The following is a 139,150-nucleotide window of genomic DNA, read 5'->3' on the forward strand; positions in this document are numbered from 1 at the left end:
ACTGTGGCTAGCACTTGTTGGAAAATCCTTACCGTTGAAGAACATACACAGACTTCCCTGGCAGTCCAGTGGCTAAGACTCGGTGCCTCCACTGCAGGGGGCGCGAGTTCAATCCTTGGTTGGGGAATTAAGATTCCACGTGCTGCTTGGCACGGCCAAAAAAAGGGGAAAAATATCAATATGTGTGTGTATATGTATATACACACAGTATAGTTAAAAAGTGAAGGTTTAGGACATGAGAGCCCCAAACTCAAAAGTAATCTCTCTTTCCTTTGATCGTCGCTAGCATCCTACTTGCACCTTTGTAGCAATTCTGTTCCAGCTTGTACAGCCCATAGCTTCCAACTCATTGCAAAATACCTAGGTAAGTGCTCAATAAACATGAATCGGCAGAATGAGATAAAAACCTAAGGATAAGTATGAAAAATGTTTGTCATTCAACGATGATTACAGCGCTGGATTTTCCAGGATGACCCCAACAACATGACTCCTTTAACCACTTAATGTGAAGCAATACAGTACAGCAGTCAGTGCACGGGTTATGCAGTTAGACTGCTTGAATTAGAATCCCAGTTCTGCCAGCTGTTAGTCGTGTGACCGTAAATAAACTACGTACTTAATTTCTATGCTGTGCAACTTCACACGTAAAAAAGATAATATTACTCACTTGTGGTGAGGACTGGGTTAATACACGCAGAAAGCTTAGAAAATTGCCCGGCACCCGGTAAACAATTTCTACATATAAGCTATTTTTTGTTAATAAAACCTGTGCCTCTGTCCCCAAATGGCTTTTGTCAGTCCTCGTGTCTTTTGCGTCAATAAACATAGCAGTCATTAATTTCCTTAATTTGCTAGGAAGGGAATATTCTTCACATGGTACAGATTGGGAAAACTAGAGCTTCTGTTTAAGGTTACCCAGCATATCGAAGTCGGATACAGACCAGGGAACTAGTCACTTTTGCCCTTTCTAGGATCCAAGTAGGCACTGAAGAAAAACACTCCTCTCAGCTGGGAGACATCTTTTCGTCCCTCACGGAAAGGAAACAAGGTGCGGCACTGTCCCAATCTTACTGGAACGCAGTAACCCCTAGCTCCCAGAAAGCCTCGTGCGCACGCGCAGCTGCGGCTCCACGCGCTCCCCCAGGCGCGTGACAACCGTGCTTCCACCCTACCCCCCAACGCCGTCTTACTGCGCATGCGCAGCCCAACTGCGCCACACCCTCTCCCCCCCGGACGCGTACGTGCGCGTTCGTGCCGATCACACTTCGGCGGAGGGCGCGTCCCTGGAAAATTCCACTCCCGAGCTAGCTCCGCCCTAAGCGCCTTCTTTCCTGCCCCAGGCTCTTTACTGTCTCCATCCCGGCTGCCTTTGCGTGAGCAAGATGGCAGCACCCATGCCGCGGGGTTTGTCTTGCTTATCCAGGACTTTAGGATGGTGGTCTCGGCAGGTAGGTAGGGATGGGGTAGATAGGAGTCTAGGGGCTGGAGGAGGACAGAGTAGAGGGAAATACTCGCTTTGCAGTTACCCTTAGTGAACGTAGACGGTACAGGTCGTGCCTAGGCTGGGGAAGAGTTGAGGTAGACAAGACACAGCTGCTGAGCTATGAGGCTGAGTGCAGAGAGCCTCGGTAGGGCCATGAGGGCGGGCAAGTTCTCGGGACTAAGTGTCTACGGTTTGGTCTGGGTCTGACTGGCGCGGCGGTATTAAAGGGGAAAGAAGTAATGGTTGAAAGGTGGGCTCGCTTCCCTTTGATTTTTATAAATGTCCTGAATTGAACAGTAGCTGTAAAGGAGGGAGTCTCGTACCTGCCTGAACAAACCTCATGATCAGAGAGAAAAGAGACCTGGCCTTTGAAAAGCTTATTGATCAGTTGGGAGCTGGAACGACAGAATGAAATTTACATTGAGGCGCCCAATAGAATAAGCAGAATGGAATCTGTGTAAATGTAGAGGATGCTCATTTCAGTATTGGGTTGGTGTTAAGTTCCCCACCAGACTAGCGTTCTTTGAAAGCAGAAGCCTTGCTTTCATCAACTCTGTATCCCTAGGAGTTGTCATAGTCCTGTACTATGGGAAGTACTGAAGGAAAGCCTCTAGTGAACATTGAGTGGTATTAGTAAAAGTTGCTTACTGGCCTTTAGTAAGAGACACCCATAATTATTAAGATATAGTGCATTTCCCCCCGTGATATGTGGCTCCATAATTGTTCCTAAATCATTCTTTGGATGTGCCATTTGTATTTTTGCTTACAGTTTGTACAAGATTGATTTTTTTCCAGGTTACATAACTTTTTTCTGCCATCCCCCAGCCAGTCCTGGTGAGTCAGTCCACAGCAGTAGTTCCAGTGAGAACTAAAAAACGTTTCACACCTCCTACTTATAAACCCAAATACAAATCAGAAAAGGAGTTCATAGAATATGCCCGGAAAGCAGGACTGGTCATTCCTCAAGAACATTTGGAGCGTCCCATACATCTGGCCTGTACAGGTGAGGCATGGTATTTCCGAGACCCTGACCCAACCCCCTTTCGTCAGAGATCTTGGACAGTGGAATGATTTGGACTATGAGTGATAGCATCTAATTAACTACAAAATCAGTTCAGCCTCAATACTTTGTTTACATTATATTTCATGAGGTCATCTTTGATCATGCTTTCACACTATTCCTAGAAGACCAGGTTAAATTTTCTCCATTTTGTACAAGAAGCTGAGACTCTAAGAGAAGACTAAAATTTCACACTATTCCTAGAAGGCCAGGTTAAATTTTCTCCATTTTGTACAAGAAGCTGAGACTGTAAGAGAAGACTAAAATTATCTTATTCTACTTTTTCTAATGGAACATGATTCCCTTTACATGGAAATCTATTTCGTTAGTCTGTTTTGTATCCAGGAGCCCTCCCAATTTCTTATGACCTCAAGATGACTTTTTCTCAATCTTTCAATGCTTTCTTAGTTTTCTCCTTTTCTCTTTACAGCTGGTATCTTTGATGCCTATGTTCCTCCTGAGGGTGATGCCCGAGTGTCATCTCTTTCTAAGGAAGGACTGGCACAGAGAACTGAGCGATTGAAGAAGAATGTGGCATCACAATTGTCGTAGGTGTCTGAGACAGCTGGGAGTCAATATTAGAGTAAAAATTTCTTGTTGCTACTTAACTTAGAGAGGCCATCTTGGGTTAATTGTGTTGGCTGTAACCTTCTTGATAACTTTTTTTTTTAAAGGCAAGTTTTTAAAAATTTTTATTTTATTTTTAATTAATTATTTTGACTCTGTTGGGTCTTCGTTGCTGCATGTGGGCTTTCTCTAGTTGCAGCGAGCAGGGGCTACTTTTTGTTGCTATGCTCGTGCTTCTCAGTGCGGTGGCGTCTCTTGTGGAGCATGGGCTGTAGTTGCGTGGGCTTCAGTAGTTGTGGCTCAAGATCACAGGCTCAGTAGTTGTGGCACACGGGCTTAGTTTCTTTGCAGCATGTGGGATCTTCCCGGACCATCGATCGAACCCTTGTCCCCTGCGTTGGCAGGTGGATTCTTAACCATTGTGCCACCGGGAAAGTCCCTCCCTTGATAACTTGACAGTGTATTCTTTCTCTGTAATAGAGCTAATGTGTAATAATATGGGCATTCTGAATCCTAGCATCTCAGTGTTGATTGGTTATTTTTGTCACATCATTTAGGAAGTTGAGGTTGAAGTTTGTAGGACACTTTTTTGATCACAAATTTAAAAATTTAAAGTAATAAGAGAGAGCATATATTTATGTGAGAAATACCTTAGAGTTTAAACTTAAGAGAGTAGGAAAAGCCAAAAAGACTTGAGGACAGACCTGTTCTAGGGAGCTAACTGGGCCTTAGTTAAGGGGAAGAAGCCAAAACTTTCTTCTTAAAGAGACTTTCAGTATCTGTCACTCTAGCTCTAACTGTATCTAAATTATAGGTTCTTAAGGTCATATATAGATTTCTGTGCACAAGTGTATTGAATCAAGTGTAGTTCTTCATGTGGCCATATTTCTCTAAATACAGATCTTATCACATCAACTCTTCTGCCTCAAACTGCTTTGTGGCTCCCTATTATCTGAAGAATAAAATCCAGATTTCTTCAGTGGTATTCAGGGCCCTTTATAATTTGGCTCTTGCCTTCCTCTCCACCATCATCTTCTTATTCCATTCTTCTCATCCTAAACTTTAACATTCCCAGACTAATTACCAGTTCCTTGATGATTGTTGTGCTGTGTCTCTTTGCACATCCTTTCCTTTGCCTGAAAAATGTCTTCCTCTGTCAAGCATTGTCTGCTTTTTTTTTTTTAATAATCAAACTCCCAATCCTTCCCTCCCCTCCCCCTTCCCCCTTGGCAGCCACAAGTCTGATCTCTATGTCTATGAGTCTGTTTCTGTTTCATAGATATGTTCATTTGTGTTGGGTTTTTTTTTGGCTGCACCGTGTTCCATGTGGGATGTTAGATCCCCGACCAGGTATTGAACCTGCACCCCCTGTATTGGAAGTGCAGAGTCTTAACCACTGGACTGCCAGGGAAGTCCCTGTGTTGTAGTTTAGATTCCACATATAAGTGATATCATATGGTCTTTGTCTTTCTGACTTACTTCGCTAGGTGATAATCTCTAGATCTGCTTTTATTCCCTGTGTCTGCTTTTAGGACTTCCTTGACTCTTTTGGAGCTGCCTTTGTTATAATTGTAATTGTATGTATATTCTTACTCCTTCTAGTACCTGTATTGTGATGATTTCCTCTCATGTATTTCTCTCCTGGCCTAAGAGCTCTTTGGTGGAAGGGTTCATGATGATAGTGTTGACCAGAACACAGGTGGTCTTATTATGGAGTTAATACCTAGGGAGGAAAGCAGTTACTAAATACTGATTGTACATAAATAGTTATAGATATGGTGAAGTATGAGTGCTATGGGAACATATGACAGAACGATAACTTGATCTGGGAGTTCAGAGTAGGCTTGCCTGAGGAAATGACGTTTAAAGCTGGGACCTGATGGGTTGCTTGGAGTTAGCTGAGTAGAGGGGTGTAGTGAGGAATAGCATACTAGGGAGACAAAACAGTACAAGCAAGGGTCTGAAGTGGAAGGAGTGCAGAGGAGTGGATTTTGTCAAATGCTTTTTCTCTGACTGTTGAGATGATCATGTGATATTTGTCCTTTATTCTATTGATATGGCGTATTACAGTAATTGATTTTTTAGTGTTAAACCAACCCTGCGTTCCTGGGATAAAGTCCACTGGGTTATGGTGTCCTCCATCCTCTTAATATATTTATAGTAACAGTTTGATTAGATCAGAATTCCCTGTTTACTTTACTGTAACCATGAAAATGCTATTGACGGCAGAGTCATGCAGTACATTATTATTACATTTCCTGCATAATAGGTTTTTTTTCCTGCATTAACTGCCTTTTTATCTCATTTGCTTATGGAACCCCTGATTGTGTTAATTTTCTCTCAGTACCTAGAAAACATTAAGTATTTTATCAGTTTCATCTTCAAGAAGATGAGCCTTTTTCTCGAGCCTTCTTACCTATTTCAGTCTGGATTAGTCCCTCTTTAGGCTCCCTGTACATCGTGGGATCTACTTTTATCATCATCCTGATATTCCTTTTGTCTTACTCTTATTTATATCCCCTGTTTCCCGGATTTTACATCTTTCCCTTTCATGGTTCATTCAGTTATTTTGGTGGCACACATTTCCCAGCAGCTTCCTGAGATAGAGTGGGTGGTATGTAAATGAGATCTTGCAAGGCTAAGAAAGTCTTTCTTTTAGTCTCCCACTTTGTTTCTTATTTTAAAGATTTATTTATTTATTTATGGCTGCATTGGGTCTTTGTTGCTGCATGCAGGCTTTTTCTAGTTGTGGCGAGTGGGGGCCACTCTTCATTGCGGTGTGCGGGCTTCTCGGTGCAGTAGCTTCTCTTGTTTGCGGAGCATGGACTCCGGGCACGTTTGCCTCAGTAGTTGTGGCGCATGGGCTCAGTAGTTGTGGCTTGTGGCCTGTAGAGCACAGGCTCAGCACTTGTTGCACACGGGCTTAGTTCCTCCACGGCATGTGGGATTTTCCCAGACCAGGGCTTGAACCCCTGTACCCTGCATTGGCAGGCAGATTCTTAACCACTGTGCCACCAGGGAAGTCCCTCCCACTTCATTTATAATTTGCCCAGGTATAGAATTCTGGGCTGGGAATTTTTTTTTTTTTTGCAATTAAAAGCACTGCTCTGTTGTCTTTCTAACTTTTTTTTTTTTAAGTATTTATTTATTTATTTGGCTGCTCTGGGTCTTAGTTGCAGCACATGGTATCTTCATTGCGGCATGCGGGATCTAGTTCCCTGACCAGGGATTAAACCAGGGCCCCCTGCATTGGGAGCGCGGAGTCTTAACCAGTGGACCACCAGGGAAGTCCCTTTCTAACTTCTAATGTTGCTAGTTAGAAGCCCAATGTCTTTCTGACTCTTGAGCCTCTGTATGAAACCTGTTTTTTATTTCTTAGTGTTTATATGATGTTTTCTTTGATGCCAAAATTCCAGAATTTCACTATGAGAAGCTTTGGTCTTTATTTTGTAAAAAAAAAAAAAAAATTATTAATTTTATTTTTAGCTGCATCAGGTTTTAGTTGCAGCACGCAGGATCTTCCTTGCAGCATGCGGGATCTTTTGTTGCAGTTCCTGGGCTTCTCTCTCTAGTCATGGTATGTGGGCTCCAGAGTATATGCGTGGGCTCTCTAGTTGTGGCGTGTGGGTTTAGTTGCCCCATGGCATGTGAGATCCTAGTTCCCTGACCAGGGATTGAACATGCGTTCCCTGACCAGGGATAGAACCTACGTCCCCTGCATTGGAAGGCGGATTCATAACCACTGGACCACCTGGGAAGTCCTTGGTGTCTGTTTAGAATGATCCATTTCAGTATGAGTTAGAAAGCTGAATTTACAGGATTTGGCACATTTGAAAAACAGTTATTGAATAAGTGGACAGACATTAATGAAGGTAAAGTAAGCTGTGAGTTATGGAAATTGTATGAAGTGTTTTTTAGAAATGATTCTCATGCTTAATTTTACAGAATCCGGAGGATAAGAGACAGTGATCCTAATTTTAAAATAAAGGACTTCCCTGAAAAAGCCCAGGATATCTTCATTGAAGCTCACCTGTGTCTAAACAAGTACGTGAACTCCCTGTCTTATACCCATTATGTTCTCAGCAGCTGTTGTTCTAGGCACAGGTTTTTTTTTCCTTCAGGTAAGAGTTCTGGAGTGGGAGACATTCCCCTATGGGAAATAATTGGAGCCTGGAGCTGTCCTTGACTCCTCTTACTGCTTCTGGCAGTTTTCTTTATTCGGTCTGGCTCAGCTCCACTGGCAAGTGTTGGGACTCTGCTGAACAGCTGCCGTTCTCACCCCGCCTAATCCCTAATTCATGTTGACCCTTTTTATGTGTTTGTCTTGTGTATGTACATTTCCTTTCCTTAATTATTGTGAATAAGTTTCTTTTAAAAATTTCCACCTTTTTTAAGTGTTTTTGGTTTTCACACTCTCTTTTTTTTCTCTGCTCTAATCTTTCTTGTTTCCTTCTTTCTGCTAACTTTCATTTTAGTTTGCTCTTCTAGTTCCTTACAGTGTACAGTTAGGTTATTCATTTGAGATCTTTCTTTGTTAATGTAGATGTTTGTAGCTATAAATTTTTCTCTTAGCACTGCTTTTGCTATATCCCATAAGTTTTGGTATGTTGTGTTTTCATTTTCTTTTGCCTCAATGTATTTTCTAATTCCTCTTGTGATTTCTTCTTTGACCCATTGGTTATTTAAGGGTGTGTGGTTTATTTTCCACATATTTGTTTATTTTCCAGTTTTTCTCCTATTATTGATTCCTAGTTTCATTCCATTGTAATCAGAAAAGATACTTTGCATGATTTCTTTTACGTGTATGTAGGCTTGTTTTGTGGCCAAACATATAGTCTATCCTGGAGAATGTTCCATGTGCATGTGAGAGAAATGTGTATTCTGCTGTTGTTGCATGGACTGTTCTGTATGTTTCTGTTCATTGGTATTTTAAGTCCTCTATTTCCTCATCAGTCTTCTATCTGGTTGTTCTTTCCATTCTTGAAAGTGAAGGATTGAAATGTGCAAGTATTATTATAGAACTCTTATTTCTTCCTTTAATTCTGCTAGTTTTTGCTGTATATATTTTGGGACTTTGTGTTAGGTATGTATATGTTTATAATTATATCTTTTTGATGGACTGAACCCTCTATCAATATATAATGTTCTTTGTCTCTAATACTCTTTTTTGGCATAAAGTCTATTTTGTCTAACAATAATATTGGCACCCCAACTGTCTTTTGGTTACTATTTGTATGAATATTTTTCCATCCTTTTACTTTCAGTCTTTTTGTGTTTATCTAAAGCAAGTTTCTTGTAGACAGCATATAGATGGATTATGATTTTTCTGTTAGTGCATCTGCCAGTCTCTACCTTTTAATTAGAGAATTTTAATACATTTACATGTAAACTAGTTACTGATAAGGAAGGAGATCTGCCATATAGCTATGTATTTTCTGTATGTCATATGTGTTTCTAGGTTTTCAGTTCCTCCATTACTGCCTTTTTTTGTATTTAATTGATTTTTCTTTTTTTTAGTTGATTTTTTGATAGTGTACCTTTCTCATCCCCTTCTTTCCTTTTTTATATATTTTAAAATTATTTTCTTAGTGGTTGCTTTGGGAATTAGAATTAACATCTTAAGTATATTTTGAATAATAACAGCTTAGTTTCAGTAGTATATAAACACCCTGCTCCTGTATACCTCTGTCCCTTCCCTTTTACATTGTTATTGTCACAGATTACATCTTAATACGTTGTATGCCCATAACAGTTTTGTAATTAATGTTTTATGCATTTGCCTTTTAAATCACATAGGAAAAAAAAATGAGGAATTACAAACCAAAACTACAATAATACTGGCTTTTATATTTACCTATATAGTAACCTTTATCAATGTTCATTATTTCTTGTTAAGTTACTGTCTAATGTCCTTTCATTTAGGTCTGAAAAATTCCCTTTAGCATATCTAGTAGGGCAGATCTACTGGAAATGAACTCCCTCAATTTTTGTTTATCTGAAAATATCTGCACTTCTCCTTTTATTTTTTTTTTTGGTGACTGCATCTCGTGGCATGTGGATCTTCCCCAACCAGGAGTCAAACCCACGTCCCCTGCAGTGGAACTGTGGAGTCTTAACCACTGGACCACCAGGGAAACCCTCTTCTTTATTCTTTTTTTCTTTTTTCTTTTTTTTTAAGTCTTTATTGAATTTGTTACAATATTGCTTCTGTTTTATGTTTTGGTTTTTTGACCCCAAGGCATGTGGGATCTTAGTTCCCTGACCAGGAATCAAACCTGTACCCCTTGCACTGGAAGGCGAAGACTCAACCACTGCCCTGCTCCACTGGGCTGCTGGGGAAGTCCCTCCTTTATTCTTTTTTTCTTTCTTTCTTTCTTTTTTTAAAATTTATATATTTTTATTTATTTATTTATTTTTTGGCTGTGTTGGGTCTTCGCTGCTGTGCACGGGATTTCTCTAGTTGCAGTGAGTGGAGGCTGTTCTTCATTGCTGTGTGCAGGCTTCTCATTTTGGTGGTTTTTCTTGTTGTGGAGCATGGGCTGTGCGCACATGGGCTTTAGTAATTGTGGTGCGTTGGCTCATTAGTTGTGGCTTGCAGCCTTGAGAGTGCAGGCTCAGTAGTTGCGGCACATGGGCTTAGTTTCTCCCCAGCATGTGGGATCTTCCTGGACCAGGAATCGAACCTCTGTCCTCTGCATTGGCAGGTGGATTCTTTTTTTTTTTTTTTGAATAATAATAATATTTATTCGTAACTCAGTACAAGCCACACACTCTTGTTTGTTACATGTGGTTCCCTTTGGACCTACACAACAGGTCAAAAAGAGTTCTGTTTTTTTCTTATTCTACAGAGAGCTTGGAGACTGGCCCATAGTAACACAGCTGGTAAATGGTGGAGGCAGGACTTGTGGGTCAGACAACCTCCCTCCAGAATGAAGGCTCTCTACCATGGTGCAGTACTGCCACTTGGATACCTCACAGGCATTTCAAACTTAATATCTATAAAAGAGACCTCTTGATTTCTTCTGCACCGCAAACTCACTCCTTTCCAGCCTGCTCCATCTCAGTAAAGGCAACCATAATTCACCAAGTGCTCGAGTTCTCCAGTCCATTCTCTGTATCTGCATCCTTGTTCTTGTCACTGAGTTCATCAGTACCATTTTTAGATTCCGTATATGTGAGTTAGCATACAATATTTGTCCTTCTCTTTCTGACTTACTTCACTCTGTATGACAGATTGTAGTTCTATCCACCTCATTACATATAGCTCCATCTCATCCCTTTTTATAGCTGAGTAATATTCCATTGTATATATATGCCACATCTTCTGTATCCATTCATTTGTTGATGGGCATTTCGGTTGCTTCCATGTCCTGGCTATTGTAAATAGTGCTGCAATAAACATTATGGTACAAGTTTCTTTTGGGATTATGGTTTTCTTTGGGTATATGCCCAGGAGTGGGATTACTGGATCATATGGTAGTTCTATTTGTAGTTTTTTAAGGAACCTCCAAATTGTTTTCCATAGTGGCTGTACCAACTTACAGTCCCACCAACAGTGCAGGAGAGTTCCCTTTTCTCCACACCCTCTCCAACATTTGTGGTTTCCAGATTTTGTGATGATGGCCATTCTGACTGGTGTGAGGTGATACCTCATTGTGGCTTTGACTTGCATTGGCAGGTGGATTCTTAATCACTGCGCCACCAGGGAAGTCCTCCCTCCTTTCTTCTTCTTTTTTTTTTTTTTAATTAAATTTATTTATTTACTTATTTGTATATTGGCTGCATTGGGTCTTTGTTGCTGTGCACAGGCTTTCTCTAGTTGCAGTGAGCAGGGGGCTGCTCTTCATTGTGGTGCACAGGTTCCTCATTGTGGTGGCTTCTCTTGTTGTGGAGCACAGGCTCTAGACTTGTGGCCTTCAGTAATTGCGGCACATGAGCTCAGTAATTGTGGTGCATGGGTTTAGTTGCTCTGCGGCATGTGGAATCTTCCTGGAGCAGGGATTGAACCCGTGTCCCCCTGAATTGGCAGGTGGATTCTTAACCACTGTGCCACCTAGGAAGTCCCCTCCCTCCTTTATTCTTAAGGGATAGTTTTTCTATCTATAGAATTGGTTGACAGTTTTTCTTTTAGGAGTTTAAATATGTCATCCCACTGTCTTTTGGCCTCCATAGTTTCTGATAAGAAATCAACTATAACCTTTTTGAGAATCCCTTGTATATGGTGAGTTACTTCTCTTTTGCTGCCTTTAAGATTTTCTCATTGTCTTTTGGTTTTGACACTAGCACTGTGGTATGTCTCAGTGTGGATTTCTTTTGAGTTCATTCTGCTTGGAGTTTGTGGAGCTTCTTGGATATCAGTATTCATGTCTTTTATCAGGTTTGGGATGTTTTCAGCCATTCTTTCTTTTTTTTTTCTGGCTGCTCTGCATGGCATACGGGAACTTCCCCAACCAGGGATCGAACCCAGGCCCCCTGCAGTGGAAGCATTGAGTCTTAACTACTGGACCACCAGAGAAGTCCCCTCAGCCATTATTTCTTTGAATGTTTTTTTCTGCCCCCTCTTTCTTCTTCTTCTGGGACTCTATGATATGTGTGTTGGTGCACTTGACAGTGTCCCACAGGTCCCTCAGGCTTTGCTTATTTTTCGTCATTCCTTTTTCCTTTTTGCTTCTTAGATTGGATAATTTCGATTGTTTTATCCTCAAGTTAGATGATCCTCTCCTGCCTCCACAGATCTGCTGTTCAACCCTTGTAGTGAATTTTTAATTTCATTCACTGTACTTTGCAGCTCCAGAATTTGTTTGGTTCCTTTTCATAATTTTGATGTCTTTATTGATGTTCTTATTTCATACATTGTTTTCTGATTTCCTTTAGTTCCTTGTCCATGGTTGCATTTATCTCAGTAAGCATAAGTAGGAGAGTTGATTTAACATATTTGGCTAATAATTCCAATGTCTGGGCTACCTCGGGGATGGTTTCTGTCAAAAATTTTTCCCTGTGAGTGGGCTATACTTTGGTGTTTCTTTGTATGCTTTGTAATTTTTTGTGGAGAACTGGACGTCCTGAGTAGTATGTTGTGGTAACTCTGGAAATCAGACTCCTCTGCCCCTCAGGGACTGCTGGCTTTGCTCAGCAGTGCCACTGCCATCCATTTGTGACTTTTCCAAACTAGTATTACTAAGTGTGTGTTCTTTGTTGTGGGTCATCATTGAAGTTTCTGTTCCATTATCTCTGCAGTCAGCCAGTGACCTGACAAAGATTTCCTAAATTGTCTGGCTGAATAAAAACAAAATAGGTGTTCTTGTCCCTTTATCCCTTTCCATGGGAAAAGCTGCTGCAGCCAGCAGGGCTGAAACCATGGCGTCATTTGCTCTGGTCTCTCTGCAATCCACCAGACTGACCAAAATGTGCAACTCAGATTTTTGGAGGGCAAGGTCCCCACTGCCTGCCCTTGCTCCAGCCATCCACTCTAGGAACACAGGCCACTATCCCCATAGTAATGGCAGGGCTGAGGCAAAGAGGACGGTAGGTGGTTTGCACATGTTCTTAAGTCCAAGATCACTAGCTGCTTCTTTCATCAGGCACTCCCCTAGTTGTTATAAGTGTCCATTCAACATCCAGAGTTCTGAAATTGTGGTTCTGGTTATTTTTTCTAATTTATCAGTTGTTTCAGTGGAGGGACCCACCCCTAGTGCTTCCTTCTCTATTATTTTGCTTGATGTCTGTGACTGTTGATTTTGCTAGAGTGATTCCAGATGTTTTGTAATGTTTCATTGTGAGCTCATCTGCAGTGGAGAGTGTTTCTTCTGAGGGAATTCCAAACAACCTAAGTTATAGATATGATCCCAGAGAGGGTTTTTTGGGTGTTTCTGCCAGATACTCCAGCGGTATCATTGGCCAGGTATCAGTTTTTATGTTCATTTCTTAGCTTAGGAATTCTTACATCGTACAGATACCATAAATTTTATGTCCACATCTGAGTATAATGTGGACTTAGAGCTTTAATTTTTCAGTTTTTGGGGGTTTTTTTGTGGTTTTTTTTCGATTCCCCCCGCCCCAGAGCCCTAGACAGAGGGAAACTTTATCTTTAGGTTGGTGGACTGTTTTTCTAGTTTCCTTTTCCTGCAGGTACAGGACTCTTTTTGAGGGTCATAGCTTTATGCAGGGATCTCAGTTCCAACTCCCTGTCCTTCCAGCGTCCAAGGTTTAGGAAAAGTCAAGCTCTAGCCATCAGATTCTATTTCTGGATCCCTAAATCATCTCTTATACTGTTGTGATATCAGGTTTTATTCTTTCCATTCTGCTTTTAATTCCCTCTTCCTTTCTGGTATCTAAGGACTTACCTTCTTTTCTTGTGAACTAGGCTAGAGACTTAAAATATGTGTGTATCTGTGTATATTATATTCTCTCCAACCTTTCTGGATGTTTATAGTGGGAGTAGTTTCACATAAGCTCAGTCATTGTGTTGCCTAAAGCAGATGTCCTCCTTTTATTTTTCAGGGTGAGTTCTATTGCAAAATACTGAGTGAAGTCATACGAAGGGGAGTTTATTTCTACTGAAGATCTCTAGGCCAGGATAGTGACGAGGGAGAATTTATTCAGAGGTGCCAAGCTTGGTGGCTGTGGTAGCGGTCACCGCAACTCAGTTGAGTCTAGTCTAGAGCTACAGTGGGGGAAATGACTCAATCTTTTGGATTTGGAATAGAAGTGGAAAGGAAGTAGATAGACAGAACTAATCCATTACCCACTCTGGGATCAGAGACACAATTTTTCAAAGAGCAAAGACTTAAACTGCTCAGAAAGTATTAAATTGCGGGGAAAAGTCATGAATGTGTATCTGAAAGAAACGAATCTGTGGTCTTAGGTTTATTTGAAGCCCTTCAGTTAGGAACCCTCCTAAAATCTTATACGTACAGGAGCTGGGGTTTGCTGACTATTTTCTTACTATTACTGCATAGAATCAGCATAACTAGGTCACTCTGGCAGCAACAAAGATGGGGCCGTTTGTTTGGAAAAGGCCAGAAAAGACAGATGGTTATCCTTTGGCTAGGTTCAAAGATGAAAGTGTAAGAAATAAGGCTAAATATTGATGATGTGTCCATGGTAAGAGGAGATAAATTGAGCTTTGATTGTTATGTGTGTTGGGTTTTGTTCCTGCTTAGGACAAAAATCAGTCGCCATGTCCCAGTGAGGGTCTCTTGCCCATCTCGAGGATGTATAGTAATTTCAGAGAAAGTTCTTTCTGCTCCTGAGATTCAAATATAACTTTACACTGCTCTTAGATCTCACGGTTTTCTGGTAAATCATGTTATTCACGTCCCTAGGACTTAGTATATTATCTGGCTTATAGTAGGTGTGCAGAAAATGTTTGTAAAAATGAAGGGAGTTGTTTTCCATTTTCAGGGCCATTTTCAGCTTTCATACAGGGTATCTTAAAAGCAGGAGTCAGTGATACATATCTCTTTCCTTTTTAGCTCAGACCATGACCGGCTTCATACCTTGGTAACTGAGAACTGTTTTCCGGTAGGTTCTTATCTTCCTTAGATCTGTGGGATGCCTCAGTAGACAGATTCTAGGTACCACCTCTGATTTTCTTAAGGATCAGTTTTGAGAGTGCAGGAAGTTTAAGGCAAAAAGCTGAAGTTCCATTATTTTTGGCTGAATGATAATGACTTGACCTGAACTCTGGGAAAGGCCATGCAGATGAAGAAAGAGGAAGTCCCGCCCAAGCAGTCCTGAGACTGCACATCCTGAGGTGAGGGTATGGTCACGTTAGGCCAGCCCTGCACATGCCTATAGTACAATAAAGGATTTAACCAGTGTTCATGAGGCTTACATTGTATGATAACAGGGGTGCTAGGGACTCGGGGAGACCCCTAACAGTGAGGACTTTGTGGTTCAGTTAGAGGTTCAAGAATAAGACCTTTAGTTTCTACCAGTTCTGCTTTATCTCCCCAGGGACAAGTATAGCTACCCTAGTCTCAGCAGGTTAACCTTTATAAAAGGGTATAAAATTCCTATAAAATCCCACCTTTGCCTGCCAAAAGGTGAGAGGGGAAAAAACAAACAAACGTGCAGTCAACAGAAACATGCCGTAATGAGCAGAGTTATGAATGTGTGTGGGGGGGATAATGGTATATTAGGTAAGCTGACAGTTTGGAGTGTGGTCTTCATTGATTTGGAGAAGGGTCTTCAAGGAGGTAGGTGGGTCTTGTGACTTAGAAATGAAAAGAGTGTTTTTGTGAGGTGAGCTTGAGCAGTAGCTAAAGCAAAACTTGGAAAGGTGAGAGAGAAAATTAGCACCAGAGAACATTTGGTGGGAAACGTTGCATGTTGACCGTGGTATTGCAAGAACTAAGAGCAAGCATGGAAATAAGCACCAGCTTCCCTACAGGGATGGAAAAATCCAGTTGAACTATTCTCCTCTGCCCTCAGGACATGGTCTGGGACATCAAATATAAGACCGTCCGCTGGAGCTTCGTAGAATCTTTAGAGCCACCCCAGGTGGTGCAGGTTCGCTGTTCAAGTCTGCTGAACCAGGGCAACATGTATGGCCAGATCACCGTCCGCATGCACACCCGGCAGGTAGAGGCACCAGTCTGCTTTCCTCCCAGCTTTTCTTCACTCTCAGGTTGGCACCTACCTCCGAGTCCTGGGTACAGCTGCCCGGGACTGAGTTCTAAGAAAAGGTTCACCATGGTCTTTCTTGCCCTGTCACTACCTTTCTCACTGCTGGATGTTAGCTCTACTGAAGCAGGTGTGGGATATTCTTCCCCAACTTTCTTGGACTCCCTCCCACCTCCTTCCACCCTCCCACCCCCCACACACCCCCACCCCCCCCAGTCAAAAACCCTCTAAGAGTAAAGTGTCAGTGGTTAATCGGTTAGTCTAGATTCAGAATTAAATAACTCTGAGGACTAACTGACTAGACGTGCTTTCATCCTTGCAGACTCTAGCCATCTATGACCGGTTTGGCCGGTTGATGTACGGGCAGGAAGATGTGCCCAGAGATGTCCTGGAGTATGTTGTCTTTGAAAAGCATCTGGTGAATCCCTATGGGAGCTGGAGAATGCATGGCAAGATCATTCCCCCATGGGCACCCCCTAAACAGCCCATCCTTAAGGTAAAGCAGTTTACATGGTTTAAGACATGGCATCCTAAACCACTCTTGTTGGGCTCTGCCTAGTGGACAGAGAGGGTGATGCAGCACCAGGGAAGAGGAATCCTCTTGGTGGTGGTGGGCGTGGGCGTGAGTCTCTCTTGGGTGAGCCATGGACTTGGATAGTAGATAACTCGGCTTCCTGCTCTTTCAGACGGTGATGATCCCTGGCCCCCAGTTGAAACCTTGGGAAGAGTATGAAGAGCCACAAGGAGAGGCCCATAAGCCTCAGCTAGTGTGATGGCAAAACTGACTCTCCTGGGGTGAAGCATGGGAGGTGAGGCGGCTGGAAGCTGTGAAGTCTGGGAGCTGTGAAGACATCCATCTTCTTCATGCTATAGAAAGAACTACCTTTGTCCTCCCTTGCCCTGCTTGGGTCTTTTTAGCAGTCTTATCCTCAATAACCAGTGCTGATGGTTGGGCCTAGTGGGTTGGTCCTGTGCACCGCAATGAACCCACTTCTTTTTTTAATCTTATAGCTAACTTCTAACTCCAGATGAAAAATAGTATGTTTCAGAGAACATCTGATACCAGCTTTTTTTCCTGAAGCAAGAACTGTCAGGAACAAACTGGCAGAACTTTCTTTGTAAATTACAGGGCAGGATCAGAGTTTGAAATAAAACACTATCAAGTAATGGACAAATTGTGGTGGGTTCTGTACATTTCTCCTGGTTCAGGCTGGAAGCAGACCAGCCTTCAGAGGGCAGAAATGGAAGTTATCTTAGTTGTGAGTGATGTGACTTACAGGAAATCCAGACTTGGGAAAAATAATTAGTGTTTATAAAAGTGGTGTCATTTAAGAGGGTCTTTTCTCTCACTGAATCAGTATTTGTATTTCATAGATGAATGTAAATCCAAAGAAATCATTTAGCCCTCAGCCTTTGGATTTTGTTCTTAAGTACCAGCTGCATCCTGGTGTAATCCCAGGAAGCGTTGGAGGAGGCAGGGGCCATGGAAGTGTGGATACATTTGGGAAATCAGTAAGACTTGGTTCCCCGATTTCTAGCACCTTTTGGGGATGGTGACTGTTTTTCCAGCCTGAATTTAGAGGCAGAGATACCAGAATATGGACCTGTGTAGAGTGAAACAGCTCAGCCCTTCTTTGTTCCTTAGCTTCAGGTGGAGGAGGATGTGGGACTTCACATGCTCGTGTCCTGGGTCATTTGGGGTATGACAAGGGAAATCACTGTCCCAGCAGCAAGTTGGGCTTACAGTACTGTTACTTTGATCAGCCCATGAGGGCTCCCCTTAAAACTCAGGACCTTAATTCTCATGTTTCTGTTTTTCAAGTCTAGAATTTTCTTTCAAGGAGTTTATCACTTGGGTTAAGGCTTAATCTGTTCTGACCTTGTCTTGAGGGTAGTGTCCAAAGAAACTGGAATCAGGTGGAGGATAACTTGACTCCTCAGTCTCTGTAAAGCTCCCATCTCAGCAAAGCAGCAAACAGACCAGGCCTCACTGGGGGAAACTGTTGTTTTAATAACAGCTGCCAAGTGCTGACCGTAGAAACAAGGTGTGTGTGCTTAGGGAAGAGGCGGCACTAGTAGGTTAATCCAAAACAGCCACTCTCATCGTGCTACTTAGTCTCAACCCTTTTGGCTTAAAATGTACATCAGTTTCCAGCATCGCTGCCCAAGTGAGGTTTCATCATATCCTGTTTGGCGGAGCCCTGGATTAAGGCGAAATGAGAAGGGAAGTGCTTTGAGTAGGATCCACAGCTGGGGAGTATGGAGGAAGGGGAGGCAATCCTGGGAGGGTAGGAAAGCAGAGAAACAAAGCACGCTCAGTGGGCAAACGACAGCTTGAGTTCTCTGAATATATATATAAAAACCAGTGTTTCAAATAAGCTGTTTCACCCTGCTCCCCTGTATGTCTCAGGGGTCTCTGTGTAATCCTAAATAGCAGCTAAGCAATAGCTGCCACCAGGGAGCCAGAGGATAAGTGCAATTTTCATTTCCCCTTGGGATCAAATCCAGCTGAGCGAATGGCCCAGATGTACAGGATTGGCTTGAAAGGCCAAGCAGAGACCATCTGCAGTGCCAGCCATGTAGCTGAGCATGGGCTGACAGTTAGCCAGACCGCCCCATGGTCCTGAAGGCTGCCATGTGGCTATCTTGGACTTTAAAGCAGGCATTGTTCTTTCCTTACCTATCTACCATGAATGGTTAGAAGCATTGAAAAAACAAAATTACCATAATGAATAACCTAGAAACAACTGCAGTGGTCAAGAAAAAGCATTCTTTATTTTTTCCCCATGGTTTATGTCACAACTGTGGTTAGAGGGACAACTTTTCTGTTCCCAGCTAGTCCAGACCCAGCAGGCTTGTTCTGAGGCGCAGAATTTGCATTGGGTCAGAAGCTGTGAGGCTAACTAGCCAGAGCCCAGAGCAACAACACGCTTCAGTTACTGTTCTGGAAGTCTAGGGCAGGGGACCTAGGTAAGAGAGAGGGCCTAGATATGGAACAAGGGCATCTGGTCTCTGAAAGTGGGTTACTCCATTCCTTCTCCTTTTTGGAAATGGAGTACTTTGCTACTTTTTTGTGAAGCCCTGTAGCTGCCCCGGAGTATTTACATGCAGACTGATTTTTTTCCCTTCGGGCATTTGGTCCCCTTCTTTTGTCTTTTACCTCCTGGTGAATGGCATCAGTTTCTGTCCAGTTAGAGGGTGGGCCCCAGTCTAGCTCTGCCATGTTTAGTCTGCCTGTTTTCATCCCCACCTCACCCCACCTCACCCTGTCCAGTCCTGAGACATCTGTGACCAGTGTTTTTCTCCTTCCTCCTTTCTCTCTGGTAGTATCACCTAATTTCAGCACTCTGTTATCTAGGACCGCTTAAGTAAGGGTAGCCTGAATTGACTTGAGAGAATAGAGCCGAGCTAAGAGCAAGAGCGAGCTCCCTAAGAAAGGAGGCTTTGTATTTACACAATGCCCTTTCCCTGGCCCTCAGGCCTCTAACCTGCCCCATAGCACTACTCTTTCTGAGGGCAGTTAAAATCCTGGCTGTAAACAGGACCTCCTTTCTTTCTCGGCTTCTTGGGAAACACTGATGTGGGCCTCTTGTTACTGAGCAAGTGATTTGGAGTGGTTCTTGCACTGAAACGAGAAATTCTCCCTTGCTCCAGTTGCATTTGACGAGAGAGAGGGGTCCCTTTGATGACAGCACTGAAAGGCTAGGAGAATGAGGCAGTGGGATGAACTCTGCAGACTGGCAAAAGATGGAGGGTAAGGAAGGGAAGACCATCTGAAAAGGCTAGAAAGAGTCATACTTCTTAAACTGTGAGATGGTGTCTGGAAGAGAGAACTCTCCTTTGGCCGGCGTGGGAAGGACCTGGAGTGATTGTCTTTCCCTTTATGCTGTGTCTGATGTTGCTTTGGGTGCTGGATGTTGATAAGGATTGTAAGTGTGCTTGATTGGCTGTACTTCCGCAGCCAAGCAGGGCAGGTATGAGGATCAACAAAGCAGAACCTGGAGATCCAAAGTCAAAATGACAAGATCTTTAAGGCATTTCAGGCACCTCTTTTGAGCCATTTAAGTTTTCCCCGTGATTTATCTTTGAACTTGAGTAAATGGCTTCTAAGCTTCCTATGGCAACCTTTATAACCTTCTATGATCCTCGGCCCCTATGTTGCCAGTGTCTTGCATGGTTTAGTTTCTTCTCAAAAAATTTCCTTTGTAGACTTCAAAGAAGAATGGGTGTCCCTTTGAGAAAATGTCGGCTGGGCACAGCTGACTTCCTTTTATCACTAACATTGGCTTTACAAAAAGTGAGTGTCCTGTCACAGACACCTTGTGTTGAGTACTCTGGATGGGAGGATTCATTAGAAGTAGAAAGTCTGGCCCTTGTTCTCTGGAGCAGGAAGAAGAGTTGGAAGTAAAGAGAGGATGGGAATAACTGTTGGGGTCTGAGCTGCACCCTTTTTGTACAATTTGTCTTTGGAATGAGTTGACTTCTGGCTTTCTTGGAGAGGGAAGGTGGCCAAGTGTGTTTGATTCCATTTTTTGGAAACACCTAGGACTTGGAAAGGACCTTGGCTTCTAAAAGCCAGCCATCCAGTGTTTCACCTCACCTAATGGAATTGTTACTCCCAGTCCCAAGGATAGACAGTTGGAGGGGGGAGTTCTTCATGCTGAGCTTTAGAAGCTACTTCTCCTTGGTCTTCAGTTAAAGAGGAAGACTTATGGACCTCAGCTTCTTGGAGAGTTGGCTCTGGGACTAAGCTGGTCCTCGGCCCAAGTTCTGAAGGTACTTGGAGTTCTCTGACACCTTCCAGAGTAAAATTACTGGTTGGCTTGCTCACTTTGGGGCACGAGCTTTTGCTTTCTAGAAGAAAGCCACCCAGAGGTCTGTGGCCTGAAGGGCATGATGGGTTCTCAGGGGCTGTGGGGCAGAGTTTTTCTGCCTGATTTGCTGTTAAAGCTGGGAGGCCAGATTCCTCAGATGGGGCTCCAGTTCCCTCCGAAAGACAGATGTCGATGTCTGCCATGGTCCCCTTTATTTTATTTCCTTCCGGATCCGTGACTTCCCACTTATACAGCTCTGCCATCCTGCTCCCCGTACTGCTTGCTCCGTGGGGGCTGACTTTGGGTTGGTCCGTGTCTGGAGCATCTGGCTCGGAGGAGAGCCCTTCTGACCTTGTGCCTTCCCAGGGGCAGACTGTCTCCCCCTCTCTGTTGACTTTTGCTGCTTCTTGTGAAAAATGTTCTTCAGTCCCTCCAGATCCTGCCTTTTGCAGGAACATCTCTCCTTGCCCTTGAGATTCTCTGTCCACCTCTTGTTCCAGTCCCCCTTTCTCTGCTGCCCCTTGACTCACTTCCCAAAGGCAGATGTCTGTTTTCTTATCAGAGGGAGCCTCTTCCACTTCCCATGGACACACTTCCGCCACCCTGGCCCCCACACTGCCCGCTGCCTTGGAACTTTCTTCGCTTCTGTCAGAAGCTTGTGGTGCTGTTTGTGGAGACAGACCCCCACAGTCTTGACTCTCCTGGGGACCCACAGCCTCCTGCTTCCCATCTGCACTTTCTGGCTTTTCCTGAACGGCCACGACTTTGTGCTCTGGTTTTTCTGGGGCTTTCCCCTTCTCTTGAGGTTCCCCTTCTCCATCCTGTCTTGACACCCCTTCCTCAGGGATTCTTTCAGTCACCTCCCAGGGACAGATCTCAGCGTTGGCACCGCTGTCAGGTTTGGGAGTGTCCACAGCAGGAGTATCCCACGGGCAGACCTCAGTGAGCCTACCGCCAGGGCTGGGCAGTGTCTGAGAGCCGGCTTTAGGTTGGTCAGGGCACTGATTGTCTGTGTGGGAGAAGGAGCCCGCCGGGGCCATGCTCTCCTGTGGATGGATAGGTCGTAGTTCATTGCTTGCTTTTCCCCCACCTTCAGCAGTGGCTTCTGCTTTTTCTGGGGTTATGTGTTCTGGGAAGGAACCCATCTTTGGGTCTTGTGTCGGGTCCCCTTTCTCTGCTGCCTCATCACTCACTTCCAAGGAGTGCCCTTTGGCCACTCTGCTACCCCTGCTGCTGGACAAGTTTGAGACCTCGGGGGCCTGAGCAGAGGGTGCCCTCAAGTCCTTCTCCCAAGGACACATAGCTTCCTGCTCTTGACTCAGTTTTGTCTCCCATTTTGATACGTCTTCTCCCAGGGAGGTGAGTCTCCCCTTTTCTAGATTTTTCTCCCTCTGCCCCACTGAATCAGTCCCCATCTGTTGTTCCAGTTCCTTCCCAGGGGCTCCTTCATCCACCTCCCATGGACAGATCTTGGCTTTTTCATTGGTAGGCACTCTCTCTGCTTCCCAGGGACACACTTCAGCTGGCCTGCACCCCACACGGTCCAGTTCCTGGAGCCCAGCTTTTGGTCTGTCAGTGCCCAGTGCATCTGAATGCCAAGAGGAGCCCCCTGGATCCAAGCTCTCCCAGGGGCAGGCCACCTCCCGCTCCCGGGCCTGCCTCTCTGGCTTCTTTGGAGCAGTAACAACTACCTCTCCAGGTCCAGAATCTATAGAAGCCTTTCCTGTATCGTTTGGAAATTGCCTAATGGTCTCAATTCCCAAAGCCCCTTTCTCCCCTACTCCAGCGCTCACTTCCCAGGGACAGATCTCTGCCTTCTCAGCAGGCAGGATTTCCTCCACATCCCAGGGACAGATCTCAGCAGTTTTGCTTCCCACACTGCCTGACATCTGGAAACTGGTTTTGGGTCTATCTGTGCCTTCAGGACCAGGTTGTGGGGAGAAGCTGCCAGCGTCCACACTCTCCCAGGGGCAGACTGCTTCCTGCTTTTGCATCTGTCCCTCAGGCTTTTCCCAAGTTGTGCTGTCTTTGATTCCTGATGTTCCCGGCATCTTCTCCGTGTCCTTTTGAGATTCTCCTCCTTTGGGGGCCTGTCCCGATGTCCAGCCCTCTGTCGTTCTTTCATTCACCTCCCAGGGACAGATTTCTGCCTTGGCAGGCATTGCTTCCTTTGCCTCTAACCTGACATCTTCCCGTGGACATGCCTGTGCTGCTCTGCCGCCTCTGCTGCTGCGGAGCTGGCCACCAGCTTTGGATGAGGAATTGTCTAGATGTGGGCTGGAGTGCCCAGGGGCTGTGCTCTCCCAGGGACACACTGACTCCTGCTGTTGACTAAATTTCTGCACTCCTTTCCCAGTTTGTTCCCCCATCTCTCCCAAGCTTCCTTTTCTGGAGGTTTTCCTCTTTTCCTGGAGAGATTCTCCACCTGTCCCCTGACTCATCAGTTCCTTCCCCACTACCTCATCACCCAGCTCCCAGGGACAGATCTCTGCTTTCCCAATAGCAGGAGCATCTCTTGCCTCCCACGGACACACCTCAGTGATGCTACTGCCCAAACTCCCTGAGCACTCAGGGGTTCCTGGGGCCTGAGTAGAGACTGCTGAGGGGCCCCGGAAATCTGTCCTTTCCCACTGACAAAGAGATTCCAAGCCTTCACCCAGTTTCTGTTCTTTCCAGAAGATTGCTTCCTTGGGAGTTTTCTGCTTTTCCTGGGGGAGCTTCTCATTTTCTCTTTCACTTGCCTCCCAGGGACAGAGCTCTGCCTTGGTGATGTCAGAGGTACAAGCTCCTGGGCCAGCAGCCTCCAACTGACGCGTCTCCACCTCTCTAGGCTCCACACTGCCCATTGCCTCACACCTGCCCTTGGTTCTGTCAGAGTCCTGAGGGGCTGACTGAGGCGACACACCCCCAGGATGGGCACTCTCCCAGGGACACACTGCCTCCTGCCCCCTGACCAGCCTCTCTGGCTTTTTCCGAGCAACGGCAGCCACATCTTTGGGCTCTGATTTGTCTGAGGTTTTCCCCCTCTCGTTTTGGGAGACGTCTAGATCGTGCCTCAGCGCCTCCTCCTCAGGGACTCCCCTCACCTCCCAGGGGCAGATCTCTGCCTTGTTGCTACTGTCAGGCTGACACATTTCTGATGCGGTGACGTCCCAGGGGCATACATCTGTCACCCTGTGGTCAGCACTGCCCAGGGGCTGGAAGCCAGCTTTGGGCAGTTCCCGCCACCCCACAGGGGCTTCTTTTGCTTGCTTAGCATTTTTGTCCCCAACGGTGCCCTGCCTGACTTGCCTCAGTATGGCAGGCCCTGTTTTTCCTGCTCTCCCAACCTTCTCCTCCCCTAGGCCCTGGGATGTCCTCCTGCCTCTGTCTTCTTGTTCCCTGCTGCCCTCCTGGTGACGGACTTGGAGCATTCTGCCTGTGTGAGTGTTCTGTTGGTTCTGGAGGGACTCCTCGTCGTCACAGGGGGCGAGCGCGGCCTGCTTACTCACCGCCTTGGGCCGGCCTGGCCTGGGAGATCTGGGGCAAGCCCCCACACCCTCTCCTGAAGCTCGGCCCTTCTCCTTCTCAGGACTCCCTTCTCCGCTCTCCTTCTCTTGGTATGCGCTCCGAGAACGGGTCAGAGCTTTGATAGCCAGTCCCAGACTGCGCATGGAACCCTGCTGAACAGGGGTCTTGAGGCTGTGGGATTTGGAGAAGACCTTGGGCCTGTCCTCATCCTCATCGGCTTCACCCTGGAGATGCCCGTCCTCTGTGTCTGTCCCGTTCTTCCCTGCTCCCCTCTTCTCGACTGCCACAGAGAGGGCCCTCCAAAGCCTGGCCCGACCTGGGGCGGGAGAGCGGTTGCCTTGCTCTGGCCCCAAGGGGCGTTCCTGAGCCACATTTTCTTTCTTCACTGGCAGTTCTGCATTCTCCCAAGGGCAGATGTAGGTGAGTAGGCTGGGGCTTTGTGGGGGTACTGGGATGGGTGCCAGGGCAGGGGCAGGAGCTGGCATCAGAGCTGGAGCCAAGGTGGAGGTGGGAGACCGCATCCCTGGCTCCCCCAGGCCCACCCCAGACGTGGCCATGATGGGTGTGGAGATCTGGTGCCGAATGGGCGGACGGGGCAGCCTTCTCACGGCCTCCCCGTGCAGCTCTCCGGAGGCGTGGGAGCTGTCCACGCTGCTGCTCTTGGCCGGGGACGGCGGGGCCGACAGGGGGACCGCTCGAGCTCGCTCCAGCCTCCGGGCCGAGGGCCTCCGCGCGGGGCTGGCCAGGGCGGCCTCTGCCTTCCTTCTGTCCTCCCGCTCCCTCGCCTGCCGGTAGGTCTCCTCCAGGTAGGCCTGGCTGGCCACGAGCAGGGCCTTTTCCCTGGAGCCGGCCACGACGCTCAGCGCCTCGTGCAGCGAGGCGGGCCGGGCGCGGGGCGGCCGCTCTCCCGCCGCCAGGTTGTGGGCGCTGGCCGACCTGAAGCCCAGCGCGGGCGGCCCCGCCGGCGACTCGCGGCTCTGGGACCGCGGGCCCCTCCTGGCCAGCGTCCTCCTCAGCAGCGAGTCGAGCAGAGGCGGGCTCTGCTCGCCGCGGGGCTCGCGGTCCGGCTCGCAGGTGCTGCGGGACTTGCGCAGGCCCGGCGGCGCGGCGGGCTCCCGGGGGCCGGCGCTGAGCAGCCGGCGGCGGGAGGAGCCGGGCAGGCTGCCGCGGCCCGCGGAGCCCGAGTCCTGGGAGTGCTGGCGGCTCAGGGCCTCGGGGAACTCGGCCAGGTACCTCATGAAGGAGCGCCCCAGGCCCTGGCGCCAGCTGCCCCGCTTCTTGGGCAGGTGGGGGTTGTTCGCGGCCATTTCCTTGGTCTTGTGGACCTCGAGCTGGGCGTAGAGCTTCTTCAGCTCGTCCTGGGGGCGGGAGGACCGGGAGAGCAGAGCGGGCGGTGAGGGCCAAGCTCTCCATCCCCTCCCGGCGCTGCCCTGCCCCTCAGCCCTTGCTCAGGCCATTTTCTTTGGGGGATCTCTTTCCCACCAAGCGGGGTCGCTTCCCTGCTCTTAAAACTCTCAGAATTCACCTCTCGGTCCTGCAGGGCCAACAACCACCTAGATCCCGAGCCCGACCTGCTCAGCTCTGAGGACTCAGCGCGCACTGCCTTCTCTGGGCAGTGTGGTCTGGTGGGAAGTCCCCAGCTTGGAGGACAGGAAACCTGGGTTTGAGCCTGCCGACCCATCATATGCCTCCAGGCTATTTTCTTGCCCTCTCTGAACCTCTGCTTCAATAAAGTAAGGAAAACTGGCTGCCTAGTGTTCACTTCCTTAAGAGGATTATATGAGGTTGGTGGGACCAGTGGGTGTGAAAACTGCCGTATATTCAGATGTAACTAACAGTATGGGGCTTTGAAAGTCTTTTGTACTTTCCCCCACAGCCAGCATAGGGGACGTACACGGGCTGCTGTTCCCCAAACTGGAGGGTCAAGGATGGCATCGCCATGGCAACATGCCTCCACTCTGGCCTGCCTGCTGGATTGGGGTTCAGCCTTTCCCCAGGGGGCAGGAGGCAGGGCAGGCAGAGCTCAGACGGTGAGGAGGACACGAGGGAAAGACAGGCAGAGGCAGCTGAGATAAGGAATTGGAGGATGTAAACAAGTCAGGTGTGGAGGGGGCCCCAGGGGGTGTGGAGGGATGGACAAAATGGCTTCCCGGGACTGTTCCCACATGCAGGTTCTAGAAAACAATGGGCTTTACCACCAGGTCTCTTTACTTCCTACCCTCTGAGCCTCTCGTTAGGGTTCCTGTGACTATAGTGATATTCTTAAGCAGAAAAATAAGGTAAGGATGCTCTCCTGATGTAAGACTCAGGAAGAACTTCTTCCTTTCTCTAACACTGCTGGATCCAGGGAAAGGGGATCCTGGTGTGGAAATCCCTGGTAGCCACTCACTGCCTGAATGACCCAGCCCCAATGGTCCTAGGGTCGCTTACTGCCTGGCGTGCTGGGGACTGAGGGGTTTCTTAGTCTGCCCCTCAAGGTGGCCCTGCTGAGTGGGAGTGGAGGACACAGGAGACACAGGTGACTTGAGCTCCACTCATGTTCTGCCTCTACCTTGCCAAGTGGGCATCAGGAATCTGGTTTCTGGGGTTTTGGGGGGTCTTTCCACTTGCGTGGCCTCCTTTGAGTAGAGTCAGGGGAAGCAGCTTAGAACAATGGTGGAGAAGTGAGGGAGGCAGGTCTTAGAGGAAAAGCTAGGGGAAGGAGAGGGGACCTGCAGTGGCACAGAGCCCGGGTGGCAGGGCAGCAGTGCCTCCCGCCCAGTCCCTGGGGATCAAGAGGATGTAGGGAGGGCAGCACCTACCCGAATGTCTCCAGGGTCCAGGCTACGCTCACTCCAGGCTGAGGCGATGCTGTTGTTGAGGTAGGAGCCTGAGCGCTGCAGGTCCAGCTCGTCCTCGTACACCTCATCCAAGATCTCCTCTCGGGGAGGAGCCCCGGGCTTCTGGAACTGGCCAGGGTGGGCACGATCAGGAAGAAGACTCACCTTGGCTCCCTCCCCATGGCATATGTATTTATTCCATAAATCTTCACCTCCTCTCTGATTGGGCTCCTTGGGGGTCCAAGGAGTATTGTTCTCTCTCCTTCCTGATTTTCTTTGGCTCATAGACTAGGGGTCTCAATGCCCTGCCCCCACAATTCCTAGCCATTTCCTTCAGCACCCTCCCACACACACACCTATCTTTCTGTAACTGTTTCCAAGTTGATTTTCAGAGTCTGCCAACCTTCAAATTGTGTTACCAGGGCCCCCTTAAGCCCTAGCTCTTATTTCCCTTACCCAGGGATTGGAGACAGAGCTTCCTTCCCTGACTCCTAAGTGGGCTCCTCGCTCAGGACTCAAATCTCTCAGGGCCCAGGGTGTCATTCTCACCCTGACCTGGAGAGGGTGCTGTGGGCACAGCAGCGCCACAGCGCTCCTGGCAAAGGGGCTGGGGTCAGCCTCGCAGCAAGGCCAGAAGAGCTCACCTTAGGGATGAAGATCAGGGCTAGTGTGGCGGTGACTGTGCTGTGGGTGTGAAAGAAGGAGAGGAGGAGCGTCCAGTCTGGGTGCAGAGAGGGAACCAGTACAAACCTGAGGGCGAGGTGGGAGGGGGATGGTTAGCTGTGGGTGCGAGTGGCCTCTCTCACCAGTTTCAGTGGCTCTCCACCGCAGCCCCAGCCCTGATCTCCGGGAGGTGCTCAGTGGAGTGAGGAGGGCACTCCTCCTTCTTCCTGCGCTCCCACCTCAGGGCTCACGTTAATCTCCACCTCCGAGAAGCCTTCCCAGACTACTCCAGCTTGCTTTCTCTGGTTGTTTATAGCACTTAACTCTGTTATGCACCACCAGGTGGGCTGATTCTACCTTCACCACAGGGACACTCATGGCAGGCTTGCTGCAAGGACAGTTGAGGTGGGAGGGGGAAGAAGGCAGGGAGAATGGAGCCTGTATGGGGGTGGTGGTGTGTAGAATGGGAGAGGAGTTAGGAGTGGGGCATGCTTCCTCTTCTTGGGTGTTGGGTGAGACACGTGGTACAGGAAGGGTATCTGTGGGGTAGGGAGAGAGCTACAGGCGGCGGGCCTTTCTCACCTTGCTGAGGCGTAGCAGGTGAGAGGGGCTGTGGGATGGGGGTACCCTCACCTGGGAGAGGGGAGGAGTGGTGTTAGGGTGGGAGGCGTGGCGGGTAGGAGGGCCTGTCCTCACCTGGCTGCGTGGAAGGCAGCAGAAAGCAGCAGCTCATTGTGCAGGGCGATGCCCATGTACCGCGGCTCGTGGAAGGCTGAGGGGACAGCCCGGGTGGCATAGCAGAGGAAGCTGCCCCAGCACAGGAGCAGCATCTCGGCTGTGGGGAAGTAAGGAGAGCCGGGCACCACCTCAGCACTCATGCCACCCCTTTCTCTGTAGGCCGTGCTGTGGGGAGCCTGACCCAGGGGTCCAGGTACAAGGCAGGAGGGCCCCTGGAGGTACAGGGCAGGAGACCAAAGTGAGGCTGGGCTCAGTGGAAGCAACTCACCCACAACCATGATGTAGTCCCAGCGGTCCTGGTGGCAGAGGTAGAAGTGGCGGCCCGTGCGAGTGTGGCCTCGCGTCACCAGGGATGTGTGCTGAGTGCCTTGCTCTAGGACCCCTGCTGTCCATACAGCCAGGAAGCCCAGCACCAGCAGCAGAAGCAGCCCCAGACGCCGCAGCAGCCGCCCACTGCTCAGGTGGGGGCCCCGCTGGGCCGTTCGAGAGAGAAACAGCTGGAGCACTCTACAAGGGTTAGAGTGTGGCTGGCGGATGCGGGGAGGGGGGACGGCTCTGACCATTGCTTCCCTTCCCTCCACACATCCCTGTCCTCCCATCCCTTCCATGGTTCACTGCCTCCTCTTGCCCTCAAAAAAGTTACATGGAGGGGAGGGCCATAGTGATGGGAGCAGGCCCTGGGGGCACAGAGGAGTAGAGCTGGTAGGGGTCTGGCTGTGAAGAACTCCATTCCATAAGTGAGCTGAAGTGGCCTGGAGTGAGCAGTGCGAGAGCAAGTTCTGCCCCAGACCCTACCTGTAAAGCTTGAGTATAATGGTGCCGTAGACAGTGGCAAAACCCAGCAGCCGGACCCAGCGGAGAGCGATGCAGCGGAATACACTGGGCTTGAAGTACAGGATGAAGACCTGGTGGGGAGGGGGCAAAGATAGTTGCTTTCCACTGCACTTCCACTATGCGCCAGGCCTATGCTAAGCACATTGCTGATCCTCCTAACAGCCTTGTCATAGAGGCATCATCACCTCCATTCTGCAAAGGAGCACCTTTGTTATCAGAGAGGTTAGGTAACTTGTCCTAAGTCACACAGCAGGTCATAGAGCTCTCTTAAGCCTGGACTGTTTGACTCCAGAGATCACTAGGCCAGCCTGTCATTTGTGGGTATGAGTAGGGAGATTTTGAGAAGTCTTCAAATCCCCCCAACAGGGCAGAGAGGAAGGATTCTGGGCTTGGAGGGTGCCAGGTTGGGGCTATGGGGGATCCTGGGAGGTGGGGTCAGTCTCTGGCCACAAACTCACAGGGAAGTAGAGCAGCAGTGATCCAAAAAGGATGGTTTCTAGCAGTACCACTCCAGAGGCCCGGATCCTCTGTGAACCCAGAAAAAAAAGAGGCATGTAAGCAGGGCAGCATGAGGACAGAGCCTGGAGGATGGTGCAGGAGGGTCTCAGGTCTGTTTGAGGGGTCATCTCGTGGCCCTGGGCTAAAGCTTCACCCTGTAACATTATCTCTGCCCTCTGCATCCACAGCCACTCCCACCATAGGCTCTTAGCTCCACCGGCACTAAGCTTGGCTAAGGTCAAGGTTTCACATGGCCCCCGCCACCCGAGCCACATGCCCCTCTCAATCCCTGGCTGCAGACCTGGGCTAGAATCAGAGGTTGCTGCAGCTAGAAGGGATCTCAGGCTTTCCTCCAAGCTTTGGGTCAGACTGCCTCCTTGTCTAGAAACTCCCTTCTCTCTCGGTGGACCGTCAACCTCGGCTCAATGTCACGTTCTCCAGAAAGTCTTCCCACGTCATCTCAGGCAGGATGACTGGGTCCCCTCTCTGAGCCGCTACAGCAACTGACACCTCCATCCTGGCCCCTGTCTTGCTGTGCTGTCATTTTATTTACCTGTCTGCTTCCTCCATTCAACTGGGAGCTCCATGAGGGACCAGATCCCTTCCCCTAGTGCCTACACAGTGTTTTGAATCAAGTCCAATGCCTTCATTGCACAGGTGAGGAAACAGGTCTAAGGTGGTGAGGTCACTTGCCTAATGTCACATAGTGAGTTAGATTAAGAATCAGGACCAGAACCCATTTCTCTCAGGTTCTAGTCTTACGTAGTCTCTGGTCTCCAGCTGATGCTAGAGACTCAGGATGGGTAGATGTGTCTGTAGAAGAGAGATGTGGGGCCTTCCTTGCCTTGCTCTGGCGGCAACGGTAGCAGACCAGCATGCTCAGGAAGACAGCCAACATGCAGCACGTCTGGCAGGCCAACACCACTGCCCGCAGCGCCGGGGCTTCCTCCACCAGGCACGGCGTGGCATCCAGGCAGCTGGAGCAGCCCTCAGCACATGGTTGGCACCGCAGCAGCCTCCCTGAGCTGCCTTGGGGCGACCCGAATTGCCCGGTAGGCCGGACAGCACCCTCCTCTGAGTCTATAAAGAACAAGATGGGTGCAGGGAGGGGGCATGGCTGGGACAGCCTGAGACCCCAGCCTTCTCTCCCAATGGTCAGCACAGCTCTCTCCCTGCCCTCTTATGGTCTGTGGCCCTTGGGGTAAGGTCAGGAGCGGGTAGGAATGAAGAAGTAAATACTTTCAGGGGAAGGCAGGGTAACAGGAAGAGGTGATGCCAGGCTAGGACTCATTGCAAGGTCAGCTTGCATTAGACTGGCATGTTATAGGCGCATTCGCAGAAGGCACAGACACCCCCAAATTGGGACCCTGCCTGCATCTCCTGCTTCTCTCGACATTCTTCCCTCGCCCCATGAGTTTTCTCCCAGTGTCTCATCCCAACCTGCCTTTCTTCCCCAGATGCGCCCCGCTCCGATCAGCCCAGCCTGCAAAACACCTGCCTGGCCCTCACCATAGTTACATACCTCTGGAGCTGCTTGCCCCGTAGAAGCCGGGTCGGCAGCGGCAGACGTAGTGGCCAAGGACAAAGCCCTGACTCTCCAGGGGGACACACTGTGGGGATGACAAACACAAAAGGTATTCCCATGGGGCTTTCCCTCCCAGGAAGAGATGGAGGGTCCATCTACCTTCCTACTCACAGCCCCTGGGTCTACACTGGGGAGCCCCACCAGAAAGCTTCCGCAGCCCTTGGGAAGCCTTCCCTCCCTGGAAACCCTACTCTGCCCCCCACCATTGCCTCTCCTCTCCAAGAGAGCTTGAAGCAAAGAGTATGGAGATGGATCACCCTTTTATTCAGACTGGCGATGACAGGAGTCTCACAGGTCCCATTTCTCTGTCCCCAGCTGTTGCTAGAACAAGGTGCTGGGGAGGTGGAAGCAGGGGAACTCTGAGTTCAACCACACCTATGTGCCTACATCCTGCTTCAAAGGGTCCCCATCAGCCTCCTTCTCTGGCACACGGGTGGGTTGAAAAGGCCCCTATGGAGGAGCAGCTTCCTCCTTCAGGGCCATCTGGCTTTGGTGCAGGATTGCTCTCCCCAGCCCTAATGCCAGGCTAATGCCAGGCTGGTGGGATGCCAAGGCCAGCTCTTTATTCCACTTCCATCCATTGATGTTTACCCAGCAGGGGACAGAGCAGACCTCAGAGCCAGGCAGGGAAGATGAGCACATGGATGAGGTCAGATCTACTGTAGGAAGTGGCTGGGAACAGACAGCAGTGGGGCAAAGAAGGAAGGTTCCGTATCCAGCCCCTGACTTCATCTACAAGGTGCTTCTGAAATGTGGCCCAGCTTCCCCTCTTACTTGGACCACTGGAAAACGCTCTGTTCCTACCAGTCTGCGCCATTGGACAAACGCACACCCAGAGACATGAATGTGGCTGGGTTTAAAAGTGCACTGGACAATGGGAGCCCTTATCCATCGCTGGACTGAGAGCTCCAAACACATGTGCCCTGAAGAGCAACAGATGCCCAAACCCGCCCCCCCTCCCAGCAGGCTGCAGGGCTCGCCTTGGCTTTGGTTCAGCTCAGCAACAAGCATGCAGTCAGTGTCAGTGTGGAGCGGATTAGTTCACTGGCCTCCCAGTTTCCTAGTACTGAGCTTGCTTTCCATTATCCAGTTTCTCCTGCATCCACTTTGATTTTGCCAGCATCTGGCCTGGGTTCCATCACCTTTACTGGTCCCAGAGCTCTTCAGGCTCTTTCTCTGGTTAGTCTCCTCCTACACCCCAACCAATAATTCCACTTATTTCAACAAACACCCAACAGAGCATCTTTTGCGGTCCAGAAGGAGCCCTGAGGTCTGTTGACATGGACAATGTGATTCAGGAGAAGGAAAGGGGATGATTAACAGAGGCTCTGGAGGCGGTCCTGGGGAAGGGATCCTGGAGCACCCAGTACCAGAAGGGACAGCAGACAGGGAAGCACACTGAGATTGCAAAGGAATGAAGGTGGCTGTCTTGGGTGGGGGATGGGGCTGGGCTGTAAATGTCCTCACTTTTAAAAAGCCTGGTAACTCATCTCTATCTATCTCATCAATAGGGACTTTCCTGAAGCCCTGAGAGGCTGGTGTGCCTCTGTCAGCTGCTCCTGATGGCAGTGACGGGAAAGGTGGAGGAAGGCAGGACCCCAGTACCCCCACCCTCTGTATCCTTACCTGGGTGCTGTTGAGATCACACAGGTGTGTGTTAGAGTACCAGCCTGGGCCACTGGCACACTGATTGATGTCCACGCTCTGAAGATCTACGTCCATCTGCACCTGCCCCCTAGGGCAGTGAATTGGCAGTTAGGGGTACAGTGAAGGATGCCAAGGTGGACATGTGTCCTTGGACCCCAGACCATGGGGCAATGCAAGCTCTACACACTGTAGCACAGTGGCTGCAGTGTGCCAGGAGAGAGGGCACACATGCACATGGTTTCTCCAGTGCTATTAACCCTCACTGTCTCCGCAGCAACAACCTTCCTCCCCCAAGGTTTTTCCCCCGCCTCCACCCCCCAACCCTCAGCTTTTCAACATCCTAGCATTTCCTGATTTCTATCAATGGGTAAAGGGAGGGGGCGAGACATATGGGAGCGACAGTTCTGATGATCTGTCTGGAAGGGACACACTTCCCCACTGCACGTATATACACACTCACACACACGCACACAAAGCACAGCTATTAACCACCCCCTCACTCTGCCCAAACCAGATCTGAACTGATCACAGCAAAGAAAATATGGAATAGAGGGGCCCAGAGTCAGAGCTGCCTGGCCCAAGGACTCTCAACCCCTGCTCTGGGCTGAATGGGGAGAGAGATGGCCAGGAGCCAAGCTGCCTGCAGCTAGGAGAGGAACTCTGCTGGAGACAATGAATGGGGACACACAGCTGGGGAAACAACATTGATTGTTGAATGCCTTGCAGTACAGTGTCCATTTGCTCCCTCCTTCCCATCATGGCTCCCAATCACCTCTTTACACCGGTTGGAAGAGGAGGTCAGTTATTTGAGTAATATCATACGTTCCTGGGTCAGAACTTGACGTAAGAATATAGCCACTGGGAGAGACCCTGTGGACCCGGCCAACTCCTGGGCAGAAAGGGCAATGGTTTGAAGCCTCCCCCCAGGTGTTTTCCTTCCCTTGCAGAGGCCTCCTTTTACAGTTCTACATTGCTAGAGAGCAGAGGATTTCACTCCCAAAGCACCCATCTAACTCCTCTGAGAAGCCGGTGCAGGGATTGTCACTGTTACCCACACCAGGCCTTCTCCTGCCTTGTACCCACTACTCAGACCTGGAGGCCAGGACCTATGCCCAGGTATTACCACACATCTATACACACACATATATATACCTGTGTACAAACGGATTCTGTCATATCTAGTGCATATACACATCTGTACATGTTAACACAGAGTTACAGATTCCCAGTCAACTGCAAATATACACAGCTGAATGCAAATACATCTGTGTCCCCCAGACACACAGGTGCATACCAAATGGCCTATGCGCAGCTGGCTGGACTTGGGCCCCCCACCCTACAAACCCACAATAGCATCAAAACGTGCACAAACCCACTTACCTGACCTCCGGGCTGAGGTCTGGCTTGAGTCCATAGAAGGTGGCTGAGAGTGTGGTAAGCCAGCCAGGACGGAGCCGACCCTCCTGGCATTCCAGGAAGGGAGAAGACAGCCTCACGTGCTGCACGTCCCCCACATATCCATCCCCCTGTGGCCACTTGGGGCTGCCAAGGCTCCCCAGGTCATTGGTCAGTACCCGCTTCTGCAGGTCAGGGGTGTGCAGGGCCTCGGCTGGGCTCTCCTCCTGCACCCTGTTCCCGGACAAGTCCTGAAGGATGGTCTCCTCTCCCATCCGGGTGGCCTGCAGGGCCAGCTGCAGGTGGCTGGCCCCCGGTGGAGGGTTAAATGTCAGTAAAGCCCGGTATGCCCTTGGGTCCCCCTCGGCCACACTGCGGACCAGTGCCTGGTACCACTCCACATCCTCCTCCACACTGGACTCCCGGATGTCGTTGGCTTGTAGCAGCATGTTGAGGAAATTGGCGGCCTGGGTAACGGTGCCCGCTGCCCTCCATAGGATTGGGGGGAGCCCTGGTCTGGCTCCTGCCCCATGGGCTTCATAGCGCTCACTGCAATTAGCCCCTGACAGCTGTTGGGCATCTCCAGAGTAGAGAAAAGCCAGGGCTGCCTCAGCCCCTTCTGGGGGCACCCACATGGGTACAGATCCTGGCTTGACTTGGAAGGACAGCTCAGGCAGAGAGCGGAGGAGCCTCGGACCCCCCAGAGCCCAACCGAAGAGGAAACAGCAGCCCAGCAGCCCCCACACAGGAGGAGGCATGACCACTGCCTCGGTGCCCATCCCTGGGGCAGCTCTCAGGGACCCTGGAGTCCAGGCTGCCTGGGGAATTTAGTGGCTCAGGAGATCCCAGGCAGAGGCTGGCCGTAGTCTGGGGCTGCCTGTTTGCATGCCTCCTATCCTCGCGTTCTCTCTTCCTCTCTCCCTCTCTCTCAGGCTCACGCTGTCTTGCTCGTTTTTTCTTCTCTAACGTCATCAGCTGGCTTCTGGACGTAGGCACGAGGGCTCTGCTCCCTCCTCTCTCAGTGTGGCCCCATTGCAAACCCTCTTAATCCTGGCACACCACCCTTCCCTCCCCCTCGTATCCAATATCTAGGCTCCCTCCCCCCATTCCCCACCCTACATCTGCTCCAGGGAGAGATAGAAGGGAGGGGGGAGGAAGGGACCAGTTGTTCTCTCTCTTCCTCCCTCCCTCCCTCTGCCCTTTGCTCCATTAGGAGAGATGGGCAAATCCAGGATGGGGCGCCATAGCAACCGCAGATGAGCCTGTGCCCCTCTCTCCACCCCTCTGCGCCACTCAGCCTTCTGGCAGCAATTTCGACGGCCATGATAAAGGGCCAAGCTGCAGCTCCTGGTAATCTGCTCTAGCTGCCTGTACCCGCTCCCCCGCCCCCCCACCCCCCACCCCGACACTGCGCTGCTGAATTGGAATTTGAGATTGGGGATGGCAAGGGTGGGCAAGAGAGCCCAATAAGTATAGGCTTTTAAAAAATATATTTATTTACTTATTTGGCTGCACTGAGTCTTAGTTGCGGCAGGCAGGATCTTTAGTTGTGGCATATGGGCTCTTTTAGTTGCGGTATGTGGGATCTAGTTCCCTGACCAGGGATTGAACCTGGGTCCCCTGCATTGGGAGTGTGGAGTCTTAACTATTGGACTACCAAGGAAGTCCCAAGGAAGCCCAGTAGAACCAGTAATCGATATTTGTACAGACTGTGGCAGTTTACAAACTGTCTTTCATGTGCATTATCTTAATGACTCTTTCCCACACCAACCTATGCTAAATATTCTTATCCCTATTTCATAGATGCAGATGGTAAGGCTCAGAGACTCACCCAAGATCATATAGCTGCTCCATTTGAGTTGGGACTCAAACCCTGAGCTCTGACTCCCATACACTGCCCCATCAAACCCCCACCATCACCCTGTTATTCATCCTTAGAGACCTCAAGAAAACCTTCCTGTAGAGGAGTAAAGCAAGGCCCAGAGAGGTGAAGGGACTTCTCTAGGATCGCACTGTTGCTCTTAGAGTAGGAGCCTCCACCAGGTCTCTACCTCCCCACCCAGGGAAGCCTTCCTTCTCCTGCATCACAGGGTTAACCCTGCCTGGAGGAGGGGGGACCTAGTGGGGAGGGGGGAAGAGAGGAAACAGCTTTGCCTCTGCTTCTCCCACCTTCATGAAAACCACCGCTAACCTCTCTTGTTCTTCCCCATCTTCTCACCCCTCACATCTTTCCCCCTGTTGGACACAGTAACTAGAGAGCCCAGAGTTAGCACTGTCTGAGGCAGCCTCCTTGGATCCAGAAGGCTGTGGATTCTTGAAGTCAGCCACGGAATAAAGCCCCTGCCTTCCTCTCCCTCCCTCTTCCACCACCTTCCCATCGCTGATGTGCTTCCCATCACTGATCACCCAGCAACCTGGCCCCAAGCACATGTGCTATGTTAGTTTCTTCCCTTCTCATTCTGCCCCCACCCCCACTTCTTAAACCTTTGATGTCCCAGATCCCTGAGTATATGTAGGAAGGGCTGGGTGGTGGTCGCTAAAATCTCCTCTTGCTTTACAGGTGGCCTCTACAAACAATTCTGCTTTGGAACCTTCATTGGGAATGTGAGGGATGGAGGAAGAGATGGGGCCTGGAAGACAAACCCCCACAGAAACCCTATGATGTCAGAACTAAAAGTGCCTACAGCCCAGACCTTTCTGATACAGAAGGAAACGAAAAGTAAAACCGAATGTCAGCTAAGTGACCTCCTCAAGGCCACAAAGCCAGTGAGTGGTCACTGGGGTCAGACCTGTATCACACACCCATAGCTCCCTCCTTTTCCTCTCTGATTCCTGTGTGCCAACAGAGAGAGGGGTGGTGGGAGGTGGGATGAGGTGAGCAAGTGCCCCATTCCATGTTCTTGGTATTATTATTGGTTACCGTTAGTCAAGGGCCAGAACACCTTGGGTGAAGACATAATAATCAGTTGTTTTTCCCCCAAGAAGCTTTTCATATAATAACTATTGTTTGTATAGTGCTGTAGCATTTGCAGGTAAGTTTTCACTTAATCCCTGCAACAGCTCTATCAAAGGGTGATTATTACTGACCTATTTTTACAAGTAAAACACAGGTTCAAAGATGTTTAATTATTTGCTCTTGGTAATACGTCTAGAAAATCGCATGACTAGGACTCAAAACTAGACAGCAAGCTCTAGAGGGGCAGAGACCGTGCCTGTCTCACTCATCACTGAAGCCTAGCCCATTGCTGAATGACTGAGTGAACTCAAGACTGGTTTAAATTCTTTGAGTTGTTCTTTGCAAACCTTTTAAACTAGAGTTCTGCCACTGAATGGACCACTCATATAGCCCTCAGGAAAGAGGTCTATGTAGACATAAAACCTACCCAACATACACACACACAAATCTGACTCATATAAAAATACACTTCCTTTGCTTGGAACTTAATTTTCAACACTTTTTCCAGGAACTGGGCTATAGGCCTGGACATTTAAGAAAATGGAGAAAGGCAGCATTCCTTGCCCTGCCTTAGAAAGAGCCTGTGTGTGTTCCCCTGTGCCTCTGCGTGCTCCAGGCAAGTGGAGATAACCCCAGGTGGCAGACATGGTCTGCCTTCCTTTGGGGCCAGGAAAGTAGCTGGACAGCAGAGGGCACTGTGGAGCTTACAGATCTTGCATTCATGGGGTCATCTGTTCTGGAGCCAGAGTTTTCCAGAGACAGCCAGGGATCTTGGGTGGTCTTCTTAGGCCTCCGGTGTTCTGTGATCCTATAGCAATTTCTCTTCTTTTCTCCAGAAACCTAAGTGACACCTAAGAGGTAGCTGAGGGAGAGAGGGTAGAAAATATAATCTTTGGAGTCAGAGCTGGTTTTGAATTCCATTGCACCTTTTTGAACTGTGTGACCTTAGGCAAGTAACTCCAGTTTTTTCATGGGCAAGGGAGGTTATTGGTTCTGTTGTGCAGAATTAGAGATGAATTTGTATCATCTTTGTACAAGCATGGAACAACCATTCCAAGCTTATGTATCAAGGGCCTACTCTGTGCCAGGCAGTCCTTGGCACTGGAATCCATGATGGGCAAAAAGCAAACGAGGCCCCTGCCCTCACAGAGCTAACAGCTTAGTAGGGAAGACAGACTTTAACCAAATAACCCCACAGATAGATAACAAGTCACACTTGTGCAATTAAGTGCAACAAAGGAGTGGTCTTGGAGCTCAGTGAGGAGGAAGTACCTAGGCAGGGAGATTTCCCTGAGGTAGAGAGGAATAAGTTTAATTTGAAGGATGAGTAGAAGCTTATGAAGCAAAAAGGGAGGGAAAAAGCCTTTCAAGAAAAGGAAATCACTTACGCAATGGCCATATGTTTGTGAGCCTGACATATGGCTGGTGGAACGGCAGGGCAGAGAGAACAAGGTGGAGCTTGGTGGGAGATGAGGCCAGAGAGGCAGGAGTCCAATCACACAGGACCCCAGAGGCCTCCTTAAGGAGGTTTGTCTTTAGCCTAAGAATAATGGGAAATCATGAAGGGTTATAATTACAGGCTATTGGTGAATATTCATTTTACAAAGTTCTCTCTGAGGACATCCTTGGTGGTCCAGTGGCTAAGACTCCACGTTCCCAGTGCAGGGGACCTGGGTTCAATCCTTGGTCACTGAACTGCATCCCACATGCCGAAACTAAAAAGATCTTGCATGCTGCAGGACTTCCCTGGCGACGCAGTGCTTAAGAATCCACCTTCCAATGCAGGGGACACGGTTTGATCCCTGGTCTGGGAAAATCCCACATGCTGCGGAGCAACTAAGCCCTTGCGCCCGTTGCAGCTCCCAGGCTCCTACTGAGCCTGGGAGCTGCAACTACTGAAGCCCACGTGCCTAGGGCCCGTGCTCTGCCACAAGAGAAGCCACCACAATAAGTCCGTGCATCGCAACAAAGAGTAGCTCCTGCTTGCCACAACTAGAGAAAGCCAGATCACAGCAACAAAGACCAACAAAGCCGGGGGAAAACAAAAAAAAGATCCTGCACACTGCAATGAAGACCTGATACAGCTAAATAAATAAGTAAATATTTTAAAAAAAGTTCTCTCTGGCTGTAGTACTCATAGCAGACCCTGGATCATCTCCTCAATGCATCTTCAAGGTACTAAAGTTGCTAAGTTCTGCTGGCTGATCCTTCCTCCTTATCCTTTGCATCCCTCAACATCTCTTCATGGGAAGATTGCAATGGTTTCCTAACTGGTTTCCCTGCCTCCAGTCACACCTCCTCTACAACAAGCTTGATCTTATTTGATCTTTACAACATGCCTGCCAAGTAAGCAAAGCAGCAATCCTTATCCCTATTTTGCAGATGAGAAAACTGAGGTCTAGTGGTGCTGTGGAGCTGGTTCATACAGGCTTATGAAAACCAACAGTTAAAATTTCAGAAATTTTGGGACTTCCCTGGCAGTTCAGTGGTTTAGACTTTGCACTCCCACTGCAGGGGGTGTGGGATAAATTTTGCAAGGCAGTTCCTTTTTTTGGGGGGGTGGCGTGTGGGAAGACATTCAGGAGCCTTTCTGAAACCTTGAAAATGTTAAAGTATGTGGGCCGAGCGATGGGATTCAGAATGTCCTGCTTGAGCAGTGGAGCAGCTGAGGGTGCGGGCCGTGGAGACTATGGGGGCATAGGCAGAGGGTTGGCCGTCTCTAGGGGCGCAGCCCCTTTCTCCCTGCACACCTCCTATCACCCTGTTTGGCCCTGAAGGATGGCTGGTTAGCCAGAGACGGGTAAGATTCCTCAGGGGAGGAACAACCTAAGACAGGCACAGCTGCAGAGGTGCCAACAGGGGTGGTGCATAGAGCCCTAATATCTGAGAGAGGTCTTTTGCCCCCAGGGCTGTTCTGCTCTCCACGCCCAGCTCAAATCCACACCTGCTCAACTCGGACCCAGGAGGCAAACAAAGATCATTGCCCCAGTCATGTGAGGCCTTTGATTGTTTATGGGAGTAACCTGAGAATGTTAGCCGAGAAACCAATAAAAGCAACGTGGGATGAGTCAGCAGGGCTCTTGATCCTAGAGGTCTTGAGTCCCCCGGTCCCATCTTTCTCTTCAGTCTGTGTCTGTGTTTTCTTCAAGCTTGCGGCACCCGTCACTCACCTCGAGTCGCCGAGCTGGTCTCGGCAAGTGGCGCCCAACGTGGGGCACAAAAGGCTTGAGTGACGAAGGTTCACGGAAAGTGAAATTGATAAAAGTAAAGAATTGGGAAGTGCCGTGAAGCCCCCAAGAGGAGAGTAAGAAGCCTCTGAAAAAATCCTGCCAGTAAGTAAATCTCTTGGGTAGTTTGTGTTCAGGGTAAAATATGGGAAATAAAGTTCAGATCAATATCGACCAGATGTATGCCTGTTACGGCAGCTCCTAAGGGCAGGTGGAGTAAAAAGCAAGTGAAGGTCTTGTAAAAAGCAAACGAAGGTCGATTGTTAGAAATTCTGTAAATAATTGAGAATATTGTACGTGGTTTCCTTCTTCAGGCTAACACTGGATTTATGTACTTGGGATAAGGTTGGGAGCGAAGTTAAAAAACTGCATTCTAAAGGGACTCCCATACCTGTTTCTGTTTGGTCAATGTGGTCTCTGATTAAGTTAGTACTAAAGCCTCTACAAACTCCTGAAGGCTCAGATGATAGCTTTGATGAAGAAGCCGGTCCGTCAGAGGACCGATGGGCATGTGCGGTGCCAGAGGAAACTGAAAAACAAAAGGGAATGCAAATGGCTGAGGGATTAAGACCCTCGGCTCCCTCACTTGTGGAGGAGGGCAAACTTCCTATACTGCCCCCTCCTCTACCCTCTTTAATGCTGCCTGGGGGAGCTTATGCCTTTCCTGTTTCTAAAGGACACAGTTTTATCACCCTTACAGAAGGGCATTTTGCAGGCTCGACAAGAGGGAGATCTGGAAGCTATGCAAATGGCATCTCCAGTAACTATTCATGAAAGGGTGGCACCTGGAGTGGATCCTAATAATCCCAATGGAATTTATGAGGCAGTACATGAGCCGATACCCTTAAAAATATTGAAAGAATTAAAACAAGCAGTACAAAATTATGGAGTAAATTCTCCATTCACCATAGGTATCATACAGGGAGTAGCCGAAGGCTCTCGTTTGATTCCAGCTGATTGGGCAACGTTGGCTCGTGCAGTACTAGCCCCGGGAGAATTTTTACAATTCAAAACCTGGTGGTGTGATCATGCTGAAACTATGGCAAACCAGAACCAAGCAAAGCAGATTCCTATCTCCTTGGATCAATTGATAGGTAGTGGAAATTGGGGCAGAGTTCAAGATCAGATTCTGATGGAAGATCAGGCCATAGAACAGGTGAGACGTTGTTGCTTAAGAGCCTGGGAGAAAATAGAAGCTAAAGGGCAAGCTCCTGTCTCTTTTCAAAAGATCATGCAGGGGGCAAGAGAGCCCTATACTGAATTTATTGCCAGATTACAGGAGGCTGTCAAGGGGCAGATCACTAATGCTGAGGCTGCTGATACTGTTTTGCAATTATTGGCTTTTGAAAATGCGAATACAGATTGTAAGAAGGCCATTGGACCTATGAAAGGAAAGGGAACATTAAATGATTATATTAGAGTGTGTCAGGGAGTGGGAACTGAGAGCTTTAAAGCAACAATGATGGCACAAGCTATGGCTGGACTGAAAATAAGTAACAAATTTCCAGGGAAATGCTTTAACTGTGGTAAACAAGGACATACAAAGAAACAATGTAGGAAGAGAATGGATAGAAGGGCTGTTAATTTTCAAGATAATGTAACCAAAGGGCAAAAACAGCCTGGACTTTGTCCAAGATGTGGAAAAGGATTTCACTGGTCAAGCCAGTGTAAATCTAACTTCCATAAGGATGGAACCCCCTTGTCGGGAAAATATCAACGGGGCTCGCTCCTAGCCCCGCAACCAAAGGGAGCCTATCAGATTTAGAAACAGGCAGAAATGGCCCAATACTCCGCAGTGCCATGGAATTATCACCAGCCACAGCAGGCAGCGCAGCCTTAGACCTTCCTTGTGCAGAATCTATTATACTGCCTGGAGAAACTCCAACATTGGTCAGAACAGGAATTACTGGACCTTTGCCAAAAGAAACCGTTGGTTTAATACTAGGAAGGTCTGGCTTAACATCAAAAGGAATTAGAATTCATACTGGAGTGATTGATAATGATTATACTGGAGAAATTAAAGTGATGATATCAACTTCGGTTCCATGGAAAGCCCATCCAGGTGATAGAATAGCACAGTTGCTTATTCTGCCATATTATAAGATTGGCAATAGTACAAAAGTGAGGGGAATGAAAGGCTTTGGAAGCACAGGAGAGGCCGGAGTTTTCCTCTCTGAAAAAATTTTAGAAACACGCCCGACGTGCTCAGTAACTATAAATGGAAAAGCTTTTAGAGGATTAATAGACACAGGTGCTGATGTTTCAATTATAAGCAGTAATCATTGGCCTTTTCGCTGGCCTACTTGTCCTGCAGACATTACAGTGGTAGGTTTAGGTAGAGCTCATGGCTTGCAGCAAAGTGCTAAAATATTGCCTTGTATTGGCCCAGATGGGCAGCCAGCCCACTTACAACTCTATATAGCAGACCTTCCAATTAATTTATGGGGAAGGGATTTATTGCAACAGTGGAAGGCTGAAATCCACATCCCAAGGATAGATACTTATAGTATGCAAAGTCAAGAAATGCTAGTAAATCAAGGATATCAGCCAGGGTTAGTTAGGTTTTGGTAAATATCATCAAGGGAAACTATTTCCCATTCCAGCTGAAGGTAATGCAAATAGAGAAGGTCTTGGATATCAGTCTTTTCACTAGTGGCCACTGTTCGTAAAAGCTTACTGCTTCCCCCAGCACCAATCCCATTGACCTGGAAAACTGATACACCTGTATGGGTTGAGCAGCGGCCTTTAACCATAGAAAAGTTAGAAACTCTAACAGAATTAGTGACTGAACAGTTAGAAAAAGGACATTGAAGAATCTTTTAGCCCATGGAACTCTCCAGTATTTCCAATAAAGAAAAAAACTGGTAAATGGCGTTTATTAACAGATCTCAGGGCAGTCAATGCAGTTATACAACCAATGGGGGCCTTACAACCAGGCCTCCCATCACCTAATATGATCCCTGCTAATTGGCCTTTAATAGTTATTGATCTGAAAGACTGCTTTTTCACCATTCCATTACATCCCAAAGATAAAGAAAAATTTGCTTTTTCTGTGCCTGCACTAAATAATAAAGAACCTCGAAAAAGGTTTCAATAAAAGGTGTTACCTCAAGGCATGTTGAATAGCCCTACTATTTGTCAGAATTTTGTTGCTAAAGCCCTTGAACCAGTACGACTAGAATTTCCTAATTGTTATCTTATCCATTACATGGATGATATCTTGTGTGCTGCTCCTAATCAAGATTTACTTGCTTCTGCATATGTTAGCATGCAGCTTTGCCTTGATAAAGCAGGACTTAAAATAGCTCCAGAAAAGGTACAGATGCATAGCCCGTATCAATATTTGGGCACAATAGTTGATAGAACAACTATTAGACCACAAAAGGTGGAACTGAGGACAGATCAAATCCACACTCTTAATGATTTGCAAAAACTCCTAGGAGATATTAATTGGCTTCGCCCATGCATAGGGATCCCCACCTATGCATTGTCTAACCTATTTGCTTTGTTAAAAGGGGATTCAAAATTAAATAGTCCAAGAACTTTAAGATCAGCTGCTTTAGAGGAACTAAAACTTGTAGAAAATAAAATTCATTCTTCTCAATTACAGAGAGTAACTGTTAATCAGCCGTTGCAATTAATTATATTACCTTCTCATTCACCTATGGGGATATTAATGCAAAATGAAGGAATTGTGGAATGGTTGTTTTTAGCAAATACTATGGTAAAATCCTTGTCACCTTATTTAGAATTATTAACTCAGTTGGTTCTGAAGGGAAGAACTCGAAGTAAGCATTTAATTGGAACTGACCCTTCACATATAATTATTTAACTACTAAAGAAATTCAGGCTTGTTTCCAAAATTGTGTAAGCTGGCAAATTGCCTTTGCTGATTATATTGGGAAAATTGATAATCACTATCCGAAAAATCCCATTTTGCAGTTTCTTAAGAGAACTCAATGGATTCTACCTCGAATAACAAAATCTGATCCTATACCGGATGCTTCTATAATTTTTACTGATGGCTCTAGTAAGGGCCGAGTGGGATATACGGGATTTAAAACACGACAAATCCCTGTCCCTCACTTTTCAGCTCAGCAAGCAGAATTATATGCAGTTATCTGTGCTTTGCAAGACATACCTCAGGCCGTTTTCACTATTAATTTTTTGAATGTATCTGCACAGGCTACAGATACAGCAGCTGAGAGGCATTTTTGAGCCTTGTCTAGGAATGGGACTCATTTTAATGATGCACAGCCGCTGATATGGTGGCAGGACCCATTGACTAATATCTGGTCATCAGGAAGGTTAATCACATGGGGAAGAGGGTTTGCTTGTGTGTCACCAGGACAAGGCCTGGAACCTGTGTGGATTCCATCTCGGAGAATTAAGCCATATCATGAGCGTTCCAAAGAAACGCCATCTTGAATGGGATGTAGAATCTCCGGAGATGAACTTTGAAGGTCTGACTTTAAAGTCAACTAAATCACAGGCCTTTTGCCACAAACACGGATGATGTTTGGTCTGATTACTATTGCCGTGAGTATGCCCCTTGTCACAACAAATGAAAGAAAAAAAAATTATTACCTATTTGGCTTATGTGCCTAATCCTGCATTATTAAGATCTGTTAATTGGGGAGAAAGATCTATACCTGTTTATGTTAATAATTCCTCTTGGATTCCTGGACCAGAGGATAAAAGATTGCCTAAACACAAAGGCGAGGAAGGAACCCAATTTAATAGCTCTACGGGTTTTGAAACATAGGCGCTAATAAAGCATGTCTGAATATGACAATACAGGCATGGCTGTCTATCAATTCTAAAAATAGAAGCCATACCAAAACGCAATTACATTTGTTTTCAGGTTTGAGCTTTGGATATCAAGAGACTAAGTTTACTAATTATGCCATCCCTGATAGAACTTTGTGTGAAATAAAACGGATATGGGCTGACAGACAAGATCAGATTCTTTGGGATGTTTGCGGTGGGATGGAGGGTGTGATACTACTTAATGGTTCCTATGGAACAGTATGAAACTGGTCCCTCTAATGGTTTACACCAAAACAACTCCTCCTGCAATCCCTATAAAAGGTTTTGATGGCATATACCAATATTGCCATGCACTCGCCCTATCCCATCTTATGGCTTAGGATTGGATTAGTACCTCCTTGGCCTCAATTAGAGGATGGCAGAGCTCAAACAGAGATATGGAAACTTCCCTTAAGTTTAAGAACATTACAAATCTGGGATGGCCATGATGCCAGTGACACATCTGCTGGGATATGGAGCGGATGGTTTCACACTGGACATACAACAACTACAAACTAAAATAACTGACATGCAATATGCATCTTTGCAATCTCTACACCAAAGTGCTACTTTACGAAGTATAGCTGATGGATTAAAAGCATTGCATCCGTTGGATTGGATAAAAAGCATGAGTAGCAGTCTCCTAAGCATTTTGATACTTTTTGTTGCCTTTTAATTATCCTATGTTTAGTTCTCAGGTGCGCAGGAGGAACGCTCCAAGGATTGACAGAAAAAAAAAATAACTCGAATAGGCTTATCTTCTCCTGCGAAAACAAAAAGGGGGAGATGTGGGAAGACATTCAGGAGCCTTTCTGAAACCTTGAAAATGTTAAAGTATGTGGGCCGAGCGATGGGATTCAGAATGTCCTGCTTGAGCAGTGGAGGAGCTGAGGGTGCGGGCCGTGGAGACTATGGGGGCATAGGCAGAGGGTTGGCCGTCTCTAGGGGCGCAGCGCCTTTCTCACTGCACACCTCCTATCACCCTGTTTGGCCCTGAAGGATGGCTGGTTAGCCAAAGACGGGTAAGATTCCTCAGAGGAGGAACAACCTAAGACAGGCACAGCTGCAGAGGTGCCAACAGGGGTGGGGCATAGAGCCTTCCTTATATCACCCTGTTTGGCCCTGGAGGATGACTGGTTAGCCAGAGACGGGTAAGATTCCTCAAGGGAGGAACAACCTAAGACAGGCACAGTCGCAGAGGGGCCAACACGGGTGGGGCACAGACCCCTAATATCTGAGAGAGGTCTCCTGCCCCCAGGGCTGTTTTGCTCTCCACACCCAGCTCAAATCCACACCTACTCAACTCGGACCCAAGAGGCAAACAAAGATCATTGCCCCAGTCATGTGAGGCCTTTGATTGTTTATGGGAGTAACCTGAGAATGTTAGCTGAGAAACCAATAAAAGCAACGTGGGATGAGTCAGCAGGGCTCTTGATCCTAGAGGTCTTGAGTCCCCCGGTCCCATCTTTCTCTTCAGTCTATGTCTGTGTTTTCTTCAAGCTTGCGGCACCGTCACTCACCTCGAGTCCCCGAGCTGGTCTCGGTGGGGGGGGGGGGGGCGGGGGGCTTGAACCTGGGCCTTGAGGAGTGAGAACGTGTAATCCTAACCACTGATTCACCAGGGAATTAATTCCCTATAAGCCAGCTGTTAAATACAGCCAACTATTAAAAATTATACAAACATTAAAAACAAAGGGAATAAATTATCAAAATTCATCACTTCCTAATAATTTTACTATTATTATTTACCTATGCTCTTGAGGTTATTTGTGTTATTGTATCTGCTACATAACAGTATGAAACTACTACATAATAGTATGCTCAGTGTTCAGTAAAGTCAAGATGGTAGATTGAAATCAGCCTTGGTGGGAGTATTTACACCATAGAAGTCGGCAAACGCTACAAACAGGGATTTGATTTATTGTTTTGTCGACTACCTAGATTTAAGAAAGTGAGAAAATGCTAATAATTCAGATTTTAAGTCAATGTGTTATGTCTGTAGCGGTTGCACTCTGTATAGCACAAAACCTGAGGAACTTATTTTTCAGCATTTGGAAACTGTGTTCTTATTCAGCAAAGAAGTCGCTCCCATAATTGACAGTCAATACGCCTTTGTTTATTCGCTTTCCTCTTACACTGACATAGAGGACATAACCAACATCCATGTTGGGATTACATTCCTGGGTCACCTGAAACCACAGGTTGGCTACCCATACAGGAGTTTGACAAAAATCCATGAAAGTGTTCTGTGAGAATAAATTGGTTACAAGGAATTTGCAAATGTACATTAGTATTTGTAAATTCTGTGCTACACATCAGTACAATTTATCATAGATTTATGTGCCTATACACGTGCATGCAGTCCCCTTTTCTCCCGACAGTCGGCGGTTCGACATTTATCAGAACAGCACTGGGTCTAGAACATGTTATTCATGTGTCACTCCATAAACAGTCACTGGATGCCAAGGCTGGGATACAGTTAGTCAATGAACAAACGACTCGGCCATCACAGATCGCAAGAGGCATAGACGGGACTAGAGCCAGGCTTTCCAGGGCCACCTCACCTTACCCGGAGGGGTGGCTTCGGCCCAGGCGCCCGGGTCGGGGTAGGGGGCTAAAGGCCAGTCGAGAAGCAGCTCACTGCCAATAGCGGACTAGGCCCGGCGCAACGCCGTTCTCCGTAGAGGCTGGTGGGAGCACGCCCTGGGGAAAGGGGCGTGGTTGCCACCGGCCGGAAGTGACGCAACACGGGGGCGGTGCACGGCGGCGGCGGCGGCGCGCGGCCTGGGCTCGCGCTGGGCTCCGCGCGCCCCCCGCCCCCTCTATGAGGCAGAGGCCGCGGCGGCCGTTAGCGCTGTCGCTCCGGGGGCCGCGGCGGGCGGGGCTCCGGCGGGGCCCGGCCTAGTCCCCACCCCAGCCCGGCTCCCAGCCGCCCGCCCTCCCTCCCTCCCTCTCCCCGATGCAGGGGGCCGAGCTCCGGGATGGCGAGGCGGCGGCGGCGGCCGCTTCGTACCGCGTCCTGAGCCGCCTTCTCGGCTATGGAGAGGCGGCCCCCGAGCCAGGCCCGCCGCCGCCGCCGCCCCCGGGCCATGGCCCCGCGCCGCCACCCTTCCTCGCGCGGCCCGGCCCGCGGGGCTCCCGGCCGCCTCAGCTGATGGTGTTCCGCAACGTGGGTCGGCCGCCTGAGGAGGAGGACGCGCAGGCGGCCCCGGAGCCGGGACCTTCGGAACTGCTGTGTCCCCGGCACCGCTGTGCCCTGGACCCCAAGGCCCTGCCGCCGGGGTTGGCGCTCGAGCGGACCTGGGGCCCGGCGGCTGGACTGGAGGCGCAGTTGGCGGCTCTCGGGCTCGGGCAGCCGGCGGCGCCGGGGGTCAAGACGGTCGGCGGGGGTTGCTGCCCATGCCCGTGCCCCCCGCAGCCGCCCCCTCCGCAGGCCCAGCCTCCTGCTGCCGCCCCGCAGGCCGGGGAGGACCCCACGGAAACGAGCGACGCGCTGCTGGTCCTGGAGGGCTTGGAGTCGGAGGCCGAGAGCCTGGAGACTAACAGCTGCTCGGAAGAGGAGCTCAGCAGCCCAGGCCGCGGAGGAGGAGGGGGCGGCCGGCTTCTGCTGCAGTCCCCGGGCCCTGAATTACCCCCGGTGCCCTTCCCTATGCAGGACTTGGTCCCTCCAGGGCGCTTGAGTAGAGGGGAGCAGCAGCAGCAACCTCCCCCGCCCCCGCCTCCTCCTGGGCCCCTCCGGCCACTTGCGGGCCCTTCTCGGAAGGGCTCCCTCAAAATCCGCCTCAGTCGCCTTTTTCGCACCAAGAGCTGCAACGGTGGCTCCGGCGGTGGGGATGGGCCCGGCAAGAGGCCTTCTGGAGAGCTGGCTGCTTCAGCGGCGAGCCTGACAGACATGGGAGGCTCTGCGGGCCGGGAGCTGGACGCGGGGAGGTGAGACCGGCTGCGGGGCGGTGGGGCTGGCTGACAAACTTCCTTTTCTTGTTTCATTTCCCTTGTATTCTATTGCTGGCACGATCCTGACAGTTCTTAAGATATGGTCTTCATAAGTAGGCAGAGACTTGGGGTGAAAGGTGGTGACATCGCCCATTAGGTCAGAGCTGATTGTGGAAGCAGCAGCCTCCCAGCGCCCCCGTGACACTTCTCAGCTGGTTAGCATCTCTTTAGCTGGGCGATGATTTGAAACCATCCCTCCCACCCCCACCCTGGCCCAGCTTTTAAAGTTTTTCCAAGGTATCTGTCTACCATTACCCCGGCGGGGAGCTTGATGGAAGCATGTGGCCTTTGGGGCAAAAAGTTGGTGGTGTGTTTGACCACCTTGCTTATTCTTTCTGTGTACCAGCACCCCACCCCCTTCACACTCATTCATGCAAATGATGTGACAAACTTGTGTAGTTGTAGGCCGGCAGTCAGTTGGGCATCTCTATTCAAAGTTTTAATGTTTTCTTGGTTGGTTTCGTAGATATACTTGGTATCTCAAGGCTGTGTGCTGACCACTCTGAGAAGAGAAAATAGCCTTGCTCTCAAACCCATATGAGAATTCTAAGTATGAGGTATAGACATTGGTACAGACATGTCTGTACAGGCAGGTATACACATTGGTACATGAGTTCTAGGCCAATTGATGAAAATTCCAAACTTAGGCATTGAGTTTTTTTGCTGCATTTCTGAAGGGTGGACGGCTCTCTGATATCCAGTGTTAGACTGGTGTATCGGTTTAGAAAGCTGTCAACTTTTGTGTCGATGAAATGAGACTTCCCTTGTGGTAACTGCCGTTGTGGTTTGTGCTGCTGAATGGGCTCTTAGAAAGATTGGAATTGGTTTGGGTGCAGCTCATGTGATAGATTCATGAGATGTACTGGTAGCCGCAATGCAAGGCTGAAAAACAGGTAGACAAATAAATTGAGAACTTTGCCGTGCACCAGAATCACATGGGGGAGCTTTGGGAAACGATCAGAGGGCCCAAGAATTTGAATTTTTAAAAAGCTCCCTAATTGGTTCTAAGGTGTGATCTGGACTGGAAACCACTAATCCATGAACTTCTCCTTTCAAAGGAGCTTGTATTCCAAGAGCAAAGTGTGGGATCAGCTGCTTTTTGGGTTTTTGTTTTGTTGGCCACTTTGCACAGGGGAATCTTACTTTCCCGACCAGGGATGGAACCTGTTCCCCCTGTAGTGAAAGCATGGAGTCCTAACTGCTGGACCGCCAGGGAATTCCTGTGGTCAGTTTGACTTTGTTGCCTTTTCTGAGCAGCTATGCCAGGGGCTCATCTTGGGGATCAGACCAAACCCAAACTCCCTAAAGAAATCAGTAGGTTGATGTGTGTTGCCTCTTCGGGTATATGTGTGTTTCCACATTTGCCTCCCTGTGAACTCATGCTGGGAACTCAGGTCTGGAAAAGTGTGTGGCTGCTGAAGCAGCTTTTTTGTGGTAGGCTCTGCATTCCATGCTCCACTTACCCTTGTAGATGAAATTTTCATCAGCTGGGGGTAGGGAAGGATTGAAGCTGCGGGTAATGACATAGGATGGATTGCTAATTTTCTTGTGGTTCTTGCCTTTGTTCCATATTGACCAGGAGTTGGTCTAACATTCCAGAGACGCCAAATATGAGGTGTGGCGTGAAATTAGCTGCTACATCTAATAGATTAGGAAGAGGAAAAGGCATATGACATTATACGGTTTTTTGCATTTGGAAGGAGAATTTAATGGTCATTGGCTGCTCTGTCACCAACCCTCACAGTAAGCACAATACAGATTTCTACTGCAGAGCAAATTGGGCTGTAGCTCTGCAAAGAAGCTTAGTTCAGGGCACTGGAGAATTACATTTTTTGGTCCAAGAGCTTTTTCTGATGAATTGAAGAGCTAGGTATTCGTGTGTGAACATTTGGTTGACTGCTGTTAGGAGGCAGCATGTTGTACAGAGAATGTGAACATCTAGATTTCATGTGGGACTCCCGACATCGGCTGTGGGACACAGGCCAATTTTGTCTTCTTCAGACTTGCCCCTCTTTTTTAATCTGTAAAATGGGAGTGATTCCTGACTTCTTCCTGTCCTTATAGGAATAGAGTGAGGACAAGAGAAATTGAGATGCAGTATTTTGTGCTTTTGGAGAAGTAGTAAGATTGAACTGGTGGTTTTTTTTTAAATGCTTAGGATTTGGTGCTGTTAGATTTTCTTGTTAGCTTTTCCACAGCTTACTATGTGCCAGTCTTGCTGGCAGCCTCACAGCTGTGAGAAACTTGGTGAGTCTGGCCAGGGTAGTTGTGATTTCTATGGATCTGCACCTCCTTAGTAAGTGCGCCCTGTTGGGAGGAAGGATAAGTTTGGATTTTTAGCTTGTTCTCTTGTTTTGAATGGTGGGACCTGAAAGCCATGAGAAATGTCAGTCTTTTGCCAGAAGGTATATGCCTGCCTTCTTATTGTTGGTTGGAGTTAATTACACGTCTCTGCAGTCTTTGCTGTATAATTTGGGGCTTTTACAGTAACCTCTGGGCATGGTTCTCTTTGCTCTTCTCAGCATTTACCTTGCCCACAGTTATCACTAGAAAGTACCTCCTACAATCATTATTTTAGTTTTTTGGCCGAGCCACAGGGCATGTGGGGTCTTAGTTCCCTGACCGGGGATGGAACCTGCACTCTTTGTGGTGGAAGTGCAGAGTCTTAACCACTGGACCGCCAGAGAAGTCCCCCTACAGTCATTTCATAAGGCTTAACAGTTTCCATATTTTAACAGATTAAGCAAACTTTAGTTCCTTTCCAATGTTTTAGAGTCTGCTTGGTTGACCTTCCTAGATATACTGAGTCTTAGGTCTAGTGTGAGTTAGCTTAGAGAACTCTTTTGAAGTGAGGGAAGAAATGGGCCCAGCAGCTAATCAGGTTTCTGTTCTGGAGAACTGGGCTAGGCTGTGTAACACACATATGTTGGAATTCAGAGAGCTGGGCTTGATGCCTGTGGGCTTCAGTGTTATATAGGATTACTATTTCAGGAAAACCAGTGAAGTTCCCTTGTCTGTTTCACATATGTTTAGCTGATTGTCTTCCTTTGTATTTGGTGAGAAATAGCATTCGGTCCTACGTTTTTGAATCATCACATAATACACACTTGGTTGGAAATGGGTATCTTGTTCATTTCTCAAGGTTTGTTTTTTTTTCCTGCTTAACAGTTGAGGCTATTACTGGCAGTCTTTATAGCTGTGAGGTGGAAAAATGGAGAACAGTTCTGTAGTGGTTTCCTATCTATTTGGGAAGAAAGATACAATTCTGGAAAGAGAGGCAGGCTGCTTTGGCATCAGTTTGGGGCCCTGCTGTCGTGGACAGACCTGGCAGACACGAGAAACCCTTTTCTCTGTTTTCTTGTGTATTCAGGTCTTTTTGAGAAAGAGCATGACATGCTGAGAGCAAAATGATTTTATGGTGTGGTGAGGAGGCTCTGACTTTGTTTGGGTTTTGGGTCCATATTCTGTTGATCTTTTTAAGTATTTTTTCATGAAGTGGTTGTGGTTGGCAGCTCTCTTTTGGAATGAGCGACCTGGCTTCAAAAACCTCTGTCCTTTTGAATCGTGTCTTTACCTCCTTAATTTACCCACTGCATCATTCCTAAGGTTTTAGACCTTGGACTACACCTCTGGGCTTTTTTCTGGAAATTCCCTCCATAGGTTCTTTAGTTGGTTTATGGTGTTTCAGATCTGACCTTGTTGCACAGATGTCTGTGTATTGGAACTAAAAATGAACACATGGTTTTTGTGCCTGTAGCACATGAACAGACACTGGCTTATGATGTGTTGGAAATGGCACGGGCTGGCTGACTTGGCACTGTGTGCTTTAGCAGGGGCAGAGGTAAATTGTGGCCGCAAAACCTGATTGTTTGGATATCCTACTTTAGAAGTTAGAAAAGGACATGTGTAAGTCTTAGGACACTGTAGAGAGGATTTATGAACAAAAGAGGGAGAGCATTACTATTTCATTGTTTATATTTTAGGTTTCAAGGAATTTGAAAAGTGGCCAGTGGTTATATCAATGTGTTGTCAGCCTGTCTAGTCTAATGTTTTTAACTCCTTTTATCTCACAGATCTGTTGCCATACAATTAGTAATTTGCAGAGTGGAAATGGACAGAAGCACCCTATCTCTTTGTTGCCTGTAACAAATCAGTACATAGCTGACACAAAGGGCTACTTCTTAGAGAAGACCTTTACCTAAGGTCTTCTGCTGCCCTTGTCTTGTTCTGCCATCTGAGGCATAGCCCACCAAATCCTACCCCACGCCACTCATAAGGTCTTTCTGTTGCTAAGATGCAGGTGGCCCACTGGCAGAGTTACAGTGGCTTGACTTTGTACCCTAATGCTTGTCAAGGCGGTTTGGGGAGGAATAGAATAATATGGGAATGTAGTATAGAAGGGTTAGATGAAAATGTTATCTGGAGCTGTATCATTCATGTTGCTCTCCAGAAAACAGCTCATCCAGCTTAGAATGGTTATCGTTTTAAATGTTTCATATATACAAAAAGAGACATATAAAGTGTATGTACTATAATAATGAAATGTATGCCTAGGTAACCATCACTAAGCTTAACAAATAGAATGTTACCAGTACCTTTGAAGACCGCTGTGTGTTACTTCCTGATTACATCTCCCTCCTCCCCCATGTAACCACTATCCTCAATTTTATGTTCATTGTTCCCTTGCTTTGTTTTTTATAGTTGTCTAGATCGGTCTTTTCATGAATGACTGCCATTAGAATGCTCTCAGGATCCTTGAGACAGAAACTGTTTTGGATTTTTAGTTAGACAATATCTCCCCAAAGAGAGAAGGAAGCACTCATATTTATTATTAGCCTTTCAGCCTCTTAGACCTCCTACTTCTCTAACCTTCCTTATTTGCCAGAAAAAGCCATTCTAGGGCTCTCAAATGACTCTGCCTGGGTTTAGAGTCATATGTATTTCTTTTTCTAGCCCCTAGAAACTATGATTTTCTTCTTCAGAATGCCGGGGGTGGGGAGAAGATGAGCTGGAGTGAGAAGGCCTCTGCAAGATGTGTGCATTTGGGTACTGCTGTTCTTCAGTGCTTGGCGCTGAGGAGGCTCGTCCTCAGTCTGGGCAGATGGCAGAGTAATGCAGCTTCCTTTGAAAAGAGGCAAACCGCCAAATGGCTGAGGTGTGAACCTTCGAAAGGCCAGTGCTTTAGTTTTCTGCTTCTGAGTTTAATGTTGTATCCACAAGTTACCGAATAAAAATCAGCTTGAAAGCTCTTCAGTCTTCAAGTTAATGTCCAGTGGAGTTGACTTTCCATTCCAGCCCTCTGGAGTGTTGGGACTAAGCTGCAGACCGCCACGACCAACTTGTATAAATAGAGGGACTGTGTGTGCTTGTGTCTTGTTCTGATGCAGCCACCTCTCCTGTGTGTGCTGTGGGCGGGTTGTTCACAGTGGGCACCATCATTAGACTTCTTAAGTCTCCACATGGAGGCGGCTGCAGAGGGAGTGTGAGATAGGTCAGGAGAGGGAATCCAGCATCTTGGCTATTTCTGAGTAAGGTCTTCACAGTATGGTTTTGAAATTATGTTCAAAGTGAGTTCTGAGAAGCGCAGACATCTATGTTAAAACACAAATGCATAAAGATCTTCTAATGTCAAATAATTTAAAGTAGGATTTCATTTTGGATTTTCTTTGCTTCTGCCCCCATCTGTTGGTACAGTTGAAGTTTTATTTAAACCTTTGGGTGAGAATAATTTTGGAAAGTGAGCCAGCTACAAGGTGTGGAGTCAGGCATTTAATTTGGTGGTAGAATTTTTTTTGTCTTATTTATTGAGATATCATTTATATAGTACCTAAAGTCCATCTTTTTTTAAGTTGCTCAGTTCTATTAATTTTGACAAATGTCAAAATCATAACCTCTGCCACAAAGTATAGCATATTTTCATCACCTCCACAACTTCTTTCCCTTGTAGTCAATTCAGTCATCCTGAGGTGAGTTTTTTGAGCTTAGCACATTTCTAGCCAGAAAGTCTTTGTCAGAGTCTTTTGGATTTCTTTCATTTCTTGCCCAAAAGCCAGTTGAAATTGGTGCAAAGTGAAGTTGCCTTTGGTGTGTCTTCACAGGGGATCTGGTTTTCCAGCTGGTTTGGGACTAGCATCAGGAGCAGTCATCAGGAAAATGCTGTGACTGGCAGCTCAAAAGGGAGGAGGGGCCATCCTCTTTGGGTGCCAGGCAGAGCCCCTAACTTGAAGAGACTCCCTTGTTGGCTGATGGCTTTGACCCATGGCTTGGGGGCATTTTGCTGAAATCAGAGTTCTTACTAATTAAAGGCTGTATGTATATCCTATAGTGCTGTTCTCAAGTCCAGAAATCTTGCCTGGTTCCCTTTGGGACCTCCTGCTTCTAGGAGGAGGCCCAGAGGGAAAGCTGGTGCCCTGAGGTGGCACTGTTCAGGTCAAGAACCTTTTTCTTGGCTCCAATGTCAAAATGAACCCTGCATCTGAATACTTCCTCTAGAAATGGACTTACTAATTACCACTCAAGGTGTTTTAGTCTTTTAATGTGATTGGTGTGGAAAGCTCCAAAGAGATTTCTTATTGCTTTGTAGGCTGGTGAATTCTGCAGCCAAATCTATTTAAGGAATTGCCTTAATTATTTTATTCTCCCCCTTTAAATTTTAGGCTTTATTACAAAAGTGCGGCTGACAATGACTAGGGTTTGCTTTGTTTTTCGGTGTATCTGGAATTGAGTGTTGCAGTGATTTTTTTTCTTTTTTCTTTTGCTGGTGATTTAAATGCCGGTGTGTTCATTCCCTGCCTCATTCTCTGTGTGCTTTCTCACCCCTCAGGAAACCCAGGTTGACAAGAACTCAAAGTGCCTTTTCTCCAGTCTCCTTCAGCCCCCTGTTCACAGGTAAGGGTGATCTCTCTTTTTCTTCTCACATCTGAAAGCAGGAGTGTTCTGAGAAGTGTCAGGAAACACTTGCAGATGCATCGCAGAGGGAGCTTCAGGCATGTCTGCAGTTATTTTCTTCAGTCTGTACCCGCTGGGTTTGGGGTGAGGCTATTTTTATGATGTGGAATGTGTTCTTGACTTTGGATGCTTTATAGTTTGACGTAGACACTGCTTGCTGGTAATTAGGTGGCCCTGGCAGTTATGCAGGCTTTAGTTCAGAGTCATCACGTATAAATTAAGGGCAGGAATTACAAATTTATAGGCTCATAGCGCATAAAAGACTCTCTAGAAGTCATACAATTCCTGTCCCTGCTTCCAAGGGAGTTCATGGATTATCTAATAAACATGATCCATGATGATCTGGTCTATTTTTAAAGACTTTGGGCAAAGGGGATCACGTGAACTCTTGTCTTACCCATTTTAGGGGCTAGCAGTTCTTGCAGCTGTTGAGTTCCTCATTGGATCTAATTTAAGTCTCCTCTTGCAGTAGGGAACGCAGTTGCTAAAGGAAGAAAGTGGTCAAATATCCTTTTGCCTTCTCCTTTAAAGGGGAGCTTTTTCTGAGAGGGAGACCTTTTGTTATGTGAGTCAGATGTGAAGCTCCTGCTTGAATGAGCTGTAGAAAAGGAGGTCTGGAGCACACAGCCTAAAGTCTCAAAAACTGAGTGCTCCTCACTGGGCAGGGCTGAGAAGCCTTGAAACTGAATCCCAATTTCAGACTCTTGGATATTGTATCCCTCAAAAAAGATGATTGGAAGAATTATGATCTGGGACTGGGCATTTCCAGGAAAATGTTAAGCAGGCGAGTGGAACCCCCATTACTGGGTAGACTGCCTTGAGCTGTCGGAACAGGTGAGTTGGTGCCTGTAATAGGCACAGGTGGAGAAGGAGGTCCTCTGTCCTTATCCCAAGCAAAGAATTAAAGGATCTTATCCTGTAGCAGAATGTCTTTCTAGTTAGTAGACATTGTTTCCCTTTTAAAGTAATGAAACTCACATTTGTAGTTTCAGGTTCCCCTTCTTGTTTCAAAGAGCCTTAGCTCTCTTGAATTAACATCCTTTAAGTGTTATACTACCTACAGTCTAGACCTCTTTGACCCTTCAGGAAACCTGGGCTCATTGCATTGCTCTGGGCAACTAGGCCCTCAGTCATTAAGCTGTGTGAGGAGTTCCTAGAACTTCCACTGATGACTTTTGGAAGAGCTTTTCTGCTTATCTAATTAGTGTTCAAGACCTTTGTTTAAAAAAAACTATTAGATTCTGAAAACCCAGCTCCCGGCCTTTTAGAGATATTTGTTATCTCATTTTCTTAACTGGGAAACATTAACATTTTAGCTGAGGGGCTAATTCAGCTTCCTAAATAATAAAAAGGTGTTGGAAATAACACCCTAAGGGCCAAATCAGAAAAATCCCAAATTCTGCCTTGTAAATCAGACCTACCAAAATAAACTTATTCTTGGCTATCAACCTTTTGCTGATAAAATACCCTTCATTCTCTGGTGATTCAGGTGGAGAGAGGGTAGATGGAGTTGGGTGGCAAGGAGGAGTGTATATGGCAGAGAACAGAACTGCACAGCATGCTGGGAAGTGAGAGAAACCATGTGCCACCCCCCACTGAGTTCCTACTGAGCCGCTTCTGCTAAGCTTACCTGACTTTTGGCTGACTGTGGAAGCAGTTAATTATTAGGGTTGCCCTTTTCAGCCTTTGCAGCCTCAGCTGTTAGGAATTAATTGATACCTGAAATGGTTGGTTCTCTTATGAGTGAATATTCTGGAAAATCTAGATGTGGAAAGCCATCTAGGAAGAAGTTGGGGCTAACATTGGGACCTTTATCTGCATTCAGCGTAACGGTTCTTACATTTTGATGGCACTTGCTCTCCATGTCCATTTGGGCTTGTAACAAGCTGCTTGCCTTGCTCCCTGAGGCAAAAATTGGTACACAAGTCTGTAAAAATAAATGGTGTGCGTTCTATTTGAATAAAGAAGACCTCTTGTTCAAGATTATATCCTCAGTGGCAGAGCCAGGATTAGTTGGCTTTTCAACTGTCAATCCCATGTTTTTGTCTTAAAGATCCTTGATCCTTAATAGGGTAAAGGAATGGTGGAATTTAAAATTAATTTCTCAGGTGTTTGGAGTGGGGCGGGGCAAGGGGATTCCAGCCATGGGAGCATTAGATTTTGCGCTTTCTGAGGGCCATGGATCTCTAGCCTCCCTTGCTTGCCCTCTGCTTCCCTTTGCTTCCTGGCCTCAGCTTTGGGCAAGGTGCTACTGTAACATGCTCGCTCCATGAATCCCTCAGGTGAAACAGTGTCACTTGTGGACGTGGACATCTCTCAGCGGGGCCTGACCTCTCCGCACCCTCCAACTCCCCCTCCTCCTCCAAGAAGAAGCCTCAGCCTCCTAGGTATAGTTTCCCCCTCACCTGCCTTCTTGCCCTAGTGGGAGGGTGAGCTCTGTGGACCTGTTGTTCTGTGCCAAGAGCCAGAGAAGCTCCTGGGTTTCTAATGATGACCCAATTATTTCTTGTCCGTTTCTCAGCATCCCTGTCATCTCCCGAAGTGGTTAAATGGGTCTCTTACCTGCATGCTATAACATCTACTGTCCATATATTGATTAGATCTTTGTTTATTTATAAAGGATATTTATCTTGCTCTGAATCTACTGCTAGTGGGCAGCTTTAGGGATATCCTTACTTTCTTGCTTTCAAGCAAAGGAAACCAGAAAAGGATGATTGTTGCCCTCTGTGCAAAAAGACAGGGTGAAGGTCAGGCCATCTTTCCCTAGAGGGTAGCCTGATAATCCTTCTCCCTCTCTTCTGCCTTCTCTTTGCTCATTCTGTGCCAATATTTCTGAACCTCTTGCTTTTGTTCTCTCTTCTAGATGATATCAGTGGGACGCTGCCTACATCTGTCCTTGTGGCTCCGATGGGGTCTTCCCTGCAGTCTTTCCCCCTACCTCCGCCTCCTCCACCCCATGCCCCAGGTTAGCTTAGCTTAGAGGCAAGACTTGCAAGAGTAGGAGTACAAAGTGATACACTTTTGAAGGATGGGAGAAATCTATTTATGGAAATAACAGAATTTATGAGAAAGCTTAAATCTTATCCCCTTGACTGGACCAGAACATGTTGGAAATGAGACTGAGAACTGGTTTTTCTAACTGGTTTTCTTTATGGAGGTGAATCTGATTTTTGGTAGAGATAAAAGACTATTGAATTTTTTGTCTCTTTGTTGCTGAAACTGTTTTGCAATCTTTGAGTTGATGTCACTTAGGAAACTGCCTTAATTTCAGTGGAGTGAGGAGGTTTCATATGTTGCTGTTTTTCAAAGTTCTGTGGTTTTTCTAAGCTTTTAGCATTTACTGCAGCCTTGTAAATAAGTACCAAGCATTTAGTAGCCCATACCTGCTTTGCCAGCCTCTAGTACCCAAGGAATAAAATGAATGAAATCAGCATTCTTTTCTACTTGCCTGGCAAAATCTACTTGCCTGGCAAAATCGTTTCTCTTCCTGGGCAAGTAAGTGAGTCACTATTTCCAAGGCTGCTTTACCGGCACTTCACCTCGAGGTGGGAGAAGTTGGAATCGCTCTAGGCTGGTGAAGGTCCTGAAGTAGTCACCTTAGTCAGGTTAGTGAGCTGCTCCCTACCCCTTTCCTGGGGTTTAACGCCCCCACCCATCCTTCACAGCTTATATGAGCCCACACAGCTTTTTGTCCCAGCCCATCCAGCTCTTCCCGACTGCTTTAGCTTCTACCCTTTCCAGCTTAGCTTCTAATGCCTTGCCTCTCTTCAGTTAGCATCTCTGTTTTGGGGGGAGGGTCTACTTAAGGTTGGGAACAATAAGGATCAACAAGTGACTGCCACTCTCTTGCCCTGCAGATGCGTTTCCCCGGATTGCTCCCATCCGAGCAGCTGAATCCCTGCACAGCCAGCCCCCACAACACCTCCAGTGTCCCCTCTACCGTCCTGACTCGAGCAGCTTTGCAGCTAGCCTTCGAGAGTTGGAGAAGGTGGGTGGTGCCTGAGGACTGATGGCTTGCCTCCTCCCACATTCTCCTAATTCTGTCCCGGGCTCCCCTTTTATAATTTTTAGAGGAAGAGTAGTTTCCTTGCCTCTGCATTTACAAAGTGATAAAACAACATGCTGCTATTATTAGTTCTATACGAGATGTCATAAAATTGAATCTGAAAAAAAAAAATCTGAACATGATGAAGAACGGTTATGGAGAAATGTTTACATAGTCTAAATTGACCCAGGTCACTCTTTTCTTTGTAGGGCCTTGGTAATGGAATTGTAAAATTATCTTTCTGTTACTTTGGATGCCTAAAAGAATGACGAACCTGATGTTCATTGCTAATAGTTGAGACACTCTTAGCGGCTTTTACCCACTGCAGTGTTTTGGAAGTGGGGTTCTTCTGGTAAAAGAAATTGTGCTGAAAGCTTTGACATTTTTCTGTTCTGTTAACTACTTGACCACTTCTTTGATAGTGTGGTTGGTACTGGGGGCCAATGAATTGGGAAGATGCAGAGATGAAGCTGAAAGGCAAACCCGATGGTTCTTTCCTGGTACGAGACAGCTCTGATCCTCGTTATATCCTGAGCCTCAGTTTCCGATCACAGGGTATCACCCACCACACCAGAATGGAACACTACAGAGGTGAGAGGTGGTGGCGTTTGAAGGAAGTCTTCTTCCCCCTTTGCCTTTCTCTACCTTTGCTATGTGACTTTTTCATTGGAAGGATTCATGGAAATGGAACAGTGAATAAGGAAGACAATCTCATAGACTCAGTTGAATATTGATATGGGCACTGGTTTTGATCACTAGAAGAAATGTTGGTGGGGGTTGGGAGGAGCCTAAGGGTTCCATTTAAGAGTATTCTCAGCATCTTGTGTACTAAATTGGAGAGTTTGAAGAAGACTATTGAAGAACAGAACAAAGCCAGTAAAAGTTTCTTGGTAGAAGGAAGAAGTAACTTAGGACCATTAGACGAATTCTTCCAAGCTTTGGTTCATATTAAACTTACCATCTAGAGATATTTATTATTAAATCATATATACAAAGAGGAGAATTTGTTGATCCTATGTCTATTCTGTTCTGAATTTCTTTGCCTGGCAGTCACATCAGCTCTTCTTGTCAGGCAGCATGGTGATAATTATGTCTTCTTTTGGTCAGCTTTGTAGTCTCATAGGAAATAGTCATCAGAACCCTATGAGAGTCTGTGGGATCAACATACTTTAGACTATCTTCCTTCCTGGCAGTACTTCCCCTTCTGTGGTGAGGCAGTGCTTAATATTCCAGTCATGTCGAGAAGCTGACTTGTTCAAAACTGCTGTCTGAATGGACTTTGCATCATTCTGTATTTGACTTGGGCCACAGACTTGTGATGGTCATTGGTGGTAGGGTTGGCTAATACATCCTTTGTCAAAATACCTGCAGTATGTTACAAAGTTAAAAAGTGTGGGGCTTCCCTGGTGGTGCAGTGGTTAAGAATCTGCCTGCCAATGCAGGGGCATGGGTTCGAGCCCTGGTTGGGGAAGCTCCCACACGCTGAGGAGCAGCTAAACCCGTGCGCCACAATTACTGAGGCTGCACCCTTGATCCCATGAGCCACAACTAGTGAAGCGTGTGCACCTAGAGCCCGTGCTATAGAAGAGAAGCCACTGCAATGAGAGGCCTGCCCACTGTGACAAAGAGTAGCTCCTGCTCACCACAACTAGAGAAAGCCATGCACAGCAAAGAAGACCCAACGCAGCCAAAAGTAAAATAAGTTTATTAAAACAAAAAAAAGTGTGGAGAACTCTGGGGAGTTTCAGGGACTTGCCCCCCTGTCCCTCATACTCTTCCCACATGTGATCAACATTAAATGAGCTGTATTAAACATTGCATTTCAAGTAAGGGGCTCTTTCGTGCTCTTCTCAGTCACCACTGTGTCTTTGCTGCTCTCAGCTATGTTCTGCTGGATTTATTTGGTTTGCTTCTCTTGTTAGGCAGGAAGTAGCTGTTTAGGTCAGCATAGCTTTGTCCATGGTTTCCTCTGCCCCCACCTCTGCTTTCAAGATGCGTGAAGAGAAAGGAACTTCAGTCAAAAGACCTGAGAATTAGTTAGAGAACTGTGGGGTAGACTGGTGCCTGTTTTCCTGCTGCTCCTAAAAGCAAAAATCAAACAAAAAAAAACAAAATGCAAAACAAAGCATTTCAGAGTGAAGTGCTTTTATAAATAAACCTATGAAAGTGATAAATGACTAGGCCATGGAAATGATGAATCAATGCTTGACCTCCAGGTTCCTGATAGGTGAGATGCCAGGAATGGGAGAGCATTTTCAAATGGTTCTCCAATTACTTTTTGTTCAAAGGGACTTTTCTTCCTTGAGTAAATGGAAATTTTAATAGAAGCCTGTGGGCCTTTTAGTTGCCAGTTTGCAATGGGCCATTTGTCTTCATCTTTTTAAGTGATCCTGTAAGAGTAGCTAGGGAGACTCAAATCTACAGTTCTTTTGAGTGATTAGTATCCCTTTTGTGACTCCTTTGGATTTTTCGTTGCTGAGTGTGGGCTTTCTCTAGTTATGGCGAGCAGAGGTTACTCTTCGTTGCAGTGCGTGGGCTTCTCATCGCAGTGTCTTCTCTTGTTGCAGAGCACAGGCCCTAGGTGTGCGGGCTTCAGTAGTTGTGGCAGGTGGGCTCAATAGTTGTGGCTCGCAGGCTCTAGAGTGCAGGCTCAGTAGTTTTGGGGCACGGGCTTAGTTGCTCCACAGCATGTGGGATCTTCCCCGACCAGGGATTGAACCCATGTGCCCTGCATTGACAGGCGGATTCTTAACCGCTGCACCACCAGGGAAGTTCTTTTGTTGTTTTTTTTTAAGTCATGGGAGTTTAGATTCCCTTTTGCCTTTGGGTTTCTAAAGTTTGGGGTGGGATCTTTGTAACATGTTGGGGCATGGGATTTTATATTATTTATTTATTTGGCACACGGGCTTAGTTGCTCCGCGGCATGTGGGATCTTCCTGGAGCTGGGATCGAACCCGTGACCTCTGCATTGGCAGGCGGATTACTTAACCACTGCGCCACCTAGGAAGCCCGGCATGGGATTTTAGAAGTTACAGAAGAAAAGGCTTAGAATTTGATTTTTGTGCCTAACACACACATGAATGAGTGAGACCCACAAAACTGCTGTTCCTATCTTTCTTGGACTATTCCATGCATACTTGAAGACTTAGATCTTCTTGAAGGGATGTCATTTAAACTCACTTTTGCTATAGCAGTCTATAGTCTGTGGTTTAAAGATTAGTGTTCATACTCAACAAAATCTGTATCTTTTTTTCTGACGTGAATTTATTATTGTTTAACAAAAACCTTGTAAGACCTAATTTATGTCTTATTAAAGGCAACATCTTTCTTTCCGTTAGTTGTGGGACAAACAGGAACATGGACCTTTGTCTGACTTAGCTCGACCACAAACTACCTTTGCAGAAGTGAGAATCATTAAAATGTTCAAGCCAGCCCCTCAAATATTTTCAAAGTTAAGTTTTGCATTTTTACCTCTCCTTAACTTTCCATGGCAGGAACCTTCAGCCTGTGGTGTCATCCCAAGTTTGAGGATCGCTGTCAATCAGTGGTGGAGTTCATTAAGAGAGCCATCATGCACTCCAAGAATGGAAAGTTTCTCTATTTCTTGAGATCCAGGGTTCCAGGTAAGGCCATAGTTACATTAATTATTTAACTAACTTGGGTGTGATCCAGTGTGGAATCTCTACCCCCACACCTGCACCCCTCCCCCCCCCCCAAAAAAAAAAACACCAAAACCAAAAATACTTACTTGAAGCTTCTTTTCCTGGCTCTTGTAGCAACCACTCTTCCTAGAGCCCAGTGGCTAATCTCCTGCCCTTATACATTAATCCCTCAACATAATGAGAAGGAATCTTTGCTTCTTTGATCACATGAATGAGCAAACTGATCCTGCCACTGATGTCCAGATGACATGTGAATATTTAACTTTCAGAGGTATCTCCTTGTCCCTGATCCAGACATCTCACACTTAGATGTGAAACAGAGAGCTCTCAGGTCATTTCCATGGGGAACAGGGAAAGTAAAAAAGTATTCACTAGAAATGGTGAGTGTCAAGGAGGCTGAATTTAATACCAGTCTGCTCTGGATTTTTTTTGTCCATTTGTACCACTTTCTCTCAAAGAGTAGATACTTTTTGTTGTGTCCTGTATCCCTACCAATATTGAATACAGAGACTACTCTCCGTTTGGAAGCACTGGGCAGTTCCCATCCTTGCTGGGGTGGTTATGTCGTCTTCCTGCCCACTAAGTAGGGAGGTATCTATATAATCTCTATTGATGGGCGGGAAGAAGGGGTCGTTTGGAGGAATTTGCTTTTATAGTGTTGGAAAAAAGTAAAATGGCAAACACATTAACTGAGGAATTTGTAAAATACAAACAGAACTTAAAATGAGAATTTCATGCTTTCCCATTTAATCAAATTAAGAGTCTTAAACATACTGGGTGCCAAGAAATTGCTCTAAAAAGAAGTTACAGGAAAGCCTCCAGCAGAACATAAATAACAGGGTTGAGCCAGGTTACAGGAATGTGTTTTATAATCTTGGTGATTTAAATAAGGCATGATAGGGTGTGAACTGTATTAATTCTCACTTCATTTAGTATTTGCCTCAATGGTGTCAACACAGTTGGGTCTCATGCAGTTGAGTTGGTTAAAAGGAAAAAGTTAGAATCCTTTCTTACAGGAATTGACACTGCTTAGGAGTTTTTAGAGTTTGTGGCTTTTGGGGGGTATTTATTTAACAAACACTTATTTTTTAATCTCAGTATCAAAAAAAAAGCCACTTCTCTACCCTCAGAGAGCTGTTAGCTTCAAAAAGGGGACAGGTAGGAAGATAAAGGCAAGAGCACATGTTAAATTCAATACAAGACATGGAAGTGATTGACAAGGACAGGGTGGGTAATCAGCTCTGTTTGTGGGTGAACCGGGGAAATCCTCTCAGAGGATTCTGGAGTCTGGAGCATGCATCTACTTATAGAATATTGAGAGACTTCATGGCATCTTGGACTTCTCAGGTATAGCTCATTTTATTCCACAGATGTGCCCTGTCTGCAGAAATTTTAAGTAAGATTTTTAATGTTATTAAGCGTTAGAGCTTGCAATGATTGCTTCTATTTATTGAGTGTCTATCATGTGCCAGATACTTTGTCAGATTCTTTATTTAAATATCTCTAATTTCTTGCATCAGCCCCAAAGTTAGCTAGTAGGTTGGTCTATTTAAAAAAAGATTATTTTCATTTTGCCAGTGAGGAAACTAAGAGTGAGGCTCAAAAGTGAAGCCACTTACTCTAAAGGTCACTCAGCTGATCAGTGTGGAAGTCAGGATTCAAACCCAAGCCCAACAACTTCAAATCTTGTGATTTATTTCCCACTCTCTGTTAGGGGAAAAAAACAGCAGTAAGCAAATTGTAGATTGAGTTTGCTGGGATTTGTGGAGAGGACGTAAAGAAGTCAGAATTGTGTTTATTAGTGGACAGTGTCTTTCTAGGACTTGTGAGGAGTGCTACAGGTAGGATATCTACTTGCATTTAAAATTGTAATCAGGTTGAGAAGGCAAAGCGAATTAGTATTTGCCCCCAGACTGTAAGTGACCTCTTTTTGAAGGATTGGGACAAAGAAGGCAAGGCCAGTGTTCTCCTTTACCATTGTTTGCTGCCTTCCTTTGCTTATCACAGAGGTCTAGGCATTCTGTGAGGCTGACTTTATTAGGAGAGAGGATTCCCATGAGGAAGTGGCAGTCATTAGAATTTAGGTTGAGCTCTGTCAACCTTCACCAGGGATTATAACTCAGTGGATTCTAAAAGGAGCCCTTTTGTTTAGACTTTGGGATGATGCTGACTGAATGCCTACAAGGGGCCAGTATTATTTCATTTAACCCTTACGAAATCCCTTGAAGGGATGTTACAGTCTCTTTTTTTTTTTTCCTTTTTTAAAATTAAGAAAGTGACTTACAGTGAGTTGTAGAGTCAGGTTGCAAAGTCAGGTTTTTCTGGCTCAAATCTAGAGCTGGATGCACTAGCAGCACATCCAGACTGGTGTAAAAGGATGCCAGGGATTATAGGAATTATAAAGCTAGGATTAATGAGAAAGTTCTGGATGGTGGCAAGTAAGGAGCAGAAGGAATTTAATAAGTAGAATAATTAGCATGTAGGGGAGGAATCATGGGTAAAAATGATGGTACCTGAGCTTGGTTTGCCCCTTCTCTCTTCTCATGGCAGTGTTGGAGCGTGGTCACGATAAATCTCAGGTTGCTGATTACATCTCAGTCTGATCCACTTCACAGTTGTAAACTAAACCCCTAACACCAAGCAGCAGTCTCAAAAAAAGAATGTGATTGGATTAGCACAAAACTTCTGTTGCTGTGAGAGCCAGAACTCACAGTGAATGTGTCCATCTTAATTGGGAGAATCTCCATCATCTGTGAAGTGCCTTTTTTTTTTAATCACACTTTGAATTGGACAGCTCTAAGGAAATCGGTTGCTTCCTCTTTTGTAACCATCATTAAGGCCATAATTGTTCACGGTTGCTTCCTCTTTTGTAACCATCATTAAGGCCATAATTGTTCAGTGATATGTCTTCCTTATATCCTGGGGTTTCTCAATTCAGCCCTATTGACAGACATTTGGGGCTGGATAATTCTGGTCTTCAGGGAACAGTTTGTTGTGGGAGAAAGACCTGGGTGTTTGCGTGCTCAGGTCTGAAAGAGATTTGTCACTCCTAACCTGGTCCTTTTTGGGGGAAGAGAAAATAGCAAAGTGGCTGGAAACTGGATTTGTGCCCAGGACTCTGGCATGAGGGCCAGAGGAATGTTCTTGATGGTCACTGCTCCACCTTGTCTTTCCCTTTCAGCTGCACTGGTGTCTTATGTTGGATTTATTTCCGTTTCTGACCCCTTCTGTTAACACGCTCTGGATGAGAGAGCATCAATCATTTGTTGTGTTTGGGAGCAAACAATAAATGGTCAGGTTGACACCAGGGAATATCAGAGAATTAACAGGTTTTGAATTGCTATTTGTGAACCTAAGGCTAAAAGTAACACAGTTAAATAGGCAAGTATATATGGTCATTAAAATTCAAGTAGGCAAACAATCAAATAATTGTATGCTACTTATTATCATGACCTCTTTAAGCGCAAGTCCTATAGGACTGTCTTTGGGAATAAATAATTAGGTACATAAATTACTTTTATCTCTGAAACGTCATGTTGGGCTTAGCAACATTACAACCACCCCCCCAAAAAACTTTCTGTTTGTCATAGTTTAATTTAGTAAAGACTATTTTTAAAACATGAGAGAAAGGGTAAAATTCAAAGAGGTATTTGAACTCAAAACCATTTTAAAACCACTTGAGTTTAAATATATTGAAGAGAGAAATCCACGTGTTTTTTTTTTTTAATGGTGTCTGAGGAGAGGACCAACCAATGGTGTGTGTGGGTGGAGGAGAGGGCTACAGTGCTTCAGAATGTAAGCCTTAGATTTGAAGGGATAGGGGTGAGAAGTCAAGGACTAAGAGAAGCTGGTCCTGAATCAAGGAGCTGTGACTGTCTGGACAGCCCCTCTGTCAGACAGTCACAGGGGTAGGTGCTCTGGGGAGACCCCTGGAGAACCCTCCTTTGAGGTTCCCTGGGCTAAACTCTTCCTCAGACAGAGCTGGTGTTCAAGGAAGGCCAGCTTTGTCGATTCTGTGCTGTGAGCAAATTCTAAGCTCAGTAGGCCTGTTTCTTCATCGTGAAATGGAAATAATAGTGGTATCTGTCTCGGGGTACAGCTTTGAAGACTAAATGAGTTAAAAGATTTTAAGATAAGCTTACTTGTTTAGCATAACATGTATTTCAATTTTTTTTAGAAAGTCAGTTGTTAACGACCATGAAAAAGCTTTGGGAGGCAATCTGCAAGCTTTAATTTTTTCTTCTTATGCCTTCAAACAAAATTTAAAAACTGTTTGAAATTAAACTCCAAAAATAGTAGGTATTTTATTTCCCAACAAGTTGTGTCTACAGAATTTCTTTTGATACGACAATGGCTGAGAAAAGAATTCTTTCAAAGGTTTTACAACTCAGATTCTTTCAGAGAGCAATTTGCTTGTTTATCTTCCATAGCCCCTTTGTTTATTGAAACCAGAATATTCTTTGTTCCCTTGAACTCTTTCAGTGTTCCTGCCATTCTGGGTGTCTCCATTCTGTGGCGTTGACCCTTGAGGGGTTGGAATTTCCCAGCACAGAGCCTGTGGATGTTTCGATGAAACATAAGAGTGTGGGGCTCCCATCGGGCCTGGCTGGCATTAGTCAGCAGGCACTTGTGCACAGAGTAGGAACCAATTCCAGCTCGCCCAAGCTGCTGTAGCCTAAAATTTTAGAAGCAAGAAGGGTGGTTGGTGGGGGTGGAGGGTTGCTGGGGAGAAAGAGGTAGCAAAACCTGACTGTCCCGGCTTGAAGTAACTAGCAGGAGCGACAGGCTTGTAGGATTTGATCCTAGTTACTGCCTTCTGCTTACCAGCCTCTCAGCTGGAATTTGGTGAGGACCCTTTTGAACAGCCTTTCTGAGTCCTCACCTTCAGGATACTCTAGGTGCTAAACAAGTATCTTCCATTTCCAACAGGGATGCCTTTGATTCTTGCCTTTCACTGAGAGCCACGGGCCTGGGGTTGGCCACTTGGCTTCAAGAATTTTTTACTGAGCTGTTCTGAAGAACAAGACTCTCAGCTGTTAAAAGTGAAACTGGGGAGGCCCTCAGCAGGGGAGCATAGATTCCCTTGAGTATGAAATATGATAGGGGTGGTATGGAAGTCAGCAGTCCTTTGTGGAAGGGAGCTTTTGCACAGAACACATAGGTGAACTCGGAAAAAGTTCCCGTCCCTCCTTTCCCTTCCCTAGATTCTCTTCATAAGGAAAACTATATAGTTAGCTGCATAGTTTCATCTGGATATTTCTCTTGGTTTTTGTTCTTGAAGGACTGCCACCAACTCCAGTCCAGCTGCTCTATCCAGTGTCCCGATTCAGCAATGTCAAATCCCTCCAGCACCTTTGCCGATTCCGAATCCGACAGCTCGTCCGGATAGATCACATCCCGGATCTCCCACTGCCTAAGTACCATGGAGTCTTTTAGAGTTGGGGCAGAAATGGAGGATTAGTTACAGTGTTAGTGAGGCCTGCAAGCTCCATGTACAGGCAGAGCCTGGCAACTCGCAGACATCATCTTTTCACTTCTCCTATGTCTTAGCACCTAACGTAGAAATGTCACATTACAGCCAGGAAGGAGGAAGGTGTGTGTGTGTGTTGGCTTCCCTTCTGCAGACTCTGTGAAGGGTAGAGTGGAGGTGGTAAGAGGGAGGGAGACAGAGCTATAATAAGTGAGAAAGTGGGAATTTTGTCAGAGCAGCAGAGAGTCTTTGGTGTTGTCTCAACCATACAGGGATTGAAAATAAGGGAGGGTTGAATAAAGGTGGTCTTTCTTTTATAAGCTATGAATAACATTTTGTGTGTATCCCTCTTGTTTTATTCTTAGGCCTCTGATCTCTTACATCCGAAAGTTCTACTACTATGATCCTCAGGAAGAGGTATACCTGTCTTTAAAGGAAGCGCAGCTCATTTCCAAACAGAAGCAAGAGGTGTTGGAACCCTCCACGTAGCGAGGGGCCCCCAGCTGGTCACCACCAAGGGTATGTGTGCTCTGCCTCACTGTCCAGCCGAGTGTCTTCCTGGGCGGTTATCATGTACTGGGCCTTGTGCCCCTTCCTCTCACTCCATGTGTATACCCTGATCCAGGCGTCTGTCCAGAGAGCCGCCACATCTGATCATGGAGTCCCAGGGGGGCACATACCCCAACTGGGAGAAGAGCAGATAGACACACGAGGCTTAAAGAGTATTTGTCAAGCAACGTGCGAGCTAATCACTGAATATATGTAAAGAAAACACACAAGTGCAGCCTTCTCTCCTACTTTGGCTGATTTCCCTGATGTTGCACAAATGACATATAAAGTAGGAAACCAAAGGGGAAGAAAACTTCATCAGAGGAAACGCAAAATGCCCTTAATTGTGATAGGCATGCACTTCAGTGAGAGTTCCACTGTGTCCCATGGCTTGGAATATGGGGATGAGGAAGAAACAGCTCCCTCTTCTGTTTAGAATTCCATCTGGGCCACTGAAAACTAAATTGTTGAAAAGAACAAATGAATTAACTAAGGCATTCATTTATCTGAGAGGCTATTCTCCCATTGCTACACTGAGTTTTATTTATTTTTCCATAAAATATCTTGGAATACTGGCTTGCACAGATGAATTCTAATTAGTCTTCTTGGGAATTCCCTGGGGGTTCGGACTCCGTGCTTTCAGTGCCGAGGACATGGGTTCGATCCCTGGTCGGGGAACTAAGATACACCATGCCTTGGGGTTCCGCCAAAAAAAAAAAAAAAGTCTTACATTGCATTAATGTGAACATCAAAAGGTAGATGTGAGTAGGGAACAAAATTGCCAGAGAGTGGTGATTTTGGTAGTGTGAGTTGTATGCAAGATCTCATATTCTAGTGACCTACTGCTGGGGTGCAGAGACTACCCCCACCCCCTTAGTGTAGAGTGTCTTTTTTTTTTTTTTAGTTAATTTGTTTATTGGCTGTGTTGGGTCTTTGTTGCTGTGTGAGGGCTTTCTCTAGTTGTGGCAAGTGGGGGCTACTTGTTGCAGTGTGTGGGCTTCTCATTGTGGTGGCTTCTTTTGTTGTGGATCACAGGCTCTAGGCACATGGGCTTCTGTAGTTGTGGCACATGGGCTCAATAGTTGTGGCTCGCAGGCTCAGTAGTTCTGGTGCACAGGCTTAGTTGCTCTGTGGCATGTGGGATTTTCCTGGCCCAGGGATTGAACCCATGTCCCCTGCGTTGGCAAGTAGATTCTTCACCACTGTGCCACCAGGGAAGTCCCTGGAGTGTCCTTCTTAAGCACTGAATTCTTCTGCTCCTTACCTTCTCTGTTCCCAATCCCATCCCCCATACAAAACAAACTAAGGGGAAAAACTCACAGGAGTGACAGTCTTAGAGTGAAAAGGGGGCTTTAATTCTCTCCACCCTCAGCTTTCTTCATAGTGGGAGAGAGTGACAACTGGTGTTTTTGTCCTGTGGGTTTCTTTGGGCCGTGGCTCAGGTGAAGCTGTGTCTCCTCTTGGCTGTGGTAGTCCTTGATCCTGCACTATTGGGGGGAGAGCATGTGAGCCAGGATTAGTAAGGGGAGAAGAAATGAAGAAGATCAAGAAACGGTAACTCTGGGAGGCTGCAGAGTTTCAACTGAAAGGATCCTGGGCTGGATGTACAGTTTCTTTGTCACATCTTCAGTTACAGGTGTACCTTGGAGATACTGCAGTTCAGTTCCAGACCACTGCAAAAAATCGAATATCGCAATAAAGCAAGTCACATGATTTTTTTGGTTTCCCAGAGCATATAAAAGTTTTATCTATACTATACTGTAGTGTATTGTGTGCACTAGCATTATGTCTAAAAAATCTACATACCTTAATTTAAAAATATTTTATTGCTAAAAAATGCTAACATCATCTGACGATGTGGGGTTGCCACAAACCATCAATTTGTAAAAACACAGTATGTGTGAAGTGCAGTGAATCGAAACGAGTTAAATGAGGTGTGCCTGTATTGGCGAGTTGTACACCCTCGGAAGTGTCTTCTAAAACGTCTAAGTGCTCTAATGTGTACGTTTCTTTCCTTGGTGGCTTTGCAGCGATTAGGGTGGGGAACTAGGGGAGCCCACCTACTTAACCGCACCGTTGAGGAGTAATTGGGACCCTTCAGTTAGAGCACCACTTCTATGGGTGCTATGCCTTAGGAAGAGCCCACACGAACACAAACACAGAGAAAGGTTCAGGATGTGGGGGGCTCCACACTTCATGTGGGGAATCAGTGATTATCATGGACCAGAGAAGTTTTAGGGTAAGAGGGGCTTGGTGGCCAAAAGAAGTACTTGATGGATTTTCCTAAGGAAGAGTGATTAAACTTATTCTCTGTGGTTCCAGGGGCAGGAAAAGGACCACAATATAAGTTGTAAACAGATTTCAGTCCAACTTTAGAAGAAGCTTTTTAACAGATCCAAATACGGAATGGTTTTCCATAGGAGTTAGTGAGTTCCCCATTTGTTTATTCATTCAGCAGACATCTATATATTAAGTAGCCAGTGTGAACTGGGAAGAGAGTGCTGAGCAAGCTAGTCAAAGGCTCTGTTCTGACAGAGCTGCAGTTCTGGTAGGGGGAGACAGATAGCAACATGTAAGTAAGTGAATAGGCTAATTTCAGTTGACTGTACATGTTATGAGGAAAATAAAACTGGGTGAAGTTTAGTGATTAGTGGCAGCATACTACTCAAGTTTGAATGATTGGGGTGGGCTCCTGTGAGGAGGTGACATTTCAGCTGAGATTTGACTATCAAGGAGTTAATTGTGAGAGGATCTCGGAGCAGGCATTCGAGGCAAGGGATTCTCTAAGTACAAGGGCCCTGATATGATCAGGTATAGGCTGGGGCTAGCCATTTGCCATGAGTGTGGGGGGCAGTCAGGTATTGGCAAAGGATTGTGCTGAACTCCCGGAGTCTCTTTTTGCTGTGATGCTGGGATTGTTGCTTGTAGCAAAGAATAAGCATCATGCTGTACTTGCTCCTAGGACCCCTTGAAAAAGGGAAGTAACACTTACCAAGGGAAAGACCTCTTTTTTTTCTTTCTTTCTTTCTTTTTTTTTTTTTTTTTTTACTTTATTCTTTATTTATTTATTGGCTGTGTCGGGTCTTAGTTGTGGCATGCAGGATCTTTCATTGCGGCGAGCAGGCTCTTTGTTGCAGTGTGCAGGCTTCTCTCTAGTTGTGGCACGCGTGCTCCAGAGCACATGGGCTCTGTGGTTGTGGTGTGTGGGCTCCAGAGTGTGTGGGCTCTGTAGTTGTGGCATTCGGGCTCTCTAGTTCTGGTGCTCGGGCTTAGTTGCCCAGTGGCACCTGGGATCTCAGTTCCCAGACCAGGGATTGAACCAGTGTCCCCTGAATTGCAAGATGGATTCTCAACCGCTGGATCACCAGGGAAGTCCCCGGGAAAGGCCTTTCAAGTGTGAAATTTGGCCATTATGATTTCTTATTGGTCAGGGTGGTTTTAATTTCGGAGTTCTGAGCGGGCCACTTGAGTAACAGCTGGAACAATGCCCTTCTTAAATCAGAAGATAGAAGCTCACTGGCCTTTGTGACTATCTGTCAGCCCTCTTCAATAGCCAGAAACCGCAGGGCCTACAGCTATTTCTAGCCTGGTTCACCAGGGGTTACTCCAAGGACTCAGTTCCTTTTTCAGTCCCTAGAGCAGGTGGGCCTTAGGGAAGAAGTGGGGGAAAAAAGTGAGTGGAAAGTGAAGGGGAAAGAGAAGGGAGGCAGTGTGTAGGACATCTTTATTAGTCATTTTAGGACCTTTTTTTGGAGACCAGGTTGTAGGCTGCTCAGGTCCTTGTGATAAAAGCTACATCCCCAGCTGGCTGCGGTGTTTGTGGAGGCACTGGGCTCTCCAGGCTCCGTTTTCCCTTTGCACTGTATTTCTCCATCTCCAGAGGCTATTCTTTCACTCCATTTTGGTTCCACTCTATTGAGCCATTCTAATTATTCCCCTTTCTTACCTAGGCATTTGGTTGCCAAGCTCCAGTTTCGAAGAACCAAATGAAGCTACCGTGAAAAGGGGAGTGAGGAAAACAAGAGGGAATAGCAAGGGTTGGGATCCTCTGTGCCAAGACTTTGGTTCCCCTCACTGCCCTGGGGCTTGGATGAAGCACATGACCAGACTCTCTGAATGGGGCTCCACCTTGTCACATCCAGCCCTGTGCTACTGGAACTTGATGAACTCCTTGGAAAACTGGAAGAAGTCTCAACACTGTTCCTTTTTCAGAAGTTTTGTTTTGGGTATTTGCATTTCTCAGTATGGAAAACTCACTGTAAAGGCAGCTGGGGTTTGTGCCCATTGGATTGAAAGTGGTGCCAAGGGTGAGCAGGTCCAAAGGAGGGGAGGAGAGGAGAGGGGATTGCGAGTGACGGTCATTTGGGTGGTGCCAAAGGTAGAATTCGAGTCTCCACTGTTGACCTTGAAGAAAGGAAAAGAAGTCAGAAGTGCAAATCAAGTGGGGAGTTTCTGAGGGATGAGAATCTGCTTCGTAGGCACGGGCAGCTGCAGCAGGAGCAGGGAAGAAAGGAGTGGGAGAGTCTCGAATAGAAGGCTGGGTAAAACTGGCACATAGCTCTGCTGGGGGAAGTAGTGACTCCTCGCATCCTTTCCTTTTAAGGTTTAGGAACCTGATTTCAGAATCACCTCTCATAGAAGCTGTGTTCGTTTTGTTTTACTGAATTCCTAAATTCTGTAACCTCAAGTTAGCCCTGTTCTTCCTCTACCCTCAACCCATTCCCTCAAGATAACTGTGCATTTCACTCTGGTCATGGTAACATCATTCCTATTGCTTCCACCAACTGTCAAGGCAATAGTTTTTCTCATCATCTGAGCAGTTCAGAGCTCCAATCCTGGGCTGCTAAAGTTAATGGAGCGTGCTTCCAGATCCTTAATGGCAAACCATACCCATGAGTTAGGAGCCAGTGTTCCTTACCTCCATATGTCTGTCAGCTAGTGAGAAGAGATGTGGAGGAAGGTGAGAAACGAAGCTATTGTGCTCTTCCTAGAGAAAGCTCCCTAGTGTCTCAGCCTTAATGGGATGTCTGAGATCAGTGAGAAGGGAGGAGAGCATTGCAGCTCATGTTCTTAGGTTTGTCTGGAACAGGAGGTACAAGGGCTTTTTTATTTTCCAGTGTTCTTTCTAGCAACCCAAACATTTTCCTGAGTTAGATCCTGTTTATCCTCCTTTCATTGGGAAGTCTGTCAGATGCCTATTTGAGAGTTGCCTGTTTTCCAGATGGAAGTAGAGGAAGGAGAAAAACTCCAGTGCTTTTCTGAACTTGGCCATTGTCAAATCATATAACATTATGAATTTGCTTTTCTATAGAGTTACTCTGGGGAGAGGTTTGCTATTAAGATGTGAAAATTGAGCTGTTTGATCTTTATTACTCTTTTGCGGTAAGTGTTCCAATAGACTGCCTCTTTTGGTTCCCCTATGCTCATATCTGCCTCATCTTGTGAGATAAATAATCTTGTCTGGTATGTGGTTTCCTGATGATTTGGGGTGAGGCCCCACTGTCTGGTAATTTATAGGACTGCCTCATCTGGAAGCATTGGCCTTCTGCCTTACGTCCTGCATGGAATGATCATTCTTCTTCCTTATAGCTGAATAGGGAGGAGACTTGCGTTGTTACCTGGCTGTGAAGAAATGGCCCACAAAATGAGCTTTGTAGTGTAAACACAGCCCATCTCTGATTCATTGTGTGGTACCTCTTCTCTCTTTGGCTGCCACGGTAGTATTACCAACCGGTTAAGATTGTGATCCCAGGTATTGGCTTAACCTGTGGGTCTTGCCTCTTGAAGGTGCAAATTAACTTGCCATCTTACAGAAAGTGCCACCCAACTGTAGAGCCTGCTGTCTGGAATCCATTGAGATCCTCAAGTGGCTGTTTTGCAGCTACATGGGATTTTTTTTGTTGTTTTAATTACTTTTTAGTGTGCATTTGCCTGACTTTGGGCTAGTTACTGCGGAAAACACAAAAGGTGGAAGACATATTGTCTGGCCTAAGGGAGCTTTTAGGTGACTGCCACACATGAAGCATTTGGAGAATGACTCAGCTGGCAGAGAAAATCAAGGGCTGTCTTTAAAGAAATTCAGAGTGGGTAAGATCGGTGTAGACCAGATGATCTAGGAAGGCTCTGGTGCTGTGCAACTTTGGTTTTTAGGTGAGGGCAGGACAGTGAGATGAGAAACACGAGAACAGGAGCACGGAAGCAGAAATCTGCATGGTATGTACTGAACAGTGCACAGCCCCAAGTTAGAGCAGCGGCATCAAAGAATCCTTTTTTCTGTGCTGTGGTCTAGACCAAAACTTCCTAGTTATCAGGCAGGTCTGAATGCTGAGGGGTTATGGTGGTGAGGTAGAGCCCAAAGCCAGAAGCCAGCCAGGTTCCTGCCCATGGCCAGGGACTTCACTGCTCTCAGCACAGCCTGGGTGAGGGAGGCAGAACCCCTGGACCCCTTGTGGTACCAAGGGTTTCCATTGGAGAATCCATACCCTCAGGTACAAAACCAAACCAGCTGAGGAGGCGTGACCCAACCTCACCACCATCCTTTCTCCTCCCAGAAAGGGTAGTGTTTACTGTGTCCATGATCTGTCTGTGCATTAGTCATAGCCCAGGCTGTAGCCTGCTTCTTCTTCAGTAGAGTGGGCTATAAGACAGAGTTGTGCAGGAGGAGACAGGCTCCATCAGGAGGTGAGGAGGAGGGGCACCAGCCTGGTCAGAGTAAACGGAGTGGGAGCAGGAGCAGCTGGCCGCCGTCGACAGCACCTCCCCTTCACCTCTCCTGGCTGCGCCCCCGCCCCCCTGCCAGTTCAGTGTAGTGCTAATTGAAATGCAGTCTACAGAGGGAACTGATTCTTTTTTGATTGTTGTATTTTCAAGTCACAAACTGGAAAAGGTTCTCACTTCTAGGGACCCGTCATTGGTTTCTAAGTTGTGGATGGGTGATGTCAATACCCTCAGGCCCTGCCTGTGTAACCCTCGCTTGTTTATGACTGATCTACTGTAACCTTCCTCAGGACAGGCGTGAACCACTGTGAGTTAGTGACAGCTACTGCTACAACTTGCTATTACTTGAAATGCGTGTGCTGTGGTCACACAGGAGTGAGGAGGTGGGGGCTTTGGTGTAGGGATTAGATAAACGGGTGACAAATAGGAGTTTGGGACAGTTGGTGATCAATGATCTTGACCTGGTTGCCTGCCTGTGCCTAGATATAGTGAGTGTGACACCATGGAAGGCCAGCCCTGGGCGGCAGCACCCAGCCTCCTGAAGGGAAAGGTGTGGTGGGGAGCTCGCTGCCATGGTTTCTCCTCCCCTTCCTCCTTTCCTACTCATCACTGGGGCTGATTATACAGGCTTCTTATTAAGGTTGGGAGTGATGTGGAGATAGCTGCAAACCCCTCTACAGTGCACATCCAGGAAGAACTGGCAAGTGGGAGAGTGGTTAGTGTTCTCAGATTCCGGGGTGAAAGAGTAGAGCCGGATGTGCTGGGTGCCAGCCTTTTCAGCCCTCACCCTGGGCCCCGGAAGAGCGCGGCCTGCTTGAAACACTTGGCCCTGGCAGGAAATGGGGATAGGAGGAACTTATCCTCTAGGTTAGATCCCCTCTTCCCTACTGCCTCTCCCTTGGCTTTGAGCCCTGAAGTTGGAGGCATAGGCACTGGAATATACAGTTCTATGGCTGCTGGAAGGAGGTGTGAAAGTCTGTGTGTGTGTGTGTGTATGTGTGTGTGTGTCTTCATTTGCAGAAGTCTTGCCACCAGTGGGGGTGTTGAGAGCATCTCCACTGGGGGAAGACCTGCCATTTGTTGTCCACTTTTAAGAGAATGACGTGCCCCTGTCCCTAAGGGAGGAGCTTTTGAGTTAGACATTTTCCCTATGGGAATCCTCTTGGTTTGGTTTGTGGGAAAGGGGGAAATGAATAAATGAATTTTATCTCTAATTGTCAACACAGCTGTTCTTACACTGAATTTGTGCTATTGCATACATGTAACCATCTTTCTTTTCACTGCAGCAGTGTTTATCAGTAGTTCAAAATGATTTATTTGCTCCTGGGGAGTAAAACCTTTTTTATTAAAAAAGAAAAAGAAAAAAAAAAAAGAAAGAAAGAAAAAGAAAAGCGTGACCCCCCTCCCCCCATGATAGCTATAGAATTATTGGGCCACAAAGCTCAAGAAGGCAAAGTCAAGTCCACCAGTCCCCATGATCTATCCTGTTTTGACATTGGAGTCTTCATGCTCAGCACAAAACGACAGGAGGCCTTGAGAAGATAGCGAAGCCTTGGGAGGCGTGAGGTGGGGGTGGGAGCATAGAGACAGAGGCACTGGGGACTCAGATGCTGCAGTTAGAAAAGTAGAGTAAGGAATTGTATTTAAATGATTGATTCTCTAATCTGCCAGGGAAAGACCTTTCTTTACATGCAGATTCCATATTGTCTTTGTCCTTTTCATGCTTCTCGACCTTCCTGGTAGGTGTCCCCAGTTTCTTCCTGTTTCCCATGCTGTCCTCGCTGCCCCTTGTCCCATTCCTTCCCACTCCTGTCCACCTCCCAGGAAGCCAGTCCTGCATGCTGAGTCTGTGACGTGCCTTCACACCCATTTCATCTCCTTAGAGGGTACCTGGAATTGCTCCCTCCCCCTACCCCCTCTTCCAAAATGCTGAGAGGGGCAGGCAAAAAGCGGCCAGTCACGGCGGAAGACGGAATGTCTGCTCGCAGCTGGACTGCGATCTAGTTGCTCCTGGAGGTGAAGTTTAAGGTGAACTTAGGACACTCTCAGATCAGAACCCAGGAGATTGCGAACCGCACAGCCCCGCTCCGAGCTGCGTCCTAAGCCCCTTACTCAGCTCAGGTGGAGCTGGAAGGCTGGTCTGACGACTCCATCCCTGGTGCTCCCTTGAACAGGAACCTGCCCCTCTCTGTTAGGCCCAGAACCTTTTCCAAGGGACAAGCATAATCCAGGCACCGCTCTGTGGGCAGGCCGGTTGTTGGAATGCCCAAACTGGTGCTGCCCGTGGCACAGCCACTGCTGTACATTTTTTGGTTGTTTTTAAGAAACTCAACGAAGAGGGGTGTCATTCTGGGCTCAAGGTGGTTGCCGATTCTTCACCAGGCGGGGAGCACATCCCCCCTGCAACCACTTCTGTCCTCTTCAGCCACCCCACCCTCCTCCGAGCCAAAGCGTGACCTGGCTTTTGTCTTCCCATTTAGTTTTTCCCCTTTCCTCTACCTTTTTGTGCTTAATTTATTAAAATAGTTGCTGTATAATTTATTTTCATAAACTATAAAAAATTACTAAATGGTTAAAATAGACTTGCAGGCCAATCTTAAATGGGGTGGGAGGGTCTGAGGGTGGGGTGGGGAAAGGGAAAGATGTTTTGATATAAACAAAACAAATGCACTTTGGGTGTGTTTTGGTATTTTTCTGGGGATAGATGGGGGGGGGGTGTTGGGATGTCCTTGTAGATTAGTTCCAGAATGGGGTGTCTGTATATATTGTATTAATAGGCATGTTTGACTCTTGTAAAGGGACATTAGTAGCTGCTGCAGGTCCTGTTTGGAAACCCCATGTACAATTCCCGGTTTTTTGTAAGTGTCAGTGCGGGAGACATTTGACTCTTGTGTTTGTATCTCCTTTTTATGATTGCTGTACTGACCCATGTCTTTTTGCGGAAGGGGTGAAAAGAGATTTGAAATAAAAATGTTTAGAAATTATTTCGTTTTATTTGGGTTGTTTTTCAATCCCTCTCTCATCTCATATGAGTCCTCATACCATCACCACCCATTTAGGGTCAGATGACCCACCCCTGGCGATTGGGATATCCCTATGATGTCAGCTAAGCGGAGCACATCCAGGACTGGTCTTGTCAGAATTAGAGATGTTGAAAAATTCCTGAGGCTGATGGCCATTGCTCAGAGCTGCTTTCTCCTTCTCCAGGAAATGCAGGAGGATTCCAGAAAGCTTTCTGGGGCCTTTTTGCTCTACTTTGGGAGATTTCATATTTTACTGTAGTAGTCATTCCTAGTATATACCTAGGCTAGCAACCAAGGTTTTTCGTAAGTTTGACCTGTGTCCCTCCTGCCTTTCTAGCCCATTCCCTTTTGAGCTGTCCTCTTTGGGGAGGAAAGGACTGGAAATATTTCTTTGATTGTGTGTACTTGGAGCTACTCAAATCTTCCCTCTTTGCTTTCCCACCCAATCCCACTTAGAGGGCCAAGGTACCACCTTGGCACATTTTGGAGAATTTTCTGCAGTTTCTCTGCATCCTCAGAGTTCTACTGAGTGAAGCATGCTGAGTGAGATGAAACCCTAGTTATCAGCAGCTGCATTTTTTTAGGACTGATTAGAAGTGTCCCAGGAGGGAGTCTCAGAATCCCCACTTGCCCCGTTCAGCTCATTCCCAAGTTACAGGTCCATGTTAGGATGAAACAGTGTCTTATCAATTCCGATAGCCGTTCTATGAAGGCATGAACTCCTGATTAAAGTTCGCTTCTCCAAGCTGTGAAGTGTGAAGAACATTACAAAGGAAAATTTTTAACTCAGAATCAGCAATTTAAATGCTCTCATGTCCCCCATTTGAACACAGTTTTGGTCGATCATAAAGAATCTTTGCCAACACTAACAGTCAAGAGTGTTAGTGGGCATTTCTTGAAAGTAGAAACATAGGTTTTCGTCATTTCAAATTAGCATCGTTCATATTAGTGATGATATATTAGGTTTGTTAGGAAAGGGATACTAGTCCCCTCTGGCTTGGGTGATAAAACCCATAGAAGAAAAGGCATTCTTTTGGAAACAGGGAACCCAAAATAAATAAAACAGTCCCCTCCCACACTCTTCACCCCCAAAACCTGAAACCACCTCCTTCATCTCCTGTGTTTCCTGTCTACATTCAGCTGCCACTTTTCATTCCATCTCACCTCTCAGTGCTGGCTTATCATGCACATACCTAACCTACTTGAATTCAGTTATAAGCACATGACAATAATTGTGCAGGAGATTCCCTCCTCCATTTCGTTTGTGTCCCTCTGATTGAGGGTGAAATAGGGAAAGTGAATTTTCTGCCTTGGTTCCCCTCCAGTCTCTTAAAGTGCAGGCACCTTGTGCATAAGGGTTCTAGCGCCTGTTTGTGCCGTGTGGATTCTGAAGACCAACCATTGTCCTCTGGTGCTCAGCCAAAGGCACAGGAGTTGACTCCAGCTCTGAAGAAGTACTAACTGGTTTATCGTTGATCTCTAATAGAGCCCCTTCCCAAGAGATTCTCGAGAGGAATTTTGACTGCAGTTTTATGCCGTGCATGAATCCCCATTTAAGCTACAACTCAACTCATCATGCCTCCCTCCTCCATTGCCAAGTCCTAGTTTCAGCACTCCCCTTTTTCACCTGGACAATTTCAGCAACTTCCCAACTGGTGTTCCTGCTTCCTGTTTCCCCTCTCCAGTCCTTCTAAAAGTCCTTCCAAAATAAAGATGTGCTCAAGTCACTTCCTTAGTTTAAAATCATCAATGACTCTTAACCTAGAGAAGAAAACCTTAACTCCTCAACTGGATGTTCAAGGCCATTTCTCCTTCCCCTGCCACACAGGATGCACTCTGGTCACAATGCCTGACTCAAAGTCCCCAGATCATGGCATTCCTTCTCCCGCTACTCCACCTTCCCTCATGCTGTCCCGTCTGCCTGGAGGACCCTTACTTCTTACCCTCTTCATCTGCAGAACTGCTCATCCTTCAAGGCTTTCTTCCAAGGTCACCTCTGGAATTTTCACCAGCCACTCTCAGCCAAACAAATGCTCCTTTCTCTGTTAAAATATTTGTTCGTGTGTCTGCCAATTACTTGACTGTACCCTCTGGTCTGTAAGGGACAAAAGCTGTGTCCTATTCAGCTCTCTCCCTGCCCCCAAGGCTGGCACAATTGAGTGGATGTGCCAAGGTGGTGGTGGTTGAGGAAGGGTGAGATCAGCGCCCCACCCAGGAGTGCTGCCTTGTTTTCCTGGTCAGCCAGCCTTGAACCTGGATTTTCACCTTTTGCACAGGACAACTCAATTGGAGGTATAAGGGTTTGTTTGTTTGTTTGTTTGCCACTAAGTATCAGGTTTCTTCAGAATTTTCTTAAGGGATTGAAATTTTGATGGTTGAAGTAAGAGCATGAACTATAAATGGTACAGCTGTAACTGAAGATATTCTCAAGGGAGTATGTGGACTGCTTACTCCTGGTGCCAGTGGCATCAGAGAGAATGACAGAGAAGATGCTGCCCTTTAGGTGGAAGATGCCACTGATGCAGGGTCAGCAGGCTTTGTCCAGAGACCAGAGCTTGCACTGAACCACTCACTGCCCCCTGAACTCTCGCCTAACAGAAACCCTGCATTTAAAGGAGCCCTTCTTCACATGGACTTTTCATCCCATCCTTGGCTTTCCCCCATCCCCCTTCTGAGAAACATGGCTTTGTTTCTGGACCTTTATTCTGCAAATCCTGAGGGGTGATGGGACAGGCAGGAGAATAGGAGAGGCTAGCTAGGTTTATCCTGAGGGAGAAAAATAAATGTGATCAGGTAAAAGCTGAGCATGGGTGGAGTTTGGAAGATTTGGAATGGGACGGGAGAGCCTGGCAGCAGCTATCTTATGAGAGAGGTTGGCAGAGTTAAAGATGATTTCGAGAAGTTTTATTGTGAGACTCCCTGGTGGTCCAGTGGTTAAGACTCCATGCTTCCAATGCAGGGGGCACAGGTTCGATCCCTGGTAGAGGAACTAAGATCCCATGTGCCCCATCGTGTGGCAAAAAAAAACCCCCAAAATTTTCATTATGCATTGGGTGTCATCTCCTGGTGCCCCTTCCCCACAGCTGCCACCTTTTCCAACGCCCTAATGTTGTGAAGAAAACAGCAATAGAGATAGATATCCTTTTCTTCTGGATATGGGGCTATTTCTTTGAATGGGACACCGTATGTAGAAGTGCCGGTAGGCCCAGCTTTAGACACATGAAACTCTTGTTGCATGTGGAGAGTGGGTTCTGTATCTTGTTCGTCTTCGGCTTGTCCTCCACACCCACAACCTAGTGGTGTGCTAGCACACCAAGAAATATCCCCCGTGAATGTTTGCTGAAAACCATGCAGTAGGTCAAAGACAGCCAGGCCAGAAGTGAAAGTGGCAGTGGAGGAAGGTCCTCTGGGCTGGAATCACCTTTGGGCCTGAATGGGGGGCAGCCGTACTGGAATGGGAATTCACACGGGAAGCGAGGCTGGCAAGGGGAGAACCCAGAACGCTTTGTGGAGCCTGGAGGAGAGGCAGCAGGGTAGGTGCGGTGGTTCTCAGCCAGGCTGGGGTTTTTGTGAGCCTGAATCACTTACGTAACCTTTTCAAACCTCACCCTCACCCCAAGACTACGACACCCTCCCAGACTCTCAAGGGGTGGGGGAGGGGAGAGGAGGTGGTAAGGATGGCAGACAAAACTCGGATGCATCTGATGGGTCCTTCCCCTCCTCCCTGCGCCTACACCCACTAGATGACACTCTTAAGCAAGGCCCCTGGGTTTGAGAACAATCTATTTATGCTTTCTCTGTCTCCTCTTGAAAAGAGGGAGAGTGTTTTAAACTTACCACATGTGCGAGCAGATGAGATAATGCGTGTAAAATGCCTGGCACCTCTTCAACGCTCAATAAACAGCCATGGGCACTAATTATTAGCACCATTATTAGTGGCGTCTTGAGGAGGACTGAGAGCTTTCTCCCTTCCCAAAGGCAGAAGGAAGAATGGAAAGACTTCAGGGGCCCCATCACGTGAGGCACAGTGAGTGATGGGCTGGAGGGAGGAGGCTGGAGAAGGCGAGGTTGCCGGCGGGTAGGGCTCTGGGGTGAGTGGTGGGAGCAGGTGGAACTGGCTGAGTTGCTGGGCTTTTCCTGCCACCTAGTGGCTCCTCTGGGTCAGGCCACCACTCAACGGTCCCCTCGGGTCTGGGAGGCGATGGGGCGAGGCTGGGCTAAAATATCCCTGAACACAGTATCTGCAGTCCTCTTTTGCTGCCCCTATTTAATGCCCTGTCCGCTTGGGGACCTTGGCCTGTGACACATCCTCCTCATGGCCCTGGCACGTGGGACAAGCCCCCTTTCTCCAGGCGGAGGAGGGGGAAGCCTTTGTTCTCTTGGCTCCCAGGCAGAGGGGGAGCTGAGGCAGACACGCCGGGAGGGAGGCCACCTTCCCATCCCACCCCCACCTCCGCTGGCTTGATGGCTATAATGGTATACTTGCCACAGGGCAATGCCAGGGTCTCCTGGCCCTGGGGCCCAGACCTGGATCAGTGTCTGCCTTGGGTTTTTATTTAATGCTGTGAATATGTGTTACTTTGTGTAGGCCCTGGGTGAGGTTCTCCTGAGCCTTCCCTTCCCACCTTCTCTGGAGGATTTTGCCCTTTGTCTCCAGCATGAGCGGAAGGGGACACAGAGATCTGCAGCCCCAGGCCTGCTGGGAAGGGCCCAATGGGGGCTTTGGAGTCAGCTTGGTGTCTGGGTCTCTCATCATCTCCTGCCCCTTGTGGAATGATGTCCTAGTTGCATCATGTCTGTCTCCTGCTTTGAAGGCAGCTGTGACTCTTTAGGGAGGGGTCTGACCCAGGGTGAGGAGCTTCAGGAGGCGGCCAGGAGCCACAGCAAGGAGTCACATGTTGGGAATCCGGGGTCTGGCATCCACAGGCCCCTTGCATCTGCCCTGCTGCCCCTGCCCTCCCCACCCCCAATGCCCACTTTTCCCTCTCAGGGCCTTGCAGCCTCAGCTGCACCGGGCCAGGATTGCATCATTCTTGGCTTTGTTCGCAAAGCAGCAGGTGGAGGAGTGAGGCCTGCTGCCCACTGCCCCCCTTCCCTCTCATCTCCTTCTACTCCCTCCTGGGTACTCCTCCTTCTTCCTTTTTTCTCAGGCCCACGGCACCCAGGGAGTTGTCTGCTTTAGCCAGGGGCTCTCAGCTCCCTTTCCACTCCTCCTGCTCCCCAGGGAGCTTTGGAGGCTACTGAGGCAAAGAGAAGGAAGAGGTGGAGAGAGGGGGCAGGGATCAGCACCAGGCTGGAAATGGCCCTTCTTTTCTGTTTCCCCACCCAGCTGAAGGCAGGTGCCACCCTCAAAAGGAGTACCTGGTTGTCCCCAGGGTCTGGCCTCCCAGATTGGGAACGAGGCCAGAAATTGTCACCTGCTGAACTAAAGCTAATAATAATCGACATAAGATAAATTCATTCAGCTCTTTGTAGAAGGTGCTTAAGTTTATTGATCATTTATGGGGCTTTCATTGGACTAAGAATTTTATAGTCGCATCTCATGTAATCTTTCATCAACCCCATGAGGTGGTGCTATTATCACTCCTGGTTTACCAGTGAGGAAGCTAGAGTTCAGAGAGGTGAGAATACCTGCCCAAGACCACGGGGCTACTAACTGGCAGACCCGGGATTTGAATCTTGGTCTGCCTCCCTCCACCGTTACTTGAAGCTTCTCAACGAGATGGAAAGTATGATGCTGACCAGACTTGGACATTTTTTTTTTTTACCCCCTAAAAGGGGATTTTTGCCCAAGACACTCATCAAGAGAGAAGACTGTCCTCTTTTTAATCTTATGAAGGAGGTAAAATAAGACACCTGTCCAACAACCTGAGCTGGGCCCTGCCCCACCCACACTGCTGCTCCTCTGAGGTACTGCTGTTGTTGAAGGCTCTGACCCACGTGCAGTACAGAATCAGAGTAGGAGCCTGTGGGAGATCCAGCCCTCCGGGAAAGAGGGAGGCCTGTGGTGGTTGCACTTGTGGACCCTGCAGGCTGGGGCAGAGACAGTGGGCAGTACCATCCCTTTCCGTTCACTGGGATTCTCCGCTTGACAAGCTTCCTGTAGTGCTCAGAGTGCATTGATAAAATAGCTTCGGGGTCTAGCAACCTAGCCACGATGACTTTGGCCAGTAGGACTTCAGGGCCAGATCCACATCTTTGGGGACAGACAGTTCTCAACCTCGCAAAGCCTAAGCCCACACCTTAGGCCTGGCCAAGCAACAGCTGTGTCAGAGGGCAGCATGGGCGGCTGCTGCCGCTGGACCACCTCCTCCTCCTTGTTTTCACTTCCAGTGGCTGCCCCGGCCCTGAAAGCGAATCAGAGGGAAAGCAACTGGGAAGAATGGAGCCTGCCTTCCACAGCCCAGGGCCCAGCTCCACCACGGCCTGGGAGAGGCCGGGTCAGGGTCAGGGGGATGTGCTGCTGGCTAGCACTCTTTTCTGTCTCCTGTCTCTTTAGCCCAGGACAGACTCCGTCTGAAGGGACAAAGGGCCCATTGACCCCATAGCCTTGCAACCCCACCCAAGTCTGTCTCTCCCTTTCCCTGGCAGCCAGCAGGGCGCTCACTCTGGTCGCAGATAGGGCCACGAGGCCACTGAGAGGGCATGGCAGGGAAGCCAAGAGAGGCTGCAGCCAGCTGGGCGGGGAAGACTGGGAGTGCGTGGGTAGTGCCCCCAGATCCCTGAGGGGAGGGGTGGCTGGGGATGAAGGGCTGCCGGGACTCCTGGCTACAGTCCCAGGAGCAAAGCAGCAAATACTCTGCATGGCCAAAGCATAGGAGGGCTGGAGGAGCCCAACCTCAGCCCCAAACTGGGCTGCCCGGGGAGCTCAGGGCCTCCCCAGCCTGCATTCCTGAATTCCTCCCCCTAGCACGCCCCCTGCACCCAGCCTATAAAGCCCCCTTTGTCTGGGCCCACGGAGGATCTTAACGCTCCTCATCTCAGCTTCCAGCCCCCTGCTTCCTCACCCTCTGGTGCCCAACAAAGAGGCCAGGGCACAGTGAGACGTGTGAAACCCGCTTCATGCTGCCTGGGCCCTGGCCCGGGGGGGCTGGGCCGCCAGCCCCTGTGCACCGATGCCCCAACCCCAGTGCCTGCCTCAGGGCAGGTTAATTCCCACCCCTGTCCACTCTGGGACTCCACACGCCTGCCCTGGGCAGCACGCCTGCCTCTCACACGTCTGCTCACGTGACAGCCCCCTCAGTGTGGCCCTGCCCTGACAGGGGCAGGACAGAGGGCAGTGGGCAGTCAGGAGCTACCCCTGATGGGGGAGGGGGGTCTCTGTGGGGGAAGCAGTCTTTCTGCCACCTCCTTTCACCAGAGGTGGTGGCTCCGCTGCCCATAAGTCAGGGCCCCAGCTGGTATCTGGAGCTTCAGATGCCCCTTCTCTGGCAGTGGACAAACAGTGTAGCACCTCCTCCTGCTTGGCACATGCCTGGGGCATGGCACACGGTGGGCGACAGGAATCTCCATTCCTGCTCCCCACACCCACCCAAGGGCCTCAGAGCATATCTGAAGAGAGGCTGAATCCTGGCAACAGGGAGTGGCCCCTCCCACCAGCTCCTGTCCTCATGGGGTCACAGGGCTCAGACCCCTGCTCCCTGTGGTCCAAGCACTGTGGGTATCTCTGGCCAGCTCTCAGGCCATCACAGTGGTCTGGGCCAGGGGGTCAGCTCTGTCACGGAGCTGCTGTGTGACCTTGGACAAGCCCCTCTTGGCCCTGTAAAGTGAGGGGTGGGGCCTTCCGACTCTGATAACCTCACAAATGAGGAAGGAGCTGCACTTGGAGGGGATCTTCTCTGGACTAACAGTGCCTCCAGGACAGGCAGAACAGGGGGTGCCGGCAGGGATGCGCCCCTGGATGTGTGAGGAGCGTGTGTGTATTGTGTGTGTGTGCGCGCGCGCGCGCGCGTGTGTGTGAGCGCGGTGTCTCTACCCGCGGGTGGGGTGGGGAGGGTGCGGCGGGAGGGCAGGGAGGGGCGGGGCGGGGCGGGGCCTGCGAGCGGGGGCGGGGCGGGGCGGGGGTCTCGGCGCCGACACCAGGCGCTCCCGGCGCGCAGCGCTGGCCGGGTGCTGCGCCGACCGGGCGCATGGAGGGGCCGCCACCCCCTGCGCCCCCCCGGGCTGGCGTGGCGAGGAGCGCATAGCGGGCGGCAGCATGGAGCAGGTCAGCGGGCGCGGGCGCGGGTGCTTGTCTGGGAGGCGAGGGCGGGGGGGCGTGAGGGCTGGATGAGGGTGGGCGCGCCGAGAGGGAGGGGTGCCCGCCACCGTGGGAGGGGTTGGGGCTCTGGAGCTCCGGAGCTCCGGGCGGGGCCAGAGCTCTGGGGAAGGGGTAGTGCTGGTGTGACAGAGCTGGTGCCACACACACACGCGCACCCACACACACACACACACACACACACACACACGAGTACTCCCCCCCACTGACAAATAGGGAGGCGCTCACCGAGGGTTCAGACGCAGCCTCGCTCCCCGTCCCCGCTCCAGGAGAGCATTTAAAAGCCTCCCCCCCCCCCCCACTCGGTAAGGTCCCGGCCTCTTCCAGGCTGCAAGCAGGCTCTGCATAATGAAAGAGTGACAGAAGGTGGGGGTGGCTCTCTCAGGTCGTATAACTACCGCTGACCCTCCCGATCGCCCCCTCCCCGTGGGACCTCAAGATACCGCTGTCCCCCTCCCCCTGTACATCAAGGGGCTTCTCCCAGCCAGGCTCTCCCTCCATTCCTAGTTACAGCAGCTGCAGCAGCTGCTGCCACCATTGCATGGCTGTGAGAAGATGGGGTGGGCTGGGCAGCTTCTCCACATACCCCCCAGATACAGCCCCGCAGCCCCAGCCAGACTCCGGGTGGCTGTCTTTCTTTAACAGTCTCCATCAGAGGGGATCAGGGTGATGGCCCCCTCAGGTCAGAGCACCTCACAACCGCCACAGAGCTTAGCAAATCCTGGACAAGAGGGGCTGGTCCCCTTAAATGAGTGAGGAGGCCCCCTCTATCCTGACTTGCATCCCCCCGTTCTAAGAGGGGCAGCATCCTGATGTGGGCTGGAGGCAGGGGGCTGCCCTGCTCCCTTCCTAATCCCTAGGTGGTGAGAGGTCTTGGGGTGGGGTCTGGAGTGGAAGGATTTTCTGTTCCTGGGTGTGCCTGTAAGTGTCTACACTGCCAGGCTCTGCTTAAAGCAGTGGCCTGGAGCCCTGGGCTCTGAGACCCCTCCCCTCTGTGGCAGAGGGGTCCTTGGGTTGCCTGTGATGGTAGTGAGGAGGGGTGTGGGGAAGGGTGGAGGGTGTGGAGTCAGGGAATGGGGTGATCCTAAGTTCTGGGGGCTGAAGAGGGGCTCTGAAGAGTTAAGAAGTGCTCTGGGCATCTTCCCTGGGCTGGGCGTGATGTTTAGGGAGGGCTGTGGGCTGGTCTAGTCTCCAGGCCTGCTGGGCATCTTGGTTGTTAATTTAAATGGCCAGTGGCAGCTCCCTGGAGCACCAGGCCTGGCAGGGGGAAGGGGATGCCATTCGTCATTCTCTGCTGTTGTCATTACTGACTCAATTCCACTCTGAGCACAAAAAAACCAGGGCTTGGGGTGACAGGACTAAAAGCCACCAAAATGCTCATGTTAAAATAGTTAAATCTATGTTGTGTGAATTTCACCTCCATTTTTTCAAAAAATGGGGGGCAGGGCTAGGGGACACCATTACTTTCTGCCTAGAAGACCCTAAACACATCTCACTGTGCCTGTGGCTCAGCCTGAGTTGCTCCTCCATGAGCCTTTTGTACTTCTGGGGGTCAGATGCTTCTTCTTTCCCAGAGGCAGAGCCTGGCTACCCTGTGCCCTGGCATCATGGAAGGGAAGATGGAGATGGAGAAGGATATTGGGCTCTTGCTGTGGCCTCATCAGAGGGACACTGGGAGCCTTTGGACATCTGTCGTCTTCGGGCTGCTATGAAATTCCTGCCAGCTGTGCTGAGCGGTAGCTTTCCAGTCCTTTCCAGGTGTCCTAAGACACTTCTGCTGAGAAGCACAGCAGCCAGCCTGTCCCCTGGACCATGAGACCCCCCACCGCCACCCCACAAGGGGACTCTGATGATCAGCACAACCGCGGAGGTGCCTGCGCTGATGTCAGCGCCTTAAGGCAACCGCAGCCCTGCCAGCCCCGTGGGTGTCGCCAGCTTTCTGGATATGCCGGAAGCATGGTGTGTATGAGGAGGCTTCTGAAATCAGAGCTTCTTTCACCACACCAGGGGAAGCTCCTATTTTAAGTTTCCCATGTGCCGAGCCCTCTTGTGAAGCAGAGGATCCTTTTATAGTACAAGGACCGCCCTGATGTATCTGTTTGGTATGTGTGGATTTCGGCATGTAGGGTTTCCTTAAAGGGGAGCATGCCTGGAATCTCTCACATGGGCTGGAATTGCCGGGCGGGGTGGGTGCCCGGACTGAGGGGCTTGCCCCGCTGTGATCAGTGCCCTGCCCCTCTTTTCTCTCCATTTAACTCTCCTCACTCCCTCCCAGGGTTGGCTCAGGGCCAGACAGAGGAGAGGGGAGCAGCTGCCGGGGATTTCCAGAGCTTCCAGGGGGCGGTGGGAGCCACCCCTCCCCTCCTCCTTTTGCCCTTCCCCTCTGTTCCTTTCCTCCCTCCTTCTCTTCCCCCGCTTCTATGTTCCCCTCCTCTCTTTTTCCCTCCTCTCCCCACCCCCCACCCTCCCAGAAGGGCAGGGAGACAGGGAGGAGAGTGGAGCAGCCCCTCTGTGCAGGGGCCAGGCAGAGCAGGGTCTGGGGGCCTGCAGCAGAAGCAGGGCTGCAGGCCAGTTGCTGGCAGAATTTAAAAGCTCTCACATAGAACCATGAATTTAGCATCCTGGAGCTGAAAGGGACTACCTGGCCTAACTCCTCCCAGAGGGATCCTGCTTCCTGAAAAGAGTAAGGGCTTAGTGTCAGACTTCAGCAAATTATTTAACCTCTGTGAGCCCATTTCCTCATTTATGTAGTGAGGCTAATAAGACCTACCTTACAGTGTTGTCATGGGGAGTAATGTTGGTAAAGAAATAATGTTTGTAAAGAGTGTGGCCCATAGTAGGTGCTCAGCACATTTGAATTCCTTTCCTCTCCATCCTGGTGTTTTCAAGCCCCTGCTAGGTGATGTCACGGTCGTCTTAAGTCGTCTCTTAGCCTTGCACACATGCTCATACACACACAGTCCTTGCCACCAGCTCTTCAACAGCCCAGTGTCACACAGTGGAGAGCGCGCGGGGCTGAGACCCCAGCCCAAAGCTTCTTCCTCTTCCTAAACCATGACGTAGGTTTCCCAGCATGATTCCCCTGAGGGGCTGCCAGTTGAGAGCAGCAGGGGTGGGGCATCTTTCGTCCACCCCCTGTCCTGATACCAGGGTTTCACTGGGTGTGGCTTGCTTGCCCTGCTGCCAGCCCAGAGAAGCTGCAGCCTCTGTCTCCACCCCAAGTCAGCTGTTCAGCGGTTGCTGGGCTGGGGACCCTCCTGTTTGGCAGTTGCCAATGCCTCTCGGCCCTTGCCTGGCCAGGGGGCTGTACCTCCCTCCTCGAGGGTCTTCAAGTGGGATCCCTCTCATCTAGGATTCCTCAGGGACCTGGCAGCAGGGATGAGGGTGGAGACTGGCATGGTCTCGAGTGGACTGTTGCCCCACCCTACACCGTTCAGGGAGCTTGATGAAGTCTCAGGTCCCCTCTCTGGGATGCCTGGGGTTCTGCTAGAGCTGGGCCCCACCCCCTCCCCAGCTCTCAGCCTTCAGGCCTCCTTTCTCTGCTGCCTGCCTGTTAAGGGCCCTCAAGGTCTAGGCCAAACACTAGCTCCCAAGGCCGCTGCTTTCTCATCTCATTATGGAAGGCTCCCTTCTGTTTTGCTCTATGATCTGCTTGTAGCATCAACACAGCACTTTCCCAGCCATCCTCTGCTGTACTTGTTGCCCTCCCTGGAATATGAGCTTTTTGAGGACAAGCACATCACGTGGTTCATTCCCCGCTACCCTACCCAGCAGTTTGCAGGTAGACAGCACTCAATAAATGTCTTTGGACTTGACTGAACTGGGCCACCACCTGATTTCGAGATGAAAATTTAGGTGGGCATGGGTTGCTTGGAGGCCACAAGCGGAGGACCTGGGGGCTAAAAGCCAGAGGAACAAGAACAGGTCAGGTGTCGCCTCAGCCTGTCCCTCTGGTCCTGCTCTCCTGCCTTTCTCCACCAGGGGGTGCTCTTTCCCCTTCCATGGAAGGGTGGAAAGCTATGCCCAGGTTTATGGTCACCAGCCTTATAACCTGCCTTCCACCCATTGCTTTGAATCCATTCTCAAATGTGAGCCCTCAGTTGGAGACTGGCAGAGGAGGCCTATTGTTTTTATCTACAGAGGGTGAAACGGAGGTTCAGAGAATGTACTTTTCCTGAAAGACATTCAGCTAGAGCTAGTAGGTGGGCAGGGTGCGAATTTGAACCCAGGTCTCTAGACTCTTGCTTCAGGGCGCCTTGATGACACCGTACAATGCCTTGCTGACTTCTGGGCCAGGCCTGATCATGACCCGGGACTGCTGTGGTCTGGGGAATCCCTGACCACCCCCCATGTTCCCCTCCGAGCCCCACCTGGCTCTGGGGTAGGTAGGTGGGTTCCTCCTCTGGCATGACTCTGGGTTCTTTTTCTCTACTCCACTCATCACTCCCTCAGGCTCTCTCTCTCTTGGCTTCTGCTCCCCAACCAAAAAGCCTGCTCAAGTGTCCCCCACTCAGATGGAGCCATGCCTCACCCCACTCACCTGTGCTGTCCAGCTGTCCCTTCCTGTTAACTCTCTCAGCAGCCCAATTCCATTTCTTCACCCTTTTTCACCCCACCCCCCGCCCTTTTTTTGGCTGTGCCACTTGGCTTGCGGGATCTTAGTTCCCTGACCAGGGATTGAACCTGCACCCTCCACAGTGAAACCGTGGCGTCTTAACCACTGAACCGCCAGGGAATTCCACCCCCCTGCCCCCTTTCTTTTAAATTTCTTCACCCTCGATGCTCTTCCTCACTGCACAGTCTGGCCTCCGCCCACCTGTCCCCGACCAACACAGTGCCACTTCCTCCGTCTCTCTTTCCTCAGTCCTCCTTGCTGCCTCTTCCTTCCTCACCTGCCCCGAAAGGAGAGTGCTCCTCGGGTCCCATCCTACATCTGGTCTCCTCTCTGTGCTGTCCCTGGAGAATCTGAACCACACTCCTGATCCACCAATGACTTCCAAAGCCATGTCTCTAGCTCAGGCCTCTCTTCAGGGAGATGGACCCAGAGCTTGAGCTGCCAATCACTGCTCCACTAGCAACACAGCCTGCAGGTTAAGTGTGTGGACTCTGGAGCCCAAATGCGTAGGTTCAAATCCTGCATGGCCTTGGGTAAGATGCTCAAGATTTCTGGGCCTGTTTCCTTATCCATAAATGAGGATTGTGATATCTATTTCACAGCCCCTTGGTATGGCTAAATTGGAATAACATATACAAAGGATTACTTAGCCCAGTGTCTGGCCTGTCTCCTCTCCCTGAGAACACTCCAGACAACTAGTCTACTAATATTCTGAGCCAGAAACCTTGCAGTTGTTCTAGACTCTCCTTCCCACAACACCCAGTTGGTCAACAAGTTCTGGGGGCCTCTGACGATTGGCACCCGCTGCCCAGGTGCAGGGCCGCCCCACCTGGCCCCCAACCCCTGCTTCCTTGCTGCCCTCTGTTCTTTTCCGCGTCTTGCCACAGTGCCCGAGGCACATCTCTGCTTAAATCCCTGCCCTAAGCCAGGCTAGAATCTAAGTGCCTCAGGCCCAGCCACTCCACAGTGACATCCCATCTACATTTCCCTCCTCATCCCTCCGTGCTTCCTGCCCAGCAACCTTCCGCTTGGCTCCAGCCACACTGCTAGAGTCAGCTCTCTCCTGCCTCCCTGCCTTTGTCCATGATAGTCTTTCTCCCTGGAGTGTTCCTCCCTGCATTGCCCACGCCACCCCATCCCATCCCATCCCATCCCATCCCATCCCATCCCATCCGTGATGCCCTCAAAAGATCAAGGCCACCTGCTTCTGGAAGACTTACCCTGCTTCTCCAGCCTTCCATGGCTCCTTTTCTGGGATCTCACACTAGAGTCAGGATTGGTAAGACCAGGACCCCTCAAGGGAAGGAGCTAGGCCTTATCTCCTATCCCCAGAGGCAACTTCCACTCCACTCTCCCACCCCATGGTGTATTAGGACTCCCAATAAACATTTGTGAATGACGGAAGGTGATGGGGCTGGGAGAGGAATTTAGAAAGGGGGGAGTATAAAGAAGGTCCTCAGGGACACCCTTCATCCCATGTTGGGCTTTACCGCCCTAATCCCCAGAGAAAGACTGTGCCAGGAACAGAGTGGATTTGGGGGTGGATGGTGGGATGCAGGGAATGAGGCACAGACATCAGAGGGGACTGGGAGCCAGGACTAAAAGGAAGGATGAAAGAGGTGCTGGGGAAGATGGATGGGGGAGGGCTGGGACAGGATGGGGGTGCAGGTCAAGGTGCAGGAAGAGGTGGGAAGGGCAGCAGGGTGGGGGAAGAGCGCGCTTTCTGGGAAGTGGGAGAGGGTGGGGGAGGTGAGTGCAGTGTATTGTGGAGGGAGGAATTGCCTGCCGGCCTGTGTGAGCTCATTTCCTCTCACCGCCTCCTGCAGTGTCTGAGGGCATCAGGCTCTGGAAAAAGTGATCCAGGGGCACCCCAGAGGTCACCACCCTCTTCCCCTCCCCCACAGCCTCAGTCCAGTCTGGATCTCAGATGCCACCGCGCCCCCCTTACACATTTGTTTTGAGAGGAAAGGACCCCTGAGCCAGGGTGGGAGCAAGCCTTGGACTGTTGGAGCTACAGGGCAGAAAGAGTCAGACAGAGGGACCTGGTTTAAGATTAAGCAAGAAAATACAGACAGCATGACAGATTACAGTTAGATAGCAGGAAGGACTTCTCAGAAGTGAGACATAATTCTGGCTGCACATGACCTTGATGAAGAGAGATGGGGAAGGAAGAGGAGTCATTAGCTGCCCCTCCATCATTACAAAATCATCCCTTTCCATTGACTTCCGGGGAATTTAAAATAAATTAAATAAAACATTAGACTTAAAAACAAGTCAATATCTCCTTCCTCAGGCTTACAGGAGTAGGGATGTTCTAACTGGTGTCTGGGCCATGCTGCCCTCTATAGGGCCTGAGTCCCTGATCCTGAGGGGTCCAGGACTTGGGGCTGATCAGCTCTCAGGAGTCAGGGTGGTGTTGGTGGTGAAGCAGATAGGTGTTATGAGGCTCATTGCCCCAGAGGTGGGTGGGCCATTTCAGTAGGCAGAGTCGGCCTTCCCAGTCTCATTGCCTGCCTTACCCAAACCATATTCCTATTTATCTGTGGCCTCTGCCTTCCTTTGTTCACAGTCTGGGTGAAGGAATACAAGAGCCCTTTAAAACTACAAGAAAGCAAGGGAAAGAGGTAAGCATAGGTGGTAAAAAATAGGAGGTAGGAAGGATGTTAGTTGGATAGCAGAAAGAACTTTCCAGCAGAAATTAAAGACTGAGAGATTGTCCCTTCCTGGATCATCAGGGGATGGGTTGCAGGGGTCCTGCTTGGGGGCAGAGAAATGAAAAATTGACTCTGGACCCCAGTGGTTCTTTGGGCCCAGCTAAGAGTGAAGCTGGGAAGGGAGGCTGTGGGAGCTTGTGATTGGGAGGCCTGGAGGGTCTCTGCTCTTACTGCCACCCACTGCAGAGTGGGTCTGTGGGCTGTCTAGAGGCCTGAGCCACAGGCTGGCTGGGTGGGGGGTCCAAAGGCCTGGGGCACCCTCCTCTCTCTTACAGTCTGCATGGGATGCTGGGTTGAGACCCTGCCTGGGAGGGGTGTCCTAGACTGAGGTGCATGAAGTCCCTGAAAGCTCCCCTGTTACCCTCATCCCCCTCCCGGATGGGTATAACCATCTCTGCTCTTTTCTCAACTTCCCTCTCTGGATGGAGGCTCCCTAAGCCTTTTTCTGTCTCTCCCTCTCTTCCAACCTGGGTCTCTTCATCTTTGTCTCTGATTTTCTCTGCCTCTCGCTACCCTGTCTCTGTCTTGTCTCTGCCTCTGTTATGCTTTCTGGGTCTCTCCGTCTCTGTTTCTGACCATCTCTGTCTGGCTGTGTTTCTCTCTGCTTTCCTTTCCCTTCCCTCCCCCCTCTCCCCCTCTCCCGGTGCTAGTTCTGGGTTCTGTGCCCTTGTCCTCCTTCCTCGGCCGGCCCGGATCTGCCTCTATCTGGGCTGGTCCCCTGGAGGCCGACCCAAACTGTCTCCCTGAGACCATCTCTCTTCCGCTGACTGCGTTCTGCCCTCCAGCTCCGCTGCCAGCGCGAACCCCTGTCTCAGCCCTCTGTACCAATCTGCTACCCTAACAAGAGGCAGAGGGTGCGCCCCGTCGGGCTCAGGAGGAGGAGCGAAGGGACGCCCCACCCCTCCGCGTTCGGCCGCGCCCCTCCGGCCCCGCCCCTCCCGGGTCCCTGCCCGCGCCCCCAGCAGTGCCCTGGCCCCAGAGCCGCCGCTGCCGCCCGATGAATGGAGTCGCCTTCTGCCTGGTCGGGATTCCGCCCCGCCCGGGCCCCCGGCCCCCCCAGGTGAGGGCGCTGAGCCAGGGGAGGGGGCGGATCCAGGCGCTAACGCGAAGCTGGCGGCTGGGCTGGGGTCGCGGCGCCCCCGCCCGGCGGGCACGGCCTGGAGCGCACGGCGCGGGCACCGCTGGCACGGCTGCAGGGAACATCGGCTGGTGGCCGGTGAGCGGGCCGGAGCGGGAGCTGCCTTGAGCAGGGGGCGAGAAGGAGGAAGGTAGGCAGGGGGCCGGGGCTAGCACTGGGCTGCCAGGGCCGGGGGCACCGACCCAGGCGGCGGTGCCAGGCCCCCGGCGGCCGGGCAGCGGGGGCGGGAGGCCCGCGCCTTTTGTCCGGGTTTTCCAGGCGGGGCGCCTGCCGCTGTTTCCTCTGCCCGAGTTTTCGTTTTCCGTTGGCGAGGCCCCGGCACAGCTGGAGCGAGAGGGAGTGGGGGAGGGGGTTCCCGGAGCGGGATGTCCTTGGCCACTGTGGCCGGACACCCCCTCCCTGCGCCACACTCCCCCCCTGCCGGGCCGGACCGCCGACGAGCTGCTCGGCGCGGGTCCACCGCCCCCCTGGGTCCTGGGGAAGAGAAACAGACCCGGGACCCTTGGTCTTGCGGGCACGACTGCCCTACCCTCTGTCCCCTCAGGCTGGCTGTGGGTGGGTCTGGGCGCAGGGTGCCAGGGGCATTACTCAGCGCTGGGCTGCTTTGCTTGGGTTCTTTCATCTGCCAGCTGCTGAGGCTGGGGAAGGACCAGCAGGGGCCTCAGGGCCCCATTGGGGCTGGCCCCCTACCTCTGAGCCTGACTGCCCAGTCCTGCTGGAGCACCCCAACACGCATTTCCCCCCCTTTCCAAGTTGAAGGGTTGAACACTGTCGGGCCAGACCTTTTCTGAGCTTGGAAAAGAAGTTCCCTGGGGGTCCAGGTTGGGATCAAGACCTGGGCTGAGGAGGTCTCTTCCTCTTTTGACAGGGCTGGAGAATTTAGGGACATTCCTCCCCAACCATCCCCTCAGTGGCGGAGCTGGGGTCTGGTGCTTTGCAAACTCTGAGGCTGATGTATATCTTAGGAGCTGGATGTAGGCACAGTTTTCCCTTAATCTGCATCTCTATCCCTGACTCCCCCCTCCACCTTTCAGCCCAAGTGTTTCCTAATTACAAACTTGAATTTCAGGATGGACAGGGGATGAAAGTGGAGGTCATTATCCTTGAGTTCTTTGGATTCTCCCCTCCCCCTCTAACACACACACACACACAGACACACACACACACACACACACGCACACACCACACATACACCTGCTTCATCTCCATCCCCCTACTGTCTCCACCCGCAGCCCTACCCTGTGGCCCAGCTGGGGTTGGATGGTGTTTGATCCCCTGGGGTTCTCCTCCTCTGCCAGGGCAACAGCCCCATTCCCCAAAGTGGCTGCTCTCACTGAGATGTGCTCATTGGCATGCGATTTGAATCTCAATTACATAACCAGTCTTTTTGCCTCCAAACACAGCCCAAAGGCCCCCAGCCCCAGCTTCTTCTTCCACTTGCTCACAAGGTGGTTGGGCCCACCCTAGGTTCCTGGGAGTCCAAGTTCCTGCATCTGAGACCCCTCCCTCCCATTGGGAATGATGAGAGTGGTAAATCTTTCAGTGCTGGATTTGAGGGCCTCAAAAGCCCTGGGAGCAGGGATGGGTATTAGGGTCTGAGACTACACAGCAATAGTGCCACATCTAGAACCCGGGTCATCTGATGGGAGTCACCGCACAAGATGAAGCTCTGGGGAGAGGAGCATTATTAGGAAGGTGGCTTTGGGACACCATGGGGAATGGGACAGGCTTTTGAGGATCTCAGCTCAAGCAGAGAGGGACTGGATCCTGGGAATAAGCCTTGTGTTTGGGCAGCCTGGATGGGGACCTCTGTGCCCCTGCATGAGGCCAACCCTGAGCTCATGGGCAAGGGGAGCAGGAGGCCGGTGTGTCCCCCCAGGGGTGTAGCATTTTTGGCATGACGTGGGGGATGAGGGAGGGTGCTGCTTCCAGAACAAGGCAGTGCAGGCGTGGGCAGAGGCATTTATTGCTTCATCCTTTATCGCAGGGATACTTAAGGAGACCTTCATGATGTATCAGATTAAAAGAGAGTCTACAAAGGAGAATGGAATAAGTTACCAAATGAGAGATTGCAGTTAGCCATTTGGGAGAACTTCTCGGGAGAGGCTTATAAGCTGCAGCATCCCAGGCTAGCCTGGAACATCACGCGGGGAAGTTTCCTCCCGTATAGCGGTTTAGGTAGATTCCTGTGATGTTGGATTCCAGTGTAGAAATCTGGAGAGACTCATGGGAGATGCAAAGATACTCAAATGAGCATATACATTAGTGCCTGGAAAAAATGTCTTGTAAGGGTGGGGAGTTGCTTTAATAGCATAGCTGATAGCTAAGACATAGATAGCAGTGACCCTGGGCCAGGATTTATATGTTACCTCATTTAATCCTCACAAAACCACCGTGACATGGGTACCGTTATTATCCCCATTTTTCAGTTGAGGACACTGAGGCACAGAGAGCCAACAGCTTGACCAAACTCACATTGCTAACAAGTGGCGGAGCCAGGATAGGAACCCAGCAGTCTGGCTCAAGTTCATGGTCTCACTCCACTACCCTGCTTCTCATGACCTGCTTTGTCTGCTATTACTCCCACCCTGAATCTGGGTCCATCTTGGATACAGGCCAAGATCAAGTTCAACCTCTTGCTGGATTGGAGTTTGGTTGCTTTCATCTGGGACAGGGATGGGGACAAGAGGCCTCAGGGTGGCAAAGCCTCAGGTGTCCATCCGTGGTTGGTGGATGGAGAAGCAGCTTATTTACTCCTCCATCCCCCCATCCCCCCACCCCATGCTAGCCCACTGCACTTGAGCTGTGGCTTGGTTCGTTGGTGTTTTCCTTCCAAAGGGGCATCAGGCCTGCTTTATTGGCTGCAGGGGTTCAAAGGTGAGAGATTGGCTTGGTCAGGGATTTGGACAAAGCCCGGTTTTAATTATCCTGCTGTCTCTCCCTCCCCAGAGAGAGCCATGAATAGGGCCTGTGGGAGCTGGCTCTGCCTTTCCCCTAGCACCCTCAACCCCCTTCAAACAACTCGCCTTTAGATCCAGGCCCCCCTCTTTCGTGTGAAATTGTGCCAGCTCGTCAGCAGGGCAGTGCCAGTCAGTACCAGGCAGGCATCTCCTCCTCACTGCCTCAGTGGGACAGCAGGCTGGGATGGCCTTGGGACTGGACTCTGGGTGAGTTTAAAGCTCTGTGGAGGTAGAGTGTATTCATTACCTGTCAGAGTGGGTCAGGACCAGAGGGGTCACCTTATCCAATTGTGTCCGGGAACCTGAGGCCAGGGAATGGCCAAGGTCAGATAGCCTGGGAGTGGTGGACATGAATCCAGGGGTTCTGACTCCTAGGCTCCCAGGCTCCCAGGCCATGCCTTTCCCCATGCACTTCTGTCCTGGGTGCCCCCCTCCAGTGCAGGGTTCTGAGTCTGGGCCCCAGGAGGGAACAGGGAGGGCAGGGAGGAGCAGGGATTAGTGGACAATGTGTCCCGTTCATCTCTGTGTCCCCAGTGGCCAGCACAGTGCCTGGCACAGAGCGGTCCTCCATAAATGTTTGTGAAGCACAGGCCTGGAGCAGCCCCTCCCCTGGCCTCCCAGGGTGCCCCGTGCCCAGCTCTGCCCCAGCATCCTGCTGCTTGGTCTACACGTCGGTCTCCCCTGCCAGACTGGGAAAATGATCATAGCAACTACTTCCGTAGCGTTTACCACGGGGCACATTATCCCCATCCATTTGACAGATGAAGAAACTGGCACAAGGAATTATGTGGCTTCCTGAGGTCACACAGCTAGTAAGTGGCAGAGCTAGGGAGCTGGCCATGCTTATTCCAAGCAGCCCCAGAGGTGTCGTGTTTCTCGTGGTATCCACAGAGCCGGGGATGCAGCCAGTACTCTGAGAATGTTTGTTGACTGACTGACAGTGTATGGAAAAACCACGGAATCCTGTAATCGAATCCTTTGGAAGTAGCTGGGTTGGAGTCTTGGGAAGGTAGCCTAAAGGTGCATTGTTTTGTTATCTGTGCCAGGGGTGCCTGAGCCAAATCTAGAGAGGAAAAGAACGCTCACCCTGGGGAATTCCCTGGCAGTCCAGTGGTTAGGACTCTGTGCCTCCCACTGCAAGAGGCATGGGTTTCATCCCTGGTTGGAGAACTAACATCCCCCAAGCTGCGCAGTGTGGCCAGGGAAAAAAAAAAAAAAAGCTCACCCACACCCTATCACGACTGCCCTTCCAGGCTTAACAAGGGGTGCTGGGGCCCCATCTTCCTAACTTCTCTCTTGCTCTCCCTCCCTCCCTTCCTCCTGCAGAGTCCCAAGGGGATGGTGTTGATCAGTGAGCAGGTGGGAAAAGACTACAGGTTGGATTAAAGATGTCTGTTCCTTTTTCATCTCTCCAGCTCTCAGATGTTCAGCCCAGTGCATCACCTTGGTGGAAGATTCTGTGCCTTTCAAGTTGGAGGGTGGACAGAGCATCAGGTTTGGGATAGGGCCTGTCATAGTTATCAATTCTTCATCTCTCACAGGAAGGGGTGTTCGGTTTCCAGCCACCTCCGGTCCTAAGCCTGAGGCCCAAGGTCAACTCCTCCAGCCTCCACAAACCTGTGTACCCCTAGGCGGGTGACCTCTTCCCCTCTGACTCCCCCTTCTCCCCATTGCCTGGTTTGAAAATCAGCATGAATCTGTCACTATCCCCTGGGCGCACTTCATTTGCTGACATAGGCCGGTGGGAGCTAACTAGGAAAAACAAGTGTGGGGGGTGTGGTCTGCCTTCTAATATCCACAAGCAACTGTGGGAAATGAGAGGCCCAGGCCTGGCATGGCCCCTGGTGCATTGGAAGGCACACTGGGTGTCTGGGCCCTGCCTTCAGCCTGAGGGGGTTCAAATTTCAGCTTTACCCCTATTCACTATGTGACCTTGGCCAAGTTACTTAGTTGTTTTTAGCCTCCATTTTCTTATCCCTGAAATAATCCCTTAAAATTGTTGAGAGGATTAAATGAGGTAGTACAGGTAAAGTGGCTGACATTTGGTAATCTCAGCTATTAGCAGTTCAACTATTATTAAACAAATGATAATCTGTGGATGGAAAGGGGAACAACATACTTTGGGCTCAGTAAAGAGAACACTTTCAGGTTGGAGTAATCTGAAGAGCTGTCCCAGGAGGTAATGAGGCCCCTGTCAGTGGAGGTGAGCAAGCACAGGCTTGACTAGAGAGAATTCAGGCATTGGGCAAGGGGTCAACACAGAAAACCTTAAGGATTCTGCTTTCGGATCAGCACTGTGTGGTAGGAAATTAGAGGAGCAGGGGAGACCTGGTTCCTGTTGTCGGGAACTGGGGAGAGGAGTGAGAGGTTGGCTGCTGTGGTTTGGGCTATAAGGCTTCTCTGAGGAGAGGCAGTCCTGAGAGGCTGCCTGGAGGAGGCCTAGAAGGATGGGTATGCTTGTGATGGGTGGGAGAAGCGGGGAGTCCATTGCAGACCCGGGAAGGGCTTGGTGGCTGAGGGGGCAGTGAGGTGCCTGGACCACTGGCTCTGAAGTCGGGCAGGGCTGCCTGTACATCCTGGCTGCCCAAAGGGGTTGGGCGTATGGTGGGGGTGGGGAACTGGTAGCTCCCTGACCCCCCAGCCCCCAGACTCTCCTGGTTGAGGGGCCGGGGCTACTCCCTGTGGCAGAGAGCCGGGGCCTGTAAGGAACGGAACTGGGGAAAGAAAGACTTCTTATACCCAGTGCATTTGGGGGCGTCCGGGGGTCGGGGGAACAGTGGGGCCTTTGTCCCCAGCCACCGGGAATCTGGCCGAGGAGCCAGCCCTGGGTCTGGCTGGGCCCTTGGCAGGCAGGTCCTCTTTGAAGTGACCCTTTCAAAGCTCAGCCTGAATCCCTGGGAGGAGAGAACTTGGGGCGGAGCATGGGGATGACTGAGACCCACAAGCCAAGGATGGAAACAAACCCAGGGCTGGCCCCTCCAGCGGGAGGGCTGGCGGGAGGTGTGTGCGCTGGAGGAATGTGGTCAGCCTGGGGGGACATGTGGGAGCCACGTGGGAGGACGACCACTCCAGGGTCTTGGGGGTCGATTAGGGAAGGACAGAGTTCATTTCGGCCTGGTTTCCAACAGTCCCTAGCTTGATTTCTGTCTGACTCTGGGCTCCTAAATTTGCATCTTTTTCCTTTTTAATTTCCTCAAAGAGTGTGAGAGCCCCTTGGAGAGAATTGGGTGTAGACGCAGGCCTCGGAGGCCTGGGTAGGAGGCAGGGGTGGAGATCTGGGCTAACCTGAGAGCCCCGGAGAGGCTGGAAGGGGAGGCTGCAGTGCAGACCCCTGCCCTCCACCACAGAGTTTCCATCATTCTCCAAAAGAGAGAGAGGGAGCGGGGAGAGACGCCCCCCAGAGAGGGAACATCTTGGTAAGTTTTAGCTGGACGGATATGAGAGAGCACCCCTCCCCTGCCTCCCCACTTGGCTCAGAGGGAAACTGTGGCCTAGAGAAAGGCCAAGGCCAAGGGACTAGAAGCAGAGGGGAAGGGACAGGCAAAAGTGGGAGGAAGATGGAGGTTGGATGCCAGGTGAGAAGGGAGTTCAGGCTGCTGAGTTCTAATCCGAGCGTAGCGGAGAAGTGCCCGTGGTCTCTCCAGCTCTGACCTGCTGTGATTCCATGAAAGGGGGGAAAGGAAGGGGCGAGTTTCTGTTGGCAGGGTGTTTTGGACTGAGGAGTGGACAGTGGAGGCTTCGGCAGCCCAGGTGAGACCCCTATCCCACCCTGAGGCCCTTTTCTGGTTCACGCCCCTCGTCCCCATCTTCCTCTGGCACGATGGCGCTCTCTGTACTTGGGAAGATTCTTCTAAATCTCCCTTTCCTCTTCCGAGGGTGTAGCTCCTGGTTCTTCCCCAAGATTTCTCTTGGGGAGGAGGGAACGGAGCACCCCCAGCCATGATGGGGGGCTGCGGGCAGTTCTGGTACTTTCCTGTATCTTGCACTGGCATCTGAAGAGCTGAACCCTCATTAGCTCTAATGAAGCCCTGGCACCATGCCCCCCTCTGCCCTGCAGCACCTGGTGGGGGTGAGGGGATGAGGGGGCAACTGAGGTTGGACCCAGAGCCCACGAGGGGGTGGGATGTCTGCAAAGAGGGGAGAGTGGGAGTCAGGAAAAGGGGGTTACACAAGGCCGGGACTGCTGGTGGGATGAGAAACAGGGCCCCCATCCTTTCCCGCTGGGACCTTTTCCTCCTCCGGTGTCTCGCAGGTGCTTAGATGCCCACAGTGCTAGGGAAAGCATTATCTGAGACTGGGTGTGGCCCAGGGCGCTGAGGACATTCCCAGGCCCTGCTTACATGAGGGTGTCCCTCTCCCTAATTATAGCCTGGAGCAGGAGAAGGCCCTGACTCCAGAAACTGGAGGCTCAGTGCCTGGGAAAATCAGGCAGCAGCTGGATTTTCATGCAAACCGGACTTTGTTCATTTGGTGACCATTTCCTGTGTGTCCTCTGTGTTCCAGGCTCTCTCTGTGGGTCTTGGGGCCTGGGTGAATATGACACAGACCTGCCCTCAAGGGTTCCTTGTCTGCTTTTCCCACCACCCAAAAGCTCCACTAAGATTTTTTCAGGAGTTCTGAGATGTGCATCTACAGTATCTGCCAGTCCAGAACACCCCTTGCCACCCCCCAAAAATATTATAAAAATTGGCCTGATCTAACTGGGGAGACAGACCCACAGCAGACACAAACGAGTGTCTTCACTGTGACATCATTTGAGTGTGAATGCGGTCACAGAAGTGGTAACAGGAGTTTAAAGATGGAAAGAGTGTCACTGGGTAGAGCTGTTATAGGGCTTGGTTAAAAACCAGTTGGTGATTTGATTAATCTCCTTTCTCTCATCTCCTGTTTCCAAGCAATGGTTAACAATAAAGTTGAGGATTCTGTATTGTAACTTCTTTTGATCAATTTTCAAGGACCATCATGAAGTGGTGGTACATTTACTGATACAAGAACCAAGACCCTGAGAGGCTAAATTATTCCACCAAAGGTCACTCAGCATCCAAATTTAAATCCAGGTCTTTCTGAATCCCAACTAAGGCTATCCTGTGTCACGGCTACATTCTCTGACAAGGAAGAGCCTGAGAGCACAGCTGCCACCCTAGGAAGGTGGACCCTTCCCCCTGCCCCCAGCTGAGCCTTGAAATCCAAGTGGGGTAGCCTAATGAGGGAAAGGTGGTGGATGCAGGCAGCATGGTTATGTTCTGCTTCTCTGTGACGCTGCTTGCACAGGGATTCTTCCTATGCTTGCCTGGAGTCTGGGTTTGCTCATGAGTGGTATGGGGGACCCCAGGGCACTGTCAATAAACATGGATTAAGCCCCCGCCTCCTCTAGAGATGCTCCAGCTCTGAGGGGAAGAAGGCTTCACCAAGGAGGTGAGGCTTGCCAAGGCTTGAAAGATGTCTGCTGGGATCAGCAGGGTGGTGGAGAAGGGAGAGAAGGGCATTCCAGGCAGAAGGACCCAGCATGAGCAAAGGCAAGGAGGTGTGAAACAGCCTGGCCTCTTATGGGGTCAATGAGTGCAAGATTGAGAGTAAAGAGAGATGGGATTGTCAAGGCCAATGAGGGCCAGATCCTGTCCCTCTCCTCTGTCACCATGGCGGATCCTTCATGCCGTACTAAGGAACTTGACTTACTCTCATAGATACTGTGGAGCCATGGAAAGGTGCCAAGACGTGGAGGCAGCAGACCAGCTGAGAGATGATGAGGGCTGAATGTGGAATTGGAGATGGAGAGGAGAGGAGAGGAGTGGGATGCATCACCCTGTTCCCCTTCCCAGAAACTTCCATGCCATCTCTTCCCCTTGTCTGATATAGCCTTCCCTGCCTTCTTCGTTTCACAAACTCCTGTTTATCCTTCAACGCTCCATTCAAATATCCTTCTCTGTAAATCTGCCACCCCTCCCCGCCACCAGCCACCAATTCCTCGAATATATGTGGATTTCCTCCTCTGGGCACTAGACGTTAAGCCCCATGAGGGTAGGGACTTGGTCTTGTTCACTGCTCTATCTCCAGCTTCTACACCAGGCCAATATTGTTGACTAATGAACTGAAAGTTTCCATAGCACTTCACACTGCCTTGTGAAAATCACCTAATAATAATAGGAGTATTGGTTGCAACTAACATTTGTTGAACATTTCAGCTAAGTGCCTTATACACACTATCTCTTTAATCTGCACAACAGCCTCATGAAGAATAGATTATCTCTGTTTTATAAATGCAGAAACAAGCTCAGAGAGGTTAGTAACTATACCAAGGACACACAGCTAGGAAGTGGGATTCAAGCTGGGATTCAAAACCAGATTCCTCTGAATTCTGTTTAGGAATGTTTAAACACTATGCTCTGCAGCCTTTTAATTTTATCTCATGTCCGTCTCTTCATAAAATCAGGAACTGTTTTATTAATTAAAAAAAAAACCCTTTGTGGACTACTGAACTAAGATATGTTGAACAGCTCCTATATGCCAGGCACTCCACACTGAGCCCTCTCAAGGACCCTGTTTACAGCTGAGGAGACTGAGGCTTGGAGAGGGAAGAGACTTGACTGGGGTCACATAGCTGGAACCTGATCTTAGGTCTCTTTGACTTCTCGCCCTCGGGGACACCTAGTCAATGGTGCCAGAATGAAAGAAAGAGGAGCTGGGCTCTGAGGTTGACTGACTCGTTTGGGGGCACACGAGGAGCTGCGCTGGGCCCGGGGCTGGGTCTCCTGCCCCTGGCCCAGTGTGCTCCCCACTTGTGTCACTGATGAGGAAAAGGGGTCCAGAGGCAGGGATGGGGCTGTTGTGATTTCCCAAGCGCCCAGCTGTCTGTCAGACATGTGAGCTCCAAGGAGGAGAGGTTGACCTGGCGCTGGGGTGGGCAGGGATGGTGTCACAGCAACAGAGCCTGAGCAGGACCTTGACAGAACAGGGTGAGAGGCCTCCAGCGGCAGCACATATCAGTGCGACTTCAGCCAAGAGGTGACCCGAGGGACCGCTTGGGAACTGCGGCTGCCGGGGTGGAAGCAGGTGTGCGCAGGGGCGGTGCGCGATGCGTGTCCATTACGAGCGCCCTCCCAGAAGGGCAGAGACCCACCAATCAGATGAACCAGCTGCTCGCTGTTTGCATGTCCATCTGCATGACCACAACTCTTCGCTCCTGCCACTCAGCCTTCGCCCCCAAGCGTGCCTCCTTGGCCTCCGCCCCATTTCAGGACCCTGCGCTGGGCTGGCGAGGGAGGGCTGGGCTGGGGGGCTGGGGGACTGCGGGGCGTGAAGGGCCGACCTATTCATAGCTCAGGGGCTGGCGTAGTTCGCATACTTGGCGTTACTCACGTCTAGCTGGCCCGAGGCTACCGCCCCTCCGCGCTCCTCCTTCCCTCCACTCCTTTTCCCTCCCTTCTTCCCTCCTCCCTCTGACTCCTCCCTCACTTTCCATCTCTGCCAATTTCCCCGAAATCTAGGGGTGGCCAAACCCACAGGAGGAAACTGAGGCCTAGAGAAGGGGCGTGTCCTTCGGCCCGGCCTCAAGGGAGAAGCTGGTTGTAATGAGGCGTGTAATACGGTGGCTGAGAGCCTGGGCTCTGCCGGCAGACAGACCTGGGCTTGCATCTGAGCTGCCGCTAGCTGTGGCACCCTGGCAAGTTCCTTAGCTTGCAGTCCGGGAAGCTTTTCAGAAACAGTCAAGCTGAGACCTGGAGGATAAGGGATCAGTTAAGAGAAGGTGGGGGAGGGAGAGAGACAAATGTTATATTCCAGGGAGAGGGAACTGTGAGTGTGTGGACCAGCCCTGAGTGGACAGGGGCTTAGCCAGCTGGGGTGAGGGGACAGTGGACCATGCAAAAGAGATGAAGCAGCTTCTCTTTTCTCCCCACCCCTTACTCCCTTATTCCAGCACCCCCACTTTCTGGATCTGGTTCCTACTGAGGAAGCAGTGGGGCGAGGGGTACAAAAGGATGGACAAAGATCTGAAGCAGCCTCTGCAACAAATAGCCTTCTCCTGGGGACAGGGGTTTGCCAACCATCCACTCTCTCTGAGGAGAAGCTCATTCATTCCTGCACATTCAGAAGCAGTGTGCTGAGCACCCACTCTGTGCCAGGTGCCAGGCCAGGAGCTGGGGATTTGACTGCCAGCAAAGCAGACATGGTCCCAGCCTTCCAGAACTCACATTCCCAGTGGGGGAGATGTTGGCCAAAATAACCCCATAAGTATAGAGACACCATCTCGAGAGTGCTGTGAGAAGGAGCAAAGGGACCTGACCTGGTCTGGGGCCAGAGGAGGTGTCTCTGGGGAGTGACTTTTTTTGCTGAGAACTGCAGGGTGGGTAGGAGTTAATTAGGGTGTGGGTTGGTGAGGCAGGGAGGGAGCTGGGGAAGAGAGAACAGCATTCCAGAAACAGCATGTGCAAAGGACCTGAGGCTGGAAGGGTGCCTGGTCCTCAAAGGAACTGGAAGGAGGCCAGGGTAACTGGAGCACAGAGGAAGGGGGTGTGGTGGGTGTGGAACCCGGAGGCATGTCGCACAAGGCCTGGTGGTCATAAAACAACTTGTCTGGACTGTAAGGGGCCAGAGGAGTGATGGGGACTTGGGGTAGAGTGGTGGACATGGTAAAATGGGTGGACTCAGGAGACATTTGGGAAGCAGAGTCCACTCTCTGATGGGTCGGTTGTAGGGCTGGGGCCACAACCCCTCCCATTTATCGGTTCCCAGAATGCTTTCCCGGCAACTTTGGCGGGCTGCTCTTCCTAGCTTCATTTTGTAGCTGAAGAAATAAGAAAACCTGTGTGACCTTGAGGTCACACAGCCAGGAAAGGACTAGGGCCAATGCTATTGGCAGTGTGACCCTTTCTCCAGATCAGCTTTTCTTGATGCTGGGCCACTGGTCTCTCTCTCACCAGCCTTCTATCCTCTGCCCCTAGGCGCCATGTGGGTTAGCTCAGCATTCCCTACCTAGCACCAGACTGGGTGGGGGACCCAAGAGGCCAAGGTGGCGTGTGGGTGTGTGTAACTCTTATCCCAAGAGGCTGCTCTGCTGTTAAATGAGGTAATGCATGTGAAGCATGCCTGGCATATAGTAAGGGCTCAACAAATATTAATTACTGCTGTGACTGTTACAGTGTCCCTAGAGGCAGAGCCAGGCACATGATGAGGGGGAGGATCTGAGGCCAAAGGCGTTGCCGTCTGTTCTCTTCTGACCATAGAGCCCAGCCCAGGAACCATCCCAGCTCCCTCACAGGTGGGGGCCAGGGGAGGTTGTTTGTCCCTGCAGAGCCACCATCCCCTCCACCCTTCCAGCTGCGTCTGTGGCATCGTGGGCTGGGTTAGGGAGAGGTTCAACTCTTAGGCAGGGTGAAGGGCAGGTTGAGCAGAGCCTGGGGTGAGGGGGTGGGTGGTTTCAGGGGTGGAGCTGAGAACTTCTCCCAGCAGGGAGCCCCATGTGCCCTTGGGGAGACTTTTGGAATCCGCTGAGACCTGCCCTGGGAGGGGATGTGGTCTCAGCTTGACTTGGGCTGAGCGATCCCCTGAAAGAAACCAGTGGGTGCACCTGTTGTCTCTGCCGAGGTGGTCAGATAACAGGAAGAACTTCCGAAGAGAGGAGTGGGGGACAATAGGAAGGGCCACGCCCAGAGTTTTCCCCCAGTCTCCTCCAAAATGAGCTGTTCAGTGTGGAGTCAAAAAACGGATGCGATGATTTTGGAGAAGAGTCATTGCAGGCATTCTCTGGCCTCTCTCCAGGACTCCTTGACCAACCAAAGTGAGGCCCTTCCTAAGGTCCCACAGTTGCTCTGTCCCTCTGCAGAAGACCCTGCTCCTCTGTAGGAGATGGGGAGGGTGACCCTGGGGCCTGGTTGGGGGCCTGGAGAATGCAGCATGGGGAGGTGGCGTGGAAAGATTGAGGGCACCCTGCCCACTCTGGGCTGTGAGCGAGATGTGTGCCAGAGCTGGGCCAGCAGGGGGCTCTGCCGCACGTGGGACCTGCCTGCGTCTCTGACAAGACCGCATCCTTCCGCGTGCAAGCACGGTTTTCTTGGAGTGTGCGCACAAGAGAGCCTGCGAGAACAGGGACTTGCCTCTGTGTGCACATCCTGGTGTGTGTGTACACGTTCCAGGTGCTGTGTGAGCATATGTAGGCTTGGGAAAGACGTGTGTGCTGAAGGGGGGTCAGGCCTCAGGGGGTCAGGAACCCCATCCCTAGCCCAGCTTTTGCTAGAAAAACTCTTCCAAGGTCCTGACGCCTTGGAATGTGGCATCTCAAGGGACTGTGCAGCCATCCATCCAGCCTCCGATAGAGGGCAGGTCCTCATCCGTGCCCACGACCTACTGCATGGGAGGTTCAGACCCCCCTGGCAGCCTGAGAGCTCCCCCTGTGCTGGGACTGCTAGGGCCCCACAGATGACAACAGGGGCTCTGAGAAGGCACAATGGAGGGGGAGGGAGGGAAAGGTCCTCCCCGCAGGAGGTACCCAGCTGTCCCGGGCAAACTCTGTGGGCAAGGCCTGCTCCTGGGCCCCACTGGAAGACTCATTCATTTGTTCCATCTTCTTTCAACAATATATATATATTTTTTTCACTTGAATTCTGACTTTGCCATTTTTTTTGGTGTGTGGTAAAATATACATAACTCAAAGTGTATAATTTTTAAGTGTATGGTTCAGTGGCATTAAGTATTCACGTGGTTGTGCAACCGTCACCACCACGTACCTCCAGGACTTTTTCATCTTTCCAAACTGAAACCGTACACCCATTAAACCATAACTTACATTCCCCTTTCCCACAGCCTTTGGCAACCACCATTCGACTTCCTGTGTTTATGAATCTGGGTATCTCATATAAGTAGATCATACAATACTTGTCTTTTTGTGACTGGCTAATTTCACTTAGCATAATATCTTCAAGGTTCATCCGTGTTGTCCCATGTGTCAGAATTTTAAGACAATAAAATTCCATTGTATGTATGTGCCACATTTTGTTTATCTAATTCATCTGTCAGTGGACATTTGGGTTGTTTCCACCTTTTGGCTTTTATGAATAATGCTGCTGTGGACATTGCTGTACGAATATCTGTTTGAGTCCTTGCTTTCACTTCTTTTGGGTAGATGGCCAGACATGGAATTGCTGGATCATATGGTAATTCTGTGTTTAATTTTTTGAGTAACCACCATATTGTTTTCTACCATTTTGCATTTCTACCGGCAAGGGACAAGAGTTCTAATTTCTCCACATTCTCGCCAGCAGCAAATAATCTTTGAGAGCCTACTGTGGACAAAGCACTCTAGCGGTACAAATACATTTCTGAAAATGTAGTAGCTATTATCCTTAGGAAGCTCTCAGTCTAATGCGGGAGACTCAGGCCAGGCCCTTGAGCAGTCCCCAATCTGAGGGGGAGAGACACAGGTCACGACCCCCGGGAGACCCTGGACTAATACGGGGCAAAAACAACAACAGTCCTGCTCTCAGGGAGCCCAATCTGATGGAGGAAGCTTAGCGTCTTCCTTCTGGAGAGTTCCCAGACAGGCCCAGAGACCAGAATGGATACGTGGAGGGCATGCCTTGAGACAGCCGAGGGGCTGCTGAGTGGCATAAATCAGGGGCTGGGGAGCGCTTGTGGTGGGCCCTGGCCCACGCCGGCCCACGGCTGCCTGGGCAGTGGCCCCACTGTTTACTTTGTGGCTGGCTCCAGACTCACCCTTTTCTGCAAGTGCTCATTTCCCACCATGAGGAAAGAGACTCATCTTTAGTTTGCCCTCCCTCTGCTGTCCCTGAGGAGGGAACTGGCTCTCCTGCTGGGAGGGGGCCCTGCCAGCGTGGCACCTTTGCTGTGCTCCTTGTCTGCTGGGAGCGGGCTCCGACCGGGGGTCTCATGTCGCCCGCCCCTTCCTCATTCCCAAAGGGCCTACAGACAAGGCTCTGGGCCTGTGGAAGTTCTGCTATGAAAGGGGGCTCCTGGTGATTCCTCTCTGCTCGTTACGGGGAGGTGGGGCACGTAGGGGCCTGTAGGGGGCTGGCAGTGGGAGGGGGTGGTAATGCCCACGTAAATCGGTTCACCTGGGTTTGTACAGACCTCTTTGAGGGTCTGCATGTGTCACTGTCTTTGTATGCATGTGGCCGTGTTGTCTGCATGTCTGCATGTGAGTGTGGTTGCGTGTGTGAGAGTATGAATATCCAAAAGACAATGAAAACATCTTGCCTTGACCTTGAAGGCATCATGCTAAGTGAAATAAGTCAGTGAAAGACAAATACCTTACGTATGAGCTCACTTACATGTGGAATCTAAAAAGAAACCCCCCCAAAGAAAAAATCCCCAAACCCCAAGCTCACAGGTACAGAAAACAGATTGGTGGTTGCCAGAAATGGGAGGGTGGGTGAAATAGGTGAAGGGAGTCAAAAAGTAGAAACTTCCAGTTATAAAGTAAATAAGTTCCGGGGATGTAATGTACAGCATGGCCAACTATAGTTAATAATAGAGTGTTGCATGTTTGAAAGTTGCTAAGAGGGTTGATCTTAAAAGATCTCATCATAAGAAAAAAAGTATGGTGACAGATGTTTAACTAGACTTATTGTGGTGATCATTTCAATATATATAAATATCAATCATGCTGCACACCTGAAACTGTTATATGTCAATTATACCTCAATAAAAATTTTTTAAAAGAAAAAGAAAACAAACAAAAGTTTGCATTTATTGACCCTCTACTATGTGCTCAGGACTTTCTTTACTTGACTTAATTCGCCTAACAACCTATGAGGTGGAACTTAGTGTCATTCCCATTTTATTGGTGAGGAATTGAGGCTCAAAGAGGTGAAATAACTCGCCCAAGGTCTCATAGCCAGAAAGTGGTAGGGATAGGACTCAGACCCAGAAGTCCTGGACTCCAGAGGACTCCGGAGCCCACATGCTAACCTCTGAGCCATACCGCCAGCAGAAGAACTAGGGGGTTCTGTGCTGCTTGGGATTGTGTTAGTCCTTCCTTGATTTCTGGCATCACGAAGTGCTTCCTCCTCCCTTTTCTCTCACCCTTTCCTCCCCCAGCCTTCCCTGACTCAGGCCCAGTTTCAGGGTGGGAGAGGAGTGTCACAACAGCCCCACTCAGGGCAAGATTGGCCCTGGATGGGGAAAGCACAGGGTGGAGAAACCCTCTGAACCACCTGCTGACCACAGGCCAGACTGAGTGTGGGGTCCCTGGGTTCCCAGGGATGCGGGGTTATCTGCACATGGAGGGTGTTAGGGAGACTCGGGCCTGCCTGGCCGGCTCATCAGCTTGGCCTGTTGGGGCATGTCGAGACTGCACACGTGTGGTGCTGGGAAGCAGGCATCTGAGTGGGGCAGAAGGGTGGAGGAGGACGGAGGGGGCTGCGCCCTTGAGTGAGGAGACTGGGGCCGGGGTCGGAGGCCCAGGCGTGGGCAGGGCAGGCGTGCCTCGGGGATCGCATTGTCTGCATGCCTGGGATGGACGGGCTGGCAGGGGATTTGCTCTGTCTGTGTGTGAGCTTGTGGGCTGGTTATGGGTCCCAGTTTGGTGGTGTGTGTTGGGTGTATGGAACCAGCCGGAGCTTTAGAAATGCCGGATGATTCTCTTGGGTTGGGGGCATTGTTTGTCCTGTGGCTTGGAGCCTACGTTCTGGGAGGAGGCGCAAAGCAAGCAGAGGAAGGAAAAGCAGGCAAATTGCCCCTGAGACCCCTCTCTCTCACTTCCTGAACCACACGCCCTTCAGCGGTATCAGTTTCCCTCCTTCTCCTCTCACCTGACCCTTGGGCCCCAGGATGCTCTCCTCTTCCCCAGTTCCTGGTTGTCTCAGGCTGGTCCCTGCAGTCTTCCACTCCTCCAGCTCAGTCCACTCTCTGGTCCAAAGGCTTACCTGGGAGGCCCCTAACCCCACCCTCAAACAAACTGTCCGCTCCCAGAGAGAAGAGACCCTGAACCCCTGACACAGGGGCTCCTTTGGTATTTGTATGGGGGTCTCCCTTGGTGGCGGTGACAGCAGCTGACTTGGGCCTGAATCTGGAACTGGGGACCCCTGAAGATTCCAGGAGCTAGGACAACACCAGTAGGACTGTAAGTGCCCTGAGGGTAAGGTCTGCACTTGTCTTATTTTTCTAAGGTGTCCCAGCTCCCAGCATAGCACCTGGCCCACAGCAGGCACTCAAGTCCTGGTTCTTGAATAGATAAATGAGAGGATAATGGAAAGGGATCTGAGTTAGGGGTTAGAACCCTGGGATGGTCCCAGCTTAGTACAAGTGAGCCTCGAACCAGTCACTTGTCCTCTTTGAGCCTTAGTTTCTGCATCTGGAAAATGGGTATAAAAATCTCAAATATCCAGTTCTTAGGGTAAGGGTCAAATGAGATGAAGTGAAAGTGCTTTCAAACAGTAAAGGATGATGATCTCATTTGGAGAGAGGAAGACTGAATGCCCTCCCTTTGGGAGTGTAGTCCCCCAGCTCTCCCCAGGGACCTTCAGGAAGATAAGGTTGAATGGATTTTGCAAGCTGGTCAAACTAGAGGATGATGGGAGGGACTGCTCAGCAGGGTAATTCCTGATTTGGGGGGGAGGAAGCTGGGGAGGGTGTAGGGGAGGAGGACTCACACCAGGCAGGAAGGCTTGGAATAGAATCTCAGATACGCCTGGTATTTCCCAGCCCTTGGCCCCTCCCCCACTGCACTCTGGGGCCCACCCCACATTCCTTTCCCAAAGGAAATGGGGGAGGGGGCTGAGAGGCTCCCCAGGCCTGGAAGATCATTTATTCAAACTATGTATAAGTTTCTAGGCCCTAAGTTGTGTACCCTGCTCCTGACATCCCTGTGGAGGAAGCTGGGGTGGAGAAGTTTGGGTGGGGAAGGTGTGGGTTTGTGTTGGGGGAGGCTGTTACCTCCTCTTGGGGGCTTTGTTGCCCCTGCCAGGTTAGAGGGCAGGAGATGGGCGTCATAGATGGCTTCTCATTTCCCAGGTCTCTGCTGCCCCGAACACAGAAACCCTGTGCTACTTCTCCACCTTGCCTCTCCCTGCAGCCCTCAGAGCCAGCCCTTAGCCATTTCGAGGGAGAGCGGTGGATTCTTGATTCAGCTACACAGCAGCACCTGTTAGCCATCAGGAGCTCCATGGGCTGTGAGAGGGAAGTGGGGTCCCTCACAATCAGGGACTGGACTTGCAGCAAGAGGAAAGGAAGTTAGGCAGCTGGAGGGACTAACTGGCTGCCTGCTGGGAAAGCAGGTCGGACTCTGAGTCAGGACATCCCCGTGGTCATTGCCCTCTGTTTGGAGTGGCAGAGTCTGACATGGCTGAGGACATCTCGGTGGTGCTTCCAGCTGGTCTGAGGCCCTGGCCTTTGGAGGGCATGACAAGGGCAGGAGTGGTCCCGACCCAGAAGCTTTGGTTTTCTAGCGATGGGGGGGAGGTGCCGATGGAGATGCCAGGAGTCCTGCTCCACCTCACTGCGGTCCTTTCCCACTCTGCCCCAAGCCCTCCTGACTCAGCGCTGGTGGCAGCCTCGCTCTTCCCGTCTGGCTTCCGCCAGGGTGGGGGCGGGGGTCCAGCTCCTGCACAGGGGGCCCAGCAAGCGGCAAACAGGAAACAGGAGAACAAAACCGCTCCCTGGCCCCCACACGCCTCACCCTCACCCTTCCTCCTCCCTCCCTCACTCCTGCCAACCCCCGTGGTCCTTTATTTCTCCTCCCTCTCGCCTTGGTTTCCCCTCCTCTCTGTGTCCCTCCGTCTCTCTCCTCTACCTCCCACATGATCCTCCATCCTGGCCTGTCTTTGCTGGGGACAGAGGTGATGTCAGGAGAGGGAGGGAAGAGGGAGCTGCCTCTTCTGCCTGCTTCTCCCTTCTGGTGGCTTCCCCCACAAGGGCCCAACCCTATGACTTTTCCTCCCCAGACTCCTAGATTTGGGAGCAGGGTTGGCCTCTGCTCCCTACTGCCCCCAGCCTCCCTTCCCTGGATGCTGGCTAGAATGTAGGTATAAGATCCAAAGTTGGATTGAGGGGCTCTGGACTTGGAGTCCCAGTGCTGCCCTAACAAACTGGGTGCTCTTGAGCTTCTGTTGTTTCCTTCTCTGAAAACTGGGTCAGGGCAGTGGCCCCGGGCCCCAGGGAGTGGCTGTGGGGGGAAGCTCACGGTGAACGGTCAAGTGGGATAGAAATGGGGGTGGCGATGACACACCTACTAGCCAAGGCCTCTGTGGGCCCCACCCGGGAAGGGGCCTGGGAAGAGAGAGAGCCAGGAAGGGGCGGAGGGCAGGGTCTGCCATCGACTGGGGCTTCCTGTCTGACTCACATGCTAGGGGTGAGGTGGGGGCCGGCTTGGAACCCATTGTTGGTTGTGGTGGCCCCTCTGGGTAGAGCTAATGGGCAGGGGTCCTGGGGAAAAGGGTCCGTCACACGTTCCCACGGGTGGTGGTGGGAAGGGTATAGCATGACTCTGAGGTGGGGTGATATGAGAGAGCACTGCTTTCTGAACAGGGCAGAGTGTGTGTGTGTGTGTGTGTGTGTGAGAGAGAGAGAGAGAGAGAGGCCTGAGGGAGCACAGCGGCAGTGCATGGCGTGGGTGTGCTGTGTGCATGTCCTCTAGGTGTGTGCTTTCGTGGGGTTTGTGGCTCTCTCTGTGGGGTGTGTGTGGAATGTATGGGTGGGCAGGTGGGGGCCTGGTATGCTTCTAGGGACACAGTGGATATGCTTGCAAATGTGTCTCTGTGGGGTGTGTGGGCCATTATACCCATGGGAGGGTGTCCACATGCAGTGTGTCGATGAGGGGAATAGTGTGTTTGTGTGTGTGTTTCTGTGGGGTGTGCGGACAGAGGGAGAGTGAGTGACTGTGTGTGTGTTGCGGGGAGGGTGTGGGGTGTCTAGATGTGTGTGTGGTGCGGGTTTATAAAAGTGGGTTGGGTGTGTTTACACGTGTACGCGTGGGAATGTGTATTTCTCTGGGGCGCAGGCATCTGGATGAGCTTTGGACTGGAAGGAGCATAGCGTGCGCGGGCAGGTGAGTGGTGTGTGAGTGGTGTGTGTGTGTGTGTGTGTGTGTGTGTGTGTGTGTGTGTGTGAGCGCGAGTGCCTGTACGGGGTGTGCAGTGTATGACTGCGGGGGCGCTATGCAGGGCCTCTCGTGTGTGGGGGTGTGTGTGTGTGGGATGGGGCGGCCGCGGACAGGGGCCGCCCCGGAGGGGGAGGCGTCTGCCCTGCGCGACTCGGCGGCGTGTCCGGGCTCAGGCGCCTTCGGCCGGGAGGCGCGGGGGGCCGCAGCAGCCGTCCTGCCGCCGTCCGCGCGGGCCGTCCGTCCCCTCGGGGCCCCAGGGCCCCGGGCCCGCGGCTCCGGGGGGCGGGCGGGGACCCCTGGGGCCCGGCTGCCGCCGCCGCCTCGGGGACCAAGGATGCCTCTCCGCGCGCGCCGAGGAGCGGCCGCCCGCCCCAGCGCAGCGCGCCAGGCTCCGGAAGCCGGGCCCGCGGCGCCCTGGGGCCGGGGCGGTGGCCGAGCCCGGGGGCCCCCGCCGGCCGCGGCGCTCGTGGGCAGCGCGGTGTGGCGAGTGGAGCGCGCGGGGGCCGGGGGCTGGCGCTGGGAGCGCGCCGTCGGCGTGGACTGCAGCGCCCCGGAGCCGCGCTGCCTCTGGCTGCCCTGTCTCAGCCACAGCGACCGCCGCGCGCCCGGGCCGCGCCTGGCCAGGGTGAGCGCCTCGGGGGCCAACGGGGTCGGGGGTAGGAGCAGGACAAGGGTTCGAGCAGGCCTCGCCCGGGTGGGTGGAACTGGGCCACCCACTCCCCGCGATCCTTGGGCTGCGTGCGTCCTGCGTTCTGGGACCCATGCCCCGGAGTGGGGAGTGAGTGAGGAGCTGGAGAGATGCAGGTGAGGGCGGCAGGGTTGTGGCTGAGAGCTTTTCCAGGGGTGCTGGATGACAACCCGCAGTCTGGTGGTGGCCTCCAGTGGGCCCAAGCCTCTTGGTTTACAGGCAGTGAGAGGATGGAAGGGACCAGAGTTGTTTGAAGAGATGCCAAGGCGTGGAATCCTGGAGAGTTTGGGCTGGCAGTGACCCTGAGTCAGAACCCCGCAGGGGTACCACTAATGGAGTGGGAGGGGCAGCACTCTCCCTGGTGGGGGACCTGGGCACAGAGACACACAGGGTTTTCAAGCGAGCCAAGGAGGCCGAGGTGGCCGAATGGGCCCCAGCAGGTAATGAGTGATCTCTGGGTGAGGACTGACAGGGACGAAGAGGAAGGTGGGGACAGTATTTCTGATGTCCGGGATCGACCAGGCTGGTAGGGCGTGAGTCACAGTGGGCGCCATGCCCAGCGTGAACGCTGTGCTCCCTGCAGTGACCTCTTTGTGCTCCTGGGGGAGGGGAGGAGCAGACCTCCTGGGTTCTAGTTCCTGGTGTTGCCAACCCACCACGTGTCCAGTTCTGTCTAATTTGTGGCCCTGGGGCCACCTGCCCTTCTCCCACCATCAGCTGGTATTTCTGGATGTCTCTTTCTTTCCTGATGTGAGAGTGGGAGTGTTTGAAAATAGATCTGGGCCTGGGAGCATTAATCAGTGATGTCCCTGTGTCCCCCAAACCTCTTGCTCTCCTTCCCCTTGTCTCTGTGCCTACCTCAAACAGCAGAGTTGCGGATGTGTGTGAACTGTACCTCTTCCCGATCTAATCACCTTCTGTTGCCGGGCCCTTCTCTGTTTCGGCATCTGTCACCTCCCTCACCCTCAAAATGAGAGCAAGACCCAGTGTTGTCGCAGATCAGAGGGGTGGAGAGGAGAGGAAACATGCATGTATAATGGCATGAAGGACTGAAGTTAAATCTAAGGAAGAACTTCCCACAGGAGGGCTGCCATTGACGGGGGCCACCGTGTCTCCTCTTCAGGTAGATCTGTGGTAGCTCTGGCAGGGGGATTACCACACTGACATTCTCAGGAGCCTCGTTGGCAGGGATTGGGGAAGAGGCACTGGAAAGAAGGAAAAGAGGAAAGGGAGAGGCAGAGATAAGGGAGGGGGCGCCAGTGGTGCCTGGGTGAGGAGAGGACCTGAGAGAGAAAGGCATGCCCACTGCCCTGGATGCAGGCCCCTCCTCCCCCAGGGAGTGGCACCCCCAGGCAGCTGGCAGCTCCAGGCAGGATGTGTGCTGGGGGAGGGGTGGGGGGCGTGCGGGGACCTGTCCCAGTCACTTCTCATCACTGGGGCAGCTGGTGGCTTAAACCTTAATCCAGGACACCAGCAAAACAATAGGCCCTGCACACGGCCTCAGCTCAGAGCCCTCAGCGCAGAGCCCGGGTGGAGGGCGTTCAGGGGAGGCACCCCACACTGGGGAGGAGCATGGGTTTTGGTAGGAGGGGCAGTGAAGGGTTCCCTGAGGCCCTCTTCCCTCCCTGATCAGTTCCTTGCCAGCTCAGCAGAGATAGGAAATCCAGGGGATTTCAGACCTCAGCAGAATTCCCAGAGAATTTTCTCCTCTGGACTCCTCAGACCCCATGGGGTGTGGGGCTCAGTGGGAGAGTGTGGACTATAGCCACAAGTGGAAACCCAGCTAAGGCCTCCTGGATGGGGGTCGTCCAGCTTTTGCTTGGACCTTGTGAGGACCAGAGAGCTCACAGCCTCATCCGGGTAGCTTTGCAGATGTATATGGCCCAGGACTTCACTTGGCCTCCTCCTACCTTCCACCTGGCTGTGTGCTCTGGGACTGTATGAAGTAACCCCACTATTGCCTCTGTTAGAATTTTCTTTAATCTTCTGAGATTTGAGGATATCCCCTCCCCAAACCTCCTGCTCCATACAGCCCAAGCTCGCACCCCATGCAGAAATCCCTAGCTTAGGGCTGAGCCCAGACCTGCTCCTTCTGCCAGATGTGTGAACGGGAAGGGTGGATGGATACATGCAGGAACTTCTTAGTGTCAGTACGTTTGAGTGGCAGATTTGAGCTGGGGAAGCCAGGGGGCTTCATAGTGAAGTAGGAGCTCCTCACCTCAGAATGATGGGCTTCGCCCCTCTGCACCCAGCTGTGCCTGTCTTGCCACAGCTGAAGGCTCCTGCCTGGTGCCAAGGAGGAAAGAGGGGGTGAGGACTGTTGAGGGAGGGGGAGGGGCTTCTTGCCCTCTGAGGGGTTTGGATTAGGGGCAGCAGGTAGTTTAGGCTGCCTGAGATCAGGGGTTAAAGAGCCCCCGAGGGAGCCCTCCTAGCTTTTCACTAGGCAGCCTGCCCTTGGCTCCCATGTCTGCCTTCCGGTGTACCCATCTCTCTGACACCCTGTTGTCACCCACTTTCCCTCTCTGTGTGTGAACAGGGCATCCGAAGGGAGCCCCCTCTCAGGCACTATCCTCCTCTTCTCCCTCTTGCCTCAGAAACAGACCCGTGTGCCCCCAAACCCTTGTCTTCAGACAACCTCTGCCCTGTCCTCTTGGGGAATCCCAAGTATTCCAGTGGGGCTGCCAGAGGGCAGCAGAGCGCCTCCCCACCCCCACCCAGTTCTCCACTCAATTCCTGTGAACCAGCCAGGCCTCTGGGCTGGGCTGTGAGCCTCTGTCGCTTCAGTGGACTGTCTGATGTCCAGTCCCCTCCCTTGTGGCTCTTCCTTCCCTGCTTGTTCTTGCTGCTGCTCCTGAAGGATGCAGGTGTGTGCCAGTCTGTCTGTGCCCGTGTGCTGCGGGCGTGTGTCTGTGTGTCTGCCTAAGTGAGCGTCTACCTAAGTGTCTACCCATGTGCTCCTCGGTGTGTCTGTGCACCTTTGCACATGCGTGTGCTTGTCTGGGGGTTTGTGGTGTGTCCTGTCTGCAGGCATGTGTGTGGACATGCCTGTGTCTGCATATGTGTGCGTGTGTGAGATGGTGCAGCAGGCAGGAATGAGCTCAGAAAGCAGCAGGCACTTCCCAGGCAGGAAGGCTGTGTGTCTGGAGTCCGTGAACGTTGTCCGAACTGAACTGAATGGACACCTGGCTCGCTGCACTGTTATTTCCCCGGACACAAAGGTGTCGTGAGGGAGTTGAGGAAAGAAAGAAGGAAGGAGCTCTTGGGCTGGTGAGGGTGGGAGAGGAAAGAAGGGGAGCGCAGGGGGTCAGGGCACAGGAGGGTCCGTGGACCCTGGCAGCGTCCCCAGGTCGTCTGGGCGGCAGTATGCAGGCTGGCGTCTTACCGTCGCTCCCTGTGCTCCCGCAGCTGCCACTGGGCCCAAGAGATGGGTGTTCTTCTGGGCGCCCCCTCCCCTGGCAGGGCCCGCGGACGCTGCTGCTGCACAAAAGCCTCCAGGATGGCTTTGGCTTCACCCTGCGCCACTTCATCGTGTACCCGCCCGAGTCCGCCGTGCACTGCAGCCTGAAGGTACATGTCCCACGCCCCTGCCTGGCCTGCGAGAGCTTTTGGGGGGGGATTCCTTTGTGCTGTCCCCTTCCCGGTGCTTCTGTGGCCTGACAAAGCGGGTCACCAAGAGTCAGGGGCACCTCTAGGTGGGGGAGCCAGAAGGCCCCCTGCCCCCCGACTCCCAGCCTCTGAAAGGTGAACAACTTCTCAGAGAGGTGGGCTTTCGGGGACCCGTTGTCCACTGGCCGCTTCTGAGCTGGGCTATTTGTCCCCCTCCGTAGCCTGAGCTCTCAGGGAGTCTGTCCTCACACGCCTCCGGGACCCCTGCCAGAGCGCCCCTGGCCCGTGCCGGCCTCAGCTCTGGGCCTGGAAAGAGCCCTGGGCTGGGCTGGAGACCTGGGTTCCAGTCCTGGTGCAACTCCTAACTCACTGTGGATCTCAGGTGGTCTCACCCTCTCTGGGCTCCATTTCTCCTGCTGTCACTTGAGGGCGTTGATCTATTTGACCGCTAAGGGCCCTTCAAACCCTAATATAAATGTCAAGTTCTCTGAGTCCAGGAACCAGGGCTCCTCAGCCTAAGCCGTGGTGTGGGCTGGGGGAGGGGATCCCTGACAGGAAGACATGAGGGGGGCCTAGGTGGGAACCAGAGCTCCCCAGGAGGGCCCAGCTCTCTTCCCCCACCTCTCTCCCTGCAGAAGGGGAGAAAGATTTATTTTGGAGTCAAGGAACCTGTTTCTCCCCGCCCCCAGGGCAGGGACCGGCCTGCACAGCTGTTGGAGGACTCTCCCTTGGGGAGCTTAGTCCCACCTGCCAGAGAACCAAGGCATTGGATTTCTCTGCCTGTGTCTGTGTGCCTGCACGTGTCTCTTTGTATGCACAGGTGCATACATGGTATGCTAGTCGTGTACGTGCACACATGTACGTCTAGACATGTGTCTGTAGATACGCTTCACGTGTACATGTCGCTGTGCAGCTCTCACGCCCGTGTCTGAATCTGGGGACCCCTGCATAAACTCTTCTCAGTGGCTGTAAGCGGGGGCTGATGGTGTGTGGGAGGGGCACTGCCTCACTCCTTGTGCCCAAGGACACCAGCCCCTGACTTCCCCGGAACCTCCGGTCCTTCCTTCCCTCCTTCCCCAGAATGTCCTTCCTTCCTGGCCCTTCCACCTTCTCTCAGGGGACCCTGCTGAGGGTGACCCTGCAGATACCACCTGAGTGGTCTAGACTGGGCGGTGAACCTGTCTCAGGGAGACCTCGCTCACATGGGGTGCTGGAAGACCCCGGGGCAGGGCCAGCCAGGGATGGGCTCCATCCCTTTCCAGAACACGCCCAGGGCTGGGAGCCTGCAGGGAGCTCACCCGTCTGAATGCATCCGTCTGCCTCTGCCACCCGCTCGCTGTGCTGTCAGCTCACATCAGCGGGCAGGCTCCCCGCACGGGAGGGCACGGCCGGAGGGACTGCTCTCCAGCAGAGCCCAGTGGCCTTCCTGTCTTGGCTGGGGTGTGCAAGAGTCTGGGTCCCAGCTCTGGTTTCTCTGTTGTCTCTGAGTGGCCCTGGACAAGCCACAGCCTGTCATCTATAAAATGGATTAGACAAGGTGACCCCAAAGGTCCTGTCCAGCTCGAAAATGCCACATCTTGCTGGCCCGTCCTGTCTCTCTGACTTCTTCTTGCCCTTGTTCCTGATGCCTCTCCAAATGCAGTGCCCTTCCCCCCTCACTCACCAGGATGGTCCCAGAGACTTCCCTACTGGGTCTCCCCAACATCCATGTTAGATGCCAGAAGTATTTTCACATCTACTCTCTCCCACTTAAGGACGTTTACTGGCTCCCTCTTTCTCTCCTTTCAAACCTGAAAGCTTTACTCTGACTCCTGTCACTTGCTGGTGTTGACTTTCTTTCTACTTCAGCTCAGCAGATCCAGTCCTATTTCTGCCACCAAATGCCTGCATACTCCAGTCACCTCACCCAGAGTGCCTTCTCCCAACCGGCCTCAAACCTGCCTTAAAACCCCCTCCCAGCTGGGCGCTAATCAGGCCTTCCCTCCCCATTCTCTAAGAGCTGATAGCCACAGTTTGCACTTGTCATGCCTGCTTATCTGTGTCTGCCTGGGTCTCGTCTGTTCATTAGCGTGTTTGGCTCTCCCCCATCGGGCTTCAAGCTCCCCAAGGGAAGGGGTCGTGGGTCCCCCATTGGATTGGGGGCTTTCGGATCGCTGAGATGCTGATGTGGTAGGGTCAGCAGGTGTGAGAGGGTTCCTGTTGCTGAGGGCTGTTGCCTGGGACATGACCTCCCGGTGGACACCCCTTCCGCCCCCTCTGGCTGCTGGGCTAGTTGAAGGATGATAAGAGGGGAGGCTGCTGGGTGGGGAAGCTTGAAGGGGCCCGCCCAGGTGGCGCTGGGCCTCCCCCTGTGCCGCCAGGTCCCACACACGCCTCTGTCCCCCGCAGGAGGAAGAGAATGGAGGCCGAGGAGGAGGTAAGGAGTGGCGGGGGAGGGGCTGGGCTCCAGGGCCCAGGGCTGAGCTGGGACTGGTCCTTCCGCTTCTGGGTCTCTCCCTCTCCCCCAGGTCAGCCTGGATTCTGCTGCGCCCCCACCCTTGACTGCTGCCCCTGCCTTTGCCCTTCCCTGTGTGTCCACTCCAGACATCTACTTACTCTCTCTGTCCTCCCTTTCTTTTCCCACATTTGTCGTCCTCTGGGCCTGTCCATTCTGCACTGGGGGGTGGTGTTCTGGGGAGCAGATGGGTTTTTCCGCCCTGGCCCCTGCCCTGGAGTTACTCCCAGCCTAGACACAGCCTAGGCACAGGCAGGATCTGCAGGGCCCTAGGGGCGGAAGGTAGTGCACCGCTGATCAAGGGCTGTCCTGGGGGATAGAGATGCTGGGGTTCTCAGGGTATAAGGGGGGTCTTGAGGTCTTTCTCCTTTCAGATGTGAGCCTAACTCCCCTGGTGTCACTCTTGTTCTCCCAAATGGTCCCTTATTGGCACCCAGGCTCCCCAGGGTATTCAAGGCAGAACTCCTTGAACAGGCCGACTTCCTTCTCTGCCACTGGGGCTTCTGCTGGGCAACCATGGGGACACAGTCTTCCTGAATCCCCATCGCAGAGGCCTGTGACCTAGAGGAGGAGCCAGCTGACCTAGAGCAGGCCCTTTTCTCTGATGGAGACAGTTAGCAGTTAACAGTTAGCAGCAGAGGAGTGTTGCTGGGGTGTAACGTGATGTCCTGAAGGGCTGAGTGCAGGTCCTGGGATGCTCAGGCCTCTGCTTGGAACCCTCTGACCCTGGGGAAGGGAGTGGGGTGGGATGTGCGGGTGTTGGGTCTCCGTGAGCCTCGGGGCCTTGCTTGGCCCTCCCTGGGTCTCGGTGTGGACGTTCTCTGTGCGTTCAGGTTTTCTTCCCTGCTGTGTACGTTCATGAGTCTTATGGCAACCTTCCTTTGTCGTGTGACTCGTGTGTGTGTGCTCGTGCACGCATGTCTCTCTGCCTCATTAGACAGTCAGCTTGGGAAGGGCAAGGGCCATGTCTGTCCATCCTTTGTCGTCTACTTTCTAGCACAGTGCTGGGATGCAGGAGCCATTTCAGGAGTGACTCTGTGTGTCCGTGTAGGTTTTCATTCTCTCAGCAGTGCGTCGTCTTGTCTGATCCTGTGCAGCTGTGTCCCAGTGGACGTGTGCATCTGTGTTTGTGTCCGTGTGAGTGTGATCATTCTCTGAGTGTGTGTCCCCTGTGTGTGTAGCTGTGCGTGGGTGTGACCGTCAGCAGCCACCCCCAGCTAACCTGGCTGATGCCCACCAGGACCCTCCCCCCGGCACCGCCTGGAGCCCATGGACACCATCTTTGTCAAGAATGTGAAGGATGATGGCCCTGCCCATAGGGCGGGGCTTCGCACAGGTGAGCTGTCCTAGTTACCTGGCTCATTGCACTGCCCTGGGTCTCTTCTCCCCACCCTCTGGTTAGGGTGGCATTCTGGGATCCAGGTGTTGGGGAGGCTCCTGTCCCCCACTGCCATCCGTATGTGGTACAGGGATTCTCAGGTGGGGTCACTGATACCCTTTGGCCTGCTCACCTGTGGCCCTGCCCCTGGTCCGCAGGAGACCGGCTGGTGAAGGTGAATGGGGAGAGCGTCATTGGGAAGACCTACTCCCAGGTCATAGCTCTGATCCAGAATAGGTGAGCGCCTTTGCCTCCTTCTCCCATGAGAGCCCCCAGCCCACTTACCGAGTCCCTACGCACCCTGCCCCCTCGGCCCTGGTGGTGCCCTGGCGACCAGGGTCCCTGTTCTACCAGACCCTGTTGCCTCAGCCTGGCCTGACCCCCTGCCCTGTCTCTGTAGCGATGATACCCTGGAACTCTCCATCATGCCCAAGGATGAGGACATCCTCCAGCTGGTGAGTCCTGCCCTGCTGTCGGAGGTCAAGGACCCTGGGTGCTGGGGGCAGGATGCAGCCCTTCTCCTTGAGCCTCCCTCCTGCGTCGGCTCCTCTGGGAGGCAGAGGAGAGAATGTGGGGGCAGCACCAGCCTGGCAGTGCCCAACTGGGGATGCCAGGCCCATCTTTGGGCTCTGGCTGCTGGTTGCTTCATTCAGCGCTATGCTGTGCTGGGGGAGGGGAGGCGCTGGCCTTGGCCGGCAGGATTCCTGCCAGGGTATCTGGAAGGAGGGTAGCCCAGTGGGCCCTGCCAGACTGGCACGTTCCTGTGGCTCCCATGAGGTGCCTGTTCCCTGCACCCCTCCCCTCCTGGCCTCGAGTGAGCGTGTCTCCTGTAGATGTGTCCACACACACACACCACCCCCACCCCACTGTCATGTGCTCCCATTCACACAACATACCACGGACCACTCAACACACAAGCAGAGCACGCTAGATACACAGCCGCGCAACACCCACAGCCCACTGTACACCCACTGCACACCACAGTACGTGATAACGCCTACAACACACCAGACACACTACACCAGACCACACCCACTACCCACACCCACACCCACAAACATCACAGCGCACCACACACTCAGATGCCCACAACACAACACCACCACAGTGTGTCACAGCACACACAACTCGGACTCCTCACCGCCACAGCATGAACACTTATGACATCACGAATACTTGCTGTTGTCACAGCACGTGTGCCCGCAGACCATCACAGCCCGCTCCATCCCAGCACAGGCGCGTGTGCTCACCAGTGTCACAACAACCCGAAGTTCCACAATCACGATGTGCAGGGCCCCTTCCTTCACACCTAGAACTTGGCATTCGCCCACCACTCACAGAGCAGGTACCACACACGTTGCATGTGGTGGACCCTGCACTCACATGTGTACCGTTTATGCCACACACTGTGTGCATCGCACAAGTGCGTGCACATGTGCACGCACACACACACACACACGCCGCCTCTCTCTCTCTGTTTCCCCCCCAGCTCTGACCCAGAGCCCAGAACAGTCCTCTCTGCCCAGTGCCCAGTTTCCCAGTCTCATGGGTGCCAGCCAGATGCCAGCTTGCTTGCCCCCAAGGTCACTGCCCCCCCGGGGTAGGGCTGAGGGCCAAGCCTGGGAGGCCCTGGGAGCCGTCGTGCTGGCTTCTGCCCTGGACTTGCTCTCATAATCACTGTAATCACAGGGCCATGCTTGGCACCACGCCCCTCTGGGAACCTCCACCCGGTGACCTCGATCGTCCCCTTGCCCTCCCTGGGGAGGGGGAGGCAGGGATAGGGGCCCAGAGAGGTGGACGGCTCTCCCCAAGGCTCAAAGGCCCTGCTTGGACATCCTTCCCCGGGCTGAGGGAGGCATGCTGTGAGGGGGTGTGTGCCAGGGTGGGACCCAGGGCGTAGCTCTCTAGCCAGAGCGGGGCAGGGTGGGGCAGCAGCCTTGAGTTCTGCCGCCCAGGCTCGGGTGGGCAGGCAGTCCCAGATGTCAGCATCTGGGGGCCTCTGCTGGCCCCCCTCTCCCTGGCTGGCCAGAGGGTGGGGCCCAGGCATTCCTGTGGTTGGGAGCCGAGGCTGGAGGCCAATGGGGCCGCGGCAGCCGCTGACGCCACCGCCGACGCGGCGAGGCCCCTCCACACCCATCTTCCCCTCCCTGCTCCTCCCGCCAGCGAGAGAGAGCCGGTGGGGGCCGAGGGCAGCCACAGGGAGGGCAGACTGGGGGGGGCGGAGGCCAGGGCCGGCACAGGGGGCCGTAGGGGTTAGCGGGGGGCGGGGCGGGAGGGGGGAGGCGGGCCGGGATGCGGCCGCCACCGCCGTGACGCGGGGAGTCCGCGGAGCCGGCAGGATGGCAGGAGGGAGAGGTATGTGAGTGTCGCCGCCGGCCGGTGTGTGGGTCCGAGGGGGTCTGAGTGCGGGGGTGTGGCCAGCTCGTCCTCAGTCACGTGACGTGTGGGCCGGGACTGGAGGTGTAGTTATTTGTCTGTGGGTATGCCTCATTGTGTTTCTCTATGTGTGTGTGAGTGTGTCTCTGGGTGTGTATGTTCCTGTGTCTGCCTGTGAGGTGTGTGTGTGTGGGTGTGTGTTTGGTTTCACCCTCCCTCTCTGGTACTTCACCCTGAGGTAGATCTCGGGGCAGCCCAGCAGGGGCCAAGCTAGGCCGGGGCCACAGGGCCGCTGTCCCTAGGGGCTGCCTCCTTTTTTGGCCGGGCCTGGGCGCCGGCCCTGTCACTCCTCAGCCGTGTAGCGTCAGCCTCGGCTCCCAGCGCCAAATTCCAGGCCTGGGGTGGCAGAAGGTGGCCCAAGGCCCCTCAGCCAGTCTGGCCCCTCCCCCAGGCCTGGCCCAGAGAAGCAAGTTTCTCCTCACCCCAGTGGCCCAGGAGCCAGGCCTCAGCTTCCCATCCAGGGGATGGAGGGACCGCTGGGCTCTCCTAGCCCCTATCCACCCCCGCCCACCCCACCCTGGACACACCCCTTAGGCGGCTTCCTCCCCTGTCATCTGCCTCCTTAACTGGTCTCTGGTGGGGTTTCCCAGCTCCGCCCGAGGGCCTGCGGGCACCGTTGGACATAAGGAAGCAGGGAGGCAGCTGAGGCGAGCATGGGGGGAGGACCCCAGAAAACAGATGTTGGAATGTTTGTGGCTAAAGGCAGTCCTTGTCATAAGTCTTAGAAAAATCCTGGCTCTTTCTCGAGTGTGTGTGTGTGTGTGTGTGTGTGTGTGTGTGAGAGAGAGAGAGAGTCTCAAAGTCCTCTTATTTATTTGTCCTCCCCCCGACGCTCTTTGGAGCATGCCCTCTCCCCCCCACCCTCTCAGGACCCCCCCTGCTTGGTTCCCTCCCTTCAGTCCCCTTCTCTGGGGACCTTGACCTCTAGGGGCTGCTGTAGCCTTGCCCTGTGAGGCCTGTTCAGCCCTGCTCACCTGCCTCTGTGTCTCTGGCCAGGCCTACTCCCAGGACGCCTACCTGAAGGGAAACGAGCCGTATTCTGGGGAGGCCCGGAGCATCCCAGAGCCGCCTCCGATCTGCTACCCTCGGAAGATCTACGCCCCGCCGGCCCGGGTCTCCACCTGGGCCACTATGGTGCCTGAGCCGCTCTCAGCACTGCCCAGTGACCCCCGGAGTCCTGCTGCCTGGAGTGACCCGGGGCCCCGCATCGCGTCGGCCGCCCGCTCCCATCCGGACAACCCTTCCTTGGGGATGAGCCAGCCCCGCCCCAGCCCTGGTGCCTTCCCCCGCCTCCCCTCGGAGCCCCGGGTGCCTCGTGCCTTCCCGGAGCCCGGCAGCCGGGCGCCCCCCAGCAGACTGGAGTGCCAGCAGGCCTTGTCACACTGGCTGTCGAACCAGGTACCCCGCAGGGCGGGGGAGAGACGGTGCCCTGCCATGCCCCCCCGGGCCCGCAGTGCCTCCCAGGACCGGCTGGAGGATGTGACTGCCCACCGCCCATGGCCCTGCTCCACCTCCCAGGGTGCCTTGAGCCAGCTGGGCCAGGAGGGCTGGCACCGCGCTCGCTCGGACGACTACCTGAGCCGGGCCACCCGCTCAGCCGAGGCGCTTGGACCAGGGGCACTGGTGTCACCCCGCTTCGAGCGCTGTGGCTGGGCTTCCCAGCGTCCATCTGCCCGCACCCCTGCCTGCCCACCCAGGGACCTGCCTGGGCCCCAGGCCCCACCCCCACCTGGCCTGCAGGGCCTGGACGATATCGGGTATATCGGGTACCGGAGCTATAGCCCATCGTTCCAGCGCCGGACTGGTCTCCTGCATGCCCTCTCCTTCCGGGACTCGCCCTTCGGGGGACTGCCCACCTTCAACTTGGCCCAGTCCCCTGCACCGTTCCCACCGGAGGCCTCTGAACCACCAAGAGTTGTCCGACCAGAGCCCAGCACCCGGGCCGTGGAGCCTCCTGCCGAGGATCGCCGTGACGAAGTGGTCCTGAGGCAGAAGCCTCCCACAGGCCGCAAGGTCCAGCTGCCCCCTGCAAGACAGAGGAACCTTGGGTTTAGTGACGAGTCCCCAGAACCAGAGGCCAGTGGGCGAGGGGAACGGCTGGGCAGGAAGGTGGCCCCTTTGGCCACTACTGAAGACTCTCTGGCTTCCATTCCCTTCATTGGTGAGTGATGGTGCCGGTGGCTGTCTTGGGAGACCTGGTTTTCTGTGCCCTGTTGTACTCCACCCACCTGCCACCATGGGTTGGGTGCTGATGGGATCAGTCTGTTTCTGTGTCCATCCATCTGTCCGTCTATCCAATTATCCATTCACCCATTCATCCATCCATCCTTCTGTCTCCCTCGCGTCGTTGTGTCATCCTTCCCTTCACTGACCCTTCCTGCCTTCTTTCCATCCACCCTTACTTCCCCCTCCCTCCCTCCCTCCTCCCCTCCCGTGCTTCTCTCCTTCCCTCCCTCCTTCTCCTCCCTCTTCTCTTCCATTCTTCTTTCCTTTCACCTGTCCTTCCATCCTTTCATTCTTTCTTTTCCTATCCTTCCTTTGTTCCTTTCATTCTTTCTTCTTTCCATCCACCTTCCATCCATCCAACACATATTTGTGTCAGGCTCTGTGCTCTCCTGGAGTGTATGGTCCAACTACGGGCACAGATGATCAGACAGAACGATCCAGTTGGACGGGTGTGTGATAGGAGTGCAGGGAGCTCCAGGAGGCAGAGAAGGGCTAGACCAGGGCATGGTGGCCAAGGAGAGAATCTTGGAGAAAGGAAATTTCGGCTAAGACTTGAAGGAGTTAGGGAAAGAATGTTCAGGGAGGGAGGACAGAATATGCAAAGACCCTGAAGGGAGAGGTAGGACGCCCTTCCAAGTCATTGGAACAGGTCTGCAGGGGCCTGGTCAGTCGCTGGGGAGTTGGGATTCTATTCCGAGAGCAGAGGGGTTACTGAAAATTTGCCGCCTTTAGAACAGATGTTGGGTAAGGGAGAGGCAAGAGAGTGAAGGGCTCAGGGATTCCCAGGCTTCTGGCCTTGCTGGAGGGTGGAGCCTCACCTCTGATTTGGGAGAGAGAGGGAGTGAGGCAGGAAAAGGTTTGGGGTTTGCTGAATGAGGTGCTCAGGGGGAAGTAAGATGAGCTGGGCTGGGTCTAGGGGCTTGGGAGGAAGACTGGGATGCAGGATCGTGGGACTGGGAACCAGGAGCCTAGAGGTGGTAACCAGAGCTGAGAGTGGTGAGCTCACCCTAGGGCAGCCATGGGAGAGATGGAGAAGAGGCCTGGGCCAGGAGAGGAGGCAGAGCCCTGCCCACCACCGCCCCCACCAGCCTTCAGTCTAATAGGGCAGACACAGCCTCTTGTCTCAGTAAGCTACCCGTCTGAGGGCAGGAGGTAAAGTCTTTAGTTTCAGGGTAATTCTAGTCTGGAAGGGGACATGGCACCCACCTTCAAGGAGCCCCCAGCTGATGGGGGAGGTGGTCCTTACCCTCAAGAAGCTCCCAGTCTGATGGGGGAAACACAATCCATGGCCTCAGAGAGGCCTGCCTCCAGGCCAGGACTGAGAAGGGCGGCCCGACCCCAGCCCTGGGTGCCCGCGGTGTGCGGGGCGAGGCAGAGGCTGAGCCTCCATGACCACAGTCTGGAGGGTGAGTTCCCTTGGCAGCGGGCGTGTTGCCAGCAGGGCCCTGGAGGGCTTCTGGAGCCTTGGGGATGTGGTCCTGGTCCGGATGCGGGGCTGGGGCCGGGGGACGGATAGGTTCAGCCTTCTGGTACCTTCACCCACCGCTCCCTCCGCTCTCGCAGACGAGCCCACCAGCCCCAGCATTGACCTCCAAGCCAAGCACGTCCCTGCTTCTGCTGTGGTATCCAGCGCCATGAACTCAGCCCCCGTCCTGGGCACCAGCCCATCCTCCCCAACCTTCACCTTTGCCCTCGGCCGCCATTACTCCCAGGACTGCAGTGAGTGCTTCCCGCAACCCCAGCCCCACCTGCTCCCTTGCTGCCTGGTCCCAGGGGTCCCTGTTGTGCCCGCTGCCTGATGTCTGGCCTCTGCTGACTGGCTTCTGCTCCTCCTGGGGCCCCACGGGGAGAGTCACCTCTTGGCCCTGCCCGGACAGGAGGGCTCCGGGGAAGCCCCTGCCTGCTGCCCCGCTGACCCTGGGCGCCTGTGGGTGGCTTTACAGGCAGCATCAAGGCAGGCCGGCGCTCCTCCTACCTGCTGGCCGTCACCGCCGAACGCTCCAAGTCCTGCGACGACGGGCTCAACGCCTTCCGGGACGAGGGCCGGGCTCTGCGGTGAGGATCAGGCTGTGACGGGGCTCTCAGCCCGGGGTCCTCTGCACCCTGGAGCAGTGTGCTTCCCCCCGAGAGGAGGGAAGCCTTGAGCCTGGGGGCTTGTGGGAGGTCCTCGCTGTGCCCCCTGCACCCCTCATCCTCTGTCCTCACCCCCAGGCGCCCGCCGAACCGCGTGCCCAGCCTGCGGATGCTTCGAAGCTTCTTCACGGATGGGGTGAGTGGCACGCGTGCGTGGGTGAGGGTGTCGGAGGTCTGGGGAGGGAGGGGGGCCCACCCTTCAGCTGTGGAGCCCAGCCTTGGCAGAGGGACCCGGCCTGTGACTCCTGCAACCCGAAATGGGCCACTCCGGCTCCTGTCTCCTTCCTGCCTTGGCTGTCCCCACACTCACCTCATGTCAGCCATGTGACCCACCCTCTCTGTGGGCTCTGTCATCACCTGAAGACACCGTGAGCCTTCCCTCCCAAGGCCTTTGCACTGTCCTTCCAGCTCCCGCGTCCCCGTCTCCCGTCTAGAGGGCTCTTTCCTTGCCCCACCCCCACAGCCACATGACTCACTTTCTCACTCTCTTTACATTTTTTGAGGCCTTCCGTGAAATTTGAGCCTTTATCCCTGATATTTCATGCCTCCCTTCACCACTTTACTTTTCTCCTAGCAATTCTCATCTTACACAATTTGTGCATCCATCTCCTTTCTTGCCTGTCTCTGCAGCTAGAATGTAAGCTCCATGAGGGCAAGGGTTTCGTTTGTCTTATTCACTGTTTGACCCCTTTGGGTACCTAAAACTGCCCACACTGGGAAGGCACTGGGTCAGTATTAGCGTGGTGTATTCAGGGGACAGGGGACACCTTGGAAAGGAGGGGGAGGACACACAGTGTCGAGAGTGATGGAGAGGCTGAAATTTCCAGCCTCGGGACCTGAGGAGACACAGGATCAGTTCTTTTTAAAAAAATATTTATTTATTTATTTGGCTGCACTGGGTCTTAGTTGTGGCACGTGGGATCTTCATTGCCTTGTGCGGGATCTTTAGCTGCAGCGTGTGGGATCTTTTAGTTGCGGCATGCAAGGTCTTCATTGTGGCATTGCGGGATCTAGTTCCCTGACCAGGGATCGAATTCAGGCCCCTGCATTGGGAGAGCAATCTTAACCACTGGACCACCAGGGAAGTCCTGACATAGGATCAGTTCTGAAATGACCTTAAATCTTTTTTTTTTTAATTTCTTAGTTTTAATTTTTATTGCACTGAGTATCAATAGATGTAACCAATATTAACAGAAGCTCTTTGGGGACCTCAATATTTTTTTAAGAATGTAAAAGGTATCCAGACACCAAAATATTTAAGAACCACTGTTCTAGATCAGTTAAGGCATTTTGATGGAAAGGAAAGTGCACAGGCTTCAGAATCAGAAAAACCTGGGGGCAAATGCAAACCCTATCACTTATTTGTGTGGTCCTTGGCTGCTTAACTTTACAGAACATCAGTTTCCTTAGTGGGAAAGTGGGTTTTAAGGTATTGCCTTTATGTATCGGATGGGCCAAAATGTTCGTTCAGTTTTTTCCATAAGGTTGAAAGGACCTTAAATCTTTCTGATTATGGATGGGTTGGAAAAGGCATGTTGATTTCAAACCCTGGATATCATCGGTTCACTTGACACACTGACGATACTGTCACCTGGCTTACTCCTTATCACTTCTTCTGCTTCCTTAACTCTCCCTGTCACTTTTATTGCTGGAGTCCTGCTGACACTATCACTTCCTCTGTTTAACTCCTTGTGGATGGGACTACCTGCTCCACTAACTCGGTCTTTGTTGATGTTCCCGCTTCCCCTGTTTATGTAACTCCATGGGGACACAGTCACTTCCTCTGTTTCCTTAATTTCTTCAAGTCTATGAAGTTAAGCGTGGTGAGGCATGTGGCCTGCAGGTTAAAGCCTTTCCTCCTTTCTGGCTTCCCCATCACCTATGTCTCATGAACTCAACACAAATGCGTCAGAGAGGGCAAGCAAGGCCCATGAGGCCACATAGCACAGCAGAGCGTAGCACAGGCATATGCCAGGCCTGCACGTGGTCCGTGGGGTTTCCGAGATGCTGGCACTTTAGGTGTGGGGGCCACTCTAAAGTGCCCTCTGTTGTCTCTCTGCAGTCCTTGGATAGCTGGGGCACTTCTGAAGATGCTGATGCTCCTTCCAAACGACACTCAACCTCTGACCTCTCGGACGCGACCTTCAGTGACATCAGGAGAGAAGGCTGGTTGTATTATAAGCAGGTCCTCACCAAGAAGGGGAAGGTAAGATGGCTGGAAGAATGAGCTGGAGGTGGATGGAAGCTGGCTCCAGCAGGACTCTCCAGCTTTTCCTACACCCACCCTACAGCCTCTGGAGCTAAGGAGAGCCAGCTGAGGCTGAAGCATGAGGGGCAGAGGTTAGATGCTAGGAAGAGCTTCCTCGGGGAGTCCTAATGGACTCATGAAAAAGAGTTAACCGGAGAGCTGGTCTTTGCTGTGGGGTGCATTGGATCAAGTTGTTCTTGGAATTGTGGCAAAGCCACCCCATGGTTGACCCTTGGTTGGCAGATCACCCCCCAAATGGCCACTGGCGCTCATGGAAAATGAGAGAGCAAGGCCAGGGTGATTCTTCTAAGGGAGCTGAAGCCCCAAAAGAAAGCGGAGGTCAGCCTTTTCAAGCCAGCGAAAGTTTTGGTCTTTATCCTAAAGGCAACGAGAAGCCCCTGGGGCCTCTTCTACTGGGCTTCCTGGGGAGTGAATTAGAGAGGGCCAAAGCGGGGCAAGAAGATCTCACCACAGAGATCCAGGTGAGAGATGAAGCGGGCTTGGGCCTGGGGCAGGGAGACAGGCAGGATCCCAAGGGGAGAAGGCAGGGCCCCTGCGTCCATGGAGTACAAACCCTGGGTTCCAGGCAGCAGAAGAGGGAGGAGGAGGCCGCCCCACTGCCATCCCTCTGAGCAGCCCAGGCAAAGTAGAGCAGAGCGGTTAGTGTACACCCGGGCTTGCCTCCTGACTGCGCCACGAGTTGCTGGGGAAGCTTGGGTGGCTCACCTCCTTTTGACACAGTTTCCTCGTCTGTAAATGGAGCGAAAAATAATCCCCAGCTCACACACCTTTTCTGAGGATTAAATGAGATCATCTAAGCAAAAAGAGCTTACTGGGTGCCTGGCCCCCGGGGAGCTGCTATTCTGCTTATTGCTATTATTTGACTTTTCCACCCTGCCTTCTAGGGGTCTTGTACCTGAAAAGACCATAAGCTTTGAAATCAGACAGACTTGGAATTCCTGCCCAGCCACTCATCAAGCATAAGGCTTTGGGCAACCCCCTTAACGTCTGAGCCTCACTTTTCTGATCTGTAAGATGGGGACAGTGTTATTCTACTCCAAGGGCCAGTGTGAGGGTGACGTGAGCGCTGTAGTCCAGGCAGGGCCAGCACTCATCTGCGCCCTCGTCCAGCCCACGGATAGTGATGAACAGCCGGCCTTGCGCTCATTCTCCGTTGAGTTTCCGGGGATTCCGTGGTGAGGGAGCCAGGCCAGCCCTGCCCTGCTGGGGTTCATGCTGGGCAGAGAAAGCACATGTTGCTTACCAGTTACCGGTGCTTGATTGCTGTGATGGGGGAGCTCAGGGGAGCAGCATGTAGTAGCATATGCCCCTGACCTCAGTGGGGTGGCAGGGGGTGTCTGGAAGGCTGTGAAGGGTGTGTGGGGGTCCACAAAGCAGGGAGGGCGGGGTGTGGTCTGACAGGGGAGATGCCCTCCTGGACAGTCTGGGAGACCCCCTGGCAGGGAGTGCTGGGCAGCTGGCAGCCAGGGCAAGAGGCGGCAGCCAGATGGGGAGTTGGGCGCCTGCACGTGGGCCCCTCACTCGGGGTAAGCCTTTGCAGGGATTTACAGGGTGAGGGGTGGGAGGTGTGAGCCCAGGAGGCAAGTGTTGCATCTGTGACAGGAGGAGACAGGGCCATTGCTATTGTCCAGGTGAGCGAGGGGGGTGGGGCCGAGGGGAGGGGACAGTGTAGAGAGATTCGGGGGAAGGAAAGCCTGGGTGGACTGATGGCTGGGAGGTGAGGGAGGGTGGAGGAGGCAGTGCTGGCTCCTGGGGTCCACAGCTTTAGCTGTGGCGTCAGTGAGTGGGGGGACCCTCCCTGGAGCCACAGGGCACTGGAGGGGCAGCTGTGGGGAGAGGAAGCCAAGAGGTTCCTTTGGGGCCTGTGGAGTCTGAGGGCCCTGGGGCATACCCCGGTGGAGGTGTCCTGGCAACAGAGGCTCCAAGGGTGTGGCATTGGGAGGGAGGTCTCCCTGGGGAGGGCATCTGTCCATCAGAGAGGACACGCGCACCTGCAGCCATGGGTGCAGGAACACGGAGGGAGAAAGCAAGAGATGGCTGGGCCTCGGAAGGAAGTGGGGGATGAGAACCAACGAGGAGGAGCCAGGTGTGGACAAAGCCTTCCAGCCCAAGGCTAGAGCCCCTCGGAGGGCCTGGTGACAACTGCTCACTCCTGCCTGCCGCGTAGCCTGCCCCCAGCTCTGGGTGGCCTCTGGCAGCCCAGCTGCAGTGTCTCCTGGGCAGGGAGAGGACCTGGCCCCTTCCTGCTGGGGGAGAGGGCTTTCCACTCCCATCCTGCTCCCTTGGTGCTGTGGCGGGGGGGGGGTGGGGGGTGGGGGTGGGGGGGTGGGAGCTGGGGCGGGGGTTTAGGAGAGAGATTCTAACCTCAGACGCTCCGTCTGTCCAGGGTCCTGATCGCCAGCCAGATGTTGTCTGCTCCAGCAAGTCCAGCTTCACCCCGCCCCCCAGCTCCCAGCCTCTTTCAGAGACCACTGACTGTCAGGCAGGGGAGGGCGTGGGTGGGTATGACACATCCCTGCAGCCACAGACCCAGCATTTGAGCTGGATGTGACTTGGAGACCAGCTAGCTCACCTCTCGGTTTTACCAGGAGGGCATACCAGATACCAGGGGAGAGGGCCTGACTTATCCAAGGTCACCTAGCTGGTTCAGTCTCAAAGGAGCACCCTTGTCACCACCTCACTCTGACACTAAACTTCTCCTGGAGGGCCCTGCTATCTCCTGCTCTGAACATCCCTGCCTGGGTCCAGCAGGTATGTGGTGATGGGCAGAGTTCATGGCCGGACGTGGCTGTGTTCACCTGCCAGCCGTGACGTCTCATCTGGTTTCCTCTGAAGACAGAGACTTGGGCTTGGTGTGGAGTTGTAGGTGGGCCACGAGCCAGAGGAAAGGAGCTCTTGATCTGATGGGGGAGAGGGAGTCCCTGGCTGCAGGGTGTTCCAAGGCAGATTAATTCATTTATTCAGTAAATATTGATGAGCCTGGCACCCTGTCAGCGTGGCTCTGGGCTCTGGAGTATGGAGGTGAGAGGGCAGATGAGCTCCCTGCGCCAGGAGCTTTCCCAATATTGGAGAAAGCCACTCACAGCCAGTAACCTGAGACTGCAGTGGGCACTCAGGGAAGATGAACAGGGTGATGTGATTGCCTTTAAGTTGGGAGGAAGCAGGGAGCTGCCATTAGGGGAAAGATGCTTAGAGGCGGCCTTGCTGAGGAGATGTTGGTGACATGAGCTCAGACCTTAAGGGTGGGAAGGAGGCAGCCACATGAAGAAGTGAGAGAATGGGGTCTGGGCAGAAGGAATAGCACGTACAAAGGCCTGGGGAAAGGAAAGCCTTGGCTTGTTCACTGGAAAAGCCCCCTGTGGCTCAACATCATGAGAAAGAAAGAGGGATGGATTAGGAAAGGCAGGGACTGGATCTCAGAAGACCTTAGATTGGATTCCAAAGGTGTTGGGAAGCCATGAGAGGGTGCCAAGCAGGGGAGAGACAGGACCTCGTTTACATTTTCAAATGGTCGCTGCAGCTGCTGTGTGGAGACTGGGGTGCAGGAGGGAGAGTGGAGCCTGGGAAGGTCCATGCAGTGTTGCAGTCCAGGCAGGAGGTGTTGATGATGTGGGCAGGGTGGTGCCAGGAAAGATGGAGACAGGTGCTATTTTGGAAGCAGAACAGTTGTGATTTCCCGACAGGTTGGATGTCAAGGGTGAGGAGCAAGGAGAAATCAAGGGCAACTCCAAGGTTTCTGGGCAATAGCGTGGATTTACTGAGCTGGAAAAGATGGAGATGGGGGTGGAGAACAGGTTTGATGGTGAAAAATCAAACAAGCAGCAAGTAGCATCTGCAGTGCCTGTGGGACATGCAAGTGGAGACACTGAGCAGACAGATGGAGGTACCAGAGTGCACCTCGGGGGAGATGCTGGGCCAGGGGTACATCTGGGCATCACCATCAGCAGACAGACAGGATTTAAAGCCATGGGTGTGGATGGCATCATGGGGGAGACATGCAGAAGAAGGGGGGCACAGGACAAAGTTCTGAAGCCCACTTTAGGGCAGGGACTGTCAGCATCAGCTCTGTTGACATTTTGGGCCGGATGATTCTTTGCTGTGGGGCTGTCTTGGGCATCTGGCATGTTTAGCAGCATCCTCGGCCTCTACCCACTAGAGGCCAGAGCCTTTCCCCAGGTGCAACAAGCGAAAATGTCTTCAGACAAATGTCCCCTGGCGGTGCTTCGCCCTGGTTGAGAACCGCTGGTGTAGAGGATGTTGGATCAAAGAGGACCAGAGAAGGAGCCAGTGGAGTTAGGAGGAAAACCATGAACTGTAGGGTCCTGGGTGCCAAGAGACAGTTTGGAGAGGGAAGGAGTGACCGCTATCTGGGTCATATGCCACCAAGAGGCTAAGCAAAGGGCTGAGAAGGGCCCAGAAGCTGCCACTGGCTTTGGCAACATGGGGGCTGGGTGACCTGGTGAATACTGAGTGGAGTCTTGAGTGAGAGACAAAGAAGCCAGGAGAGCAAGTGTGGTTGACAGCTTTTGATGAGCTTTGCCGGTGAAGGGAAGTGGACCAGGAATGGCTTAGGAGGATTTTTTAAAAATATACATTTATTTATTTTTTTTTATTTGTTGGCTGGGTCTTAATTGCTGTGCAAGGACTTTCTCTAGTTGCGGTGAGTGGGGGCTATTCTTTACTGCGGTTCTCGGGCTTCTCATTGTGGTGGCTTCTCTTGTTGCGGAGCACAGGATCTAGGCCCTTGGGCTTCAGTAGTTATGGCATGTGGGCTCAGTAGTTATGGCTCAAAGGCTCCAGAGCACAGGCTCAGTGGTTGTGGCACAGGGGCTTAGTTGCTCCGCCGCAAGATGTGGGATTTTCCAGGACCAGGACTCGAACCCGTGTGCCCTGCATGGGCAGGCGGATTCCTAACCACTGCGCCACCAGGGGAGCCCCAGCCTCGGATTTTATGGGTCCTGTGTGGTGGGAGGCCTGATTGCCCTCTGGAGCCCCCTGCCGGTTTTCTGGGGGCATTGCCAGGGCCAGAGGCGTGTTTAGGAGAAGGTTGGGGACCCTCTGGGGGGGACTGAGAACGATGGGTAGGGGTGTCCAGGCCTGAGAGAGGCTGCCCCCGGTGCCGGCGGGAGTGGAGCAGGGGGCTCCCGGCCGGGCTCCCGGCGGGCAGTGGGATGGGGTCCCCACTGCTGTCCGCTGTCTGCAGCTTCCAGGGCCCCCTCGGGCTCCGGGGGCGGGAGGGCAGGCCTGGCTCTCACCCCTCCCCCTCCCCCTCTCCCCCTCCCCGTGTCTCCCTGCAGAAAGCGGGCGGCGGCCTGCGCCAGTGGAAGCGGGTGTACGCCGCGCTGCGGGCGCGCTCGCTCTCGCTGAGCAAGGAGCGGCGGGAGCCCGGGCCGGCGGCGGCGGGGGCGGCGGCGGCCGTCGCAGGTGAGGACGAGGCGGCGCCCGTCTGCATCGGCTCCTGCCTGGTGGACATCTCCTACAGCGAGACCAAGAGGAGGCACGTGTTCCGGCTGACCACCGCTGACTTCTGTGAATATCTCTTTCAGG

At 51.2% G+C, this 139,150-nt stretch overlaps 4 protein-coding genes across 10 annotated transcripts in view; 3 read left to right on the forward strand and 1 right to left on the reverse strand.

Annotated features, from left to right (window-relative positions):
* Positions 1-1,318: 1,318 nt before the first annotated feature.
* MRPL45 (mitochondrial ribosomal protein L45) lies at positions 1,319-16,913 on the forward strand. The gene is made up of 8 exons (XM_057716857.1): positions 1,319-1,448; positions 2,309-2,486; positions 2,974-3,091; positions 7,056-7,154; positions 14,585-14,633; positions 15,546-15,695; positions 16,060-16,233; positions 16,424-16,913. The coding sequence occupies exons 1-8, from the start codon at positions 1,383-1,385 to the stop codon at positions 16,508-16,510; spliced, it is 921 nt and encodes a 306-aa protein (XP_057572840.1). The 5' UTR covers positions 1,319-1,382; the 3' UTR covers positions 16,511-16,913.
* Positions 16,914-20,349: 3,436 nt separating this feature from the next.
* Positions 20,350-35,019, reverse strand: GPR179 (G protein-coupled receptor 179). The gene is made up of 11 exons (XM_057716579.1): positions 34,226-35,019; positions 32,825-32,933; positions 31,136-31,223; positions 30,458-30,693; positions 29,574-29,642; positions 29,077-29,186; positions 28,550-28,788; positions 28,240-28,378; positions 27,525-27,630; positions 26,863-27,009; positions 20,350-25,419 (listed from the first exon to the last, which is right to left on the reverse strand). Exons 1-11 carry the CDS (start codon positions 35,017-35,019, stop codon positions 20,350-20,352), a joined length of 7,107 nt encoding a protein of 2,368 aa, XP_057572562.1.
* A 12,987-nt stretch (positions 35,020-48,006) lies between these two features.
* Positions 48,007-79,594, forward strand: SOCS7 (suppressor of cytokine signaling 7). 3 transcript variants are annotated; one of them, XM_057716098.1, is made up of 10 exons: positions 48,007-49,162; positions 56,049-56,113; positions 58,456-58,560; positions 59,037-59,138; positions 60,031-60,161; positions 60,641-60,809; positions 63,713-63,841; positions 69,162-69,297; positions 69,716-69,869; positions 73,850-79,594. In XM_057716098.1, the coding sequence occupies exons 1-9, from the start codon at positions 48,192-48,194 to the stop codon at positions 69,837-69,839; spliced, it is 1,932 nt and encodes a 643-aa protein (XP_057572081.1). In that variant the 5' UTR covers positions 48,007-48,191; the 3' UTR covers positions 69,840-69,869; positions 73,850-79,594. The 3 variants fall into 3 exon arrangements, with proteins under 3 accessions (XP_057572081.1, XP_057572082.1, XP_057572083.1); XM_057716099.1 differs by lacking the exon at positions 59,037-59,138; XM_057716100.1 differs by lacking the exons at positions 58,456-58,560; positions 59,037-59,138.
* A 16,582-nt stretch (positions 79,595-96,176) lies between these two features.
* ARHGAP23 (Rho GTPase activating protein 23) overlaps positions 96,177-139,150 on the forward strand; it is a 72,354-nt gene continuing 29,380 nt past the window's right edge. The window contains exons 1-13 of one of the 5 annotated variants that reach the window (XM_057715047.1): positions 96,232-96,285; positions 100,650-100,817; positions 120,467-120,628; positions 123,056-123,083; positions 124,402-124,497; positions 124,698-124,776; positions 124,940-124,994; positions 127,972-129,136; positions 130,765-130,920; positions 131,145-131,256; positions 131,413-131,470; positions 133,397-133,540; positions 138,901-139,150. The exon at positions 138,901-139,150 is cut by the window's right edge and continues 68 nt beyond it. In XM_057715047.1, the coding sequence (XP_057571030.1) occupies positions 100,746-100,817; positions 120,467-120,628; positions 123,056-123,083; positions 124,402-124,497; positions 124,698-124,776; positions 124,940-124,994; positions 127,972-129,136; positions 130,765-130,920; positions 131,145-131,256; positions 131,413-131,470; positions 133,397-133,540; positions 138,901-139,150 (2,377 nt within the window). In that variant the 5' untranslated portion in view covers positions 96,232-96,285; positions 100,650-100,745. Of the gene's footprint in view, positions 96,286-100,649; positions 100,818-116,524; positions 116,999-120,466; positions 120,629-123,055; positions 123,084-124,342; positions 124,498-124,697; positions 124,777-124,939; positions 124,995-126,826; positions 126,895-127,971; positions 129,137-130,764; positions 130,921-131,144; positions 131,257-131,412; positions 131,471-133,396; positions 133,541-138,900 lie in introns of those variants that run through there. The other 4 variants (XM_057715048.1, XM_057715046.1, XM_057715050.1 and 1 more) reach the window with 4 other exon arrangements.

Source organism: Hippopotamus amphibius, chromosome 17, assembly GCF_030028045.1.
Source record: "Hippopotamus amphibius kiboko isolate mHipAmp2 chromosome 17, mHipAmp2.hap2, whole genome shotgun sequence".
Taxonomy (NCBI): Eukaryota; Metazoa; Chordata; class Mammalia; order Artiodactyla; family Hippopotamidae; genus Hippopotamus; species Hippopotamus amphibius.

What these genes read in the sequence shown, in the direction of transcription:
- SOCS7 (XM_057716098.1), top strand. Translation starts at nt 48,192, where the DNA reads ATGCAGGGGGCCGAGCTCCGGGATGGCGAGGCGGCGGCGGCGGCCGCT. An exon ending in CTTCAGCCCCCTGTTCACAG is followed by an intron (nt 56,114 to 58,455) that starts GTAAGGGTGATC and finishes TGAATCCCTCAG; the next exon opens with GTGAAACAGTGTCACTTGTG. An exon ending in CCGGATCTCCCACTGCCTAA is followed by an intron (nt 69,298 to 69,715) that starts GTACCATGGAGT and finishes TTTTATTCTTAG; the next exon opens with GCCTCTGATCTCTTACATCC.
- MRPL45 (XM_057716857.1), top strand. Translation starts at nt 1,383, where the DNA reads ATGGCAGCACCCATGCCGCGGGGTTTGTCTTGCTTATCCAGGACTTTA. An exon ending in AATGTGGCATCACAATTGTC is followed by an intron (nt 3,092 to 7,055) that starts GTAGGTGTCTGA and finishes TTAATTTTACAG; the next exon opens with AATCCGGAGGATAAGAGACA. An exon ending in GCTCACCTGTGTCTAAACAA is followed by an intron (nt 7,155 to 14,584) that starts GTACGTGAACTC and finishes TTTCCTTTTTAG; the next exon opens with CTCAGACCATGACCGGCTTC.
- GPR179 (XM_057716579.1), bottom strand. Translation starts at nt 35,019, where the DNA reads ATGGGCACCGAGGCAGTGGTCATGCCTCCTCCTGTGTGGGGGCTGCTG. An exon ending in ACCGTTGCCGCCAGAGCAAG is followed by an intron (nt 29,643 to 30,457) that starts GCAAGGAAGGCC and finishes CTGGGTTCACAG; the next exon opens with AGGATCCGGGCCTCTGGAGT. An exon ending in TGGACCCTGGAGACATTCGG is followed by an intron (nt 25,420 to 26,862) that starts GTAGGTGCTGCC and finishes TCCCGCCCCCAG; the next exon opens with GACGAGCTGAAGAAGCTCTA.